The 123,232-nt window shown below is 43.7% G+C and overlaps 3 protein-coding genes across 8 annotated transcripts; all 3 read right to left on the reverse strand.

The window, feature by feature from the left end:
• Positions 1 to 4,878: 4,878 nt before the first annotated feature.
• SMAD4 (SMAD family member 4) lies at positions 4,879 to 39,652 on the reverse strand. 3 transcript variants are annotated; one of them, XM_019496065.2, is made up of 12 exons: positions 39,510 to 39,652; positions 25,584 to 25,950; positions 24,157 to 24,331; positions 23,704 to 23,733; positions 21,851 to 22,066; positions 20,121 to 20,240; positions 19,889 to 19,990; positions 12,941 to 12,991; positions 11,118 to 11,301; positions 9,932 to 10,100; positions 8,314 to 8,452; positions 4,879 to 6,749 (listed from the first exon to the last, which is right to left on the reverse strand). In XM_019496065.2, exons 2-12 carry the CDS (start codon positions 25,830 to 25,832, stop codon positions 6,538 to 6,540), a joined length of 1,647 nt encoding a protein of 548 aa, XP_019351610.1. In that variant the 5' UTR covers positions 25,833 to 25,950; positions 39,510 to 39,652; the 3' UTR covers positions 4,879 to 6,537. The 3 variants fall into 3 exon arrangements, with proteins under 3 accessions (XP_019351610.1, XP_019351608.1, XP_019351609.1); XM_019496063.2 differs by having other exon boundaries at positions 11,118 to 11,319; XM_019496064.2 differs by lacking the exon at positions 39,510 to 39,652 and adding an exon at positions 31,409 to 31,764 and having other exon boundaries at positions 11,118 to 11,319.
• Positions 39,653 to 57,879: 18,227 nt separating this feature from the next.
• ELAC1 (elaC ribonuclease Z 1) lies at positions 57,880 to 64,813 on the reverse strand. Of its 3 annotated transcripts, XM_014593960.3 has the most exons (5): positions 64,625 to 64,720; positions 62,797 to 62,957; positions 62,057 to 62,235; positions 60,262 to 60,729; positions 57,880 to 59,119 (listed from the first exon to the last, which is right to left on the reverse strand). In XM_014593960.3, the coding sequence occupies exons 3-5, from the start codon at positions 62,211 to 62,213 to the stop codon at positions 58,650 to 58,652; spliced, it is 1,095 nt and encodes a 364-aa protein (XP_014449446.1). In that variant the 5' UTR covers positions 62,214 to 62,235; positions 62,797 to 62,957; positions 64,625 to 64,720; the 3' UTR covers positions 57,880 to 58,649. The 3 variants fall into 3 exon arrangements, with proteins under 3 accessions (XP_014449446.1, XP_019351612.1, XP_014449447.1); XM_019496067.2 differs by lacking the exons at positions 62,797 to 62,957; positions 64,625 to 64,720 and adding an exon at positions 64,727 to 64,813; XM_014593961.3 differs by lacking the exon at positions 62,797 to 62,957.
• Positions 64,814 to 69,886: 5,073 nt separating this feature from the next.
• On the reverse strand, positions 69,887 to 118,015 carry ME2 (malic enzyme 2). Of its 2 annotated transcripts, none has more exons than XM_006264229.4 (16): positions 117,907 to 118,015; positions 110,373 to 110,494; positions 94,163 to 94,296; positions 92,021 to 92,170; positions 91,196 to 91,271; positions 89,920 to 90,081; positions 86,246 to 86,349; positions 85,782 to 85,891; positions 85,571 to 85,668; positions 84,948 to 85,061; positions 84,741 to 84,855; positions 82,151 to 82,293; positions 78,690 to 78,792; positions 77,998 to 78,068; positions 76,659 to 76,757; positions 69,887 to 75,379 (listed from the first exon to the last, which is right to left on the reverse strand). In XM_006264229.4, the coding sequence occupies exons 2-16, from the start codon at positions 110,478 to 110,480 to the stop codon at positions 75,215 to 75,217; spliced, it is 1,752 nt and encodes a 583-aa protein (XP_006264291.1). In that variant the 5' UTR covers positions 110,481 to 110,494; positions 117,907 to 118,015; the 3' UTR covers positions 69,887 to 75,214. The 2 variants fall into 2 exon arrangements, with proteins under 2 accessions (XP_006264291.1, XP_019351557.1); XM_019496012.2 differs by lacking the exon at positions 117,907 to 118,015 and adding an exon at positions 100,674 to 100,782 and having other exon boundaries at positions 110,373 to 110,458.
• Positions 118,016 to 123,232: the final 5,217 nt, after the last annotated feature.

Genomic DNA, 123,232 nt, shown 5'->3' on the forward strand with positions numbered 1-123,232 from the left:
TGGTCTTTTGTCCAAAATCCTATTCCATCTATTAAGCATCTACATATAAACATGCAATCCTGCTCAAATCCCTGAAAAGCCTTTCAGCACATCTACTTTTGTCCAACTTAGACTATTACCACAAAAAAAAAAAACCCCAAGGAGGAAAACCTTTTGTATTAACATTTTTTCCCCCAGGAACTGAAATGCAGTGATACAGGATTGTGTTTAGACATCCCATGGGTTGGGAGGGGAAATAGGATCTGGCTCTGTATTACTGCTTTCTATTCAAACTCCTCAATGAAGCTTTCACAGCACTCAAAAACAACATTGTGATGTCCATCCAATGCACCAGAAACATGCACAGTGAGATTACTAACAGAATATAATGGAATGTTTCAGATCAGCTTCAGAAACATCTGATAAAAAGAGCAAATACTATTGCAAATCTTACTGGGGGGAGGAGGGAGGAAACTATGAAAAGGACAAATGATTTTTTTTATCCTATCTAGGCCTTGGAGATCTCAATAACAGACTGTTTACTGAAACCACAAAGGAAGGACCATGTTCAGTAACATGCCAACTACCTGCGTCGGAAACCAACCTCGGTGCCCAACAATACTGCAGAAGAGATTGGATACATATTTCCCAGGTAGCTGTCTTGAATATGGTGACACAGTTTTGGAAAAGACATTTGTGAAAACAGACAAATCGATTACATACACTACTGAGGAAAGCAAAATAAAATATTGCTAGTACTCTAAAATGTATTTAGATTTAAAAAAAAATCTACCAGAAGGATTTTGTTCATTTGCATATATATTTTTAACTCATGATGAGAACAGAAAATTAAGAGCTTGGGGAAAAGTGGAGGCTTCTTGGCTTAAATGAAGTCTACAACCATAGAATCACAGATAAGTAGGGCTGGAGGGACCTTCAAGAGGTCATTTAGTCCCACCCGCTGGTCATGGCACAAATAGCCCTGTCTAAACCATGCCATCCAACTATTACTCTAAACTGCCACTTCAAGGAAGAACCACCTAGTTATTTCTAATTAAGCTATAACCCAGTAGTGCCCAGAGGCCCTAGTCTGGATCAAAGCCTTGCTCTGGGTAGCAAAGTAGAACAGCAAAGTAAAACAATCCATTCTAAAGCACCCACTTTATAACCTTCAAGAAGGTTTAAAAGAGTTCTTGATACCATTTAAACAGTGGCTGCTTAGCTACTGTAGACAGAGTGAAGCCAAAGTATAGCTAAGGCACGAGAGTACGTCTTGGCTGTAGGCTGGCCCACCTCCATTATAGGGCTACGTGATATTGGATGCAACATTTAGAGCTCTCTGTGCCTTACGTCTCTAGCTGAAACTAGCATTTCCCAACCCTACAGCAGTGTTCGGTAGATAAATCTACTCATTTCTAGAAGTCATAGGGAAGTAGGGCTAGACAGGACCTCTCCAGAGGTCATCTAATCCACACCCCTGCCTGAAGCAGGATCATCCCCTTCCAAACCATCCTATACAACCATAATCTAAACTCTACATAAGACTAACTGAAATCCTGACACAACATAGACTTATCTTCCAAAACTGCCCCAGGTCAAGCAGGGGAACCACAGCAGCCCATATCCTGCTCCTGTAAAAAGCTGTCAATATATACTTGAGGGTCCTGGGTAGAGGGCCATGCCCCCCCCTGCAATATAGAGGCCAAAACCCCCACAGTGCATACCAATCTGACCATGGAGTAAAATTCCTTCCTGACCCCAAACAGGCAATCAGTCTGACCCCGAGTGGAGGGGCAAGACCCTCTAGACAAGAAACAGGAACCTCCAGCTTTGCTCCTAGCAGGAAATTGGCACACCCCAGCTGAAGTCCCCAGCCTTAGCTGTAGCCAACAACCAATGCCTCTGGGGAGGCTTAAAACACCATGACACACAGCAAAAAGATAAGTGGGGGAGGGGAGAGGGTGCAAAAGCAATCAGTAAAGCCCAAAAGCATGGGAAATACCCATGGTAGAAAATGGGTACGCCTAGATCATCCCAGCCAGTGGCTGTTCTTGAACACCTCCAGTGATGGAGAGTCCACAACCTCCCTAGGTAGTCTATGCTCATAGTGAAGAAGTTTTTTTCCAGATATCCAATCTAAATTTACTTTACTGCAACTTCGAGCCATTGGTCTGCATCCTCCTCTTTGCGGCAAGAGAGAAAAGATGTTTTCTTCTTCATGACAGCCCTTCAAGTACTTGAAGACTGCTATCATGATAGGGGCCATGTATGTACCCAAGAAGGACCTCTCCATCAAAAAAATTTTTGAAACACGTCCAGAAGGAAGTCATTTGATGAAGGTCAAGCGTGGCCAAATGCATACAAAGAATTTCTCTGCTCCCTTTCTGCACTGGCCAGGAAAATGTTAAACCATTTATGGTGGATTTTAAAATCATTCCGCCAGCCCTGATAATTTCCAAAATTTCTAAGGCAATTATTTTAGTATCCCAGCCTTCACCTTGGTGATGTGGCCACAGTCACCTAAGTTTCTGGTAGGTATAACATCGGCCATTCTACTATACAGGCAACCAAAAACCAAGATCGCTAGCATCAGCGCTTTCCTAGTAAATCAGTGAGCCACAATAAGAGGCTCATCGGCAAATCTGAAATTGCTAGATCCTATAAGCAAAGCAGACACCTGTGTTGCAGCATAGGAACTGATGCAGAAGGAACCGATTACTTGGCGGTCCTTTGGATTCAGGCCTATTGAATAACATGCCTGTCAGCAACTAGAGGATCAGGAGATCCATATCATTTAGGTTTAGCATTAGTCCTTAGGTCACTGAATTTAAGGCAGCTTTGATGCAGAGGATTTCTGAATCTTGGGGGCTGTCAAATAATACTATTGCCATCTCGCTGGAATTAAAATTTACTACCTGATAGACCTCACCCCCTTTGCATGGCTCAATGAGTGGCCAGGAAGAGGTATCAGATTCAGACCACTGCCACAACACCACAGCTTCAAATGCCACAAAAACAACAAAATAATAATACAAACAGTTGGACTATTTTCTACCTAATAAAATCTTACCTGGTTACATTTTGCTCTGAGGAGAGAGAGTCTGTAGCCAGATTGAGTGGAATAGAGCCCTAGCACAGGAAATTCATTTGTTACCTCTTGCAAATAGACACACAACAGCCTCCTCAGTTCAGTCTGGCTTAAAATTAACCAGTAGCAAATGACCATCCTGCCAGTTATTTCAGGGAATGAACAGGAGCTGTGATCAAAGCCTGTCAGCAGGTTAACTCTCACCTGCCATTGGTTTGGAGAATACCATACTGTATTGTCCTGAACTTCAGCATAACTTGGTTCAACTTTACTGGCCACATCTGCATCTAGTTCCTGCGACCAGGGAAGACAGTATGAGATCCAGAAAGGGAAAGATGTCTGTTCCTATGCATCTGGAACACAGCTGGGAATCTTTGCAATAAGACATGGAAGAGATCTATCAGGTCCTGTAGCCAAGGGACAAGCATACCTGCCCCTGTGCCAGAGGTGGAACTTCTACTCTTTCAGTCTTAGAGTTTGATGTCGAGTGGTTTCCACCTGTTAAATTCCTCTCCTCTGAACATCCCTGTTCTTGCCTGAGGGCAGCATTCCAGACGCTGCTCTCGAGAGACAATGGGAGAATTCCAGCTCACGACAGCCCTACAAATACAGCCTAACCTCACAGTCACGGAGAAGCTGACTCTTCTGATCCCAACACATACAAAAATGAAGCAAATGCCTTCAACTAGGCACAGGAATTTTTTCACTGTATTATTTGGCAGAAAAATAAGGACATGCAAGGATTTCTTTGAAGTACAAGTGCACATTTTCCAAGCAATTAGACACCATGAATCTATTAAGAGCTGAGTAGGCCAATCTGACAGCTGGTTGGCCAAGAGTAGCCTATAGTTGGGCTTCACTTCACTACTTTAGCCAATAGAAGAGTACTTCCCATGGAACAGTCTGAATTTAGAGAGACTATTTTTTCCTGGTCAAGCAAGGGTCTCTGAAGTCAAGACAGAAGTATCCCCTACCTCTGAAAAGTTCCTTGAAATACTTGAAAAAAGCCACCTTTCTTCCCCTGATAAGGAAGCTGAACAAGCCAAATCATCAGAAGAGGGAGACAAAAAACTAAAGAAACAGAGCTAAACTGTGGAAGTAACAGTATTCTGTACCTTATTAGAAATGGATCATAAAACAAGACAGCACAGACTAGTCAGTAAGGAGAGTAACTGGGAAGGGATTAAAATGATATTCTCAGCTGTCACTTGGGGCAATCACTTGACCTCTCTGTGTCTGTGTTTCTTATCACCATAATGAAAATAACCATGGACCCAGACCTCTGGATGAAGAAGCACTGAGTCTTTTGCTAAGTTTCTTGCATAGGCAACTTGAATAATTTACACCTATTGCAAGACTGTTTCTTCCCTGGACATGTTCACTGCTGAAAGTGTGCTGCTTAACAGCTTCAACCCTCCCCCCCCCCCCCAAAACAAAACACATAGCAGGTAAACTGAACTGATGATGCTAAAGTGCAACGTTGAATTTGCACTCTAAGCATTTCTGACCTGTTTGACTAAACTCCAGTTTTCCAAATACATGCTGCAAAAATGAATTCTCAAAACATCACACCCCCACACTGAATAGCAAAGGAAGAACAATGCTTCTGGACACATTTGTTGAGATTTACTGAAAAACATCAGCTAGAAGAGCCCCGTGGGAAAACAGAAGGGAGTGTTTGTAAAAGACCTACTGCTATTGGCTGCTGCTGATCCTGCTGGTCTTTAAGAGAAAGTGAAAGATCACTCTAGAGGAACAGACTCAAGGTGTGAAAGAAGTCAATAAAAGCAAAACAAATACAATTTATAAACTGGGGTTTTCATGATTTTATTTATACTATTAACTATAGATAAAGCATACATATTGTGTCTGTCATACAATCAATGCATTTGCAACTTCTACTTTAAATTCTCTATACAAAGTCATTGCCAACTGATACGGTCAATGATGGCATAGGGCTTAAAGTAACCAAGAGGTATAAAAACAAGTTTGCCATCTTGCCCTGAGTGGAAATGGTGCCAAAAAAGAACAGGCTCAGTTTCAAAGGAATGAAGCTCAATTAAAGTCTCTGTATGGTATTTACCTTTCACTTTACGCCCTGAGCTACGTATTATGGCAATAAAGTTGTGAAGAAAGCTGAAATCCTATTTCTGTACATTCAGTTTCTTTCTGCTAAGAGCAAGGTGGCAAACACATTTTTAAACCCTGGCTTTAAAAGATTAAGCAGAACAAAAGTAAAATCTCTCTTCAGGTTATAAACAGTAGGGGTGCACCGATAAAGATTTTCTTGGCCGATACCGATAACCTATTATTAACCAGGCATATTGGCCAATACCGATCCGATAACCGATTTGCAGGAATGCAGCCAGGCAGTGGGGAGAGCAGCTCCCTGCAGGTAAGTCTGTGCAGGGTAAGGGGCATGGGGGAGAGAAAGGGTAGATCAAGGCCACCATGGTGAGGGAGGGAGTGGGGCAAGGGCTTGGGGTGCTGCCCAGCCAGGGCAGTGAATGGGACCCAGGGCTAGGTCAGGGAGCAGGACAGAGCCATGGGCAGCTCATCCAGGGGATCAGCATCCCAGCACTTAAAAATGGCAGCAAGCAGGGGTGTTTCAACTAAAGCTCAACAAATGAGCTTTAGTTCAAGCACTGCCACCACCATTTTTAAGTGCAAAGACGCTTTTAACCAGAGCTGAGCAAAGCAAGGGCAGATTCAGGCTGCGGCCTCAGGGCTCTCCGCCCTGCTGCCTTTGCCCCGGGGACCCCATACGGGCCACATGTCCCCTGCCCACCCAGCAACGGAAGGCACAACTCACCGCCGCCACTGCTGCCAAGTGGGCCAGGGACACGCGGCCAGCACGGGACTCCCAAGGAAAAGGCAGAGAGCCGTGAGCCCACAGCAAGCAACCTGCATCGACCCTGCACACAAATTTGGGGGGGGAAAGGAAGGAAGGGAACAACATGCCCCCCCATGCCTCCCCTGGGGAGTACAAGCAGTAGCACCCACCCCTGCACCCCTTAGATGAGCTGCCCATGGCCGTCCTGCTCCCTGCCCTGGGTCCCGCTCACTACCCCGGCTGGGCAGCGCCCCCAGCCCCAGGCCCACTCCTCCCTCCCTCCCTCCCTCACTGTAGAGGCCTCGGCCTGCCCCCACCCACCACCTCTTCCTCTCCACAGACTTACCTGCAGAGCACTGCTCTCCATGCTGCCTGGCTGCACTCCAGGCCACATGCATGCATCCAGCTGCACAAATGCACACGGCATCCTGGTGCCCCCGCCAGAAGGCATAGTATATTTATCAGTTAACATTATTGGCTACACTGGCCAAAAAAAGCCAATAATGTTAATTTTCCTTTTATTGGTGCCAATCCAATATGGCATTGATATATCGGTGCACCTCTAATAAACAGAATTGTATTTTACAATTCACCAGCCTGACAATATAATGGCCCACAGCAGTGCAGCAGCAGGATCTCAGTCTAGAGGTTGTGGGTCTGCGATAGGCATGGTATGAAGTACTTCATCTAGAAGCTGGAGCGCACGGTGTAAATGGATTTCAATCCAACAGGGTGTTTCTTTGATGCTCTGCCTTGGGTAATCAGGTCCCCAACCTTTCACAAAACTCATCCTGAGTATGCATAAACGGCGAAGGTCATCTACACCAATTCCAGCAGCAGCTGACAAACCTAGACAGGAGTTTTTCACACGTGTTTATTTGCATTTAGCTCTGTCACTCCATTTTACCATGCATTTACAGCCAATTCTACAGAAAAGACCATTTGCCCAGCTGTTTCTTCATGTACTTCTCTCTCCACAAGCCAGGCCAAACAATGGGTCTATATTTCTACTGTACTGTAAGTTACATGGGTTTTCCAGCTCTACTTTATGGCCCAAGTTGTTTATAAACTTCTAACCAGCTATTTTAAGGTGCCTAGTAGACCTCTTCTACCCTTTGCCCTGCCCCCCAACTTGGGGTGGGGAGATGATAAAAACTAGTGTCAGAAGCCCATTTTACAAAGGCAAATGTAGCAAAATATACTTATTTCTGTAATCTGGCAAGAATGCAGCATTCTTCAAGATACTACTTTCTCGTGTTCAGTGAAAAGCAACATGGATAAATATGGCAAGCGATCCTTTTTAAAAAGGAGGAATTAAGACTTGCTTTCTGCTGCAGAATTGCATATCTTGGCCATAATATTTTGCAAGTTTTACATCATAACTCAGCGGTTCCCAATCAGTGGTAAGCAGACAACCCATCAGTGGTGTGCATTAACAAATTTATTATAATTACTTTATATGACAAAAATTTGCTGGTGGTACTTAAGGTTGTATAGTTTTAAATTGGTGGTGCACAATCTGTCAGAGTTTGGGAACTGCTGTCGTAGCTTATGATATGCACTTACCAATAGCAAAAAGCTAAAGATAGGTCCACGAGGGTGTGTTACAAATTAATGGCAAGATAGCTGCCCACGCTGTATGTCTGCAACAGTGGGAAACTACACAGCAGTAGGGAACACCGATAGCAGCACTGCTGAACGCACCCCTCATTTACAACTATGTAGAGAAAATGTGATCCCCACATAGTCAACAAATGTTTCACACAATGGCTTTATTTTGAAATTGCTATTTGAGACACCCTTGTATTTAAGCGCTGAACATTTTGAAGAGCTTATTTGTCATTGAGAAAGAAACCTATGTTTCAGTATCAATTAAAAAAAAAAAGGCTCATCCAAGGTTGATTGGTTAATGAAAACCTAGGTTAGGTAAACTGTCAGTCGCAGACCTTTAACACCTTCTTTGTAGGATACATTTCTTACCAAGTTCCCCCTAAGCCTCAGTGACAGGCCCAGGTTCTGTACCGCCCCCCAACATGACCTTTTTTCAAACAATCTGGTCAGTAACTTAGTTTCTCGGTGATGGTCCCCCTAACCTGCATTTTAAGAAGTGGAAGCTGCAACTTCAGTTAGAGAAATGCTGTTACAGAAAGCATGCATCCAGCTTGGTTTGAACTGTGCATTGCTACACTGCTTACATCAAGCATAATTCAATGGCCACTCTCACATCAAGAATTCTCATCTGCCTTCACAATGAGAGCTACACGTGCACAGCACCAACAGAAATTGGTAGCTAATTAATCTGATCCTTGGAGATGGTCTGAAATGTGAAGCAAAAGACCCACCAATACTCACGAGTTACATCAAAAAGGGAAAAAAAGGAAGGAAAAAAGAAGAAAGACATCAGACTACTTACTGATAGCTGGGGCTATTCCACCCACTGATCCTGGCCCAGGGATGTTTCCTGCTACTGCAGCAGCCTGAGCAGCAGCTGCAGCTTGTGCAGTGGCAGCCTGCTGCTGCATCTGACGATGACATTGCCGCAAATCAAACACCTTAAAAAAAAGATAAGAATAATTTATATAACAAAGAAATCAACCACTGGAGGAAAGGCTTCCTAACAGCTAATACAACTTGTTATCCCAATATCCTGTAATAGGGAGCAGAAAACACTATTTCCATGGAGTTGCAAAGCTTTTGTTTCTGGAATATTGAAGGTAACAGGAAAAATTCTACTAAACCTTGTTTTTACAGGCTTGGATCTAGCCATTATCAGCTATGCAAAAAGCCAAAACCATTAAGATTGACTGCATCCAGATGGGCAACAGGAACTATCTGCAGATCCACAGATCTAATTGCTTGATCAGTCTAAGACTACTGTAAACTATGAAATCCGAGACTATGTTAATAGCTAGACCCCACAACTGCAATGAGGTCTGTAAATGAAATTTCAGAGTAACATGGCCTCCTTAAACTCTGAGAGCCCTTCTGTTTGTTGCAGCCTTCTTGAAATAAACCATTTTATTCACAAGAACTTAGGACAGCTGGTAGACATGGAATTAGAACACCTAGGTTTCAGCGCGAGGATATCCTGCATTACTCTGATCTAACAAGACTTCCGTCCTCATAGACTAGGGAATTATGACCAGAGTGAAAGAAATTAGTGTCCTGGATCTTGGCTGAGCACCCTGCCAGCAACTGAAGCTGCATTTTAACACTGAAGACCTGAGTTTAAAAAAAAAAGAGTTTACATATACTTCAGCAGGAAAATGTATAAATAAGTGATGCTTTTTAAAAAGCAGGTTAAAACTGAAGCTGGTTGATCATGGACATCCAAATAAACTTTTCGTAAAATTCTGGCTCACTAATTAAAGTAATTAAAAAAAAATACTTTGCTATGTTTTCAAGATGGTAATGTTATACCTTTATTTGCTCCCCAAAGTGAAAAAATAATAAACTTTTTGTAATGAGCAATTTAAAAACCTGCATGGCTAAGTACAGTCAAAAAGCGCGAGGATGAATCGATTCAGTTTTGCAAGTTAGCTTAAGCTACGCAGATTGAACTGATAAGCAACAGACATTCACTTTTGATTCTAGAAATGCAGCCAGATGCTCGCAGTAGCCCAGGCCAAGCGCTGGGGGCACTAGAGCACAGCTCCTTGTTCAGCAGAGAGCTTGGGCCAAGGCTAGCCTGCCAAGCTTGTGAGAGGGAGTATGCAGGGGAGGTGCAAACTGTGAGTTAACTTGAATCTGGAAGGGATCTGGGACAGAAGTTCAATAAACCGATTTAACCTAAACCAGTTTAAGTCTGGTACTATATCCATCCAGGTTTATCTTAAACAAGTTCTGGCAATTTTGAAAGCAGTTTATGTGCACTGAACTTCTGTTATGTTACAGATTTGAAATGGTTTCCGATCCTTTATAGAGGTTTGTGTGTAATTTCTGCCCCCAGCCCAAGTGTTAAAAAGGCAGAACTTCTGCTAAGGTTTCATTTGTTTCTCTAAAGCACATCATCCCCAATAAATCAAACCAACCTTTATATATGCACTGGGGTAAATCTTGTGAACAGCATCTCCTGGCGCCCGCCCAGCTTCTCTGTCCAAGTAGTAGCTCTGAACGAAGACTGCATGGTCACTGAGGCACCTAACCCACACATCACCTTCACCTTTACATTCCAGCTGCACCCCTTTACCTATGTGCAACCTTAAAGAAGGAAAAAACTGAAATGTGTATATGGTCATGTATTATGAGTTAGAACCTTACTATGTGAGCTACAAACAAATTAGTGGTCTCATTAATCCACTATAGCACAATCAATTCTAGACTAAAGATTTTCCTTAAAAGATGGATAATTCATTTTTTCCAAGAAGATTAGATTTGATGAAGCCTTGACTGATTGTACTCAGTAAGTTCTAAAAAACAGTACAAAGATATTTCACATATGCACTGTCCTGTAGATTTTTTTTAACTCTAATAGAGTAGAGGAGAGGAAAAGCAATGCTGGTCAAAAAAACACTCATAAATAACTGCACCTAAGCTCATGGAAGCATTCCAAAATTGTGTCTGAATAATTGCAATATTTGGATTTCATATTTCAGCAAAACAAGAATCCACAGCAAAAAGAGCTCTAATAAAAGCAATCCAAGTAAATAGCTGCACATTAGAGTTGAGCTTTTTGTACACATCTCCAATGCCATGCTCCCCAAAGAGCACTGTGGTCTTTCAGGGATGCCAAAATATTATTTAAGATCATTCAAACTAAGAACCTGAAGTCAGAATATAAAGACAGGAATAACATTTTTATTCTGTAGGAAGAGGATTGTAATCACAAGGACAAGACTCTAAAAGTTCCTGCAGCAAAACTTCACACGTACAAATGACAAAAATCTTACCTGCTTGGCCTCGTCTGTTCTGACCAACCAATCTACTTCTTTGGTCTCGTCTTATCCCACCCTGCCCCCTTCTCAGAATAGTTGCCTATCCTGTTTTGGGCCAACCCAACAAGTTTCTCTTAAAAGCAGCTAACATCACAAGACATGCCTGGACCACAGATGCACTTCTGCGAAGGCTGCACCCACCCAAAGCAGACATACATTATTGCAGCTTATTAAAAGAAATCCTTTTGAAATTGCAAGTGCAGCAAGATATATACCAAAAGCAACTTTTAAACAATATACGGTCTAAGAAATTACTCGAGTTTCCATAGGTTCTGTAAGATACCTTGCTCTCTCAATGGCTTCTGTTCTATGTACATTGGAAAGCTGGCCCAAGCAAAAGCGGTCTCCGCCAGAAGGGTCCACATATCCATCCACCGTAACAACTGGACAGCTTGAAGGAACTTTAAATGTCTCCCCAACCTGCACATCCATTTCAAAATAAGCAATCGAACACCAGTACTCTGGAGCTAGCGAAGATAAACAGACTGAAATAAGTCAATAAAAATCTTGCAAAACCATTAGGAGACAATGAATTAGAACTTCTGTATTGCACTTGACAGTTAAGAGTGCTGGCATAAAAGTCAGTAGAAAATTTAACTAGACACATTTGCATGCACTTTCAATTTTACATGCAGTATTTGTTAATAAAAAAAGTTAAAGCAGAAGACATGAAACTCAGCAGAAATAAGACCATGGCAATTTAAGCTTACAACTGCATACAACAATTATTCTAAATACACTTTGATGTCAAAGTATTTGCATTTAATTATCCTTATATATGTGTAGTTACGACATTCTGAGGGATCTAGGTACAATTTACGAAATCGACTCTTAACAAAATATCTGCATCTTGTCTTTATGACTGCCTTATGCTTTGTGCTCCTATGGTAAGGAGACATGCAAGTGGCACTGCTACCCATGATTAGATTGATCATTAAAGACTATCAGGCCCTGAGGAGATCTTAACTGAGAGACAAAAAGAAAGAACTGCATTCTAGCTGCAACCAATTTTCTCCTGTCTCAGCATAAGAAAGTAATGCTGGTATCTTCGCTTTATTTAACTACTCAGTGTTAACTGCACTCAGCCAGGATGTGGGAGATCCAAGTTGAATTCCCTTATTTCTAATCTTCCAGGAAAGAGTGACCAGAAAATTAGAGGCTACTCCTCGGGACAGGGCCACGTTCCACATCTTCTGTTGAAGTTATGTCACTGTCCTGTGCACATCAATTCCCTGAAGAGGGAAGCTTCTGCCAAGTATTGCTCATGCACTTTACCTGATACAGTCTTTGAATTATGCATGAACAGTCCATGGAACAGAGAGCAAGACCCAGAACTTCTTTCTGCCAGAGGTGCTACAGTCATTGTTTGCTTTGTTCTCACTTTATCCTGACTAAATACTGAAGGTATATGCAAAATGGGATGGTTTCAACAGGACAGGTGGTTTTCATGCCACAACAGTCCAAATTCTAGTAGTCAGAGAAGTTTCCTGGAAGATGTGCGTTTATGTCTTGTCGAAGTCAGGAACCAAATCCTGACCCCTCATATCCTGGTCAAATGGTATAACCCCCAAGGCATCAGATAATGGGAAGAGGGAACAGCAGCAACACTAGTGCCATCCTCTTAGTTGTATTATATAACAAAGTCACAGTTACCACACACTCATGTGTATGAACATGACCCCAGGGTGTGCAACAGGTGTTGTCAGATCTCTCCTACTGTATCAAGCCCTTCAGGCAACACAGGCAGAGGGAAGCCTAGTTCAGGGATCCCAGTGAGGCTTACACATGAGGAAGGTTTTAATACCAAAGTGGAAAGGCGTTAGGGCGCCTCCCAGATTAGGTAGCAGCTGAGTCAGCGTTACAGAATTGCAGCTTTGGATCGGTGCCTAAAATCCAGCTTAGGTCCACCTTGGGTAAAGTTGTTTTTGGATTTGGACTTTCAAATTGGGACCACAGACAGCACACGGGATAAAAATACTTCCTCAAAAGCTCCTGTAGGTTTGAAAACATGTCTGGCACGGCTTTCACAAGAGATAAGAGGACCTGAAGTACATAAAGCTAGTTTTCTAATAGGTCCAGAAAAATTCTTTAGAAGAAGGTACTTACCAGGATGATTTGATATAGGAGGCTGGAATGCAAGTTCATTATGAACTGGCCCTTTAACACACAGACAGAGAAAAACAAAACAAAACAGGCACTTTATTTTACATGGCAATGCACATTTGAACGTTATTTCTACCTGGAATAAGACTCATCTGGCAAGTAGAAAAGTTAATTTTCTCCCATTTTAAAAGACTGTATGAAAGAGCTTAGTCTGGCACAGCAGGCTAATTTAACAGTGATAAACAGCAGGTATGAGTACAAGTTGACTAGGCTCCTTCAACATGTCAGAGCAGAAATAGGCTTTCATGAGGGATTTAAGTGTGGAGGTCTTATGCAAGACAGCGTGGAAAAAGAATAGCTTCTAAAAAGGATGGCAAAAGACTAAAAAAAGTCGGTAATGGTAAATGGACAAGACTGTCCAAAGTTCACAGGCCTCTCTTTGGCCTCCCTGAAATCAGCATCCAAATTCATGCATTAATGTGTTTTTTCAAAATCACCAAACTAAGTCAATACTGAAAATATGTATAGAGTACATAGAGCATCAGCAAGAATTCTGAATTCCAGTACTGCAAATACAGGTTAAGATAGAGTAAGGACCAGGCAAAAGAAAACAGTGAAACTTGAAAACCAGATCAAAAATATATTTTTGCTGATCATGAACAAACTGCCAAAAAATTACAGAATCATAAAAAAACAGAGCAAGAAGGGACCTCAAAGTCATCTACTCAACTCCCTTGTTAAAGCAGGACCATTCCTAACTAGAGTATTCCAGCCAAGAGTATATCTAACCTGTTCTTGAAAGCTTCCAAGGATGGAGCTATCCTGTTCCAATGAACAACCACATTAAGACAGGAAGTTCCTTCTAATCTCCAACATAAATTGCTCCTGCTGAGGCCACTACTTCTACTCCTGTTCCCTATAACCACACAGAAAATCCCATCACCATTCTCCTGGAATAACCCTTCATAGTTAAAGACTGTTATTAACCCTCCCCATGCCCCTCACCATCCTCTCTTCACCAGACTAAATAGCCCTAGTTGTTTTTGCTGCTCTGCACTGCACTCAAACTATCGACATCTTGAAGCACGGGGCCCAAACTGGACATAGTATTCCACGTGAGGTCTCACCAGTACTGAACAGAGTGGAACAATCACTTCCCTTGATCTGTCACGTCTGTTAATATAACCCAGGATGCTGCTGGCTTTTTTTTTTTTTTTTTTTGCAAGAAGAGCACACAGTTGGCTCATATTCTGCTTATGATCTACTGGAGGGGTGTCAAAGACAAGGCCCACAGAGCCCCATCATCTAGCCCACAGTGCTGCCCATGGGTCTGGAGCTGACCTATAGTCCACATGCGGCACAAGCTCACCTTGGTACCTGCACTGCATGTGATGCCCAGTCCAGGACCCATGCCACATGCACAGGATGCAACATGCAGTGGACGATGCAGAGGCATTTTCATGGGCCTGATCTGGCCGGCAGAGCTAGCCCCACACCGTTCATCCAGCCCATGGATGTGCACCATTCACCCGGCCTACAGGACCAAACGAGCCTGACACCCCTCGTCTACTGGAACCCCAAGGTCCTTCTCTGGGGTACTTGAGCCTAGCCAAACACTTCCCAGTCTGTACTTGTGCATCCAGTTATTCCATCCCAGGTGCAGAACTCTGCACTTGTTCTTGGTGAATCTTATCCAACAGCTCCCCAAATATATGAAAAAAACAGATTTTCAAAAAGTATTTGCTATTGCTCTCGTGATAGTGAAGAAAATATAAAACATTCAAAACAAACAAAAAAAAACCCTCTTTTACACAAACAAACCCCTCACAAACTTGGTACTGCTCCCGGACACCTGGCACCTCGTCACTGCAACCAGTCCGTCAGTGTTTGGTTCCAAGAACTACCGTGAAAACCCAATTTCATGGTGACTTTCAACTGTTTGCCACAGTTTTGACTATGTTCATCACTGAAAAGATCTGTTTGCACACATACGTGCTCACAAGCGTAGAAAGCTTACTTGATGCTAAACTTTTTATTGCTGGATAGCTCTCTCTCAAGTATTGGTAAAGTTCATGAATCCTAACTTTGAGAACTTATTTTCAGCATGTGTTACACTGAAGATCAGCAAGTTTCATTTACAACTCCCGAGGCATCTTCCACAGAGACGGGGTGGAATGCTAAGAAGTCTGCACTGTTTCATGGCACTGGAAGTCAGAGAAACCCTGTCCTCAAATTCACAATGGACTTCAGCCATTTTAGCCACTCACCGTATTTTTCTCATATACTATGAAACCCCAAATAAGATGCACATCTTGTTGTGAGAAGGCAGAACAAAGAAAAATCCATGCCCCGCCAGTCATGGCTGAATCCCGAGCACTGCTGCTCAGGCAAAAGCTCCCGTTTTAACCATATTGTAGCCATTGCCAAATGACAGCAGCTTTTGGCTACAGCCAATTCAGGAACAGCTCTGGAAGTGGTTACAACTGTACAACTGCAAAATGCAGAACCTCAGCAGCCCTTAGAGTATTCCTATGCTTTTCTATTCTGGTGCAAAAATTAGCTGCTTTGCTTAAACACACACCACAATTTTGGAGGGCTGGGTGCATGTGTTATATATAGAAGTAAATACAGTACCCCTCTAATCCCTTTCCACTTTCAATCCTAGAGCTCTCACTTATATCATTAAACCTCACATCGTAAGTCAAAGAATAGCTTTACAACAGCTCAGTTCGCTCACTGCAGCATAATATAGCAGTCAATGATGAAGACCATCTTCCTCCAAGAGCTTTCTGGTTCAGATAAAAATTTGCCATTTTTACCACAACATTCTGGTCCATGCCCAGAGTTTTACCACACAGCTCCCTGATGCACAACACGAGTAGAAAAAAAAAAAAACAAAAAAAACACACAACACCCATGGCCTGTATTGGATACCCTGCAGTTTGCTCTTGGGTTTCACTGCAAATTCTTTTGTTTCCACCATGGAAGTCCCATAACGATGCAGCTCACTGCCCTTTTCCAGCCTACATCTAGCTTGTTGAAAGCTGTGATCATACTGTTGGGAAGGGTCCTCTCCTGCAGCCGAGTCTTTCAGCAGCACTAACTCCATGAACCCATCACATTCATAGCTTGATCAACACCCCAACACACACAGCTAGCTGGTCAACTTCATTTACAGGTCTCCTTTCATCAGTTATTAAAAACACAAATGCCTTTGCCTAGTCCAGCAGTTGACTGCAAATTATCAGATATGTTTCATAGTAGCTAGGGTCAGGAGGGACCTGAACAGATCATCTAGCCTGACCCCCTGCCACAGGCAGGAACGAATGCCAGGTTCACAAGAAACCAGACAGGTGATCGTCCAACCTCCTCTTGAATTTGCCCAAGGTAGGGGCGAGCACCACCTCCCTGGGAAGTTGGTGCCAGATTTTGGCCACCCTAACTGTAAAATATTCCCTTCTGATCTCCAACCTAAACCTATTCTCCATCAGCTATGATCATTGTTCCTCATCACCCCAGGTGGTGCTGGGGAGAAAAGAGCTCTGCTTATTTCCTGTTGATCACCCTTGATGACCTTGTAGGCAGCCACCAGGTCCCCCCTCAGCCTCTTCTTGCTGAGGCTGAACAGGTTCAGGCCCTTCAGTCTCTCCTCGTAGGGCCTGTCCTTCTGCCCTCTCACCAAGCGGGTGGCCCTCCTCTGAACCCTCTCCAGGCTAGCCACATCTCTTTTGAAGTGCAGCGCCCAGTACTGGACACAGTACTCCAACTGCGGCCTGACCAAAGTCGCATAGAGGGGGAGTAACACCTCTCTGGACCGGCTTGAGATGCACCTCTGGATGCATGACAAGGTATAGCTGGCCTTGCTGGCTGCAGTCTGGCATTGGTGGCTCATGTTCATCTTGGAGTCAATAATCACTCCGAGATCCCTTTCTGCCTCTGTGCTTTCAAGAAGGGAACTCCCAGCCTGTATGTGTGCTGTGGATGCCTTCTCCCAAGGTGCAGCACCCTGCATTTGTCTACGTTGAACCCCATCCTATTCTTGTCTGCCCACTTTTGTAGTCTGTCTAAATCTAGTTCCAGCCTCTCTCTCCCTTCAAGCGTGTCCACCTCGCCCCACATCTTAGTGTCATCAGCAAACTTAGACAGCATGCTTTCCACCCCCTCGTCCAAGTTGCTGATGAAGATGTTAAACAGTGCGGGCCCGAGGACCGAGCCCTGGGGTACCCCACTGCTCACATCTCGCCAGGTTGAGTACCACCCATCCACCACTACTCTCTGGGTGCGCCCTATCAGCCAATTTTTTACCCATCCAACTGTGCAGGCATCAATGCCACAGTCACTTAATTTATTGATGAGGATGGGGTGAGAGACAGTGTCAAAGGCCTTCTTAAAGTCTAGAAAGACTGTGTCCACAGTGACACCATCATCCAAGGATTTAGTTACTTGGTGGTAAAAGGCAATCAGGTTGGTCTGGCAGGACCTGCCTTTGGTGAAGCCATGCTGATTGCCCCTGAACATGATCTCCCCTGCAGGCCCCCCAAGATATGCTCCTTGGTGATCCTCTCCAAGAGCTTCCTGAGCACCGAGGTGAGGCTTACAGGCCTATAATTACTTGGGTCCTCCTTCCTCCCCTTCTTAAAAATAGGGACCACATTAGCCAGTTTCCAATCCCCCAGCACCTGGCCAGATGACCACAAATGCTCATACAGCCAGGCCAAAGGCTCCGCGATGACCCCTGCCAGCTCCCTCAACACCCTTGGGTTGAGGCCACCTGACCTGCAGATTTAAAAATGTCTAGCCCTTCCGGAAGATCCCTACTTATAAGATCTCCTAACACTACATTCTTTGGAAACAGCCACTGCTGGCTTACAAATCAAACCTGTGGGCTTTCCATTTGCTTCCATAAAGAAGCCTCCATTTCTCTTGGAGCATACAGCACTTGTTTTCTTTCCTCATCATAAACACAGTCTCTGATTTACAATTAGCACAAATATACAAGATGTGACAATTGCTTATTCAGGGATCCTAATTTTCTCTGTTTAAAAATCACAAATTCTGATTTTAAAGCCACCCAAATTCTCCGACTGAAACCCTACCAGTGCCTCAATCACTATAATAAAATTAATTCTAAGTACCTGTAAATTTTGGTGTTTGATTTTGAGTTTTTATAATGGAAAAATCATAGCTTCCCCTGCTCCCTTTGCTCACCAGGACAGCTGTCCTTCCCTCATTGCTTTGTGGTGCTGAGCAGCCCCAATATGCTGATGCCCTGCCCAAGCCATTGCCCCTCATTCCCCACCCACAGTCGCCTGGGCCCTGCTGGTGCCCCTCACTCCCCATGCACAGCCCCCTGCCCTCCCAGCCCTGCTGGAGAGGGGCACTAGCTGCCAGGGCTACAGGACCAGGGACCCAGGTTTGCACCCCCATGCTCCCTGCAGCAGCACCCAATCATCAGCCACTGCCTGCAGGAGGCAGCAGCTGCTGCATCAGAGCGTGACTCCCCCTACCCCAGGGGTTGCAGGGCAGAACCAGAGCCCATCAGAGGGGAGAGGGAGGGGGAAAAAGGACAGCATGAGGATGCGGTCTGCCCACTGCAGGCTCAGGGCTCCCCACCCTACTGCCCTCCCTGCAGGGCCCCCACAGCCCAATGCATGGGACCCAACAAGGCTGGGCAGAGTGGGACCAGCCGCAGAAGTTCACTGCTGCCGCTGAGAACTCTATACTGCCATGGCGAGGTACCCCCTGCCTGCCTGGCAGCAGTGAGGGGCACAACGCCATGCCGCCATCCCAGCTGCTTTGCCATGATGATGCAGGGATTGAAGCGGTGGCACCAAACTTCCCCAGTCCAATGGGTCCCACCCACAGGATTATGGAGGCCTCAGAGGGAGGACAGGGAGCCCCAAGTCTGCAACACCCAGCCTAACGCAAAAGGTCTGGGGGGCACAGGCCCCTCATGTTTCCTCCCCCACAAAGTCTGTACAGCCTCCCCACCCTGCCATTTTTCATTTCAGCTGTGTTAGCAAGGGACAGAAAATGGGACAGAAACAGGAGGACTAACACAACAACAAGTGGCTCTCATCAAGAAGATCTAATACAAAACAAAAGAAAAAGAAAGAAGCTGAGAAGAGAGAAGTATGAAGACACAGAGCAGATAGAGCAGAGGTTATATAAGAGGCCTTGGGCTAGCTCAATACTGACTGATTTACAGTACGCTGGGGCAGTGCTGAAAATCTCAAGAAGATATTTCAGAGGAAGATAGCCGGCCAGATGACCCACCTCTGCAGTCTGTATTTAGCCCACAGACCATGTTTGACAACCCTGCTCTAAAACAAATACAGAAGCAAAACTAGGATGGGACTAAGCCCCGATATTCATGCCAAATATCCTCTTGTGCTAAACGGGGAGGGGAATATTCTTCAGCTGAGAAGTTACAAAAAGTTGTTAAATCAATTAGTTGGTAAGGACAAGCTTTTCTTAATGTAATCCAAGTACCTTCAGTTAAGGAAATAAAATCTTCAGAAATATTCAGAGAAAGAAAACAAGCGGAGGTCACAAACTTGACCTTTCTGAAGTAGGGTCCAAGCAACTTCAGAACTTACCATGCATTGTTTGGCACAAAGAAAGACATTACTCAAGTTATAATGCCCTATAGAGAGGTTTAGAAGGGAAATACTGACATGTTCTTTAAGTTACTGTACAGTGCCCTATAGATATATTTAAGCTTTTAATCTGCTTTTGACTACTTTAATGCAGTAGAAGGCTCATGAAGAATTGTTCTTTAATTTTCAGAATAAGTTAAACACATGAATTGTAATATTATAAAATAATTTCAATTCTGAGAGTAAACCAAGAGACTCCACTATTATTCTAAGTTATCAACAGACAGAATAGAAATTAGACTAGAAACAGAATATAGAAAGAATACAAATTAGAAAATCCACAGATACTTACAGTAATGCATAGGTTGGTGATGCTGAAGATGTCCATTCTGATGGTGAGGTATAGTAGGTGTGTAGGCAGCTGTTCGGCTTCCAGTCCAAGTTGTAGTACTATCTAAAAGAAGAAACGACTAGTTTGCTTTAAAGGAGTTTTCCGGCCCCCCATCTCATTTCTAATTTTATGCGTCTCCTGAACCTTTGGAAACAGGTTTTCAAAAAGGAGGCACATATACGTGGAAACTCACTGTGATGGTAAGTAGCTGGCTGAGCTGCAAACCCATTCTGCTGTGCTCCTGGCTGAGGCCCTGACGCGATCTGCAGGAGTCCATCACTATGGCTACCTGTCAATATACTGGTAGGTTGACCTGGTGAAAAAAAACAAACAAAAAATAACATACTATCCATTATAAATGTTCTACTTTTCTAGCTTTAAAAAAAAACATGTTTGGGAAGGAAAATGCACTTTCACAATTATTCAAGCTATTACAGTGTAACTGCTACAAGTTTAGGATACATTATATTACAACAGAGAAACTGAGAAAGCAAATAGGTGTACTTTTATTTATAAAATTAGCTGATAGCCTAAAGCAAGATACTCTCCAATGGGGAAACAAGATCTTTGTTTACTCATCTCTTGTTTAGGATATTCCTTTACTGCATCACACCCTATACCCCCCCGCCCTCCCCCACACACACCCCTTCACCTGCTTTTACCTGCAACCACTTGCTTATTTTCAAGAAATTTTCCATGCAATTTGAATGGTAGTGAGGGTGCTGGCCTAAGAGTAGCAGAAAGTAAATGTATGTGGCTAAAGGTTAGTTTCTGCAATATACGCACCCACAGTATAAGCTTTCCCATACTGCTCTGCCAATAGCCCTTAATTCTGACCTAAAAGGGCCATCTCTAGAGATGAAAGCATTTTACCCCTTCAACACAGAACTGGAAGGAGCTTCCTGAGCTACTGCATGCAGATGCAGGGAACCAGACTCATTTATTCAAGGAATCCCAAAAAATCACCACTTCAAAACTCCCACAGAAACTAAAACTGTCAACACAAGTCAAGTTCAATGAACACTGAATTTTAGGTAATACCTGTTGGGACGAGTCTTTTCAACTCTTAACTTAAAATAGGCTACTTTATTCATCAATTATCATTTTAGTCATTGCAAAAATAGGCAAGATTTAAGGTCAGAGATGTAGCACTGACAAATTCTGACATCCCCCCATCACTCACCCAGCCCTAAACTACCCACTGCCTCATATCTTTAGCATTTTACAGAGAAAAAGTGGGAAGTTTGAGATTTATGGAAAGATATTACTGCCCTGTAAACAGAAAACCTTAAATTTTGTCTGATATTCCAGTGAACTGGGATCATGGCAAGAATCTGCTAGAGTTAAAATGTGTTTAGTCAGTAAAATGAGGCTCAGCTGGGACTTTACTATAGGAATAAAAAAACACCTTTTTATAAGAAATTCTAAAGTATGTTACAGAGTTCCAAAACAGCTGCATTAGAAAGCTGGCCGGGCACTGCTCTCCAAGCAGCTAGGCTGCATATCAGCAATCGGATCGGTATCAGCCAATAAGGCTGGTTAATAATCGACCATTAGTGCTGGCCAAAAAAAATCTTTATCGCCCTACTTAGATCTTTATCACACCCCTACTTAGAAACACCAACAAAACTGAAGAATAAGATTAGGCCAAATATAACAGAATGTCAGTATTCTTATACCTTACAAAATTCAGGTGCAGATTATGGAGTCACAGAGTATGATGGAAAAAAAACAGTCATGGACTCCAAGTTAAATCTCACGTTAATACCCATGACAGTGAGGTTACCCTGTGACTGAAACCATGTTTTACTAAAATAAGAGCAAGTTTCCAAAGCAAGGCCTACTTTAGGTAACATCAAATCATTGGACCCTTCAAATATTTAGTTTTCAATACTCCCAAAAACAGCTGTTATCTTATCTTACTTGTGGAAGCCACAGGAATGTTGGGAAAATTAGTGGTGCTCGTAGCACTAGACTCAGAAGGAGCTAACATTGCTGGGGTGCTGTACGTCTCTGTGGCTGCCCTGTTACTTGGTGGATGCTGAATGGTTTGGACTGAATGACCTTCCGCAGAAGATAATGATGGCTGCCCCTCAAAGTCATGAACATATTCGTCTTTCACCAGCATACTTGATGGAGCTGTGAAGAAATGAAGGTTTAAATCCTCGAGTATAAGTTCACTTTTGCTACCACAAGTAAAACTGAGCAGCATCACTTTCAAACAAATTACAACACTATTAAAGCTGCTTAAGCAACCAAGCATGGTCTACATGAACAGTACTGTATTTTGGGAAATGTCCTCAGATTACAAATATGCAAGTCATCCAGTATTGGATCAGTTTAAAAAAGAGGAACGGAATGACCGGCACAGAATTAGGAGCTCTCTTGCTATTCCTGAAGTACAAATTTACTCAAAAAGCTAGACCCATCCAGAAAGCATTTAGTTTTCTTTTCCAAGGAGGAGGATGGGGCAAAATGCAAACAGGCTAACTGCCAAGCACCCAAGCTTATAATAAAATTATAATCTTACCACTGCAAGTACCTAAAACAGAATATGCAAGGTGTAACTCTCTCATAATAACCTTAATCCACTACTACAGCATATTAACTATTCCTCAAGTTTCACTGAGCTACTTTTGTGCAACTCCCATCATGACCAACTGGAAACATTCACCTTTAGGTAAAAAATAGAGCCCGCTGCGTATTTAACAGTATGAACATCAATCTAGAACAGTTTTCATGTGCAATGTGGTGTGTTACTATTACTCTAAGAACTAACTCAGAAATTCCTTATTGGGCATTAAGCCATCATTAAATTGTTTTAAATTGGCTTCCTTAAGAAATTAAAAACACACACAAAGTATACTAAATTGTCTTAAGTTCTGTACTTTCATTTGTGTACTTATAGTGAAACAGCAGAACACCACCACACCTATTAGGTTCTGGACTATATAGTTCAGGCCTGGTACTGAACAGATTAACTCATTTTTCAAATGATCTCTTCTAATCCTGTTGCATGGGAACAGGACTAGAGAAGAGAGCAGGGCTGAATGGAAAGTTGGAGTTAAAGCGTGTGAAGGTTAGCAATTTGATTTCAAGTGATTCAGACCCAAAAGCTTCTAGATACTTAAGTTCTCCCTCCCCAGTGTCCAAATCTCCTACCACATTTATTTCCTTTAGGAAAAAAGAAAAAACAAAAGTCTAGTTTTGGTGCAGTGCATCTATGGGAGGGCTCTCCCTAAATCTATACAGCTGCCAAAGTGTACACAAACTATCTGGTTAATTAATTGTAAATTTTAAATGTTTTTCTCCTACAATTTACCAATTTGCTTGTATTCCACCTGGCTGCCACATACACACTGCAGAAAAACTGTCTGAATTATCTGTGCAGGTTTTTTCTTCTTTTAAGTACTGGTTTAAAACAGGAGAATATCGTTTACTCTTAGCAACAGTTAGCAACTCAACCAACTGTTTTACAAACACCAGATTTGTGGCTTACAGCTTTCCATGCTTGGTCTTAACCCAAATGAGAGAGTTTTTGAAAACTTAAAAAGCAACTGAGAGGGCAACAAAAGATAAGTTGAAACCTTTGGGTTTTTGATGCACACATCACATCTCCCATGCAGTACTTTGATAGGTTTCCCTAAACAGAGTAAACCAACAAATCTTACTTTAATCCACTGTAACATGTATGAATAGCCTGTGCTTTTTAAAGTTCAGTCCAGTTCACTTCTTACATGGAAGCCTATACCAATTATAAGCAATGAACTACTTACCAGAACTCTGCAGTGTCAGTCCTGAGAGATCTTTTAAAAAGGAAAAAAAAAAGTCTTAAAAAATGATAAATAAAAGAATCCTTAAATAGTGATAGTTTACTAAATGATAATGCAAATGCATTCATAATCATTTCTATAAACTAAAACATTGCAGGCTATAACTTCCCATACTGTGCTTCTCCACCACTCCTTGCAAGCCATACAATCACTCCTATGTCTTCTAAAAGAAACTGAATTTTTTTCCGGTATACCTTCTGTTTATTATCAGGTTAAACTTAAGTAACTATTTCCACTAGAGAAGGTACATGAAAAAGGGTAAAAAAAATTCCAAAGCACACTATATCTTCAACATTAAAAACTCATGTATTCTTTCAGACCTATATTTCCTAGAACAAAGTAAAATGTATTTTTACTTCACTTCCAGTGTTCCACTTTAATCAACAGCCTACTTACCGATGCCCGGGGACACCACACGCTCATAATGGTAAGGATTCACACAGACACTGTCACATTTTAAGTCAAAAGCATACTGACAATATTTAACATGCTTGAGTTCATTTTTGTGAAGATCAGGCCACCTCCAAAGACGAGCATAGATCACATGAGGGAACCCTTTACGACCAGCCACCTAGAAAAAGTTAAAGATACAAAACTCCACTGAGAAAGTAAAAGGAAGATTTTTCTTTTGTGAATGGGGAATAAAGTTGACCAAAACTGAGCAGATACCAGTCCCAGAAGAGACTTTCCCCTATCCTCAAAATTTAAGGGAAGAAAATTGTAGGAATACATTTCTTCTCCAAAAAAAAATAAATAAATAAATAAATAAATAAATAAATCTGCATCCAATAGAAATAAATATTCCAAAAAGAAACCCCATGGGAACTGAAATTAATGTATTTTATCCTGAGAATAATCACAACAAGCTGCAAAAGACGACACTGGAAATAAGCCGTCAACCACAACAAAAGTGGTCTGATAAAATAGAAAAATTTAGATTTCCACATGCTTGTAAATAAAAATTACGGGGAAAACAGCAGAATTCGATCCCCAGATTAAAAATTAATGGAAAACATCTTAGCAGATGTGAAAACTGTTCTTATATGCAACATGTGGCATGCAGCCAAGCCATTTACCATATGCTTGAGAAACTGAAGCCTTTGTACAAAATAAAATAGATGCTACAGGGGCAAGCCATGATCCATCCTCCCTAGCCTGAACACTGCGGGACCTGTGGCTTTGGGAAGGAGGAAGATGGCACATATAAACTCTGTGGAAATAATCTGCATCATTAGTATATGGGCTTTACCAGTAGGGAAATAAACACCAGCATGTTATACCATGCTGAGTGATGTGCTCTTAAGGTGGACTCAGCTATACTAGCAAAAATGAGCTTCACGTTGGTATAGGAAAACCAACCCCAACACTATGCTAACAACAACATGGTTTCTGCTAGCACTGCCTTATCAATGATCAAAGAGGGATTCTACCTCTTCATGACCCTGTCAAACCTAAGCAAGCAGGCCATAGTACAGATGCAGCTTAAGCCTTTCTACAAAAGTAACAAAAATACCTTATGAAGAAATATGCTAAGCCCGCTAGCCTGTGCCCCTAGTGGTATAAATTATCACACTACCACTAGATCTTCCCACTGCCCAAAACCTACCAATCCTACAAACTCCATTAGTTCCTGTAACTAAGGAACTAATGGAGCAAGCCCCAGAGCTCCAAACTGCCTGCATATGGATTTACAGGTCAAACTTATGCTAAGGAGCCACTACACCTACTCTTCAGTATACCCTAAACCCAGTTCCACTTGTTTGTACTCCCACTCTACAAGCATTAGGAGAGAAAAAACCATCAGGTTTTGCATTTGGACTAACCTGAAGCCTTCCATCCAATGTTCTCTGTATTGTAACACATTTACTAGGATGAGCTCCATTTGTAGTTATAGCTGTAATCAAAGAATCCAATTCATCTTTTTTCTCCTTTAGCTTTTTAACTAAACTTTCAATTGCTCGTTTTGCAAAAGTTTCACTCTCTCCACCTTGTCGATGGCACATCAAGCTGTGAACAATGCTCAGACAAGCATCATTACTTGTTGGTGTGTTAGTAATAGACATATTGTCCATGTGTCACAGCCTTTTCTTTCAGAACAATGTCTTGAATCTTTTTTGGAGTTACACTTTTCAGGCCAGCGAACAAAAGATGATCAAAGAAAGTGTCAGGTGTGTTGTGTCTTGGGCAAACCTAGGGGGAAAAATACACCTACTTTAGAACAGTTTAATAAGGCATGAAGAGATCATAGCTTGGAAGTGAAACTTGTTTTTAATCAAAGTACAGGGGAAAATGATCTAAAGCACATCAAAACCAATTTGAGGCCCTCATTGTCCTGGCACTTATACCTTGACATTATGTTTGATCTTTTTAGAGACACTTTTATACAAAAAGTTTTTATAATTCTCAACAGGGAAGTGTCATATATACAAAAAAGATCTGGGTAGACAAATTACCTTGCACGAACAGGTTTTGATTTGGAAAAAAAGAAAAAAAAAAGTTCAGCAACATTGATTTGTAATACCTCGTATAAAGGAGATTCAAACCAATTGCAGATTAGGAGGATTAAAACCACAACTAAAATCTATGATTTAACAACCAAATTTTATTCTTGTTCGGCATTTGTATTTTAGCTATTTTCCAAAAGACAGGTTCGTGCTTGGCTAAAATATGAGCTTCACAGTAATTCTGATATTTCTTCGCTGATAACAAGCAAGGTATGTTATAACTTTACACATCTGAGCAATTATCTTATTTAACATACACTTTTTCAAATTCTTAATTTCCACATTTTTGTTGTGTTACATAACTGATACATTTCTTGTTTATTAGATTATATTGACTTGTGTCAAGCTGCATTTGAATTGAAATTGAGATTCAATTCAATAAACTTGATTTTTTTAGTTACTAGTCAAATAGAACCAACTTGAGTACACTGAATACAATAAGAAAAAGCTATACTATATTTTGCCTTGATCATTATTTTTAATAGAGAGAATTATATGAAGTTAATGAACTAAACCAATTTTAATCACACATCCTTCAAAATTTTAGAACCAGTGGATGTCATGCTTTTGCACTTCCATTTTATCAGTTGAAAATAAAAAAACATGCTTTTCTACCTTTTAGACTCAACTGGTTTCTCAACTTTGAACAAACAAGTGACAAAACTTAGTGAACTGAATAAACTGAAGCGAAGACTTTCTGCACTTGCAAGAGAGGCTACCACTATTAAGCAGTGGTATAACATATCAAAAACACTCTGTTCTGAGATGTTTAGCCAATGATTTCCACTAATTTAGTATTCAGGTTTAAAAAAAAAAAAAAAAAAAAAAGACACACTTCGGGCATTTATACACATACCTTTGTCCCGCGACGCACTGGAGCTCTGCCGCTTCGGAGCAGACTCAATTAATCGATTCTGCTCCGCACGCGATTTGACTCGATTGATTGTTTAATCTCGTCTGCTCCGCACGCAAGTTGACATACACTTTGCTGCACCGCATGCAGTTGTAGAAGCGGAGAAATACACGTCAGCGCGCAAAAAAATGGAGGCGGTGCGCTTTTGAACTAAAGCACTGCTGAGGTGTGTTAGTTCAAAAGCACACCACCGTCATTTTCTGTGCGCTGACGCACATTTCACCACTTATACAACTGTATGCGTTGCAGCGCCGGGTGCTCTTCAAAGTGCCCAGTGCTGTGGCGTCTACACATGTAAAAAAGCCCCTTGGCACCAAGTGCTTACTGTTTGATTGCTTGTATTATATTTCAACTACTGATTTATAGTAAGTTTAGGTCTCAAAATATTTTGTTAGGTTCATATGTTTATTTTTAAAAGAAAAATTTAAACAAAAAAAAATCTGATTTCAACTGTTCGTTTGGAAAGAAGTGATTTTATGTGTATACAAATGGCATGTTCTAATTACAGCGCTGATATGCTGGAATTCGGGTTTTCATCTGTTAGCAGATGTTGGTAAATTTTCACTAGAAAAATAAATTGTCCAAAATTGAAGAAATATTTTATAAATGGGAAGTTATTTTAGAAAGTTAACTTTTTGTATACTTGTACTCTGTGGGTCAGGCCTTCTGGTCTTTTGGGAAGCACTGCACTAAGGCAGTGGTCCTGACCTTTTTAGACTCCAGGAACCCCTTGTTCAGCTCACAACAGTCATTGTTAGACTCAAGGCACACTTCCATAATTATTAGCTTTTAATTGTCACTCATTCTTTTTTTATTTTGGAAAGATAAAGTAATTTGTCTACTGCAAACAACTAAGATAACAACAGGTCAGCATATTTTTGACATCACGGATTCCTATTCGAAATCTCTAGGTTTGTCTTGTGAATTATGCTTGCACATTTAATGGTACAAATACTAAGTGACATCCTGTAGCACCTTTGAAAGGATCTCAAGGCACTCCAGACTTCCACAGCTCCCTGTTTGAGATTCACTAGTGTAAAGCCATAAAATGTTTCTGGCCTTTCTAGTTTCAAAGAAAAAAAAAATCACAATTAAAAACAAAACTAGGCTCATTAAGTATGCAAATAAATTATTTTGGCATGGAGTATTTCTACACAGCTTAGGTGATCTTACTTGTATGTCCCTTGCAACACTACTAAGGTACAATTATTGCTATTCACTTTGCCATTTAATGACAATTCTGCTACATCCAACAAGTAAACCTGCCCAACACATATGGGCACCGATCCTTTCCAAAATCCTGCAAGCAACTATTGCAAAAATGGGCATCCTAGAAACAGACAACCAAGTATCTATCATGCAACTCATGTTTGAGAAACCAAGCTTATGCCATATTCACATATTGCACACCCCTTTCCCCCAAAAACCAGCCATGAAAAAAAACCCGGGGGGTGCTTTTTAAGCAAGGAAGCTGATTTCTGCACTGGAACTGAGGAGATGCTGGAATGGCTGCATGGGGCTGTGTTCCTTAGGCTTAATGATGGAGGGTTGGAGTACGCTCAGTCCAAACTCGCTGCCAATTCAGTAGCAGAGACAGAATTAAACTGCTAGATTTGGCTGAGGAGGAAGCGGAGAGCAAGCGATGCTGTTTCATGCATCAAGAATTCAGCCACAACCCTGGATTTGGGGGTTTTTTCTTCATTCTACCTTCACAAAACAGGGTGCATGTCTTATTTGGGAGGTTGTGGTATGAAAGAAAATTTGGTACACACTCCACATTTGACAAAGCTCAATGTCAGACTTCCAGGGAACAAAAAACAAATTTGCAAATAAACATCAGTAACTCCACTGTAAATTGGTAACTCACTACTGTGTTCTAGCACCTAGAAGTCTGCATCCTAGGAAAGCCAGATTCATTCTCCACTATTGCAACTACAACTGGCAACAGAGACGACTCCGGTATTTACATCAGGGTATCAGCTATGGCAGGCTAAAATTAAATTTAAAAAAAAAAAAGATAAAAAGTATCCAATTCGAATTTATACTCTAGTTCCTTACTGCTGATATCTGACAGAAAGTTGCAAGTCCTTATTTTCCAGGAGCAGGTAAGACCCTGGAGCAAACTACATACCATCAAACACTTAGACAGCAGACCTGAATTTACGTTAACTACCATAATTACTCATATACACAAAGAAGTTCCCCCCCCCCCCCCCCAATTTGGCATGGGGAGGAGGGGAAGCCCTTTGTTTTAGAACCGCATAGAAGGAAATCTCAGTAAATCCACTATTATTAAACTGCTGCCAAAAGCAGCATGCACTCAGCAATGGAAACCAAGTATGAAGTTGATTAAATGCAGCCAATACTAAGTATCACTATGAAACACATGGCTCACACTAGGCAAACATGCTGATAGGAACCTACCCTAAGAATAGGTTAGTGCGGCCCATTAAGCACAGTCCCTCTCACTGCCAACTCTTTTTAAATCATGGTGAGCCACTACCTGCGTACATTTTTACTTCCTCTTCACTCCCACAGCTGAGTTGCAGCTTTCTTGAGGGGGTGGAAAGTTATCTATCTAAAATACTGCACAGTGCTGAGCTATGGGGTCACAATGGCTTGAAATGCTGTTCTCTGCTGGGGCCCAGCCCAATGAACTCTGTAGTAAATCACGAGTCTTTTGGCTTTGGACTAATATCATGCAGTTTGTACTACATATAAGTAGGGGCCAAAGCACTGCTCAAAAGTGTGTTTATGAAGTACCTGTGCTAAAACTCACATCAGTTTAAAAAAAGGTAACGTGCATCAATTCTGAATGAACTAAGTGCATGGGTACTATATGCAAATTACTTTAGCCACATTTCATTTCATATTTATTGTTTTCAAATTTGCTCCTCACTTCTTTGTGCTCAGGGTCTGACAGTAAGGAAAAGGGGAAGTTGGGGGGAAGCAGAGAGCAAAGGGACTACCTGCTCCCTGAGATTTATTTTCCCTACTGTAGCAGTGGGAAGGGGACAAATTCAAGGCAAATCTCCAATAATTAGATTCTATACTTGGAAAATTATAACAAATTCTAAGTTTTCCATAAGTAGAATCTAATTATTGGGAGGTTCTCTTATAATCAGGGTCGTCATCTACTCACATAAATATGGTACCATTATACATGGTACAAAGGGAAATTTAAAAATAATAGTTTTCCTTTTGATTCTAGTACAAATATGCAAGTTATATCCTTCCTAAAACTGCAAGTTTTCCTGTTCAATGTTTATTCTCTCTGCAATTCCACCTTTAATTCAATGCTATATAGCAAGCTTGATACTAACATTAGAGCATGATAAATATCTCCTCTCCTTCTCAATGGTTTACCTTTTCCAAAAATGCTCGAGCTGAAATTTCTACAAGAGAAAGAACATTTTCCAAACAAGTCTAAACAATGTTTTTCACTTTTTTGAATAAAGTATAAAAGATGTATTTTAAAATCTTGGGGCTTTTTTGCACTACAATAAATGAGGAGCAGTCATTTATAGCTAAACCTAGCATGAAAGTTATTCTTCACTGCAATTAGTTTTGGCATAAACTGACAAACTTGTTAAGTAATACAGAACAGTGACATTTGCCTTAAACAGTGTTCCAAAAACATAAAGCATATCTACCTAGAAAATAAAACATTGAAAAAAAATTAAGAGCAACTAAAGACCACATGCATGGGGTTGTGTCCTATAGCCTGCAGGGCTTCCCACAGGCCCAGAAATTTGGCAGCAGGGAAGGGGTGGCAGTATTAATTGCCATGGTTTAATCCAAAGTTGTAGCAATTACCACTATTACCACTCAGCCACCGCTAAATTTCCAGACCTGTGGAGAGCCCCACAGGCTATCCAGCCCCATGGGCTAGTGGTTGAGCACCACTAGATTAGTACCTTTTAAGATTAATACCTTTTAAAGGCACCAATGCTCATCTGGACATATCTCAAGTCCAGTTTCATATTCAGGATACATCACAAAATTGCTTTCATTTGAAAGAACAATGGAAAATTTGACATTACACACTCAGAAATTAAGAACTCCAGGACACAGTCTCCAAAGTATCCTTGAATATGTAACTACTTATACCCACCCATCCTCCCATGCAGACAATATACAGAGAAGTGGTTCTCAACTCCACTGAACTCAAGGGGCCCATCCATAAAATTGTGAATTGAGTGGCATCCAGTTTATATATTACAATGCTTACCTCCTAACACAAGGGTGGTGGGGAAACCATCCAGGCAGTGATTAGCCTGAGCCTGGCTTATTTGCTTATCACCTCACATCTCAAGGCAGCCTTCAAAAGGATCTGGCAGCACTCTGGCTAGGAATCACAGAGCTGGAGTTGAATATCTGCCCCAAGCACAAAGCTTTAAAACCATCCTACGTAACAGTCCAAGCCTTGGTATGTGGAACTGACTTTATTGCCCAAGAGCCTCCATACTTCCCTGAATAACTGAGGTTCATTGAGACTGCAGTAGAAACTGTTTATGGGCAGCCCATAAAAGAGGTAGGGACGGCCTTGCAGTGCAGCTAACACCTCCTGTTCTCTCCCCAGAAACACAACCTCAGAACCGCTGAACCTGTAACTGAAGGAAAGAGCAAAGCAGAGAGTATAAGAATAAAAATGGGGACAAAAGAAAGATTAGTGATGGAAATGTAGAAGTCGACTAAAGTGTGCAAGCCATTACAAAACCAAATTAACCATCAATATAACTTAATTTGATAGCTAAATGAAAATTCATAAACAAGCCAACCCTAAAGAAAGTGTTTAGTTCCACCCTCCAAAGATCTCTCTCCTACAGAATAATGAAGTTAGATTACTTATTCAGGTAATATGAGAAAAGAAAGGAACGTCTAAAACTATGTTAAAAGTATAAGCTAGCATAAAATTCTATGTTGCAGCCAGGTTAATGATACTCTAGGAAATTAAATATGCAAAAAGCTATACATTTCAAGCCTAACATGTTACTGATTTTGTTTAAAAAATGAAACAAGTGCTATTAACTAGCACTTTACAAAAGATATAATCAAAAAAGGAGCTAAAAATAAGATCCGATGCAGAGAAAGTTACATCTGATACAAACCAAACACAAATTAAGATGCCTAGCACTTATTTACTAGATAACCAAGTAGTTAAGCAGCTACCAAACAAAGCGCATCTCAAAGAACAATTTCTAGCCAGCTTTTCAAACCCCTTCCTTAAAGATCCCACCTGAACCAAAAACTCACGTTTTTCTCCATTCCAGACCCACAAAACAGCCTCACTAAGAGCTACACTGAATTAGTGAAGGGTGATGCATCCTTTTAACCAAGGCAATGAAATTCCAAACAGGAGGCGGCTGTTTAAAATGGACAATGAAGAAGCATGTGGCTGGCACTAGCTTTGCATTTTCATGCCTATAGATACTTCGGAAGAACAAGGTTACCTGAACAATACAGACAGAATTTGCAAGCATTTAGGTTCACCTACACTGATAAGTAATATCGTATAACTAAGATGGTAATATTGCCTCTTGAAACCAACACCGAGCAGCTACGCTAGGAATCTTATTTCATTTGCATCCTCATGTCTGCACAAGGCCTGTCTAGGAAAAGGGTGCATGCAAAATACCTCTTGGAAGTTTCTCATGGTTCCCAGAAGCTTTATGGTACATCCCCAAAAACAGCAGCTATTTCAGTCCTGCCACCCCAAAAATGACCAGGTTGAATGTAAAAAGCTCTGCTTCAGGTACCAAACACTAGTCACCAGTCAAGTGAAGAGGCCCAAGGGAATAATCCAGTCTGTGCAGGTGAAATACTGCTGGAGAGCAATGTAGGAAAATCACACTGGACACAGCACCCGAAAAAGCAAATACTGTGCTATGAGACCACAGTAGGAAAACTCAAATTCCAGCTGGTTCTTCAGTATGCATCATCTGCACTAGCAACTTACCATTACACACCTGCCTGGGTTGTGCACTTAGACTCACACAGCCAGGAGTACAGAAGTGGTATGAGGCATGTCTTCCAAATGCCACAGCAACTAGGTGCACTAGCACATGCACCCAAGAGATGCAGTCACTTAGCATGCTCAAATTCTCTAGTGTAGATAAGGCCTAGGAACTGCTGAGATGTTTCAATAAAGGATGCCCCTTGACATGTTGCCCATGGCAAAAAAGATACAGACTGGTATATTTTTGCCCCTTCGCCTTCTTTTACATTTGAAAGGGAATAAGACAGTTTTCTAACTCAAGCCTCTCTGCTTTTTATATATTAGACAAATATAGACTTAATATTTCTATGCTTTTACTGGAGGAGTCCTTAGAATAGCAGCAAACCTTTAAGGTCAAGTGTTACCTTTTTTTGGTTTTTGTTTTGTTTTGTTTTAAAAAGAGCCTCTTCTCAAGCTTTTATCAATGAACCTGAGTTGGTGTTTTAAATAAGAAGCTGAATAATCAGTGTCCAAAATAACTGAAAATCCTCCCTCTTTTAGTCTCTAGTGAGATTATAACTCCCCTCAGCCCTTGAAAAAAACAAAATGAACTTCTCATTAAAAAAATAACAAAAAACAAAACAAAAAAAACAACAACAAGCTTTTCAGGTGCTTCTGAATCGGCTTCTTTTGCAAGTCATCTTTCATGATTATTTATTTAATAAATAAATGAATAATGCATAAGTACTCGTACTACCTTGGTTTACAAACACCACACACACAACTATTAGAAATTACACTGGATAATTCAGGCATGACAAATTATTCAGGCCCGAGAGGCGGGGCTGGACAGCTCCACAATGCCAGGAATAGCACTGGCTGCCAGTGCCACCCGCAGTAGCACAATCAACTAGAGACGCACCAGTATATCAACCACATATCAGATCGGCACCGATAAAAGGAAAATTAACATAATCAGCTATTGGGTTTTTTTGCCTGAGATAGCCAATAATGTCACTGATAAATGCCACTTGCATGCACACAGCTGCCATGCACACAGCCAAGATTGCAGCCAGGCAGCTTGAAGAGCAGTGTCCTTCCGGTCAGTCTGTGGGGGGAAAGGGAGTGGGGGTTGGAGAGCAGATTGAGGCCCCCCCCCAGTGAGGGAGGGAGTGGGGCAGGGGTAGGCACTGCACAGCTGGGGCAATGAATGGGACCCCAGAGCTGGGAGCAGCACGGAGCCACAGGTGTATCCAGGGGTGCGGCAGGGTGGGGGGGCTAAGGCAGCTCCCCACTGCTGCATCCCCCCCACTGGATTTGTGTGCAGGGTGGAGGCAGCCTGCCCGCTCCAAGTTCAGGGCCAGGAATGGCCCTCTTCCCAGTGGAGGGCTGGGCCCGGAGTAGGGCGGGTTCAGCTGCATGGGGTGGGTGACAGTGGCAGCCTTGGGAAGGGGCCTAAGGGGAAGCTAAAGTGAATTTTGAGGTGGCCACAGCTCCCCAAACCTCCCCCGCAACACCACCCCTGCACAGGGCACTCCACTCTGCTACCTTTCTCTCGGGAGCCCTACACCAGCTGCACACCCCCTGCCCTCCCCACAACAGGGGGCTTCCAAGGGAAAGGCAGCAGAGTGGAGTGCCATGAACAGAGGTAGCATTAGTTGGGGTTTGGGGAGGCTATAGCCACCCCACAATTCACCTTAGCCCCCCTGTAGCCACCCCTTCGCCCCATACAGCAGGGCCCAACCCATTCCCACCCACTCTGAGTCCAGCCCCAGCCCAGCACCCCAACCAGGAAGAGACTGGCAGTATCCCTGGCCCCAAACCCACAGCAGGCAGCCCACCTCCGCCCCACGCATAAATCCAGGGGCGGGGCATATGCCCCTCTTCCCTCCCCCAGGAGTGTGAGCAGCAGCAGGGAGCCACCCACCCTACCCACCCCCCCGTGCCCTCTGGACGAACCGCCCACAGCTACATCCCACTCCCAGCCCTGGGATCCCATTCACTATCCTGGCTGGGCAGCACCTGCCTCTGCCCCACGCCCTCCCTCACCATGTGGGCCTCGATCTGTCCCCCACATGCCTTCCCTCTCCAACACCCCTTCCACCCCACAGACCTACCAGCAGGACGCTGCTCTCCAAGCTGCCGGGTTCCATTCCTGTAAAACCGTTATCGGATGGGTATCAGCCAATATGGGTGGTTAATGATAGGCTTCCAGTATCGACCAAGAATATCTTTATCAATGCACCCCTACAATCAACCACCACTGGGCTTCTTTCCTTCAGCCAGTCACTCTTGCTACCAAGGAAAAGGAAAAGAAAGCCAGAATGCTGACGGAGGAAATAGGTCCATAAGCCAATGGACACTTGTCCAGGTCATCATCAATCCAATAGATGTCTTTGAACAGGCTGACTGATCCTGGGCCAGACATGCATATGTCACCCTATTGATTTATACCAGGGTTTAAGCCAACCATGGCTGCTGATGAATCAATTCAATCAAGAAACAAGCTCAAAGCATAGATGTGACTAACTAACACTGAGTAATTGCCAGAAGGTTCCCACTTTATAACTATCTGTAGTATCCACAATACACGGGGCACTTTCCACATACAACTGTATGACACCTACCCCAAAATGTACATTCTTTATAAACAAACAATCCAGCCAGAAAAAGTCTCGACTAAGAGGGAAACAATAGAAAATAAAACAGTGAAGGTGATAATTGGTAATGTCTTAGTATGAATAATGTGTTGTTTACAATACAGATATATACTGACAGTGAAATTACCCCAAAGTTACTACAACCTTGTCACTATCAGACTACTAACTCTCTACAGTTACCAGAGCAGAAGCAAGTCTTTAGGAGATATCTGAACATAGAAAGGCAGGTGAGGTGGCCTTGCAGATTAGTTCAGGAAGGAAATTTAATGCAGGGGGTAGTGGTGAAATCCAGGGATGTTTGTCTCTTCCACAAGCATGAGAATGTCCCTGTCTGTGGATTGGGAAAATAGACATGAACAGAGTCAAATCTGGGTAGGAAGGGAGAGATGTTTTACAAAACACTTGTACAATAAGCTAACAAGAGTACAAAGTATACACTTGACTGAAAGTAGAAAGACTGCATACATTTTCAATGCTGCCTGAGGCATAGAGTTTTAACGTTTGTTTGCATCAAATTAAAGGGCCTAAATGGCAAAAAGATGAGAAGAGTTACACTTTCCCCCACCATACGCACACTGGCTCAAATAAAAGATGTCATGTTCATTTTTTTTTTTTTTTTTTTACACAATTTTTTAACATTGCAGTGAATACGTACACTATACATATCCTATATACATATTACCATGTACATATTCAACTTTTAAACGGTGACTAGAGTGTATGTGATAACTACTGAAGGTTTAACCCTGAAAACTTTACAGCTATAAAAACTGCTACAACATTACACGAGTTCAAGGAGGAATGTGAAGATGATGATTTCAGATTACCACCAGTACCTTTCAGGCAAATGCATGGTGCTTGGAGGTAGCATATTTTCTCACATACCACCCCCAAATAAGGCAAGAGGGGTTGGGAATTGGGCTCAGCCAGTAGTGCTTTACCAGTTGAGGGCCTGATCCTACTGGTGCCAAACTGCCTGGACCCTCATCAACTATGGTGGATAGCTAACAGTATCTTAAAAAAAATTAGCCGAGGGCTCGTCCAGCTTGAAAAGAAAGGCAAGGAAGCTCAGGGCTAAGCTAGCAGCACTTAAGTCAGCTGAAGTCCTGTTGAAGCCAAACTGCCTGCCTCTACTCCAGCCAGGTGGGCCCTCAGCTGACTAGCAAGTCCCACTGGCTGCCCACCTGGCTCAGAGAGGGACCAGATATTTCGGCTCCACAGAATCAGGAAGAAACACTTCAGTCACAATCTGTACAGCAGTGGGGAAGTATGTTGTGCACAACTTTGGACCTGCAGGTTTGTCTGTCTTGATCTGGCTTATTCTGTAACAGATTTCAACAAGAATCAGGTCCTCTACTTCCTGAAGTGTTTCTTATGCCTTTGGAGTAGAAGATTTCTTATTGTTGAAGCTTTACAAAAGCTATGTTTTTCTTTAAAACATGATGGGTTGGGGCTCCACCAGGCCCCTGTCAAGGGCATATGTAGTCTAAGAAAGAAAATCTAGAATGCACTAGATTTACCAAGTGACAGTAGCCACCATTCATACAGTCTGAATAATGAAAAAAAAATGGTTCATTACACAAGTTACCCTGTTACTTGACTGGGAAGGCTCAGTCAGGAATTATCCTTCCTTGAGCAGGGAGCTAGATCAGTTTACCTCCGAGCTCCCTTCCTATGGTAATGCAGAATGTGACAAACTTCTAGATACCTTTAAACAGCAAAAACAAGAGGCAGGTAAAGTGACCAACTGCATTTACAACCACACTTAAACTATTAAGCAAGTATGTGACAACATACATCAATGTTTGACAAAGTCTTTAACACCCCAGGCAGCTGACTTCAAGGGATATCTCACCACTGTCTAACTGTGCTACTACAACTTGAGTTTTCACTAGCAAACTTAAAAAAACAGGCTCACAAACATGCAACAAAACATTTCACAAATTGATGCAGGTATGAGCAATTTGTTGAGTTTTCCAGCCAAAAACTTTCTTTTTTTTAACCTGAAGAGGGAATAAGAACCACACACACAGGCACAATCAGCACTAAATAGCAAAAATGAGGAGTACTAGTGCAGGACTAGCCTGGCACGGATCTGTATGACAAGAACTAAAGGCAAACTAGCCATAACATTCTTTAAACATTAGCACTTTTCTTGAATTTGAATAGTTACATAGTCTCAGTTCTGAAACTGGGACAGAGCAGAAGTCATACTACAACACAGAAAACTAACAAGTCACACCGAAAGAATAATTTTGGCACACTAAGTTTTGGCACGCTAATACAAAATCAACCACAGCAATTTAGAAAAGCGTCACGGGCAATATCAGCTATCTCAAGCAAAAAAAAGCAGCAGCAATAATTAAGCTTATTTGAATTGAGACTAAGACTATATTTCACAAATGGCAAAGACCACTTTTTCTTGTGAAACGAAGAAATCTTAAGATTTAGCTGCCTACGGTGAAGTATTCGACTGTTTTTCCTCAGCTTCCACCTGCGCACTCCTACTATTTTCAACAGCATTTTCAAGTGCAACAGACAGGCCGTGTAAATTCAACAAAACAAATATTTCTAATTGAACACGTGCAAGGATTATGGTAGTATTTTTATTTAGAGAGAGAGATAGATATTTATATACATACACACACACACATATACATGCTTACACACGCACATACACACACCCCTCCCCCTTACTTTGTCACTGAAGTTAGCAATTACACTAACTCAGAAGATATAAAATGAAGAGAGCTGATGGGTAAGATCGCACGTTCACTTAACCATTTTTTAGCCTGCGCTGGCTCAAACAATAAGCTTTTTTTTTCTTTTACCAAATCCATTTACATCACGTTTTACTGAGACGGAGGATGACCAGCACTTAGAGGAAGGAGCTGCCCATGCTCTTGGTTCACCATTCAACTATGACTCCACGTTAAAGATCCTGATCTAAATGCTGTGGCCTTAACAGAGACCCGAAAGGTTCCCCCTCCCCCCGTGACCCACTGCAATACCCCTTCGGGACAGACACTTACACCGACAAACATCAAACGAAAGCAGCAAGACCCAAGACAGTTTCACAGAGAGCCCCTGACCCTACGGGCTTTCACTAGACTGCTTCAAAACACATGACAAGATCCAACTTTCAGGGGAAAAAACCTTCAAGTTCAGCAGAAAAAAAATCTCAGGAACAGAGGAAATAACTACAGCTAAACCAAGTCACAAAAGGAATAGTAAAAAATTTTAAAAACACAACACTGTGCCCGGCCAATACAGCCTGGATACGTCTGCGCGGGGTGCACTAGCTCACATCTGCTCCTGATTGAAATCTGCAAAGGGAGAAGTGCGCCGTGTTTGCGATTTAAGAAAAAACAAAACAAAAGAGAGAAAGAAAGAAAGAAAGAAAGAAAAGAAAGGAAGGAAGGAAGGAAAACAAAAACCTTTCCCCTCCGGGCTGAGACCAAGCATGGAAACATCCCAGCCCCGGCTCCGGGACGCGGCGGGTGGGAAAGGCCCCGCAGCGCCCGCAGGGCGTCGGACTGGGGCTCTCTGCCCAAAAACATCCTCTCCCCCCCCCCCACAAAAAAAATCCCCCCCAAATGGTCTTGTTTCCCCAGCGAGGGCCAAGAAGGGGAGAAACCCCCCCCAATAGAAATGACTCCTTCGTGACGTCACGAATCACTTCGCCGTGACGTCAGAGGGCCCGTTAGTGCGGATGTGGGGGGCAGGGGGGTTACCTGGGCCTCGGGCCCCCCGCTCCCCGCCCGCCCGCCCGGCGCCGCCTCCCCTGCGGCAGGGCCCGGCCCAGGCTCGGGGCGGGCGGGCGCGCCGGGCCGCGGGGAGGGAGGAGGTTGGATCCGCCGCCGCCGCCGGTTGTTGTTGTTACCGCCGCTGCCGCCGCCGCTCCGCCGCCGACACGTCCAGCGCCGCCGCCCCGCGCATGCGCCACATCCGGGTCCCTCGCGCGGCCGCGGCCGCCGCCGCCGCCGCCGCCGCCCCCCCATCCCTGAGGGGCGGACTGCGCCTGCGCAGGGGCGAGACGTCTCTATGGTTGCGAGGCGCTGGGGTGGTTGGTTGGTTGGGGTGTTTTTCCAGTTTGGAAGGGCGGCGTTTTATGTTTCAGGGTGCGGGGCCCTCCCTAGCGCAGTGTTCTTCTTTGCCTGCTCTGGTTAGAGGGAAGGGTAGGGAAGGGTGGGCAAGGGCAGGGAGCCCTGATGCTTTGGGGGTGCTGCGGAAAGTTTGTCCGTACGCTTGGGGGTGCTGCGGAAAGTTTGTCCGTACGCTTTGGGGATGCTGCGGAAAGTTTGTCCGTACGCTTTGGGGGTGCTGTGGAAAGTTTGTCCGTACGCTTGGGGGTGCTGCGGAAAGTTTGTCCGTACGCTTTGGGGGGTGCTGCGGAAAGTTTGTCCGTACGCTTGGGGGTGCTGCGGAAAGTTTGTCCGTACGCTTTGGGGGTGCTGCGGAAAGTTTGTCCGTACGCTTTGGGGGTGCTGCGGAAAGTTTGTCCGTACGCTTTGAGGGGTGCTGCGGAAAGTTTGTCCGTACGCTTGGGGGTGCTGTGGAAAGTTTGTCCGTACGCTTGGGGGTGCTGCGGAAAGTTTGTCTGTACGCTTTGGGGGATGCTGCGGAAAGTTTGTCCGTACGCTTTGGGGGTGCTGCGGAAAGTTTGTCACGAGGCCCACCAAGTAAAGTTGCCAACCCTCCAGGATTGCCCTGGAGTCTCCAGGAATTAGAAAGAAATCTCCAGGAGACTGCTGATAAAAGCTAGGGCATTCATTAAAACAAATATTAAATGTTGAATCTGATTTATATAGTAGTCCAGTAGGTTTTTAAAATGTAATAGTAATGTTGCATTTGCCTTCCTGATATGCAATGATGACATTAATGACTTCACAATGTGACGAAACCTCCCGGAATAGGTTCAAAGAGAGTTGGCAACCCTACCACCAAGTTTCTTATTGGCATTCCTCAGGTGGGGAGACTGCAGGAAAGGTGGCAATTGATTCCTTGGGACAAATAATAATGAAACTGGGGCAGGACGCTGCAGAAAGGGAGGACTCCTGGGTTTATTACATCCCTGGGTGAGAAGCCAAGCCTGCAGACAGGTGCACAGAGGCAGGCTGGCCTCCTGCCAGCTGGGCCGGCTGCATCCTGCAAGGTGGGCAAAAGCCAGCAGAGAGTTCCTCATGGTGCCCAGTGGCTGGGTCTCATTCCTGCTCCGCTGTGTGGCCAGGCCTCAGCAGCAAAAGTCACACCAGGCGACTCCTGGAGATTGGAAAGCCCCAGTGTCTCCTCCAGCTTTGCACCTTAGATTCATAGATTCATAGATGTTAGGGTCGGAAGGGACCTCAATAGATCATCGAGTCCGACCCCCTGCATAGGCAGGAAAGAGTGCTGGGTCTAGATGACCCCAGCTAGATGCCCATCTAACCTCCTCTTGAAGACCCCCAGGGTAGGGGAGAGCACCACCTCCCTTGGGAGCCCGTTCCAGACCTTGGCCACTCGAACTGTGAAGAAGTTCTTCCTAATGTCCAATCTAAATCTGCTCTCTTCTAGCTTGTGGCCATTATTTCTTGTAACCCCCGGGGGCTCCTTGGTGAATAAATACTCACCAATTCCCTTCTGTGCCCCCGTGATGAACTAATAGGCAGCCACAAGGTCGCCTCTCAACCTTCTCAACCTTGGTGCCCCTTCCTCTCCTCAGTGCCCCCATCCACAGCCTGACGTTGCTTTTCCCCCGGGCCCAACCAACCTCCATCAAACAAATTTTTCAGTCACGAAGAAGAGTACATCCCGAGCACAAACATCTCTAGGGAACGGTGGGAGTCAGACAAAACCCCTATCTCTGCCTTTGATGCATTGCAGCAGAGTAGCGCTATTATTCTGCATTTCCCCTCAAGCCCCATTAAGACATCTGGGGCCTTTCTGACCGGGAGACGTAGGGGCAGGTTACATGAGTAGGACCGAGTGCATGGCTTCCTGCCTGCTAGATAAACTGGAGAGACACGGGTTAGGGAAACCCCAGCATAAGTCTTGCCATATAGGACGGGAAGGGCTAGTATGCGGGAAAGGGCATCCTCTGCCAGGCCAGCTGGCGGAAGCTCGGGCTCCCAGGAACAGGTGTGTCCTTTTCCTTCCTAGCAGGCTCTAGCTGGGTTGAAGTTGGTGTGAAGAAAAGGATATGAAGAAACAGATAGCTGAGACTTCATTTTTCCACTTCAGCTATTGAGTTTACACACATGCATGCACCCTACCAGTTAGATTTCAGACAGAAATAGCAGTGGCTGCAGCAGTGGATAATAGGAACTGTCCTTGGCAATGATTTTGCTTCTTCCTCACAAATTGTTTTTCTCTAGGGCCCTGGGTGTCTACTGCCATGCTGCAGGAGACTGATGCTGCCTGGGGTTATCAGTGCATTTGTTCAGTAATCTTAGCTCAAGAGCACATCCTCTGTCCTCTCTGTGGAGCCCTGGGTTGGACCAAAGGAGTCTTCTGGCAGGGCGAACAGAGCGCTGTGTCTGCTCCACCTCTCCACACCAAGCCACACAAGGTCTTGCTTTGAACCTTGATTTTAAGATGCAAGGTGCTCAACTAACACAGTTCCTTAAAAAAAATGACCATGATGATAAGGTCCAAAATGAATTTCCTATACTGAGTATTAGTTTAATGATGCTGAAGTTCACAAAAATAGTGTTAGCCACCATTCACTGAAAAAAATCCCTCCTTTTCCATCTGGACTGTCTTAAATTAAACATTTTAAATTTCTTCTAGCAAAAAAACTCTCACTTTTAGGGTTGATTCTGAAATGTTTAAGGTTTGTCAAGATGGAGAACTTGGCCAGGATATTTCGTAAGAGCTCACTGTGTGCACTTATTACACCAGGATAAAGGGGATGGAGATGGGGGGGGAGATACAGCAAACTCATGTATTCCTCAATAGCGATTCTTGCCAACACCCCCTTTAGATAAATTATCCCACTGACCATAGTTGGACAACTTTTATATATAAGCCTTTCAAGGCTGGGTTTTAAAAGTTGTTTGTATAGATTTTTACAATATACAGTACTCATTTTAAACCATACCTCAGTCTATCTATGCATTATTCTACTTTGTCTGATTTGGGGAAAATAAATGTTGTTGACAGTTGCTTAATGCAATTAGCCTAGCCCAAAGAAAGCCCCACTGCAGTCACAATTAATTAATCAAGCTAAGCAGCTCCTAAAATTGAGGTAAAGGCATCAAACTCTTTTACCTTAGCTTTAGTATGACTCCCCAGCTAAAATACTAAATGGTGCCTTCACTGGTGTCAGTTGTTGTGGTGGGTCATCCCCTTTGTTTCCCCAGTTGTGATTCAATAAGACCATCCCTTTAGGCAGTTAAGTCCAGGCGGGGTTTTGGATTATGAATTCCCCATAAACGGTAGGGCTGTGCGAAACGGCAGCATTCTGTTCGATCAGCGCTTCAACAGAACAGTGTTTTGTTTCAACTTTTGTTTCGAGTCGAAACGGCTGTTCTGTTTCGTTCTGTCGAAACATTTTGCCGTTTCGACCCTGTTTTGATGTTTCGCCCATAGGATATAATGGGAAAAGTCAAAACAGGCTATAACTTTGTCATTTCTGGCCAGATTTGAATTAAACTTACAGGGATGGTAGCCCCTTCTGAGGCCATGATGCATGCCACGTTTCAAGGAGATAGGTACAGGGGGCTCGGAGAAACTGCACCCCCAAATCCTGAAAGTAAAACTCATGTCACGTGTATGTGTTAAGCCACAGTGGGGTCAAAACTGCAGGGATGGTAGCCCCGGCTGAGTCCACAGAGCCTGCCAGCTATCAAGGAGGTAGGTGCAGGGGTTCTGGGTTTTGGGGCCCTGCACCTCTGGCCACAGGCAGGCAAAACTCGTGCCAGGGGTGTTTATGCAGCTGTCTGTCTTGGGGCAGAGGTGGGGGGAAACTACTGCAGGCCTGGCTGCTAGGTCCTGCTGCAGCCACAAAGCCTGCCAGCTGTCAAGGAGGCTGGTGCGGGGTGGTTCTGGGGCCCTGCACCCCTAGCTGCTCACAGGCAAAACTCATGACATGGGTGCTTGTGCAACTGCTGCCTCTCATCAGGCAGGAGGACTGAAAATCCCCCATAACTTGTCACCAAGACCTGAGGGTAATAACTGACCACTGTACGAACATGAGCCAGCAATGCGATGCTGTAGCCAGCAGGGCCAACCATACACTGGCATGCATCAATTGATGCATCTCCAGCAAAACCATTGCAAAGAAGTGATTCTCTTGCTCCACTCAGCACTGGCGAGATTGCAGCTGAAGTACTGCATCCAGTTCTGGGCTCTGCACCTTAACAAGTAGGTGGGCCTAGTTGCAGGAGGTGGCCAGGCTTCCAGATGCACACCCCGATCCTCTGCATTTCCCATGCACACTCCTGCAGCGTGCTGGTTGCTGGAAATCCAGAGGAAATGTTGCATTTGTCTCCATCCAAGGTCCGAGAGGTCCAGGAAACATAACTTGATTATTTTTTCATCTACCCTGGTCACTTAAATCTAAATTTAAAGTGAGGCAATGCACAGCTTTCAGAATCTGAGCCTTACCCATTTGTAAATCTACACTGACCTACACAAGGTTGAAACCAGAGGCAGAGAAGAGTGGCCCATTGCTATGGATGGCCTCCAACACAATCATAGCTAAACTCTTCAAAAACATGAACGCATCTACGTTATTGCTATTTGACCTATAAGGAACTGGGCAAACAGCGTTTGTCATCTGCATGACATCAAGCTTAAGTTAGATCTGAAGGGTCCAGTGCTGACACCTGAACCATCAAGCCATCCTTTCCTTTCTCTCTCATTTAAGCCCAACAAAAATAAGAACGACAAGAGTTTCAGAAAAAAGGAAGAGATAAATGGTCCTAAAAGAGGAACACAAAATGTGTATTTGCACTCATGTGTCATTATACCACAAATAAAAACAGTCTGTGTTTTTTACACTTTTACAAAACTACAAGAAAAAACACATTTTAAAAGTGTACACTATTCTTTTCTACTGCAAAGCACAAGGTCTTAATCACTGAATTATGTCTAATGTGCATGTTTTTGTGAACTCTATGTGCATATTCTCATAATTATGCTAACGAGAAACAATGTACTTCGACAGACAGGATCTGCTGAAACTAACAATGAAACTTAAATTGATTTAGTGTATTGTCACCGCAACGCAGAATCCCCAATCTACATAATATAAACACTTCATAACCTTTTTCCCATCCCTAGAAAACAGATTTTACTGATGAAAACTGCCATATGAAAGCTATGTATGATGTTAACGATTATGTTTTCCTGCATAGATATAGTAAATAACTCATGATAATAAAATCACATGTTAAGGTACAACTTGAAGATCATATGGCAAATTCATGGGAAGTAAAGTCTAACTAGCTGGCTATGGCTTTCAAAACTGCAATCTTTTCTTTGAAACTAATATTTCAAAGGGATAATGAAAGTAGAGATTTATGGCATGAAATGGCTTCTTAGGAATGTGCATTACATTGATTTAAATGTAATGATCAGGCTCTATAAATTCATTCACAAATAAGTTTCAATTGGAAACATTGGACCAACTTCCATGTTACAGATTTCTAAGGAGATAAAAATACAAATATACAGACATGTTGCAAGGTTTTTCTGCATGCTAGGTGCACACCAGTGCTTTTCTCAATAATCAAGCAAGGCTTTTTGGGTAGATGTGTTATCTTTAATTAGACCAACTGAGTAGTTGGAACAAAGTTCTTTACAAGCTTTCTGGCACAAGTACCCTTCTTCAGACATAGGGAGACTATCAGGTATCAGTGCAGGTATCAAATTAAGGCGTGAATAGTAAAAGCGCATTAATGAACGTGTAGATGCATTATAGCATTTACACATTCCCAAGGCCTAAATCAATCCACATATAGTGTTAATGTGCTTTAATACCTGCACATGTAGATGCCTGCCTAAACACACTTAATTCACATTAAGCTAATGCGCATTAGATTTCTCTCTCTCTAGGTAGCATATCCAAAGGGTATGTTGGTGACCATGGTCTTCCACAGATCTCTTCTCTTTGGCATACAGAATTTCCAGTGTTAATACATTCATCTATTTAGATAGACTCTTCATATAAGTCAACCTCTTGTTCCACAACCTCTCCCTCCTTCACTATTTCCAGTTACAACCAGACTTTCAATTTCCTTTTTCCTCATAACATGTCTGAGAAACTCCAACTGTCTCTTTCTGATGTTAATCAGCAGCTTCCTTCTGCAGCCTGCTCTTAACAAAATATCTTCGTCTGAAGTGTGACTTGTCCAACATACCTTCAAGAAATGCTTGAAGAGCCACATCTCAGTTGCTTCAGTTCTCTTGTCCATACTTGGCGATATTGTCCACCATTCTGATGCATACACGAGGACTGGTATAATATAGCAATCCAAAACTCTTAACTTCATCCCCCATGGACATTTTACTATTTGTCAATATCTTTCATTTTCAGAAATGCGTCTTTTGCCATCCCTATTCTCCATTTTATTTCATGATCACATTTACCATTAAATTAAATTTAGGGGCACTTACGTGCACATGTAGACACACCCACTGTTGAGGATTCTGCTTCTTCACCACTCTATTTTCAGAGTATCCTCTATGTTCCCTTGTACATGGCCTGTTATGCTCATTTACACAGATGAACTTAATTCCTTTGATGAGCCCTGTAACGTTGCTACCTTTCATTTAATCATCACGTTTATTTCCTTGACCAGTTCCTGGGGCCTTAAACTATATATCTATTCATACTACAGGGCTTTAAGATCAGTGAAGCACTCTGGAAAGTTAGCACTAGCAACAGCCTTGTAGCCTTGACAACTGTAAGCAGTATCCCCACTTTACAGGGAGACATGTGGAGGCAGGGAGATTAAGTGATCATCCAACGCTACGTAATGAATCCATGCAAGACCCATGACTAAATATCAGGCATGTCAGACTTCTAGGGCACTGATCAAGACTCCAGAGTATCCACTGAAGACATTTTGCACTTGCTGTTGAATAGCATTTGGCAAATCTACACAAGCATTTAGGCCAAGATACAAATACTGAATCCAGAAATGGCAGGGGAAGTTGTAGATATGGTGCATGTAGTGACCCATCTGAAATTTCACTAGGAAAGACTTGTGTAAAAAGTGCTATGAGATTTTTAATGACTACACCCTATATTTCTTAACACACATCTGAAAAGATACATAGTATTTCCAATCAACAAGCTGGAGCATTGGTCCAGAAGAAGGTGCTACATGCTGAGATATCACCATATTTCCAAGCAACTAAATGTTCCAATGAACTTGCTTGCCCTGTCATCTGCTGGGAGGTCAATACAGCAGTGTGCAGGCAATCCAGGAAGTTTTTGGAGGGTGTTGGGGACAACATCCTGGTGCAAGTGCTGAAATGGACAACTAGAGGCTGTGCTCTTCTTGACTTGCTGGGAACCAGGGAAGAATTGGTGGGGAATGTAGCAGTGGATGGCAACTTGGGCAGCAGTGACCATGAGATGAGTTCAGGATGCTAAGGAAAGGAAGGATGGACAGCAGCAGAGTAAGGATCCTGGACTTCAGAAAAGCAGACTAAGACTCACTCAGGAAACTTATGGGCAGGATGCCCTGGGAAGCCAGTCTGAAGGAGAGAGGAGTCCAGGAGAGCTGGCTGTACTTTAATGAAGCCTTACTGAGAGTGCAGGAACAAACCATCCCAATGTGCAGGAAGACTAGCAAGTATGGCAGATGACCAGCTTGGCAGGGAACTCTTCAGTAAACTAAGTCTCAAAAAGGAAGCTTGTAAGAAGTGGAAACTTGGACAAACAAATAGGGAGGAGAATGAGTAGTGCTTGGATATGCAGTGATGAAATCAGAAAGGCCAAAGCGTAACTGGAGTTGCAGCTAGCAAGGGACATGTGGGGTAACAAGAAGAGTTTTTAAAAGTATGTCAGCAACAAGAAAGGAAAGTGTGGGTCCCTTACTGAATGAGGGAGGCAACTTTGTGACAGAGGATGCAGAAAAGGCTGAAATACTCAATGCCTTTTTCACCTCCATCTTCACAAGCAAGTTCAGCTCCCAGACTACTGCACTGGGGAGGAAGTGAGTATCCCTCAGTGGTGAAAGAGCAGGTTAGGGACTATTTAGAAAAGCTGGACGTGTACAAGTCTATGGGGCTGGATGGGATACACCTGAGGGTGCTGAGGGAGTTGGCTGATGTGATTGTAGAGCCTCTGGCCATCATCTTTGAAAACTCATGGTGATAAGGAGAGGTCCTGGGTGACTGGAAAAGGGCAAACATAGTGCCCATATTTAAGAAAGGGAAGAAGGAGCATCCGGGGAACTACAGACCAGTCAGCCTCACCTCAGTCCCTGGAAAATTCATGGAGCAGATCCTCACGGAATCCATTTCTAAGCACTTGGAGAAGAAGAAGGTGATTAGGAACAGTCAGCTTGGATTCGCCAGGGGCAAGTCATGCCTGAGCAACCCTATTGCCTTCTATGATGAGGTGACTGGCTCTGTGGATGTGGGGAGCCCAGTGGATGTGGTGTACCTTGATTTTAGCAAGGCTTTTGATACAGTCTCCCACAACATCCTTGCAAGCAAGCTAAGGAAGTGCAGGCTGGATGAGTGGACTGTAAGGTTGATAGAAACCTGGCCGAAGCATCAGGCTCAGAGGGTAGTAGTCAGTGGCTTACGAGGTCCCTTCCCACTCTAATGTCTAAGAAAATCTATGAAAAATCGTTCTTTGACTAGCTAAATGTTTCTGAGCTCTAATTTAGCCTTTCTGTCTATGTTTAATATGTATGCATAGATTTAAAAAAAAGCTGGATCAAAATGAAAATTAGGATCTAAGCCCACTTAGTCCAGTGGAACCCAGACAGTTTGTAGCATTAGGCTCCACAGACTTTGCAAAGATGAGGTGGAGTCGCATACAGCCACAGGGGTTAGCTGAATGAGACCATTATTGCCCTCCAGCTGGGTGGAGAAGCAGTGCCCTTTGAAATTAATGCCACAGGAAACAGCTACTACTCAGTCCATCCTTCACTTCTGCCTGCTGCAAGTTAAGCAAGTTTTGAAACACCCAGGGAGAAACGATCCAGGTTCTGTTGTAGTTATCACCTGTATTTTTAAAAAGTGTCAATGTTACAGAAGCCTTTAATTTTATTTTCTCTCACCCTTCCCACACTACTTTAGCCTGGAGTTCCTTAGGCCCCTCTGTTGCTATCCCTAGAAGAGATAGACAAGAACTTGTGCGGGCCGGGGGCGAGCCGGGCCCGTCTTTGCGCACGCGGGCTGTGGCCAGCAGCCCGGGCACGCGGGGCCGGAGAAGACCGGGGGGTGAACTAGAATTAGTCAAGGACGCGTAGTGGTTGATTCAAAGATTGTTTACTTACACCAGTGGTGGTAGTGGTGTAGGCTGGTCAGCATCCAGGCACAGCTCCGCTTAAATCCTCGTTGGAGGACTACGACAAATTCGTTCTAGCCCCGGAGTTGTGAAGCTCTGCGGGTTCGGTAATTTCTTTCCCCTGGAGTTGTTAAAGCTCCGTGGGTTCGAATATTTAGTATACAGGAAAAGGGATACGTCTAGGATTGCACTCGGCGACAGGGAGAGGCCAGAGGCTGTTTAGACCTCTGTTGCCTTCTTAAGAGATGCGTTGGGTCCGTAAGGATCTGCAGCGCTTAGAGATCTTCACACAGCATGAAGATCTTCCTCCTGGTGAGTTCTCCAATTTCTCCTTCTCTCTCCAGTTTTTCTCTCTCTCCAGCTTGGGCGGAAACCACCCAAGCTCTTTATACGGCTAGCAGGCCAATCGCCAGCCGCCACATGTGCATAATTTAGAATCGGCCAATAATGTGGCACGAATCCTCATACAAATGGCGGGAACTCCTTTGAACCGTGCATTTCTGAGATGCAAAAGAAATGCACCATGCAAAGAAAGCTACAAATTGGCGGGAAATTCTCTGTTGCACTGGGGTTCTCTTCTGCAGCAGAGAACTCCACCGTGCAAGGAAGCTGCAATTCAGAGGGAAAAATAATTTAGCGATGCCAAAGCACACACAAACAGAAAAGCACAACTTTGGGTTGTGACAGAACTCACAGTATACAGAAATCCTCATGGAAAGAAATGTGTCATTTCAAATAGAAACGATTGAGAAATCCTGGCCTGAGATCACAGACTCATAGAAGTCAGGTCGGAAGGGACCTTGTAGATCTTCAAGTCCAACCCCCTCCCTGGGCAGGAGGAAAACTGGGCTCAAATGACCCCAGCCAGGTAGGCATCGAGCCTCTTCTTAAAGACCCCCAGGGGAGGAGCCAGCACCACTGCCCTTGGAAGTTGGTTCCAGATCCTAGCCGCCCTGACTGTGAAGTAGTTCTTACGGATGTCTAATCTGAACCTACTCTCCAACAACTTGTGGCCGTTATTCCTTGTTATCCTGGGGCGCGCTAGGGGAAACAAGGTCTTCCCCAAACCCTTCTGGTCCCCACTAGTGAGTTTATAGACAGTCACAAGGTCCCCCCTCAGCCTTCTCTTGTGAAGGCTGAACAGGTTCAGGTCCTGTAACCTCTCATTGTAGGGTCTGCCCTGCTGTCCCCAGATCATGTGGGTGGCCCTCCTCTGGACCCTCCCCATGCTGTCCACATCCCTCTTGAAGTGGGGTGCCCAGAACTGGACACAGTACTCCAGCTGCAGCCTGACCAGTGTCGCGTAGAGGGGGAGGATCACCTCCTTGGCCCTACTTGAGATGCACTTGTGGATGCACGATAGGGTCCGGTTAGCCCTGCCAACCGTGACCTCGCATTGTCAGCCCATGTTCATCTTGGAGTCAATAATGATTCCAAGATCCTTTTCTGCCTCTGTGCTCTCAAGAAGGGAGTTTCCCATCTTATCAGTGTGCTGCTGGTTCCTACTACCAAAGTGCAGCAGTAACCAGCGGATAAAGGGAACAGTATCTTCAAAAAATCCTCATTAGCCCAACAGTCTCTTGATCTGCTGGGCTGAGCTACAAATCCAGTGTCATCCTCAGCGATAATAATACTCACCAGTGTCATCCTCAGCAATAATAATACTCACCAGTGTCATCCTCAATGATAATAATACTCACCACTTTCAATCCTTTAACTTAAAATTATGAAGCCTTCATTTTTGGCTTAGTCATCCAACCACTATTTTTTCATGTCATATCCAAATCTCAAAGGTTAGTTGAGCAGAGTGAAGTCAAAGCAGTAGCTTCCTCCCTATTCTTCCCTCAAATAGCTCAGCTCCTCAGGGTCTGCGTCAGGGCTCGGCAATGTTTTTGGTCAGAGTACCAAAAATACCCCAACCTTGACCCACGCTTTGACTTGACAAGGTGCCCGACCCCCACTGCTAGCGGCAGATGCACATGCACCTCTGGGCAGACAGCAGGTGAGAGGCCAGGTTTGCAGTGCTCCAGGCCCTTCCCTGCCATGCACCCTAAAAAGGCGTGCACGAAGCTGCCACCAGCCCTGGAGCTGGGCCAGGGCTCCAGACCCCAAAGCATTGGTTGCAGCCTCCTGGCTGCCAGCTGACCTGGGCTCTGCTGCGAGCAGCCCCTGCTCTGTGGCCAGTGGCAGCTGCCCAGAGCCCAGCAGATCAATGGCTCTGGTGCACGTATCTGGGGTTGCTGACCCCTGGTCTACATTGTCATGTGCTGCAACCCTAAACAACCTTTACAAATACCAGCCTACTACTATGTTGTACTAAGCACTTAACACTTCTCAGGAGTTGCTCTCAGCTCCCATTAATTTGCACTGGTTTTAAGGGCACTTAGCATCTTGCAGGATTAGTCCCATAATTGCATCTCATTTCCTGAAAGAGCAAATACACACTGAACAGCAGTAGAGCAGCAGCTGGTTAGCAAAGAAGAGTACTTATTTAAAACGATTGTTAGAGGTAATTTTACTTGGCTTGAAACTATTGAAGGAGAAGAAATGTCAACTGCTTCTGTGAGGGCTGCTTGTGACATCCGAAGGGGAATTAGTACAGCTGGACATTTTAATCCGTGCTATGCAATGTTCGCTCACATATGGGAGAAATTCAACCTTTGTACCTGCCATGCCTAGGCTTAAAATTAGACTGCTGACATTTGAGCCATATTGGTTCTCACAGCTTCTTTCAGAGGGATTTATTTTTAACTTTGGATGCACTTGGAGATAAAAATAAAAAGGGAAGTCAGGGATCTTAAGTTTCTCTACATCTTCGAAGCATTTGCAAATAAAGGAGGTTACCAAACCTCAAGTTGTAAACCTACCTACGGATTTCTATCTTACCACTTCATTTAGCAGCTCTCAATTTAAACATTTTTGGGCAGCCAAGATTGACTTATTTTTCCCTTCCCTAATTACTTTATGATTAATGGCCCCAAATCCGTTTTATCTTACTGGCACACACAAACCATTAACATCCTTCTAATCTCATTAAAGGCCAGATTTTCAAAAGAGTTCAGCACCTTTTTCCATTGAGAACAAAAGAGAAGGCCAGACAGTAGGAAGCACAGCCATATGCATTTGTAGGAAACACTTTGGCACCATAACAGTTGCTAACAGAAATTCAGCACAGAAATATACTCTGGGATTTCATGTATACCACTATATTTACATAATGCACACCTCTACTCTCCACATCTGTAAAGGAGAAATGGTTTATTAAAGAGTATTTTTTGTGAACGGCCTAAATATAATGACCTGTCAGCAAGAGAAGTAGAAAAACACTGGACAAATTATGGACAGATAGACTCAAATAATGTTTCTAGCCCTTACTAATGTATGGGTCTTGAGCCAACCCCTTAAGCTGCCAGGATCAAAACTCTTTTTGTTCTTCACTTTTACTAGCTGAAAGCTCCCAGTTTACCCTGACATGGAAGCTGATTGATACTCACATCACATGGTTTACTAAGGAGCCTGAAGGGGCGTCCCATCTGTTCTCACTGATTTGAATGAGAATTGAGAAGGCACAAGACCTTGCAGTATCAGGTCCAGCATTACTTCACTGCTTTCCAAAACTGTATTTACCCAGAGCTACAGGACAGACAAAGCAAGGCCAGAGGTAATATTCACAGTGGAGAGAGAAGGGCTACATGAATTGTTTGCAGTTTGTAACTCTTTCTCCTAAATTAGGGGGATCGCTAGGGTGCTGTGTCTGGTGAATTCTTTACACAACCTTGAAAAAGTACACCCCTTTTCCAAATTTGATGCCCTAACTCTACAGACTAAGATTTTTCTGTTAGTTCCTATGAAGAAGTACAGCAGGCTGGGAGTGGAATCCCTCAGTTGATTTTAATCTCTGTCCAGTACAACAGAAATACTAGATCAATCCCTGGTTCGGTGATAGTGTTTAAATTCAAAGATTCTGGGCTTTCTTTAAGCCTGGGGAACCTTTGCCCTCTATAAAGCACTTTCTGGCATTCAGAGTTGTGCTCCTGCTGGCTGTTGCTCTACAATAATCTCTAACTCTCTATCTTGATATGGAAAATGAATTTTAAACTGTGTTTCTTTAACCCCACTGTTATGATTATGAAGCATGTTGAAGCTCTTTCTCTAATGCTGTATTTCATGAGAGCTGCAGCAGCCCATCTGAATGCAAAACTGCCCCGTAGCACGGATCTATCTACAGAACGTCCTACTGACTCCATCCCATCGGTGACCTAGAGAATGAACCTGTAATAAATCCACCTGCATCTCCAACTGGCTCACTGCTGGTTCATCACCCACCCCTTTTTGTTTTCATTTAAAAGGACTTGTCTACAACCTAAATGTACGCATGTATAGTTTAAATGCAATATTATTTTCTTCAATAAATTAACGTTACGCTGCCTCATTGACATGCTCACTTTTGACAAGGATTGCGTTTGAAGCATTACCAGCAGTAGAGATGTACATTTTCATTTGATCTAAAAATTAACATCTCTCCTGCACCTGCCCCTCCAGGATTATTAATTTCACTAAGCATCCACACGTTGGTGACCTGATGAAAAATGTCTTGATTTCAAAAGCTTCTCTAAGGGGGAAGTTACACATTACACTTATACCATACTGAGGGCACTTAAAATTCAAGCATCTGCATGTTAGCTTATTAACTTATGCTAAGCATCCTCTGAGCATTTCAAATTATGCCACTTTAGGCAAGGGTTAACTGGGTTATGCTCACTAGCTCACATTAGGGTAACTTCAGGCTGCTCTATGGAGGTAATACAAGCAATTTGAAGTCCTTCAGTCCTCCTGGGAGAAGCTAGGAGTGGCACAGTGCCAGGATGGGGGAGGAAGGGTGGGCAGGCAGAGAGCAACCTTGTTCCAGTGCTAATTGACTCCCTGGAGCCTAGAGCTAAGCAACACCAGAACCGGGCCCCTGCTGGTGTGAATGAGCAGGAGCAAATTTGCACGAGCACTATGATGCAGTAACTACTGTAAAGTTCATCTAGTACCTGTATATACAGGTACTAGCTTACTGTACAGTAGACCTATTTACTGCGCAGTAGCTGCTGTGCAGTTACACAGTGACGCCTTACTGCACAGTAGATTAGTCTAGAATTGAAAGAGATCGGATGACGTTTCAACACATCCAATAATGAAGAACATGGCTAGTTCAAGCAAATCCAAGCCATGGGCTAGTATGTAGCTACAACAAAGGCACCTCACTTTGGTTTGTAGAACTAGATTACTGTACTGCATATCACATTCTTCACACAAAGTTTTGAACTGATTATGTTTCTTGGGTTTTGACCTGATTAAACTAATTCAGTAGCTTCTTTCATTACATTGCAAAGAGAAGTAAATGTTAAAAATAATGCTTGCTGGTATGTAATGGAAGGATTCCACAAAATTTCATGCAGTCTCAGATATAGATGCTCTGTGAAAAAAGGGGAACAATATAGATATCTATGGAAAGATAACTATCTATAGACTTCTCAGACTTTAGCAAACATCCCCTCCCCCCCCCAAAAAAAACAAACAAACAACAGCCCCACACTTCTCTTACCTAACTTAGCCAATGCCCTGTCTGTTGCTGTGACTGTTACTTTCTCTGGTGCTACAAACTTTTTAAAGACATTTTTACAACACCTTTTTCACCCTCTCTTTTACAATCATTTTGCAATGATATCATACCAACAGGTCTTCTGTTATATCTAATTCCCAAATAATTTGCTCTGACAATTTTCAATAAATTAAGGTATCATGAACATCCAGACTTTTCTCAGTTGCAATACTAAATAACCCTTCTTTTTCAATAATCTCTTCAATAATTTCTCATCTCTTCAATAACTCGATTACACTAGCTCAGATAACTTTCAATAATCTCTGAAATATCCAAAGCCCTCCTAGACTCAACAGAATCAGAAAACTGGCTTTTATTCTGCTCTTTTCCTAGTTCCTTTTCATCCTGAAACAGGGTAGAACATCATCTACTTGTGGTACGGTCCATTTTGTTGTTTTGCATGTGATTTTGTAAGATGCAAATGTAAACTGGCTTGTTATAAACTCTGCAAAACTACACACTTTTGATTCAGTCTTTGCTGTTTGAGCTTAAGTTTCAGTTCTTCAAATTCACTAGGAAGTGGGAAATCACTGCCAACTGCAGGTTGCACTGACATTAATGCTTTCCAATTGTGATTCTTTTAAATGGAGTGCAACATCACACAGTAGACATGGGGTAGGCAAAATATGGCCTGTGGGCCACATCCAGCCCACCAAGCCATTCTATATAGCCCACAGGGCCCCTAAAATATTTAGAAAATTAATTATTATCTGCGCATGGCTGTCTGTCAAAAACCACAAGGCACCAGCAGCAACAGGACCCAGGGGGAGCCAGCAGCAAGACCCAGTGCCTGAGAAGCAAGGCCCTCTGGTCCCGCCCTTAACTCCCCACCACCTCCAGCCCCAACCAGAAGCCTCTGCAGTTTCTGGCCTGGTGACCCTTTGGCTGTTCCCTGCCCTCCCTCTGTCCGAGTGGAAAGTCAGATGCGATCAGATGGAGGGAAGAGGGGAAACTGCCGGGATCACCCCATGCTGCAGGACTTGGGCTGGCGCCATGCCATGCTATGCGGTCCCAACCATGCAGCCAAGAATCACATGGTGCTGGCCAGGGCAGGCAGGAGCCATAGCAGTAGGCAGGGGAGCAGAAATCAGCGGCAGGTGTGGGGGGGGGAGGGGCAGCAGGAAGGGCCAGTGGGTGAGGGAAGTGGTGGCTGAGAAACAGTAGTAGCAGTGGTAGGCAGGCATACAGATGAGAAAGGGAAGTGTTGGTGGCAGCAGATGGAAATGTAGAACCTGTGCCAGTGCCCTGGGGTCAGTGGGGACTCAGGGTGGGGCAGCAGCAGGAGTGCAGAGCCTAGGCACGGGGTCTGCCTGGCTGCCCTGCATGAGGCTTATGCACAGTCCACAAGAGCTGCACGCGATGGAGCCAATGGCCCGGCCCCATCTCTCTCTCTCACACCACCCACCATAACCCCACACCCTCCCACATCCCCCACCCCAACCACATACCCCACAGCCATCCACACCCACCCACCATAGTAGGACTTTATTTTGAGCTATTATGCAATTGCCTCTAGCTGTACTATGCAAGCTAATATAAATCAGAACAATGATATTTTTAAATACAATTTAAGTAAGTTATAGTAGATGTATTTTTAGTATATGATTTGGGGTTTTTTTTTTCTCATTTTCAAGATAGCAGCACCCTGCCTCCCAAAAGGAGTATTTCCAGGGCAAGGGGAGGGATTTCCAGGGGCAAAAGTCAGGGGTTAGAGGTAGGACTTCTAGTCCCAAGCTGGTGACCAGGGGGCAGGGTACCTGTCAAGGGGGGCTGAGGGGTGGCAGGCAACTACCTTTGTGATCCTTGACAATTCATCAAAACTCGTTAAGTGGCCCTACAGCCAAAATAATTGCCTGCCCCTGTAGTAGACAGATATTTTTCCTTCCATCACCCCCACCCCCAAAGAAATGCTCTTGTTCCCCTTTTTTCACAGAACATCTATATTCATCTTACTTTCTTGATCCGTCTGTGGGTTTTTGCAAACTAACATTATTTGTTTACTTCGGAGCCCTGCAACAGGTACTCAGGATTCAACAAACATCTTCTGGAAGCAAGAGGCAGGATTCCTGAAATGTGAGCATTGCTATACATCCCAGCTGGTTAATCTGCAACAGCAGGGGAACTATTTACATCCCTACTAGGAAATGTAGGACATGTGCTATCTATTTCTAACAGTCATGTACATGTGTTGCATTATGCATGACTGCAAGACATGCCCAATATCTGTTATAAACAACCTCTTCCCACCACCTGCCTCCCCCACCGTCATTTGCAGTTCACTGCAGTCACTTGTAGCTCTAGAGCCAAAGGCCTGGCGTCACTGCTCTAAACCAGCGATTCTCACCCGGGGTGCTGCAAGATCCTTTCAAGGGTGCAGGCACTGTGAGCATGGTTAGGTATGCAAATATGATATACAAGATAAATCCAGAGAATTGCTCCATTATTTTTCTGTAGTCTTAAAACAAGTGAAAATTAAAAGCTAGCATTTTCTAGAGGGTGCCCCGAGTCTGAGGGGTGCCTTAAGTCTGAAAAGACTGAGAACCACTAGTCTAGATAAATCTAATTGATGACTAAGGAGTAACTATCACTACTCTACAAAAATTAATGCAGCCAAAAATATATTTGAGGGACACTTCCTGAACAGCATTCATGTGGGCACATCTACACAAGACATTTACTACACAGTTGACTAATTAACTGAGCAGTAAATGTCTTGGCACCTATGCATGCACCCTTATTAGGGCACACAACACTAATAAAATCTGCAGCAGTTTAGTACTGGTAAATACAAATACTACCCTGCTGCAGAGTTTGGGTTTTTTTGTGAACAAAAGCACATGTAGACACTGCCCAGGCTGGCTGGGGCACAAGGGTGCTTCAGTGCAGGGGCTGCACCCTCATGCCTCATCCAGCCCCTCCGCAGCACATGGAGCCCAACTGGAGCAGCCCTGGGCTGGCAGTTTTATCCGTTAGTAATGAGACTTATTTACAAAACGTTGGGTACAGTTATCAATATTTTATTTAAGTTCAGCACAATATTCCCTTTAGATAAAATAATTTAAACAAGTTTTCACAAGATTTGATACAAAAGAATCCCAACAGGCTGCCATTAAAATCTCTTCTCTTTTTTAGAAATCTTGATGTGCCTTTAAAAATCCATGAAAGATTGTAAACACAAGACAAAAAGACCCTTTAGGGTCCCCTTTAAGACTTAAGCCAAAAATATCTGAAGTTCCAAGGAAGTGTTCGGAAGGGCTCTTGCCTGTATTTATAATCTACATTTTCTAGATTGTTTCACTAAATGCCTGCCAACATACTCGTACACTTTCTTCCCAACTCTGTAAGTTTCTACATTTTTAACGGGCTATATAACTGAAGAACAGGTTTATTTTCTTTGCTTAGGCCTTGTACAAAAATGAATGCGACTGCAAAATTATTTAACTGAAGGCAGCAAGTTTGACTAGCGATCTGCCTCTTCATCAGCCTTCTAGTGAGAACTGGACTATGTAGATACTTGTCAATAGTAATACTATTCTGCAAAGGTTCATTTCCCAAACTACCATGGAAATTGATGGGAAATAAGGGCATTCACCATCTTGCAGGATTAGGCTCTAAAATAGCAGCTCTACAGCAATAATCCAGTGCTTCTCTACAGGCTGAGCAGTTCAACAGAGGAGCCCTAGGAACCAATCTGGAGACCTGATATCCTACTGTAAATTCAGTTAGTGCCACACCTGACTCACTGCTGCCTTGCTGCAGAGCTAGATTGTGCTATTTTTGTTTTTTCATTGGAATGTCTATTGTCATAAAATCCTCCGCTAAAGTTACTTCTTGGCCAGCTAGTACTGCTTCTGCTTGTCTCTTTAGTTCTGTGACATCAGTGTCTCCTTCTCCCACCAGAGCAGCCGGTTTATATCTCTGACTGAAGTGAGTCAGAACCAGATTCTTCACTTTACATAGCTTTGCAAACTCAGCTGCCATTCTTGGAGTGCTGTGACCATACTCAATGGCTTTGTCCACTTGACTGTCATCCAATGTGGCTTCATGAACCAATAGATCTGCTTCAGAGCAAAGTTTCACTGCTTCATCTCCAACAACACCTGAACAGTCACCTAAAATACATATTTTCCTTCCAGGAATAGGATCTTCCAAGACATCTGAAGGAGAAATAGTTATTCCATTTTCTAGGACGACTGTAATACCATTTTTCAGCTTCCCATATACAGGACCTGGCTGAACTCCTAGTAAGAAGAGGGAGAAGTTCATGGTTAGTTTCTGTGTTCATGTACTAAATAAACACTGGTCATCTTTCAGTACAGGAGCTGAAAAATTTTACACTGAGTCCACTAAAGCAAGGGTGGATGGCCAATTCTCATTTTGATCCATCTCTCCATTGATCCAATCTGTGGCACAGGCAGACTGGGAACGAGACAGGGCAGGGAGCAGAAAGCAGAGCAATACACCGGGCAGGGAGCAGAAAGTAGAGCAGCAGATTGGGCAGGGAGCACAGGACAGGAAGAAGAAAAATCAGCAAAGCAGAAGATCTGCTCCTTGCCCTATGCAGCATAGGGCAGGGAGCAGAAAGCAGACCAGCAAACTAAGCGGGGAGGAAGGGGATCAGAGGAGCACTCTGGGAGGATGTGGGGCTAATTTGTGGCACATCTCCAAAAAAGGGCTGGCCTCCACTGCATCAAGGCATGAATTTTTATCAGACGATAAGGAAAACAATATTTCATTTCATATTCTAAGTGGGTTTTATTTTAGCGTAGGAGGTTCTATAGAAAAGTTTTTAAGTGGTAACTTTTGATATGATATTCTCTCACAAATACAGAGTTCTCTCTTTCCACTATGGTCAATTCACACTTTCTTAAACTAAGCCCTTAATGAATGTGCTGGCACAGGAAAATGTCTTTTTCTCTTCTGATGATCAAAGCCATCCTCATTAGTATAAAAAGTTTTAGAATAAGTTTTCCATTTTCTTCTAAAGAATAAAATGGCCCATTTCAGGCTGGATTGCAGACAATTGCACGTGGCTCTAATTCAGTCATCTCCCTTGGAGCAGTTTTCAGAGGCATCTTCAGCCATTAATTAACACAGTTCTACTACAAATCCTGGAAGTATATATGTCAGGTTGAACACTGTATACTTTTGGATATCCCTCACCAGTGGATTTTCAGCATCTGAAGATGAACATTGGTGGTCTGACTATCAGAATAGGTACATTAGAAATTCTTATATAGGCATATAATAGTTAAAAATAAAATGCAATTATAATTCTTTTAGAACCAGCACACATGCATCTTCTGAGGACATTTAGGATATCTATAAAATCAGTGATATTCACAAATGACCTCTTTATGATAAAATAAACCCAGCTACTTACCAAGGTCTCTTAACTTCTGTACGTTGAGTTTACCAATTCGCTGTTTTTCCTCTACGAGAAATCCAAAGGAAGGAATGCGGTGAAATAAACGGAAGGCTTTCATAACAAACTGTTCATCATTGACCAATGTATAGGAGTTTTCTACAGGATCCAGATAAATTGTTCTCCCTTGCACTTCTTTAGAAGATCCTCCATCTCTGTTTAGCCAGGGTAATTCTTTAAACTCTTCTGGAGGGCATTGGTCTGGTGTAGGTACTAGTTCATGAACAACATATGAAAACAGGAGCTCCGAGTGGGAGAGCTCCATAGTTCTCCAAATGAAGTCTCTCAGTCCTACAGGCCCATAAATATCAACATGCTGCTTGCTTGGGCAAGAACTACTTTGGAGACTAACTGTGCACAACAAACCAGGAAGCCCAAAAAAATGGTCGCCATGAAGGTGGGTTATGAAAATCTTTGTAATTCTACCTATTAATGGAAACAAAAAGTACAGCAGCAACTGAACAGATTTTTTCCAGCTTCAGCTTCCTGCCATTGGTCTATATTATGTTCTTTACTAACACAGTAAAATCCCATTCTAATAACAGTAGAAGGATGAATAACTACATATGCAATTGAGTGCCATTGTTTCTACAAGCATTTTATAAGGAATTCTTACTGCTCTTTGATCAGGAAATCTCTTGCTATTTGTGACAGCCTGAGAAAATATCCAAATTCCCCAATAAATTAGCAAAATATTTTAAAATGCAATCTCTAGCTATGGGCAGAGCCAGCATTTATTTAAAAAATGGAGAGGGAACCACTGTTGGGGAGAGAGCATCAGCTGTTGCACTCTATTTCATCTTTCATGATCCTATAGCAATATAAATGAGCAGAATTTCTGCAGATTGAACCCCGAGTGACACAGGGTTAAACAGGGGATAGTTTTTCTACATAGCATCACTATAGGAGCAGGCAGGGGTAGCAGTTACATCCCACAGCTAACTATCACCCTCATGTTTTCATAACCATATGTGGGTAAGTGCAGTACAGTTCAGTGTTCTTTGTATATACCTATGTGTGGAGAAAATACAAAAATCACGCACAAATCCCCTCTCTCCAGCTTCTCTCCAATAAACTATGAGCTCTTTGTCTCCCTCCAAAGTATTCTCCATCCATCAATACTTACCTGCTTGCTCTCCAATTTTTCAGCATCCTGAAATGCTGATACCAGAACTAGACAAAAAAATTCTAGTCCTGATTTCACTAATGTCACACATGCAGAGGTGAAACAACTTCCCTAATTACTTTTCCCATATTTTTATCCAATGATTCTGGGATGCCTTTTTTGCTACAGCTTTGAAGTGGGAGCTTTCTTGTACATTGTGAATCACTGCTTTCCATTACGATGTGCATGTGGCAGAATTGTTAATAATGGCAAAAAGTGTTCAGTAAATATTTGGCTGAAGGCAGTTCATTCCCCATTTCCAAGTTTACCTGGTACTCCTTGCATAACTCTCCATTGCTTGTATTAAAATACACTTTGTTTGAATGGGCCAGGCTTACCGACTGCTTCATCTTGTGTGCCTTTTCCTCATTATTTACCATTACAAATATCTGTGTCACACTGATTGAATCAGCAGTGATTTAATATTTACTTTCTTGGAGAACCACTGTTCCCTTTCCTAGATACAATAATAAGCAATACTTGTGTGTGTCTACATGTCCCCAGAAAATATGAGCTTAAATACAGAAGATATTGCACTTAGATTGTGTGAAAGCCGTCTCAAAAACCATACTTGCAAATTGCCCAGACCTGCTTTTAGATGGCTTTTCATAAACTGTGTTTGAGTTCCTTCTCCGCAGTCAAAAAGCCAACATTCTCCTTCATTACGAATGACTGTAGCGGAGGCTCCTCTTGTTGGAGATGGATACGCCGAACCTGTTCCCAGAAAAGTGATATCCATGGACATTTTGCGCTTCTCAGTATATGACCTAAAAACAAACAGATTGCACAAGCTTAGTTCTGATGAGGAACAGAAACAAGCCATAATCAGATTTCCTTTAAATAAAAGGTGGCAAAATCATTTTCTTGACTAGATTATTCTTCAATATAGTCCATGGACTGGGGTATAAATTATGGACTATATTCTATCCATGATTCACAGCAGCAACTCCATCAAAGTTAAAGAATTTAGTACGGCCTTTATTTTCTAAGGGATCTTCATGTCACATTCAGTATCAACTGAAATAAATTCTCACTTTTCCAGTGACTCCTATTCCTGACTTTTGTTTCTCTTCTTTCCCCATCCTCATCTCATTTTAGCTGACCCTGTTTAGACTGATGTTCCCCCAACATCTTTCCATACAGCATGGACTTCCCTCCCCAATTCCTTCTGCTAAAACAATTAGCAATAAAAATGTATTTAACACTTTTAAGAGATCATTGGACTTCAGAGCTACCTTCGCCCCCTCCCCCCCCCCTATTAAAATGGGCAAATAATCTCATAACCCTTCCAGACTCTGAAAGATAGGCTGAGGTTGATTTACGCTTACTTTGCATTTGGAGCAATTTCTTTGCAGGGACAAAGACTAGAAATACACTTGGGTTTTAAGCAGTAGCTTTCTACAAAATCATATGAACACAGGACTGGAAGAACCTCAGATCATCATATGTAGGCCACAAACAGATCAAGCGGGTCCAGTGTTTGACACTCCTGTTTTAAGAAAGCATGCCATACAAACAGCAGGCGTAAGTTAAAGTTGGGTTTTTTTCCCTTTGTCAGAACAAAGAAGCTGAGTTATATTTCTGTATGTGATCAGCATAGCCTCTTGCATGTTCTAGTGAAAGCAGCAAGGAGACAGTTTGCTAAATATAAGTTGCATTTATACCTTCAACTGAATTACTTGCATTTTCTCAAAGCATTAAAGACTTGAGATTTTCAAATTCATTTTCAAGCACACTTCTGCAAGCGTTTAAACAATGCCCTCTATATCCTTCAGCAGTCTATTGGTAAAGCTCACACAATGAAACACATTTAATTATGACAAAAATAGGTGAGCCGTTATTTCTTGAGGGCGATAAAGATGCTCTTCAAGTTTAATACTCTATTTCTGCATTATGGCACCAGGATCCCCTGGAGGATGGTGAAAGATAGCATGCTATCAATCTGAACCATGATTACAGTTTGCCAGTCCCCCTCCTTAAAATGAAAGGACTGTGGCTCAAAAGGAATCAGAAGCAGAAGTTTTGCTTTGTTATATAATAATAGTTATTACACGTAAGAGGCAGTCAGTGGCAGTATAGTCAATCGGTAATTTTAGGTGGAAGTTCAAATAAATGTGAAACTATACATTACACTTAGATCATGTTAAAAGCACTTAAGTGTTAGTATGCAATCGTTCACGTTTTATTAACAATGGCTAGGCACCCTTTACGCATCTTTAAATTACTCTGCTTTGGGCAAGGATTATCTTTGAGCTGTGCTACCTAGCTTCACTTAAATTAACTTCTGGGAGTTCATATGAGATCAAACCACCAATTGCAGTCCCCCAGTATCCCCAGAATCACTACTCCCAAGAGGACTAGCTAGCTCTATGGGAAGGGAGGCACGGGGAAGGGACAAGGGTGGGGACAGGCCTGAGTGGGGAAAAGGAAAGGGAAAGAGAGAAAGGGAGAGTGGGTTGCCAGGCTGCTGTCCTCCCCAGGTTGCTCTCCTGCCACCCCAATTACCCCCCATTGGCCTCTGTATCACTAGGCTGATCGGGGCATCAGGGCAAGAGTGGAGGAAGTGCCCATGGAGGGTTCCCCTCCCTGCCTGCTCCTGCGGTCCCTGCAAACCCCACCACTCGCGCCCACCCGGCCCTACAACTGAAGGGCAGACGGGGCAGGCACAAGGCGGCAGTGCCAGATTTTGGCTTTAACTATAGTTTAGGGCCTTACAATATGAAGTGCCTCTAAATAAGGGGGGGGGGGGGGGGGGGGGACACACCAGACAGTTTAATTCTAATATGACAAAAATATACAACTATATGGCTGCACAGCTGTAATTCGTATTGAGTGCTTAAGTTTGTGCAGAAAGAGTCTAATAAAAGATGAATTATTGTTAACTTAAATAGCTGGAAAAAGAAGTTTCTTGGATTTAAGACAACTTGGTCAGGCCCAGGAAGCCTCTGCAGCTCTTCCCGGAGGGAAGGCATAGGGGGCCGGGCCGGGCCGGGCCGGGCCGCACCGAGGCAGGCAGCAAGGTTGCTATCCAGGAAGAGCACGCAGCAACTGCAGAGGCGTCCTCAGCCTCATGAAGGGGTTTTCAACCCAAAAGCTTGCTAACAAACCTCCCCCCCCCCCCTATAAAAGAGCTCAGCTCCACCCAAACAACCTCACCTGCCCACGTCCTTCGACCCACGCGGCTCCCCCCGTCATCAACATCTTAAATCTGCACGTTTCCGCGGCTTTATGTTTCTCTCGGCCCCCCCCCCGGCTCACCCGGCTCCGCGGGCCTTTGCAAGGGGCGGGCTGCGGGGCCGCGGCGCCGCCTCCCGCGCCCCACGTGCGGCCGGGGACAGCCCTCCCGCGGCGCCCAGGGGACGGGAGGGAGGGAGGGCTCGTGCACGGTCAGACACAGGAAGAAATGCAAAACCTACGTAGAACTCCCGCTTCCAAAACGGGACCAAGTTTTAGCAGACCGAGACACTGCAAAAAATAATAAATTAGGTTTTTCTGCACGCTTTCAGGCTCAAACAGCTACCAAATGCACCCCCGAAACAGGGAAGAGACCGAATTTTAGCCGATTCGGGGATAATAAGTTGCATTGCTGCACAACGAGAAGCATTTCTCTGCCTCCCTGCCGGGCACTGCTTGGTCCGCGCCGCCGGGCATTGGCCACGCGCAGGGTCGCAGCAGAGAAACCAGAGCGCAATTTAAGAGAAGCTGCTTTTCTCCTTCCTCGCCGGGAAGGATGTAGCTATGAGAGGAAGGCCGAGCAAAATGTAGCATAAAAACCCCCGTGACACTGATCTTTCAGGGGTCTGCCCCAAGTAACATTCAGGACCATGCATTTATACACCACTTTATACAACCAGCGGGTTTTGGAGGTCAAGGAAGACGTAAAAGAGGCCTCAAGGAGTTTGGACCAGAAGGAAATAGGCTTGGCTTATACCATCGCTCCCCGTACCCATTACCACCCAGCTCTGGGCCCATAAAAACCCTGCAAGCCCTCCTGCTCGGGGCCAAGCTCACCGCTGTATCTGGACGCAGGAAGGAATATTACCCCATGGCCAGACGGGTGCAGAAGGGGGGAGTTTCGCCTTCCGCCCTAGCAGGGCCCTGAACCGGGAATATTAACATCCTTTCGTAGCGGCAGTACACTGGCTGCGGTCGTTCCCTCGCTTAACTTGTGGCAAGTTTGGATGTTAGGTCCATGTTGTGTAGGGAGGGAGGGTAGTCATATGTAGAGTTTAGATGATGGTCGTACAAGGTGGCTTGGATAGGGATGATCCTGCCTCGGGCAGGGGGTTCGACCAGACAAACTCCAGCCGTCCCTTCCTGCCCCATCTCTCCATGACATCGAGAAGCAGGGAGCCTGGGGAAGGCGCAGTCACACCCTGCTTTTGGTCCTTTGAAAGGGTCTGGCTCTCTGACCCTTCCTCTGCCCAGCTGCGGCCGGCCAGCTGCTCCTAGGTCCTGATCGACAGCCCTGCAGCCCCAGTTTTTAACTCCCACTGAGAAGATCCATGCAAGAGGCGAGGATTTCCTTTCCGGGCCTGGTCACACAGGCACGTAGGGCAGCTCATGGAGCTCTCCGTCCCTGGACTGTCTGTCCATTAACACATGAAACTGGTTTTAAGCACTCATTTGGTGGCTCAAAATGATGCCACTACAGCCGAGGTTTCCCTCAGACCCGTGTTACCCAGCTCATCTTATGCCAACGTATAGCCACTCTAGGCTACATCATAGTGGGAACACCCCAGCCGCCACCACTCCCTTGCTGGCCCGGATTGGGCCCGCTGCCTCCCCCAGCACCCATGATGGTTAGCACCCAACACCTGGTCTCCGACTCCGCCTAGAGAAGAGCAGCAGCCTGGCGGTGGTGGCTGGGCAGACAGGTTAACCCTTCCTTCTCCCAGGACAGGCAGCCACAAGGAAGGAGCGGGGTGGCACAGGGGGAAACCCAATTGGGGTGGGGGCAATGGGAATTCTTACCTTTCAGTCCTCCAGGACCCTGAGGGCCTGAACTTATCCCAACACAACACCTGGCCCCCTCATGCCTCAAACTTTATTTGGGGTTTTAGCCTCCCCCATTTCAGCCCCTGCCTCTGGCTGTGCCCCTTCAGCCTAGGTCCACTGCCTCAGGCCTTGGCTTCTGGGCCCCCAGTCCTGGTCTCGCCCTTACTCGGGCTCCGGGCCCCTCCCTGGCCCCGTCTCAGCTCTGGTCCCCTAGAGCTGTCAACCCAGGCAAGGCTCCAAATTGGGCACTTCTCAGGAGCCCCTGTGGCCTCCACACCTCCCCCATAGTCACAACCTGGTCCCCCGTTTTAAACTTAAGCAAACAAAAATATAAGCAAACCACTTTCAACTGAAGCTTTGCCCAACTCTGGGTCATACCCCAACCCAAGCCACACACCCCACTAGCTGTCTCAGTCTAGCCCTCACAGACAGCTGGGGTGCCCACGAGCCTGTCTCCTGCAACCATCGTGCCTGGGAACTCCTCTCCCTGCAGCAGACTGCTCCTTCTGTCTCGGGCCATGGGTTTATATACCACAAACCCCACCCCTTCCTGTCATGTGGCTCTTGAGCCACACATTTCCCATTTCATCTGCTGCAGCTGCCAGACCACCAGCTTAGCTTGCTGCATCCTCTTGGAGTACCAGGAGCTTCTGGCTCCCTGCTATACCGCCCCAATGTGAATCACAGAGAAAACTGGCTAGAAAGGGCCTCCAGAGGCCATCTGGGCCAACCCCCTGGCTGAGGCAGGATCATCCCTAACCAACCCATCCCATACAAATACAAAATCTAAACTCTTCCTAAAATTGCCACCAACCCTGATGTAACACAAGACATAACACTCTAACTTGGCACAGGTAAAGCAGGGGGCCCACCACCCAGCCTCTCTGCATGGAGGTAAGCGCTGTGAAATATAAATTTGTTTTTGAAATTAGGTGCCACTCAATTCACAAAAGTTATGGAGGGGTACCATGAGTCCAAAAAGATTGAGAACCACTGAATACATTAGCTTTTTCAATCCGATGCCACTCAGTTGTGAGAAGTTATAGCAGGATGCCATGAGCCCAGTGATGGATGCCTTGAGTCCAAAAAGGTTGAGAACCGCTGGTCTCTGCTGTGCCCCACTAGGCCTTTACAAACAGCAGCAGCAGGATGCAAGAGTTTAATGTCTCCCGAATAACTCCCTCCCACACTTTCTCATAGATCTCTGACTAATCCATGCAGAACTTTAGAATGACTTGCAAACCACTAGATCATTGCAGTTCACTATATATAGTAAAACCAGGGACAGGATGAATGCTCTGCCAGTCCCATTTTGGAGACTTCTAATACATAGCTGTATCCTGAAATAAACAGATTATTGGCAAGCAGACAGGATTCATAAAAACCAGTGGTGCTCCTGATTTGACCAAGCTTGCTGCTGTTGTTTAAACCAGTCTAGTATTTGGATAGATACCTATCAGTGAAGGCATTTGAACATCCAGGCTGCCGCTTTGTGATTTCATCAGCTGATTTTAACAATCTTATATGTTTAAATAAAAACACGCACAATATTTGATGTATTGAATTGAGTGCCATGGGGTAGGGGCAAGAAGCGGAAGTTGGAGAAGGGAGGAAGAGGCCTGGAGGCCATCTGGAATAACAACGGAGGAGCAGCAGCCGCCTGCAGGTCACCAGCTAGACAGTCCTGCCTTATAACAAAAAGGTGTTGCAAGAACTCCCAGCTGTGCAGAGGACCTACAGCTGCAACCTCTGACACTCAGGATCAAAAACATACATCTAAAACTTCCCCTTAGAGTAGACTTAGCCAAAAGGCTTCTCTTTCCTTGGATGGTTCACCCACTTCTTTCACGTGTTTGTCCATGCTGTTCCTCACCCTCATTCTAGTGCATCTGACTTCCTGCTCTTCATTGTAATTTCCTGCAAAATACATTTCTATGCAGCCTTTCAATGACACCCCAAAACCATATTAATAATTTTAATTGGGTTGGGTATTTGAACAGTCAAACAAAGTTTGGTCAATTGACCAGTCAAATATCAGTCAAAAATTGTTTAAAAATTGCCAATAAGTCAAATATTTAAGACAAAACCCACAAATTTTCTATTAATAATCATATTTCTGTGAAACTGCAAAAAAAAAAAATTCACTCCCTATAAAATTGCTATAATCTTTGACCAGTCACAAATATTCAGTCAATTGACAATATCTGGCTGGTCAATTTACCACCTTGCCAGCCCCAAATTTTAACGCTATTTGACCCTCAGACTACAAGCCTTTTGTTTTGCATCTGAGTTTGCCACATATCTTAGTATAAAAAAACAGCAAACTGGGGGGAAGGGCTGTGTGAAATCTTGCTAGTAAAGCACTATAAATAACTATGCACAATAATAAAAAGGAATACACCAAAAATGCACAAACAAACCAAATCTAAACTTCTATAATATGTAACTATTGTATCAAAAGGGCTCTCTGACATCCCCAAGAAGGAAGCTGAGAACAATGACCCATTATAAAAAAATCACAAAATTCTCTTTTAATTGCTTATAAGGTTATAATCCTTCCTGCTACACCTTATGGCAGGTCCAGTGTGGTCTACTTGCAGGAGACTTTCTATGCTGCTATTTCTTTTGGGGTTGTATGAGCTGTCAAGATGACAGCCCCTTCTATGCTCAGCAAACTGAAGGGCCTGAGTCTGGTGTTAACCCTCTTATAGCCGTAGCTATTGGCTGAGCGCTGTAACTTGTCCCCAAAGCAGTAGGTGAGCTGGTGGTAGTATCTTGATTTGGAAATAGCACTTTATTCACAGGACCTTACATAAAGAGCTACTTACAGCAAAGAAGTAACAGTCTTGCTTCTGCCCTTTGCAAAGATCGAGAGCTTAACCTTGTGTGACAGAATATATCCTCCTGGAAACATTGAGTGTCCAGCAAGAGTGGCCTCCCAGGAGAGAGTTTATTGTGCCAGAAAGTTGCTGATACCACACTTCCTGGGCACTGTGTTCCCAGAAGGACTCGACACAGTCAGCCATGACTGAAAAAAATCTTTTTCTCTACATTTTGCCTTCCAAAAACAACGGGCGTGTTTTATTTTGGAGGTGTGTGGTATGCAAGAAAATATGGTACTTGTAATGCTTCCCCTCCCCTCCCCTACCATTGCCTTAAACTACTCTTATTCACTGGTCCCTTACAAGGGAATTCAGATCCATTTTATTTTAAAACTACACAACACACAGGAATAGTAGAAACATATTGCTCTTTCCTGCCCAGAGCAGGGGGTCGGACTCGATGATCTGTTCACGTCCCTTCTGACCCTAGAAATCTATGAAATGTAAGAAATTCCTTCAAGCAATTCAGTCTCCACTTTGGCAGGACTGTAAAATAAGTAGATACATTATTTTAAAAATGAGCAAAATCAAACATAACTTAGGCAAAGGAAAATGTATTTTACTAAGAAAATAGAATACCAGAACACATAGCTCAATACAGTTACAATATTATAAAGGCAGGGGGAAAAAAAAACCAAAACAGTTCACATTTCAATACAATTTCAGTTTCAGCTGACAAGCGACCCTCTCGGAATCAATCAAATCCTGGACAGAAAAAGGCATCCTGAAGACTCCCCTAGTCTAGACTTGTTCCCACCACCACTTCAACATGAAGGGATGCTTTCATTTTCGTTGCAATGTTTATAGCATTTTTAAAATAGACAAAATGGCAGAATTACTATTTCCTGACAATATCTGTCCTGAAAAGAAAAACAATACTTTTTGTGTAGTTTGCAGAGTATTTTAATTTCCATTTCACTTAGAAAGCGACTACATGAGGACAGATGTATCACAGTCAGAAGTGCTTGTTGGAGTGCTCTGTTCCCTCCAGTGCTAACATGTGGATTGGGCTTGACCTCCGCACAATATACAGATGCCTTTACATGCTAGCAAGCCAAACTTCTGACATGAATAGAGGTTTTAAAACAAATTCCAGCTGTGGTGCACTGCCCTGGAAATAATGGATTCCCTACAAACGATCTAGTACATATCCTTCAAAAGCAGGCCCTGGCAGGCTTCATCTACATCATATACTGAGCTTTAGGAGATAGTGTAACAGCATAGGGCTGAGTTGTTCTATGTTTTCCACCCCACACATTTGTGGGCACTCAAATACTATGATGACAAAAACGTTAATACCGAGACAAGTCAAAAAGGGCCATATACAGAGTTAGATGCCTCCTGAATCAGAGGCATTTTTCAGTGTTTCCCACTGAATGCTATTGCACAGGTTCCCATTAATGCCCATAGCAAACTGAAAAATCAAGAAATGGGGTGGTGCCATCTATAACTTGGCCATTTTGTTTAGAGTCACAGAGTTGTGCGACTTACCTTTTATATATACTAGCCTGTCATATTATTTTTACAAGAACTGACCCTCAGGCATGTCCCTGCATCATTAAAGTGGACAGAAGTAAAGCAGATACTAAATGGAGATAGATAAAAGATTTAAGCTGCTTGCAGACATTAAAACACAAACAAAACAGCACTCTACTTTACACTTGGTGTGCTCCTGCATCGGGTGCAGCACATGCCCAGAAGAAGCATCACATTAGTTGGACCCAGCTTGCCCAAATTTTGTAAAGATTGGGCATTTTAGTGGGGCTTTCTGATGCTTTTATCTAATAGCTGATTGTGTCAGCCTGAGATAAAGGCACCAAAGCCACACTGAACTGCCCAATTTATACAGACACTGCGGAGCTGGGTCAAAGTAATATGCTGCTTCTTCAGGTAAAGCAAGGTTTTTGTTTGACTGGTTTTTTTAACATCTGCAAGCAGCCTTGAAGACCAAGGACTACTTTCCCCTCCTACTGGAAAGACCTGCTGGAAAAAGGTAAAAAGGACAAAACTTGTTAGCTTTGAGCAGACAAGTTAAATAGTAACATATGTGTGAAATGTCACCTCACTTAAAGTATTTTCGCAAAATATCTTTTAAAATTCATAAAACAACACAGGACTCCATTGTATGTCCCATAAAACACAGGTGGCAAGTTATATTTTTTATGTATTTGATGCAGCATTTTAAACTGGCTTCTTACACACACAATTGTTGGCCAAGAGCAACATACACAGAGGAATACGTAACACTTTTGAACACCTAACCTTTTTAAGTCATGTAGTTAGGTCACGTTCCCTTAGCTCCTTTTTTGTTTAAAGTTTTTTGTGGGGTTTTTTTTAATCAACAGCTCATATAGCCTTTGTCTGTAATATCAGTGTTTCTGTATCTGGTTTTCTAATGGCCTGTTCTTGCTCCTGATAATTTTAACAGGAACAGGTCTAGGACCAATCCTGAAAGAGACTCAAACCCCACAGTTCCAGAATGTATGAATATGAAAATGTATGAATATATTTCATCCTTTTCAGCATGTTTAAAAAGGAAATGCATCAAAGTACGATTACTTGATCCATTACTGCTGTCACAAACAGAAGACAAAGAGCAGTCTGTTACAGGCACCGTTTTAGAAATGGACAATAGCCACAGTCCAAGTGAACAACAATACAAGTTAAACATTGCAAGGTACACGAGACATCCCAGTAACTCGGTGAGGACCCCTGGTCTTCTACTGTTGTAACCAAGTTACAAAGACACAATTAGAATCAAATTTTAGAAGCCAGATCAAATGTACTGTAGTTACAGACTCAAGTTATAGATGTTGTCTAGACAAGGCCTCAGACGCAGACAGAAGTACTATGCTCTTTCCTATTGCTTTCAGTTGCTTCTCATTTAAGAAGTTACAAACTCATTCACAGCCAGTAAATGCCACTATCGGTGTCTTCTGAGCATTGAGAATAGCAAGAAACCAACGCTCCGAAGTGAATGGACAATGATTTGAGAAAAGAGCAATCTTCCCCATTCTTACTGGAAGACCATGCCAGCCAAAACAGAAACAAAACTGGCAGTGTCAGCTATCACTGTTTCAGCCTTGGGCAAGATTTGTGCTGTGGCCACTCAGTGACACTCTCTGAGGGCCTTATTTTCAGAGGTTAATCAATCAATACCTACAGACTTTCAGAAGAGCCAAACAGGCACAATTTGAACCTAGGCTTTGAATGGATCTATGCATGTTTCTGTTGAATAACAGAAGCAGAACCTTTCATGCTGACTGCTGCCACCGCTGGCACATGGCAGTAGGGACTTGTCTTCAAGACACAGCAGCAGGGCAACACATGGAGTGCTAAAAGTTTACATTTTCACTGCAAGGGAGTGAGTGAATGGCTGTTGCCCATGTACTTAAATGCAGAGCCCTGCTTATACACAACAAAATCCTCAGGCCAAGTTTTGGTGAGGTTTGAGTTTTCAGAAGGTCTAGTTTGTACTAAATAAATAAATAGATTCTGAATAAGATCATACATTTAAATACACTAAAAACCAAGCATAGCAAAAATAGATGAAAAAACATTTTTTTGTAAAAACACTGTACGGGTGTGTTGGTCTTTTTATATGTATATATATATAAATCAGACACTCCATGATCCATACAATGAGACACGGAATTTAGAGCCGCCACCACACAGTATTTTGCCTCAAATAGTCGTTTTTTCCTCTGTGCATATAATCACCTTGCTTCTTTCACCTACCTAAAGCCACTATTTTTCCTCCTCTCTTAGAAAGATTAAAAAAATCAGAATGAACAATAAAAAGGACAGGGTATGCCCCTGTATCTGCAAGAAGGTATGACAGAAATCCCTACTATGCCTGAAGAAACACTGGCCTTGCTTCACAGAAACCCATAAGTGTATGGTAAGAAACACATATTTGTCCTGGGAATAATCTGAGCACGTTTACTGATGACCTTAGCCCTTGATTCTAGGTGATCAGTTCAATCAGAAGTTCTTGCCACCGCTATTTATTTCTGTCGTTCTTTCTTGATTCAGCAAACTCCAGTAAATCACATCATCCTTTGAGTATTCCCAAAGCAAACCCTTCACTAATGGGATGAATTTAACAAAGTCCACACACACCAGCAATAACTACAGCTTGTGTCCACTAATGAAGGGAGATGGATTTTGTGAAGAAAGCAGATGTGAAGAAAATGAGAACAAAACCAACTGTAATACTGTCATCAAATTCACAGTGGCATCAATGCAATGGAAGCTAAGCTTGAATAAACTTGAGAAATGGAAGACCTAAACTAGCAGTGATTTGGCCGCAATCTTTGCTTACTTATAAAGCCGTATGATAGAAATGAAGTCCCCATTCTATGGACTGAACTGACAAATTAAAAAAAGAAAAGAAAAACAAATCAACCCTTTCAAGTCTATCCACTGAGAACAGCTGGAAATCTACTGAGCAAGAAGCTGCAGGAAACATGCAGTCAAGTGGTTGCAAACAGGCGTTCTAGTTACCGCTCTAGTTTTATTGTCTAGAGCAGGGCTGTCCAACTGGCAGCCTGCAGGCTGCATCTGGCCCTGAGAGGTTAACCTACAGACTCTGGGAACCTTGCCCGGGAGCCACCCCCCAACACCGTTCCAGGTGCTGCTGCCTCCAGACTCAGTCTGTCTGTTCCTCCTCTGCTTCTGCTTTTCTGCCCCCACCTTGGGAGTGGGGTAGGGCTGAGGAACCCCCCAGCTGGTCAGCTCAGGTAGACCTAGTGACTCCACATGGCACAAGGGCACCAGCACGTTAGAGCAGGGTCACACCCACTGTGCAATGTGGCAGTGGAAGCCACAGCATCCAGGGTACTGGCATGGTACAGCGGGAGGGGAGGGGGTCATCCACTGCATGGTGTGTGAAGGGGAGAGTGCAACCCATGCAGCATGTGGCTGTGGGCGTTGCAGCCACTGGTCACACAGAAACTGGACACCCTGATCTAGAAAAAACAAAAGAGGGGAAAAAGAGAAAAAGCAGCCTTCATTCAAAGCACTGCGGATGTCTGCTTTGGAGCCTCTCCCAGTCAACATGATCACAAACACTTCACACAAAGACGTGTCAGGCCCCCCAACAAACTCCTCATTTGACATACGCACGTGCAAGGAGGACAAGTTTGCAACTGGTTCAATTTCAGTATAAGAGCCAAACGAAAAAGAACACCCCCCCCCAAATACTTTCAGACATAACTTGTGAATTCTGCTACCCTGGAAGTCTGTGCCACTGTAGCTTTTTATGAAGGGTTTCTGTAGACTGCTTCAGATTCAGTTTTTCCAAGAAAATCCAAAGCAGGTTCAAAGAACAGCGGCTGAATGAAGGGAGCGAACCTGGACTACGATGCTGTGTCCTCTAGACAAAACAAAAAAACCTGCTACTTGAATTAGCCTGGCCTTTTTGGTTGACTGATTCTTTCTGTGATGTCGATCTTTGTGGTTGGTGACAGCACGGAAAGAACAAGAAACACAAAAATATCTTGGCAATCAGCAATGATGAGACAAATAACTCAGTGCTGTATCTTTTGGACAAAACTAAAGCGTCATTTGTATAATATTCTAGTGTGGTGAGGGCTCCAAACAAGAAATGCAGCATTATGGTCAGAGTTTCAATTTGTTTTGGACAGCTATGCCATTCATGTGATGAGAACCATCACCCACAGATTTGATCAGATGTGTATAGGGAAATCTATGTCACGGTAAAACTGGGAGGGAGGAAGGGAAAAACAACAACAAAATGGAGGAAAATAGGTTACAAATCTCAGAGTCATGATCTTAAATTGGTCAGAAAGGGGTTCCCTGCAGAGGAGAGGACACCACTTGAGCAGTGTCACCTTTTGGTATATCAGTGCATTTTCGGAGGCTGATCTGGTGACTCAGGCCAGTCATACACATCTGGTATGAAAGAGTCATATTCGTAGCTCCATATCTTGGATTGGATATACTGGTTCTTGTCCGCTGGCTCCGGGTAGTGGAAGGCCATGTTGTTCGCATACAAAAATTCCATAACCTGAAAAATTAAATTATTATACAGTTTGTGCTTGAATCTCTTTTAGGACAATAAAAAGACATACAAGAAGTTGAGAAAGCTAATGAAATCTATTAATTAAAATGGTATGGTTGAGGATAATAGATAATATTATCTTGTGCGTGCACACACGCCACTTCTCATTTTTTAAACTTCTCTCACAAGTATCCCTTCGATTACTATTAGAATCAGAGATTAGAGGGGAAAAATCATTCTGTTCAAATTTTTCTCAGTGCATTTGCATCACACTTCTGGCAGCACTTTGCCCATAGACAATTTTATTATTTGTCCTGAAGACATGTCTAGAGGCCGAAGTCTGAACTAGGACATGTTGTGCAAAGTGTTGCACAAATGCACCAATAAATGTTCCTACCTCAAAGAGCTCATTTAAATACACACACAGAAAACCACAGGCAAGATTACAACAGGTTTTTAATCCTTAAAAAAATCAGCTTCACTTAACATAAGTCTTCTTGTATGGAGAAAACACTGTTATTTATACATGCATTTTTTAAAATTACTAGATTTCCCTCTGAGAAGGTCTGTTTTAAGTTTATGCTTTGTACAACCCCAGTGAAGCAACACAGCCAGGTACCTGGATTCACAGCTGTTTTTCACTTCTGGAATGGCATAAAGCAGAAGTTTGCTTCTTGCAGATTTCAAGCCCTTAGCTGCTCATATGGCCAACTGAAAAGACTGCTATACATAACAACTACAACCAAACTCCAAGCCTGAGTCTGGAAGAGACAGGATTTTAGCAGTGTTTTCCATCCATTTGGGGTTATGATATGAAAAGAATCTGAAAAGTTGGTACAATTTGTAAGCAGGTCTAAGCACTGCCCTTTTAATTTTGAAGTTTAGGAGTAAATCCTGTGCTTTGTTGTGCCAGCATGATCAAGGCAAAGAGAGAAATGGAGACAAGGACCCTTTCCCTTTGTAACCAACAGGGACCTGATATATGCATCTGCTGGTACAGTACTGCAATTAATTTCATTGCTAGTGGCTCCCTCTTGAGGGTACTAAATTCCCACGAGTTCAAACATGGTTCCCTGAGCTTTATGGATAGAGCTACAACGGGTGGTTGCAGAGAGAGAAAAATTCCAGTCCATTCAAACCTGTATGGAGAAAGGCCACGGCCTTCCAAGGGACCTGGGAACTGAACAAAGTCAACAAGAAAGGAGCCAAGTTTGAAGAAGTAACCTATAACCAGGTTGAAGGATAAAAAATCCTTTTATTGACACTTTCTTTTCTGCCCACTTACTTTAACAGCAATGCAAATGGAAACTTCTTTGATGTTGGAAAGTGGGGGGTAAAGTCTCCCTTGGGCAAGTTCTTCACCTGTTAATTGCTCAGTCAATGCCTGCATTAAAAAGAAACATTATATATTTACTGACCTCACTCAGGTCAACAAAATGCTAAAATGAAGAATAAAATGAAAAAGTCTGAGCCTTCCCAACAGTACCATCTACTAAAAATACCTGGGGTACGTCAAGCACAGTCTCAAAAACTAGCAGAGAGATGAACTCCACAGCCTGTGTCCGATAGGACAGATTATGTCTTTTAGCATTTAAGCACAGGTCAGATATTTCTTTCTTGAAGTGCCAGTAAATATATATGGTACAATGGAGGCACGCTACTGCACGGCTGGCCCAAGTGTTTGGCTGTGACAAAGGCACACAGAATATGGTCTCTATCTGCTCACTCACCTCCAAAATGCATAATTTTTTGCAACATGAAAAAACAACAGGAACCACCATATTTCATGGCCTGTGGGGGGGTGTTTGAGGCATTCTTTCCTTTTTCCCTTTATTCTGCCTCACAGGTGTTCTCCCTAGAAAGCCCCAACTACAACTTTTGATAATGTCAAGCTCCCACCTAATGGATGACTTTTCCCGTGAAGTGGAGCAGAGAGGCTTCTACAGCCATGGGACGGCTGATGAAAAACACGGTAGGGTCAAGAGAGATGAGAACGTTGTGCTGGAGCAGGTTGAAAAAAATGCATTCTCTCATTTCCTCTTCCCTCATCAAAAATCAATTTTGGGTGGAAATTTGAGTAAATAATTTTAGCCTAAAAAGAAAATATTCCTGCTTGAAAAATCACTACCGTGCTGCAGGGCAGCTGTACTTTGGGCATCTCATCTTCCCACTTTTTTCTGTGCACCAGACTCTGGATGAACTGAATCTCCCATGATGCAGTCTAGATGACCCCTCTGGAGAGGAAAGGCAATGTATCATGGCAGTCCCTGGACAAGCTGCATCACAGAAGAGATGATCCAGTTGGTGAGCTTAGTTCACAGAGGAGGAATGAGGATATAGAGCTATCAAGCTACATCTCCCAACCCAAGACAATGCAGCAGCTTTTGCAAATGGAAGTGTTTCAGGTTTGGGGCATTTGGATTTTGGATGGAAAACAGATTCGCTACAGCAGCAGCAGACACTTTTTGCACAGAAAAAAACTGTTTCATCAAAGCCCAACTTTACATTATAAAACTGTTCTGGAAGAAAATCTTTCTACCATTCCTGCACTATTGAGGATAGAGACATGCCATCATTTGACCTCACCTTCTAAAAGCCATTATCTGCTACATATAAACACTTACTTTTGCAGCCTCCAGGAAGACCTTATCACTAATATGCCGAACACCACTGAGGACTACTGCCAGGGCCACCCCTACAATAACAAATAACAAAAGTTACTTCTCTTGACACTACTGATACTATGACAACATTTTTAACATGCAGTCTTATCTTGCTATTAGCTGTTGCACTTTCTTTCCTGAAGTGCCACTCTTCACACATTCTCTTAAAATATTCAGACACAAGACACATCACTGCTGTCCCAGGATTATAGTGGAACATGCAACTTCTGGGGGAGTACTGCTTGTTTTAAAAATTACCAGCTGATTCCTCTTTTGCACAAAACAAAGTGGAGGAATAAATATAACCTTTTTTTCCCCCAAAGCAAAAATGTACATAGGTCACTTGCTGTTAGGAAGCCATGGCTTCAGTAACATGTTTTGAGAGGTTACATTTCTTAAAAGAATTCAACTGAAATATTCTCATTGTGTGACTAACTGGACCACGTAACCATGTCCTCCTATCATGCCACATATCCCTAACACTTTCTATTTGTTTCTTCTCACTTTCTATAACCTTGTCAGAACTGGGAATGTCTCTTACTTTAGTATACACAGCCCTGACCACTGTGAAACCACACACCCAATAGAGAGCACTGAAAAAGAAATGCTGAAAGAGCAATCATTAGGCAGACGTAGAGAATTCTAGAGACTACCTGGAAAAATATAGGCATTGTTTCCCTGGCCTGGTTTGAAGATCCTCCCATCCTTCAGAGTCACGCATTCAAATGGGCTGCCGCTGGCAAACAAACAGCGTCCCTGTTAAACAAGAGGGAATGATCACAGCTGTGCAACCAACTTGGACGAAACCTGCTTTCCAGGCTATAAAATCATTACCAATTAGAGCAGCTCTGAGCTCCACAGATCACAGTCCATGATTCAGGCAGCAAAGGTGCTCAAGCTCATGCCTGCTTTAAGGAGCTAATAGACCTGTTGAAAGGAATGGGAATGTGCACATGTGTAAGTGCTTGACTGAGCCAAAGCCCTAGACTTCCACAGCCCCCCAAACCAGAGGCCTCCCTCAATCACTGGGGTAACCAGCAGCATGCAAGTATTAGCATAAAAGCCTTTCGACTCATAAATATCATGAAGTAAGTAGACAAGTCAAATTATGACAGTTTCTATTGAATGGGAAATTTCTATTTGCTTTCAAGATGTTATTTTCTCTTTTGATAAAATGTGCATCTTTAGGAAAGCAAAGCCTTCAGTGCAGTTAACCACACGCTTATGCTTAAAGATGTTATTATTTAATGTCTTATATTGTAGTAGTGTCCAGGAGTTAGCCCTAGATCGGGGTGCAATTGTGTTAGGTGCTGCACAAACACAGAACTCAGTGACAGCCACTTCCACTATTGGCTTGGGATTTCCATGGCAGCTTGATGGATGTGGAGAAGGAATATAATTAGCTGATGAAATAATACTGGTTGGCATGATTGGTAGCCGTCTCAGTCAGTGCATAAATATTTTGGTGAACTGAGACCCCTAAAAAGAACTTATCCTCTCTTGTTATTAAACTGTTTTTAATTACCATGAACTATTAAAAAGTAACCAAGCATTCTGAGTGCAAATCAATTCCTCCTCCAGTTTAAACCTCAAAATTGTCCCACAGTAAATCATGAAAATAAATTAAAAATTCAACATTTAAGGTTCCAACTCGGTTTCACTTTTAAAATATATTACCATGCATGCTAAACGATCTGGCACAGACATATCCATGGTAAAGGATTTTTGAGGGGCATTTATGTGTTTGAGGCCAGCATCAAAAGAGGCTGTAGTTTAAAAACAAAAAAAATACACTTGCAGAGCACTAGAGGACATCAAAGTATAGCCATGTTCTTTCAAGGGCTATCCAGTGGGGAAAAAAAGATTAAGCAGTAAGAGTTCATTGGTGGTTTCCTCATACCCTCTAACATGCAGGCGCTCTCATTAGGTTTACTGGAAAGTTCAGGATTATGTCATTTTTCAAGTCATGAGACCGATGGTAATGGAAGCACAGAACTGCTAATTACAGGTCAAAGACTTTTATTTACAATTCCCCTTGTCATCTGACTTACTTGGGGTTTTGAAGCATTTTACTAACAGAGGAAAAGTCCTTTGTAATTCTTAGAAGCTGGAAGGCAGGACTCTGTTTAAAAGTGATGATGATCTTCAGGGGTGGACCCAATGGTCTTACGAGGTCCCTTCCAGTCCTAATGTCTATGACATCTATGAAATCTTGGGTAACCCAGTTGTATTAACTAGGCTTTAAAGAAATAATGGGCACAGTAGAAACAGGCAGGAATATTAGAAAAATATAATTTGAAGGAGTACAGTCGCAGTTACAGCTACTCATTTCCTTCAGATATTTCACAAGCTGCATTGCACATGCATGGGAATGCTTGATTATGGGAAAACTTGAATATAAGTCAGAATCACAGCTTTCAGTGGGCAGGGAGGAAATTAAAAACTGCCTAGACCTTTCCTTGTGAAGAGAGTCTTAACATGTAAAGTAGCACTCATTGGAAATGATCACTAATACTGCAACAAACATGTTTCTGCAGCAGGAAGCACCCACAGTTCCCTACCAACACACTTCTACAGACATGAGTCATTCAATTCTTTGAAATACTCCACCTTTCCAAACTCCTCAGGCTGGCCCTGGGGACAGCAGCACGTGCATGGTGTATTGCAACTAGTGTGCCGTGAAACGAAAGAATCAATCGCTTCGAAGGTCAGTTTGCAAATGATATGACTAGTTCTTCCTCTGTCTTATGCTTCCCTGCTCAACCTCTGTGTTCATATCCTTTTTGCCCTTCTTCAGCTCCTTGAACTTTGGGGTAAAGCGTCCACAATCGCGGACAGGATGGTAATCCAAGCCCACCTTGACAGACTTGGAAAATGGGCAGATGAAAACCTGATGGCCTTCAACGCTGAAAAATGCAAGGTACTCCACCTTGGGAAGAAAAATCCGCAGCATGCTTATAGGCTTGGCGGTGCTACACTTGCTAGCACCATGGCCAAAAGGGATTTGGGGGTCATGATTGATACAAGATGAATACGAGCCACCAAAGTGATACTGCATCCAGCAAAGTGAGCAAAACTCTGGGATCCTGTGACCCAGCTGACTTCCTGCCCCTGGGGCGGGGGGCTGGACTTGATGATCTTCCGAGGTCCCTTCCAGCCCTAATGTCTATGAATCTATTATAGCCATATAGACACTATTTAAAAATTGCGTGGAATGTACTTAAGGATGTACTTTAATAAAAGCCACTACTGGACCTCCACTCAGACTTGCTGGAATAAATCAACAGTAACATCACTGAAATCAACAGAAATGCTCTGGTGCTTAAATCCTGAGCAGAGATAAAAAATTAGGCCTTCTCATATTTAGCTATATGTACCATGCCCAATATCAAGTGCCAAGTATGAGCCTTGGGCTGTAAGCAACTCAAATACGATCACATTCCCTGCTCAGATGACTTAATTTAATGTTAGGTAAATAAGTGCCAGGTTTAATTAGCTATTTCTAGGTCGTAACTGTTTTTTGTTATGACCCTAATATAAAAAAATGTTTCTTTAAAAACAAAACATAAGAAGTGTCAGAAAAAGAAGTCATTTGAGGTTGACATGCACATTGCCCTCAGTACCCAATGACTACTCTTTTCAATACTGTTGCCAAACAGAAACAAGATTTAGACCTCATTATGAAGTAATCAGCTGCCAAAAGTAATCATTTGAAATCAAAGTTGCTTCTCAAATAATGTAAAAAACCAAAATGCATCAGAAACTAAAGACAATGGGTGCATCCACACAAGACTAATTGCACAGAAGCCTAATAACACTGCGTGGTAGCGTGCTGATAAAAAATTGTGCTAAAAGCCTACCGTGCAGTGTTATGAGGCTACTGCACAGTAAGCGTCAAAAAAAAAATGTGCACTGGCACTACTGCACAGTAACTGTAGTTACTAAGCATTTAGTTAGTACTTCATTAAGCAACTACTGCGCATTAATGAACGTGTAGATGCACCCAATGAGAAGGAACTTCATTCTTTATCTGAAGACATATCAGCTTAAAGTATATGTGTTTTAGCACCCAGTGAACAATGTTTGTGCACTGACATTTTTAATCCTTATGTACCTCTGTTAATGTATAGGCATCTTCAGCAGTGCATTCAGCTTTCACCGTAGGGTTACTCAGTGCAAATATTATAGGTCTTTCATTGATGGAACCCATTGCTTTGATCACGTCAGGAGAGAAAAGCCGACCTGCACCTGCAACACCTGGAAAAAAAATAGAAAGGTACGATTAAATAATCATGTATATAAACACAAAGAAGAGTTGCAAGAACTTCCCATTTTCTACGTTTATTTGTGATCTACTTTAAGATGGTCAGTCACACGCAGGGAAACAGAACAGTTTGAACAAATATACATTGCTCGTTAAAATAACAGTTTCTAGAAAATACACTGTAGGACACAATCTTTGACCCTGAGAGTCTTTTCCATTTCTCATTTGAATCATTTTCTAAAACTTTAAGATTGGATTATTCAAACCTAGGAAAGACACTACAGAAGAGGAAAACTACTTCTATGCCATGACTGCATTTTCAGAGCTAAGACTTTTTTGTTTATATGGGAAAAGGTGGCCCTAACAAGGGACTTCACTGCTCTCATCATTTTCTCTCTCTAAAACAGCTAACTAACCTTTTCCATGTAATGAGACAGGCACAGTTCCATAAAACTGAGTGCATACTTCCCAACTCAGAGACTTCATCCTAAAACTTTCCCCCACCCACAAAAAGTTATGTGCAAGGGAAAACATGGATTTATAATAGAAATATTTGGTAGCCGTAACTGTAGCGGTAACTACTAAGGATAATAATTAACACATACATACAGACCCATTTGTGCTCACAGGATATAATGAGCCTGCTAATGGTGCTGCCTCTAAAGTCAATGTATCCAACCACTGAAAAAATATCACTCCAATGCAGGGGGAACATACTGTAACCGTAGCATCATCTCTCACTGTTGCTAGCGTAGATGTGACTGGGAAAAGCTGTATGGCTAGGCCTTGCCTATTCCTCACTGATCCTCAGTGCAATATCAGGTACTTGGGGCTCTTGGCCATCAGTGCAACTCAGAGAAGTCTAAAGTTAGGCCTGTCAACCAGAAAGCTCAAGACCAGGGGAAACCAGCACGGGTTTGTTGCGGGCAGATCATGCCTGACCAATCTAGTCTCTTTCTATGACCAGGTTACGAAACGCCTGGACACAGGAGGAGGGGTGGATGTCATATACTTAGACTTCAGGAAGGCCTTCGATACGGTATCCCACCCCATACTGGTGAACAAGCTAAGAGGCTGTGATGTGGATGACTGCACAGTCCGGTGGGTGGCGAATTGGCTAGAGGGTCGCACCCAAAGAGTCGTGGTGGATGGGTCGGTCTCGACCTGGAAAGGTGTGGGCAGTGGGGTCCCGCAGGGCTCGGTCCTTGGACCAATACTCTTTAATGTCTTCATCAGCGACTTGGACGAGGGAGTGAAATGTACTCTGTCCAAGTTTGCAGATGACACAAAGCTATGGGGAGAAGTGGACACGCCGGAGGGCAGGGAACAGCTGCAGGCAGACCTGGATAGGTTGGACAAGTGGGCAGAAAACAACAGGATGCAGTTCAACAAGGAGAAATGCAAAGTGCTGCACCTAGGGAGGAAAAATGTCCAGCACACCTACAGCCTAGGAATGACCTGCTGGGTGGCACAGAGGTGGAAAGGAATCTTGGAGTCCTAGCGGACTCCAAGATGAACATGAGCTGGCAGTGTGACGAAGCCATCAGAAAAGCCAATGGCACTTTATTGTGCATCAGCAGATGCATGATGAATAGGTCCAAGGAGGTGATACTTCCCCTCTATAGGGCGCTGGTCAGACCGCAGTTGGAGTACTGCGTGCAATTCTGGGCGCCGCACTTCAAGAAGGATGCGGATAACCTGGAGAGGGTCCAGAGAAGGGCAACTCGTATGGCCAAGGGCCTGCAGACCAAGCCCTACGAGGAGAGACTAGAGAAACTGGACCTTTTCAGCCTCCGCAAGAGAAGGTTGAGAGGCGACCTTGTGGCTGCCTTTAAGTTCATCACGGGGACACAGAAGGGAATTGGTGAGTATTTATTCACCAAGGCGCCCCCGGGGGTTACAAGAAACAATGGCCACAAGCTAGCAGAAAGCAGATTTAGATTGGACATTAGGAAGAACTTCTTCACAGTTCGAGTGGCCAAGGTCTGGAACGGGCTCCCAAGGGAGGTGGTGCTCTCCCCTACCCTGGGGGTCTTCAAGAGGAGGTTAGATGAGTATCTAGCTGGGGTCATCTAGACCCAGCACTCTTTCCTGCTTATGCAGGGGGTCGGACTCGATGATCTATTGAGGTCCCTTCCGACCCTAACATCTATGAATCTATAAGAGTGAGCAGTCCGTGGGTTGCAAAATGAAACTCTCAGACATCACTAAGGATCTGGGCCTGTGTGTATTACCCATGATATGCATTGTCCCAAATTTCCATGCATTTTTAAACAGCCTGGACCAAATTCTGTTGTCACTTATATCATCACAATCGCAAGATAACACCAGTGACTTCTGTGGGATAAAGCTCCATATTTACACTGTGGCCAAAGTAAAAGCAGCACTTGGCAAACTGGCCGCAACATCAGATTAACAGGGTACTATACAATTCACTCACCGATAATAGCTGAAGGCTGAAGTATATTCACTGCATCCTCAAATGTCTTTGGCACCCGATTGGGTGCTCGGTGTGTAAACGATTCTTGATTGGAATCTACCTTTTGTTCTCGGCCCTAAAGATTGAAATCAATTCGGACTGTGAGAAGGAAATGGGAAAGAATGGTAATGTGCTTTGTGTTTTTCCAAAGGCCAGGCAGACCCTTACCTGAACTAATAAGCCAAATTTATCAAACATCCATATTTTCTCATGCGCTTCCTCTGCAGAAAGGCCATTTTCCATCATAGCCATAACAATGAGGTTTGCAATTCCCAGGGCAGCCTGATAGATAAAGGACCAAATAACTGAAAATAAAACTCTGGATTTTTTAATACGATGTTAACAAAAAATCTTTTAGATTTAGACTGTTAACAAAAAACAGACCCACAGTGGTTCTCTCTTCTTTTTCCTACCAACATCATTTCAGTCTCATCCTTGGCTGCCAGCTGATCACTGCTTCATCTTAATGTACATGATACATTTCCTCCTGAATCCAGTAAAAATGGATATTTCTTTTTTTCTGTCTCTCTTCTTTACAAAAAAAATTTTTGGGACTAAAACCAACCCTTCATCTTGCTTTATGGGGTCAACATACTTGGCTCTTGAAAATTAGCAACTTATGCACTTGAAGCCCAGAGTTTAAACTAAATACGTTTTTTGTAAGCAAGTATTTTCTTTAAGTTGGTATTAATCAGTAGGCCTCACACATGCCAGCTTCAGAGAAGGGAGGCAGTATTCATGCGAGTTGTGTTCTGCAGTTCCACAAACTTTTAGCTTATTGAAGAACTCACCTCTCCTGCTCCAAGAAACAAAACTTTGTGCTCTGTGATTGCTTTACCAGTAACCTTCTGTGCAGCCAGCAGCCCTGCTAAAGCCACTGAGGCTGTCCCTACAAAAAAGAAATAACTATTTCAGTGAAACTGAAAAAATTTAAATAACTGAACATATTTTGCAGAATGTTTTTATAAACATATTAAAGGGGTCAAAAATTGAAAAATTTACCCTGAATATCGTCATTGAAGGTACAATATTTCTCTCTATATTTTCTCAAAAACCGGAAAGCATTATGGTTCCCAAAGTCTTCAAACTGAATAAGCGTGTTCTGGCCATATCTGAAGAGCACAGCAAAATATTTTATCAACTTGCAAAACCACAAATGCTTTAAAAAACAAAAACACAACATCCCATATTTACACAAATCTGCTTAGAGGCAAAAGCAGTCCTGTGCTGTTCATTCTGGAAATAGTTTAATGCCATCTCTGTCCTCTGCATGTCCACACAGGGGACAACTGACATTGCTCCAAATCACAAAGAAAAATCAGTGTTGGAGTCAGGAATAGGGCTCATATTTCCTGAGTTACAGGCTAAAACTCCCTCCCTAAATTACTTTAAAATGGAAGTAATTTGATGGTATCTATTACCCACTATATGAGATGAGCTTTTGCACAGTTAATTAAACAACGTACCTGTCTACAATGGCTTCCATAAATTCATCAATCAGATCATCATAAAATTGTGAGCGGTCTCTTTTTTGATACAGGCCCATATAAAATGGATCTTTTAATAATACCTATAAAAAAAAAAGACAGCAGCACAATGAAACCATTGACTCTATATGCACTTCTCCAAAGTTCCAAGCAACCTAAAGCTAACATTGTTTGCAATGAATTTTAGCTACGCTCCCTTCTTTGAATAATTTCATTGTTTAATTTCTGTTGACAAAAACACATTCAGACATTTGTGCGGACTGAAGCTGCCTTCTGGGAGTGTGTTCTGCATCTACAGGAGTTTGCAATGGCCACAGACAGGAGTTGCTCCGCAGACAGATTCGGATGCTGAGTACCTGCTAGAAACAGCTCCTCCCAGAACAGCCTCAGTGAAGCAGAAACATTTTTTCCCTTGCCAAAAAAATAAAGTGAAGTTAAACTAATGAGCTGCTGTCCATAGCCACCTAAAAGAAAGGGGTCTCTCCTCCCTTTGTCTGCTGTGTAGATGGAAATTACTGACCTGGTCAATGAAGCTTATTGTGAGAAAAAATAGTATTAACAGAGTCTCTGGAATATCTTCTATACTGTGCAAAGGACAAAGACAGGCAAGAAGAGACTGTGTGTACAAAACAAATACATGAATTACATTTCAGGAATATTTTCCACAGCTGATTGTGGATACAGTGGCAGGTTACTCAATATTTGGCAGGTTAGGAAGATTAAAGAAGAAAGCAACCATGGCCCACCTATAATTAGAAGGCAATAACCAACAGAGGGCAAATTTAGCACGACTGCTATCTGGATTTGATCTGTCGGCTAGAGAAGTGGCAGACTCGCAAGGAGATGTTTATGACGACTGAACATGAAAAGCAGTCGTGCTCAAGTCTACTGGGAGCATTTATGAGAAAAGTCTCATGGAGGAGTGAAGACTATTGAGACACTGGCTAAGGTGAAACACAGAGAAAGATGGGATAAATCCTCTTCTCTTCTAAAAAGTGAATCTGGAATTGAAGTATTCTGGAAAGTCGCCCCAGCCTTCAAAAGCACAAGCACCTTGTAGCCCCTACCTGTGCCTTTGAAAATCTCCTTCCAAACGATTAGGAGAGATTTTTCAGCAGCCTTAAATTCTCCTCCTTTGGAGTCATTAGCAGTTAAATACAACTTGTATCAACATTTAATTATAAATTAAGGCATAGGTGCATTATATGCCATTTCCTATAAAGAAACCACCTTCTTCAAAATCTAGCAGTATGAAACTAGAAAGTTTGCAGAACCTTTAGGACAAGAAAAGAGACTACTGGTAAGTTTATGTAGTGGGTAGCACAAGGAGACCCTGACCCTGTTGGGTCACATCTCCAGGGCAAGGCTCCTGGAAGACAACATATTTGTCACGTGTTAGAGGAAAGTACCGTGCCACAAACTGTACCATGCCAGCTGGCCACACATCGAAAATTATTAAGTCACTGTTCAGTGCTGTTCCCTATGGCTGAACCAAGGATAATCTGGTTTAACACCTGGCATATTATGATTTGATACATAATACTCTCATATAATGCGCAATAAATATAATGACTACCAGAGGCCTAGTATCACACACAAAAAGTGTTAACCTATGTTAAAGGCACATTATCACAGCTGCAAAGTCAAGCACTCAAAAATTCAAAAGTGCAATATTCCCAGTTGCCTATACAATCTTAATAAAGCCCCCTTCTCCATCTGTATTGCAATTTAGCTTTTAATTACACTGCCCTGGACTATTTTAACCGCAGACACAGTGCACAGGAGGGATGGGGCTTGCTGAAGGAGCAGCTCTTCAATATTCTGTTCTCTCCTTGTCCAGTGCGCAGTTCCACACCTCATTTATTGCAGCTATTCAAATCCTGCTCTGAAGAGAGAAGCTTTCATTTCCTCAGTGGGTTTTCTATTATTCTCATAACCACAGTACATGAGTCCCACACAAACGCTAATGACTTTTTTCACAATAGACCAGTAAGCTATGTGAGCATTATCTCCATGTTACAGCTGACAACCTAAGGTGCAGAGAGATTTAGGTCAAAAGAAACCAGTAATCTGGGCATCCAATTTGGGATGGCTAGAACCTGACAGCTCCCATGGACTTCAGTTGCAGGTCCATGTTCTGAGAACATCTGTAAATCAAATCAAAGGGCCTTAAATCAGGCATAAAATAAGGACACAATCTATGAAATTAGGCTTAAGTGACTTGCCTACAGCACGCAGGCAATCTATGGCAGAGGCATAGGTAAAATCCAGTTGTCTAGGGCAGTGCATAACCGCCTGAGCCAAGAGACTTGGTTTTGGTGGCAGGGGTTTTCATCTTGCAGTTCTCTGCCTCATTCAATCCAAACCTACCAACTCCTGCAAAGGGGGCCAGGCTTTCAAGCACTACACAAGCCTGATTCATCCTGAGAGCTTCTCTGATCTGTGCAATGAGTGGCATCATATGGAAAAAAATTGCATGGCATCATGCAATCAAGACCATTCTCTAATGCGTCCACACAAGCGAGCCGAATTAAGACTGCACAGAACACTCATATTGTTCCTTAGTTTGGGAACCTGACTTTGCAACCTCTATATTGTTCTTTTAAGGGAAAAGCTTTACTTTTGGTTTCTTAGACTTTAAAAATGAACTAAGGGAAAAAATGCCCATCCTGAGCCATCAATTTGTCATCCACATGGATCAACAGAGCTGGAACGTTTTGACCCTCCATACAGACCCTCTCCATTCAGCTAATGGAAAAATGGCTGGGGTGGAGCTAATTAGCCTCCATGAGGACAAATGTAAGAAGGAGATGAGACACTTTTCCAATAGGTTTCACACAATTATCTGCTAACACAGGAGGAACATTGAGAGGCAAGTACCTTGGGGTTCAGTCCAGCCTATGGAGAGGAATCTGCCCCCCTGGGGAGAATGCAGACCTTTTCCCCATTTCCTTTTGGTTTGACTCCCGTCTGCTCCACCTCCTCAACTGGCTTCCTGTCCCAAACCCATTCCCCTCACCTACCCAATCCTATCCCCTCAAGCTTAGGGGCAGACACCCAGCACAGAAATTTTCAGCCTAAATATTAATGTCTGGCAAAGTTATAACACTGGGTCTTATGAACAGGAAAAACTGAGCTTTCTTAGTGACAGGTGTTGCAAACATCCCCGTCTCTCGTATATAACCATGTGCCACTAGGAAAACTACGGTACGCACCTAAAGATACAGACAGGAGACCATTATGAAGTTTAGCTGATAGCAACTGGCAATAAAAAATGGAAGAAGAGAAGTCTTTGAAAGCTCCCTTACAGAAGCACAAATCAACATTCAAGGTAACAAAGCCAGTTCTGCTCATCCAGCATCTTAAAAACAAACAAAAAAACCCCCACAAGCCTTCTTTTTCCATTGTTTTGCAGTTGACCAGCGTGCAGACAGCAGCCCACATGTGCCATTTTACTTTGGACAGGGAGCTGGGGTTCTCCGATGTTACTTCTCTGCTTCCAGTGTTGTCAGTACCGTTTAACATTTCACAAAGTAATTCAGTTTCATTTTAAAACAGAGCGAGTACTCATTCAAACCAGCAACATCTTATCGTACTTGATAACACAACAAACAACTGAAGGCATTACTTTATGGCAAGAGTATCTTACTTACTGGATTATCAGTTCCAACGTCAATACACACAGGAAGGCATTTATCTGGCCGTATCCCAGCGCATGCGGTATATAAACACAGCTTTCCTACAGGAATCCCCATTCCATATACACCCAGATCTCCAAGGCCCAATATCCTCTCTCCATCGGTTACTACAACAGCCTTAAACCATAAAAAGGATGAAGTTACTTCTTGGTAATCCCCATACACACAACTCTTAAAGCAACATTACACAAGTATTTCCCAGCAAAGTGCAGATTGTTTGAATAAGGACAAATCAAGAATAGCTTGCAAAGAATTTATTATGCGAATTGATAACACTTAAACCCTCATTGATTTTACCTAAGGAGAAATACACAAGATTACTTTGACATCCAGTCTTCTCTTGCCCTTGACCTGGACTGAGTAAAAGAATCACTCTGAATACTGAAAATACTGTAGTTACATAGACGAAAACTAAAAAGAAAAAAAGAATTCAGGCTTTGCCCATATGGGGAACCAACTGCAAAATTAACTATTTTATTACAGATAGGACCTTTTTGCTGTATAGATGAACTAACTTCCAAAATGGCCCAAATTCAGTGTGGAATAAGTATCCACAGAGGGAGCCACCACAAAATAGCTAATCTGAGTTATCAGCCTATGTACGCAAGCCCCAACACAGCCAGCAAGCCTTTCAGTACCACCATTTCAAATACACTCTGGCCTTTCATTGGACAAATCTCATACTACTTCAAAGTAACTTTAACGAATGCAGCCTTGCAGCACTCCTGCAGATTTGTCATCCTCATCTCTATCGCATAGATAGGAAAGCAGCCACGGAGGCCACCTGTTGTACTCAATCATTCAGGAAGTTTGCAACTTAGGGATGAAGAGCCCAGTATGCCAACCCCCAGTTCTATGCCCTATTCCTAAAACTATGGCAACTGCTGGCCACTTACAGCAACAAGGGCATGTGAAAAGACAAGTCCCAATCCCTCCCCAGACAAAAGACAAAAATCTTCATCAAAGACAGGCCAGGACAAAAGTAATCATCATGACTGGCAGAGGAATATTGCAGATGTCTAAATAGAAACTTGGCTTTAGACAAATATCACTGCACATCCAGATGCATAGCACTGCATTTCATAAGCTGCATTTCCCTGTCATGGCCAAGCAACTGCCAGGGATGCATTTGTTCGCACTTGCAGTTCTCTCAGTCAAACCATCTGTTTCGAAAGAAGCTGAGATGAAATGAAAAGGGAACAGAAAATAAAGATTGTTGCGGGCTTAGTACCTTGACATCATTTTCTGGCCAGTTGTCCACAATTGACCTAATATGACCTCTGTCTGAGATAGAAATAAATAATCCCCTGAAATAGAAGAATGGAAATGCTTTTTACGCTTGTTAGTACTTCCCCTTTGCAAAACTGGATTTTGAACACTACATTATTACTGCTAATAATTTATGTTCATAGCAGGAGTTTACCACAAAAGCATATTAAAAGATACACCGTATTATAGATACAATCAAGTCTATGTGACCCAGAGACCACTTTAGACCGAAAATATAAATGGAGCCTCACACTGCAATACGGCTTGGATTCTGGTACAGCCATGCAGTCAGTACTCATCTCATCACAACTGCAAAAAAGCCCTAAGGCCAGTCTCAGTAGCTATGATAGACCCCCCATTCCCTGAAGGGGAGGGTATAAAAATCAATGCAAACTGGATGTATCACCTCCTGTGCCTCCTCCTTCCCTACTATCTGTGTAGGGGCATAACTAAAAGAACAGGGGTGTCATTAGTGCTCCCTGGTTTCTGCTGCCACATCAACCTCCCATAGACAGTATGTCAGTTTTTAAGCTGCTCCATGTTGCACTGAGGGATTGGCCCCACCTAGCACAGATCAGAGGAGTGGAAAGGCCTGCTTTCTGCTGGTTTTGCAGCACTACTGCTGAGTTGCTCTCTGTAGTCCTCAGCTACAGCCACAGATCTAGCCCTTCATCCACAATAGGTCAAAGTTTGCACGCAACAGTGTTGTGTCAAAACATTCTGAAATACAATTATCATACAAATAAAAATATCCCCAACTAATTAAAAATAAATATATTATCCTTACTTTGGTCTCCTAAAGATATGTCCATATTGAGAGCAGGCTAGACCTACAGTGGGTGTGTATACTATTGGCATTAATCTCTCAATATCATCTTGTAACACCCTATAGAACAGCTTCTCATTTCTCTCCTGGATTCCCATTATGTAGATGTACCTGAAGTCAAGCAGGAAAAAAAAATTAGATTAATTTTATCACTATTAATATATATTTAAAAACAAGAAATACAAAGGCAAAACCAGTCTGATGGTGTACCAGTCTAGAGTTTACTTTTTCTTTGTAGTTCAGGCATTACCTTCCTCATTCATACCTGGCCTCAAACAAATGAGGTAGGCTGGAGAATACAGAATAAAAACTATTACAAAGCCCAGATAAAAATACTGGCTTCGTTTGCATACACTGTCAATGTAAGTTAACAAATTAATGATACCCACACTATGCTAGGACATAGCCCTGAGATTTCTCTATCATTGGTTACAGCTGGCTACTACAGTATAACCTCATGAATCCTGCATGCTCGGGACCGAGCACCTGCTGGAAATGTGAAAATTCTGGATTTCTGAAACTGGAACAGCGGCTGATCCCAGAGTCGCAGGGCAGGGTAGCAGCGGCCGGTCCCGAAGCAGTGGCCGCATGTGGAGCAATGACATGGGGTAGTGGACAGCGGCAGCAGTTGCCACATGCAAGCTTCCCCCTCCGTCGCTCTGGGACTGGCCACTGCTACTCCCTGATGGAGTGTAGTTTTAAAAAGTGCTGAATTTTCGATAATTCCGGATTTTTGATATCCAGATTTATGAGGTTATACTGTATTCAAAATTTCTCAATGTAAGGCCTTATTAAAAAAGCCTAAAAATCAAGGAATCCCAAGATTACTACTCACAAGAAAGATAATCACCTTTAACAGCACATCAGCTTTGGGAAATCATTTAATTAAGCACCAGTTACATTCGGTTCTTGCTATTTAAAGTGATTGAAAATAAGCTTAGGATTTATGATGAAAATTGTTATGTTCACAGTTAAGAACAGAAAAGTAGTAATATGCTCCAGGTATCTTGTAGCCTTCTGATGTCAAATGGCAGCCACAACTGTTTGTATTTTATATCCTTGCAGGTGTCTAATACTGAAAGCATCACAATTTTTTTTAAATATAATAAAAATCAACTCTGGAATCTTTGGCTAATCCGTTAGAAGCCCAAGTTGTCATTAGGGATTTATTCTGAATTACTGGTTTGCATTACAGTGGTCTGGGATGAGTCTCTAATGGCAACTATTCCATTGTTTCATCCCATCAGGCTATGCAATGCTGGTACAAATCCCCACTTCTGTTATATTTCAACTGCAACAGGAACCTTGATTTGGTCCTTAACGTAAATGAACGGCAACGCCCAAATCACTCAGATTTTTCACTAGTTCCTAGGGCACTGTATCCTAATAAAAGCCAATACCAATATGAGGTAGTACCTGGTAACCCACCAAAGGCACAATGTTCATAATCTCCCAAGACCAATGGCTGCCAGTGATGACCAATATGATAAAAATAACATGCTATTCTAAACAAGAGAAACATCCCTTAAAAAATTAAAATCTCTTAACATTTTCTAGGTGAACAGGTTCAAAATAAGAGAGATCAAAGAATTAATCAACTGCCTCTGGAGTATTAAAACAACTCTTACTTCCCTCTACATATAAGCCAACATCTCTGATGCAATTAAAACACTTTATCTTTCCTTTCTGATTTAAATGTTCTAATTTTTTTTCTTCCTCAGATTTTTCAAGGAATTTCTTCAAACTCCAAAAATGTATGTACTAGAGTCTAAGAACCGGTCACATTATAGACTTCAAATATATGTAAAAAATGCCACTAAAAACGCAACAGCTATCTCCCTCAAGACACGGACCATGAACAGGAGTAAGTCAGATTTTGATCTGCATGTATTACTTTCCATATTGCCTCATAATCATGGCGCACAACAAACACTGTTCTTTAAAAAAAACACAAAACCTATTTAGCACCACAACTCCTCAATGTAAAATGGGAAATAATTAGAAAGCTCTCTGGATTTAAACAATCCATTTTAATGAAATGTTTTCTCCAAGTGCTTTAAATTTAGACTACAAAAAGGTAAGAAAATTCTGTTTAATTCTTACTTTTCCAAGGGGTCACTCATTTTTGCCAAATTCTTATGGAAGCGTAAGGCTTGAATGTCTTGTGTCTCTATTTTAGGAGGTAAAAGTCCTTGGAGCCCAAGCATTTGTCGTTCCTTTAGTGTAAATGCCATACCCTGCAAGTGAGAGAAAGAAAAAACGTTATTTTATTTTTTGGTAATACAGTGTAGAGATTCTGTTTAAAATTGAATGCATCTATAACATAATTTCTGACTATCCAGTTCTATAATGCCCATCTCTACAGTTTGGAGAAGGTCAAACACTGATGGTTTATGCCTTAGAATCATAGAAAATTAGGGTTAGAAGGGACCTCAGGAGGTCACATCTAGTCCAACCCACTGTTCAAAGCAGGACCATCCCCACCCAGGTCATCCTAAACTTCTCTTGCTGCAACTTGAGCCCATTGCTCCTTCTTCTGTCTTCTGCCACCACTGAGATCAGTCTAGCTCCATCCTCTTTGGAAACCCCCTTCAGGTAGCTGAAGGCTGCTATTAAATCCCCTGTCAGTCTTGTCTTCTCTAGACTAAATAAGCCGTTCCCTCAGCCACTCCTCAAAAGTCATGTGCCCCAGCCCCCAAACCATTTGGGTTGCCCTCTGCTGGGCTCTCTCCAATTTGTCCACATCCTTTCTGTAGTGGGGGCCCCAAAACTGAACACAGTACTCTGGATGTGGCCTCACCAGTGCTGAATAGAGGGGAATCATCATTTCCCTTGATTTGCTGGCAACATGCCTACTAATGCAGCCCAGGATGCTGTTAGCCTTCTTGGCAACAAGGCCACACCACTGGCTCATGTTCAGCTTATTGTCCACTGTACCCTCAGGTCCTTTTCTGTAGAGCTGCTGCCCAGCCAGTCATGTCCTGGTGCATGGGATTCTTCCGTCCTCAGTGCAGGACTTTGCATTTGTCCTTGTTGAACCTCATGAGATTTCTTTTGGCCCAATCCTTTGTCTAAGTCACTCTGAATCCTAGCCCTTCCCTCCAGTATAGCTACTACTCCCCGCAGCTTGGTGTCATCTGCCACCTTGCTGAGGGTGCACTCTGTGCCATCTTCCAGGGCAGTGATGAAGACATTGAATCAAACCAGCCCCAGGACCAACCCCTGGGGTATTCCACTGGATACCAGCTGCCAACTAGACATCAGGCCATTGATTACTACTCTCTAAGCCCGATGATTCAGCCACCTCACAGTCCATTCATCCAGCCCACAGTTCCTTAGCTTTCCTGCGAGAATGTTGTTGGAGACCAGATCAAAAGCCTTGCTAAAATCAACGTACACCACATCCACTGGGCTCCCTGAATCCAGTCATCTCATCATAGAAGGCAATCAGGTAGGTCAGGCCTGACTTGCCCCTGGTGAATCTATGCCGACTGTTCCTAATCAGCTTCTTCTCCTGCAAATGCTTAGAAATGGATTCCTTGAGGATCTGCTCCATGATTTTTTCTAGAAACTGAGGTGAGGCTAACTGGTCTGTAGTTCCTTAGATCCTCCATTTTCCCTTTCTTAAATATGGGCACCTTTTTCCAAACATCCAGGACCTCTCCTGATCACCATGAGTTTTCAAAGACGATGGCCAATGGCTCTGCAATCTCATCAGCCAACCCCCTCAGCACCCTCGGGTGCATCCCATCTGGCCCTGTGGACTTCTATATGTTCAGCTTCTCTAAATAGTCTCTAACTTGTTCTTTTGCCACTGTTGGCTGCTCCTCTCCTCCCCAAACTATGCTGCCTGGTGCAGTAGTCTGGGAGCTGACCTTGCCTGTGAAGACTGAGAAGGCGGCATTGAGCACTTCAGCCTTTTCTGCATCCTCTGTCACAAGGTTGCCTCCCCCGTTCAATAAGGGATCCACACTTTCCCTGATCCTTGTCTTGTTACCAACATACTTGTAAAAACCCTTCTTGTTACCCTTCACATCCCTTGCTATCTGCAACTCCAGTTGCACTTTGGTCTTCCTGACTTCATCCCTGCATGCTCGAGCAATGCTTTTCTACTCCTCCCTATTTATTTGTCCAAGTTTCCACTTCTTATAAGCTTCCTTTTTGAGACTTAGTTTACTGAAGAGTTCCCTGCTAGTCTTCCTGCACATTGGGATGGTTTGTTCCTACATTAAAGTACAACCAGCTCTCCTGGACTCCTCTCCCCTTCAGACTGGCTTCCCAGGGGATCCTGCCCATGAGTTTCCTGAGTGAGTTGAAGTCTGCTTTTCTGAAGTCCAGGGTCCTTACTTTGCTTCTCTCCATCCTACCTTTCCTCAGCATCCTGAACTAAATCATCTCACGGTCACTGCTGCTCAAGTTGCCATCCACTACTACATTCCCCATCAACTATTCCTGGTTGTGAGCATCAGGTCAAGGACAGCAAGGCCTCTAGCTTTACAACTTCCCTATGAAAAAATAAATATTTTTTTTGCTTTACAATTAAGGAAACCAAATCAAGGAAAAGAAGCTGTGCTCTTGGGCCAGCCAGTGGCAGAGACGGACACAAAACCCAGTTCTCTTGACTCCCAGTCATATTTAACCAACCTACATATCTTCCTCCAGACCTAGTTTCCTTCTATGAAGCTGGATAACAAGTGGGTGGTGATTCCATTGAGATATGCTGTTTCTAAGAGTTAGGACATTACCTTCTTCTTGAAAGGTTTCTTTGAATGCCCCTGTTTGGAACATTTCCTGCATATTTTCATTAATCTACCCAGGCAAAAAAGAGTTACTGCAATGCTCTCAGGCCTCTACTGAGATACCAACTCAATCAGAAACTTTCTTTTTTAGCTGAGGATACATCTGATCTCCTGATTTTGTAATCTCCTAAACTATAATCATTGTCTTTAAAATAAAAAGACAAACTTTTAGACTTCTGTAACAAAAAAAAAATAAAAAATCAAGAGCTAAACACCTCCACATTCTATCAACAAACACTGGTTACTGGCCTCTTAGTTAAGCTCAAGAACTGAATAAGTACCCTGTTTTTTAATGTTTCTTTCACTCTTCAGTCCCACTGCCTATTTTGCAATCTAAATTGCTCCACTTAAGTGCATAACTGATTAAACTGACTGAAAGCCTCAATTTCAAGGCTTTTATAAGCACCCTGAACCAATGAGGCCCTGTCAACTTCAAGACTGCTATGAGAGGTAAAACATGCTCTTGAGAAACAAGGTAATGAACCTAAATGAAAGGCAAAAGTTTAGCAAGAAAGGTGCATGTAGTTCATGAGCACTGATCATCATGTTCAGATAACTGTCTACTCCAGGTTAGTGTATAACCCAAGGCTAATTCCATGGCCAAGGCCATGCACTTAAATGGAGAAGCCTCAGCATGTGTAGGTATAGCATATCCTTCTAGTTAGCAAAAATGAAGTCCAAATTTGTGTAGAGCCCGCATTTGGTTGCAAATCCATGTTTTAATGCTTAGTAAGACTTTTCTAAGGCAAAAAAAAATGCAAAACAAGACCAAAATACATTATTTAAATCCAGATTTCCTGTTTGGTGATTTAAATCACTTTGCTTTGTTCTATCAATCTCAAATTTTATTTCTTTAAACAAGCTGATCTTCCTGATACTTTTGGGGTAAAAATGCATTACTAAGTTTCAAGTACTTAACCAGGAGTGAAACCAGGAGCCTTTTTGTAAAAAGCAGCCTTCAGGCTGGTAGGTTTGACAGTAAAATTATCTAATGAATTTCACCTCTTTTCCAGTTTGAAATTCGTTTTCAAACTACTTCTGATTTCTACAAATGTACCAGGGTACAGACAAATGTACCTTGTAACCACATTAAAGGTAGAGAAAGAGTTGCTGCTCAGAAGTAGACATTAGCTATCATGGTCCAAGTTTGTTATCCTGCAGTGATACTTAAATCAGCCCAACTTCGATCCTGAGGGAAGCAGGATTAAAGTTGTAAGGCTTTTGTTCCACTTGCACGGTTACAAAATCATGCAGACATAAATCAGATCATAACAGCTTGTATCAATACTTTGGTATCGGTACAATTGTTATGGCTGTCTATACCTCCTACTATTCTAAAGTATTCTAGGAAAACACATTTTAGCTCACAGGTTATCTGTGAACTGCTTACTTTTAAACCAGTATAGCTTGCGACTGAATCACATTCTTGTTTATACGAGAGGCAGCAACCATGGATGTCACCAGCCTGTACACTAACATCCCATGCCATGAAGACACAGCTGCCTGCTTTAAATACTTTCAAGAACATGGACTACATTCAGACTTGCAACAACACGCTGCACAAATCATCCACTTCATCCTCACCCACAGCAACTTCACTTTCTACAAGCGGCACTTCCTCCAAACTATTGGCATAACTATGGGTGCAAAGATGGCCCCTGCATATACCAACCTCTTCACAAGCCACTTGGAGGAGGACTTTTTAGAAGACTACACCACCAAACCTGTACTCTACCTGTGATACACATGACATTTTCATCATCTAGACTGAATACCTGGACTCATTTATTAACTTCCAGTGCAGATTTAACAACTATTGCCCCCCAATCAAACTGTCTCCTACACTAACTTTCTAGATACCACAATCTACAACTGAAATAACACCCAACAAACCACTATATAAAAAACCCACCAACTACCGTATTTATGTCCACAAGACCAGCAGTTGGCACATACAAAACTATAATCTACAGTCAGGCCCTCAGATGCCGCCACACCTGTTCTGAGAAAAATACTTGCAACCCCCACGTTGCCAATCTGAAATCTGCCTTTATACAACGAGGGCACTCCAGCAGAAGAACAGACTGTATTGCTGAAAGATCCACTTGAATACCCAAAAGTAACCTACCACAATACCAAAAAATCCCCAAACCCTGGGACCACACACCCCTGGTGGTCACATACAACCCCACAACTGAACTGCTAAGAAGAATAATCTAATAATTACAGCCTACACACTAATAAAGATCAGACAGTGAGAGAATTATTCCTACCCCTTCTCCCATGGCTTTCAAACAACGCCCTAACCTTGCCTAACTCGTCATCAAAAGCAAACTGCTTGCCATTCAACAGACATTAAAAGGGACACGGCCTTGTCTTAACAACAGATGCAAAACCTGTCAGCATATCTCCACTGATATAACATCAGCATCCCCTGCAATGAACCCATCAGAATCCATGGATCCTACACGGGCCTAAAGCCTCTCATCCAGTGCACCCAATGCCCACATGAAAACTATGCAAGTGAAACTAGACTAAAACTACAAAACAAAATGAATGATCATTGGACAAAGATTAAAGACAGAGACACATGAATACATGTAGGAGAACACTTTTTGCACAGAGCAACCACTCACTTTCTGACCTCACTATGCACCTGCTCGACGGAGTTGTCGAAGCTCCGTGGGCCGTCCGGTTCCCAGGCCCCGGAGTTGTTTAAGCTCCGTGGGTTCGAAAATTGGGTTCGGTTCCCTGGTCCCCCAGAGTTGTTAAGACTCCACGGGTTCGAAAATTGGGTTTACAGGAAAGGGATACGTCTAGGATTGCGCTCGGCGACGGGGAGAGGCTAGAGGCGGTTCGTTCTTTTGTCCCCCCCTCCGGAGTTGTTAAAGCTCCGTGGGTTCGGTTATTAAGCCTCTATTGCCTGCTTAAGAGAGGCGCGTTGGGTCCGCAAGGGTCCACATCGCTTAGAGATCTTCACACAGCGCGAAGTCTCCTCCTCCTGGCGAGTTCTGTATCTCTCTAGTTTTCCTCTCTCTCCGACTTGGGCGGAAACTACCCAAGCCTTTTGTACGGTTAGCAAGCCAATAGCTAGCCGCCACGTGTGCCTACATTTAGAACCGGCCAATGTGGCACGAATCTAAATACAAATGGCGGGAACTCCTTTGCAACGTGCATCACTAGTATGCAGCAAAGAAATGCACCCTGCAAAGAAGCTACAAAACAGCGGGAAAGCCTTTTGCACCCAGGGTTCTCCTCCACAGCAGAGAACTCCACCATGCAAAGAAACTGTAATTTAGGTGGGAACATAATTTAGCATTGCCGAAGCATACACAAACAACAAATCACAACTTTGGGTTGTGACAAATTGGTTTCTAAAAGCCTGTTTGTGACAAATTTTCCTTCTAGGTCCACTGAAGCCAGAAGATACACAGGCTGGGAAACTGAAGACATGTACCACACTGTTCCACAACATGAGATAAGGCACTCTGTCATGTTGGCCAGTACCCAACCGCAAGGCCCTTGGGATTTCCGGCTTTGGTAAACAGACCAAATTAGGAGGCCCAGTAAATAACCAAATTAACCATGCACATGTGTGCATGTGATGGGTTAGTGAAACAAAGGAATATGTTGACAGGACAGAACATGGACAGTATGATGACCACAGGGAAACTAATCAACAATGCCCAGAGATGAAGAGTCATCAGAGGAAGAAAAGGATACAAAAGGAGGGATTTCAGAATAACAATGTGTCCCCAAAGGAGAAACCTGAGGCCACCATGGCCAGAGGCACATGACCAGCCTGTCTTACTCACCCCACTGGCGGGAGTGGGATGGGCCTCGGCCTTCGACCTCTTGGCTGCTGACACCTGACATTCAAGAAAGGCCACAGAATCAGGCCTTCCCTCTGTGACAGCTCTAGGACTGGTAGATATAGAATAGTTTTCATTATTCTTATCTGCTATCACAGTCTACCAATAAAATGTGCCTATTATTGAATGAAAAGGTCACAATCTATCTGAGGGTTTGGGTCTGCTCGGAACAAGGCATCTGGGTCATAAATCCAGTGCCAACACCAATTTGGCACTACACATGGCTGGCTGTATCCTGACCAGTGCTGCTCAGTCAAAAGCTAAATTGTTAACCCTCTCATTGCCACTGGCAAATTGGCAGCAGCTGATGGCTGGTCGGTCAAAAACTACTGACAAGTCCACAGCAGCTGTGAAAGAGTTATCACTATAGCTCTGACTCTAAAGGGTGAACTCTGCCCCTTCCCTCCCTGAAGCTGGCGGGGGGACAAGCCCAGTAGATACCTTCCTCAATTTCAGCTTAGAAAATCAGCTTCCTGGCTTCAGACACACATTTGGAGGGCTCACTTTTGAGGGGGAAAAGATGTATGGTATGAGAGTAAATATAGCAATAAAAAGGTCTAAATATGGTAGAAACAGACCTTCAGAATTCAAAGGATTCTTCAACCAGTTTTTTTTACCTTTACTCTCTGGGAGTAAAAATATATGCAATATGATCCTAACTGTGCAGTTAGTACTGTTTAAAAAAATCAGCCTCTCTTAAAGCCTAAGTATAGTGCATCATTGGTATGTCATCTTAAGGCCTAATCCTTCAAAACCTTGCTGACACAGGAAGTCTCAATTATTCCAAAGAGCTCACTTACGTGGGTAAGAGATCAGAGGGTTTAAAAAATAAATAAATAAATAAATAAAATAAAATTCAGCTTAATTACTTTTAGTCCCCCCCCCCCCCCCCCCCCCCCGAGTAACAGCTTTAAACCCACTCCAGACATCCATGTATCTTACAAGTAAAGTAAAAGTGAACCATGGTGGAATATGTAACAGCTCTCTCCTACTTCTTTCAACTGTTCCATAAATTCATTACTGTTTAGCAGTTCAAGTCCTATTAAGAGGGCATTCCTCAAACTCTAAATTTATCAGCAATGAAACAGGTGCAGAATCTGAAATTAAATACAGTCCATGAACAACAACATTTTCACTATATATTAGGCACTACAAAAGTAAACAGCAACATGAAAAGATTCATGATGTTAAGATGCAAAAAGTACAGTCTCTGCCCCGCCAGAAGTTATATTAAACATGGATCAATAGAACCATTTATGTCTATCCAATCTTCAAAGAATTACCTTCAGTAGAGCCTTTTTTTTTGTCCAGGCAACCATTTTATCCATAGCTGAACAGAAAATAATCCACTAGTGAAACCTGTATTATCTCTGTCAAAAATTTTGATAAACGTTCTTTAAAGCCATCTACTTCATTTCCACTAAACCATAAATACAGGGGCATGACAGCCTCTTAAGTTCCCCCTGCAATAAAATCAGTGATCATAAGCCTTCTGAGTCTTCAATAAAACCCTCAGGGCTTGTTTGACAAATTTCATTAAGTAGGAATAGCTATTCATTTTTGTTTATGGTGGCTTATCCACATTTTTTCACCCTCAAATGTCAATGTTTCTTGAGTCATTGTAATATTCACACACTGTTTTGGGGTTGTTTTTTTAAATGGTAATAACATTACCTGCATGATATATTTGGACATTTCAACTCAATCCTATTCAGAGACACATTTCCCGCCCCCAGGGAACCAAACACTATAAACTATTTCTCCCATTGCACTGATGCCCCTTCTATTCACTCCCACTTTACACCCTTCCTGCTCTCCAAAAATGCGGATGTGATAAAATTCCATCCAGAGCAGTATTAATGAAGAGCTCCCAGAGACCTGGCTTCATTCATTACCCGGTCTGCATCTACCCATCATTTTGTTCCAGATTTGAACAAGCTATTATGGGGCAGGGACAGCCTTTTTCGTGCTTTATGTATGGCCTAGAATGGTGGGTTCTTGCTCCAGAACTAAGGTTCTTTAGCACTATGGTTACATTTTATTATTAGCATTTTATTATTAGCTGCTTCCCTTCATTTCTTAATGTCCCTCTGTCCTTGCTCTGACATCCAGCTCCACAGAGGGGATGCACACCCTTGCTTCCTCAGGACTTCAGGAGGAGCTGAGCCCCCCCAAGCATACTCAGCATGTCACAGCTCTAGGTCTCAGGGCATCACTGTTTTTACTTGACCTCATCTCTTCTGTTGCACCCTTTGCTCTCTGCCCTGACTTTCACTTAGTTTTGAGTGTCCTTAATCCTCTTTACAACCCAGAGATAACAGAAGATCAGAGTCCTTTCTAGAGAACATTGTCAGGGCGGGGGTTGTGGTAATGCCCGTCTCTCCTGCTCTACTCCCGTCACGCATTGTAGGAGACGTGCACGTAGTAAGGATGCTAAGCTTGCTACGGGGTGCTTTGTGGCTATGCTGATGCTGAGCAGGAGGGCCAGAACGGACAGACGTCGACGCTTTTGGACAAACGCTCATCTACAATCAAGGGACTGGACTCAATGATCCAGACGGTTCCTTCCAGTTCTGTGCACTGAGGAACACACAGAGCATTACAGAGTTTGCCACAAACTAAATAATAAGCCAGAGCACATAAACATTAACGTCATATCCGCCTGCTACTGCACCAAAGAGCAACCTAATCCCACAGAAGGGATGATAAGACCCACGCTGTCCATTTGCTGACCCTCTTCTGGTGAGGTCATATGGTCGCCTGTTCACTGTCCCTGCTCCATCAGCCCAGGAACTCTTCGGTGGACAACCTTACATATGACTGACAATTACATGCACCTAGCATGTCAGCCTTATAAACTCAGCTCACCACTCCTTGTGAAGGTGAACAGAAGGGGGCAGATCCAGCAGGGTCACACCACCGGCTCTGCATGGAAACTCTTGGCATGGGGTCTGGCCAGAGCCCCTGCTTTCACGTAGCTCCAAAGTCCAGAGGGTCAGTGCAGCTGCTGCCACCACTCATCCCTCCCTTTTCCTGCTGCTGAATTCAGTGAGGAAAGAGCAGGCAAAGAGTTTACTTGCTGTGCTCCAGAACTGGGCGAAAGCAGTGGCTCGGCTAGATCAGCTGGCGAGCTCAGTGCTCACATGGAGCTGTGGCAGGAGCCCGCGCTGACCCGGCAGTGTGCTCAGAGCTTTGTGTGTGTACACAGCACAGCCACATTGCATGTGTGCGGGGGGACGGGGGTTGCACCCCTGCTGCCCTGCTCCTGGATCTGCTGCTGTGAACACATGGGTAGAATTCTGCCCAGCTGGGTTTGCACAGCCCGGGGAGGCAAGTGTTGTTGGGGTTTGTTTGCTTTTGTTCAGGGACGAAGGAATGGAGAGAAGCGGGGGGAAAAAATGGAAGAAGCCAACGGGTGAAAAACAGCAGCAGCTACTGAAATTAATGCCATAAGTAATGAGTGGATACGTGTATTTTGTACCAAAGCATGTAAATGTTCCTGACTATTTTGTAAAGTTGATATAAATTCTTATAATTCGTGAGCCACTCAGAGCTCCTGAAAACCTGTCATTGCAGGATGCACCTCAGCCTCCTTAATTCTCATTTTACAAATTCTGTATTTGTGGGGAAAAAACATGAAAGCCAGGTTAATCTTCTGTGCAGCAATTATTTAACAGACTACCATAACTCTCGTTTTAATACTTCAGCACTTCCGTAAAATAGTTATTGTCTATGGTATGCTATGAAATGGTCTCATTAAAAATTTAAACAAAATACCCTGCTCAGAATAAAGTGCACTGTGTAATGGATTTGGAAGGTTTGTTCTTTTTAATCATGCTTGTCTGCAAAAATCACAAAGTTCATTATTCCACACTGTGTTTTTGGCCACTGATGCAAATCAACAAGATTCTTCCACCAAGTGGAATATACATTTTAGGTCTTTTTTTTATATTCAACATACAAACCGTGCAATATAGGTTTCTCCTGCAATACCCTTTCTTTCCTCAGATTTGTAAATTTAATTCAGTGCTTGGGGAAAATGCTGGATTAATGCCGCTGTAGGGAGCCATGTGATGATCAACAGCAACAGAACAAGCTTTTCAGAACCTCTTATCAACGTGCCTCAAACAATGACCTCGAGTGTCAGGTAATTAGGTCCCTATTCCCCTTCTGAGCTTAACCTTTCTAGTGAAGCTTGCAGCATAGATGTGAAGTGTCCTTGTAGCTAGGTGTTCACTAGGAGCATTGTAGAAAGCACAAAGGCCACTTGGCAGCCAAGAACTATCCAGCTGCAGCTCATATTAATAAAGAATCTAGGGTGAATCTGAACTAGTCAGCTCTAAGTTAAGTCTCTGGCATCAAGTTTGCTGGCTTGCTTGAAACTTATTTCCAAACACAGATTCATCTGGCAAAACTGTACTTTGCAACTCATGAGCACAAACGATTATAATCCATCATCTGCCGTTTCATCTGCAGCATGCACTGTCACAAACCGACTCAAATGGAGGTATTTTGTTAAATGACTGCTCTTCTAATGGAACAAACTTGATTGATTTTATTCTCCCTGAAGTGCTCAAAGGCATTCAGTCTACAAAAAATTTCAGTAACTTGCAGCTTGGATAATTGAACTAAGTTAAATGAAGTGTAAACCTGAAGAATCCCTACTTCTTCTTGGCTGGCAATTCTAACACTGTTTCAAAGAGACAGAGAGAGCGTGTTACAGATTAAACAGTTCTAACTTCTCACACTGAGATCCCTTCTTCAACAGATAAACCTTCAACTCATTTCAGGCAATCTTTAAAAGTCACGTACCTGCAGCGTGCTTTTCATTTTGTGAATAATCTAACCACCTGCTAAACTATCTGAGCAGAAGAGAGCTGTGTCAAGTACTTGTCTATAAGCACAGCCTATAGCCAATGCCAGGGGGCACCAAGATCCAGCCCACACTCTGGATCTGGCCCACAGAGCTTCCCATAAATCCAGAAATTTGGCAGCAAGACAAGTGGCAGCCATGTTAATTGCTGCAGCTTCTGGAGCTTTGGTAATTAATGCTGCCACTACTCCCCCACGGCCAGATTTCTAGGCCCCCATGAGCCAAATGACATGGCCCCGTACTCGAGACCTAGCCCACGGACCATGATCTGTATTAGTTGGACACTGTTAGCCTAAAGCCAGTTGTTTCCTGCGTTCTCTGACATTCGTGTGTGCCAGGCCAAAATTCCTGCAGAAGATATCCCAAGGCTAAGGTCTGGAGTGCATTTCACATCAGTATGACAATCACTGCAGTACACCATGTGTTCTTCTCTGCTGTTAAATTCACCTTTTATTATGCTGCCTCTAAATATTTAATCACCTTGCATAATTGTTGATTAACAATGGAAACGTGCACTGTGGAGGTTTTCTCCGAGAAAGCCAGAAAACTTAGCATCTTAATAAGCTCAGCAATGGCCCCTTGCAAAAGCGATTTCAGGATATGCTTTTTTGCTGACTCTTGATGTTAAAGCCATGGCATCGTGCTGACACTGCAGTCGTGAGCAAGAAGCTTCAGCATTAAGAATCTACTGAGATGATGGGGGACAGCTCTCCTAGGCAGGGTCCAGTGGGGCCCTGGAGCAGTCTGCTACCAGTAGGAAGGACAAGTGACCTAACTCCCTTTGACATGGAGCTCAATACATTTATGAAGAAGGGAACATGCATCGTTGTCTGTGATATCAGGGACTGGGCTTAGGGACCCAGAAGCTCCCTTCCAGTTAAAAGTGACTAACAGCCCTGAATTTTCCAGCAAGGTTCCTAGTTTCAGGGCTGTCTCCCAGAGGATCCCCTGAACTAGGACTTTCATTCTGAATGGGAAAAAATGGCCCTGAACTGGTGTGAGGGAGAATCCTCCTGCATCTGATGAGGCATCTCAGTGCTGTCTGGTTCTGTAGATAGCTGCTATTCTGCTTTGGGGTTGGGAGGTAGCTACAAGATGCCTCCGGACCCAGAAACAGCACTGCTTCACTCAGGAGGCTGCGCAGAGGCTAGCTCAGCAGCCCTGTCTCTCTGAACCTACCTGCCCTGGTAGTTCTCTCTGAACCCAAACCCAGCTACCCTGATGTGGTCCACTGAGAAGCAGAGGCAAGCACCTCACTATGGTGTCTACAATACCTGGAACGGGAAGTGATGGGAACAACTTCCAGCTCCAGAAGTTTGTGGAACATCTGGGACCAGGCCCTCATTTTACTCCTGAATTTAGCTGCTTTACTCCCAGTTCTAGGTGTCCACACGAACAATCAATGTCCTTGTTAGAACCGTTTCCTTGTGCTCCCCCATATCTGTCTACCTCCGGACACATTTCTGGAAATGGTAAGCAATATGAGACATTAGCACAAGGGCTTCTGGTCCTCCCTCCCCCACCACGGCTGAGGCTCCTAGCCACTTCCACAGTATAAATGATAAATATTTCTCACTGCCAACAGTAAACAAATCCAATCGGTGTAACTATATTCAAAGCCACGAACGAGCTTACAGAGTAGGTTCAGTACAGCCATTATCCCTGACATAATGAAGCCAATTAACTGCAATTCCAGTCCTTGTCACAGAGCAGTTCTGTGGAAGTCAGACATCATGGAAGAATGTAAAGGTGCATCGTTGCCAGCTCTGCACTTACAGCATGCTCTGCATTGTTTGGCTGCAATGGCAAGGACATTACTGATATAACGCTTGACCTTTCCTGAGAGGCTGCACAATAGCACAGGGGTTGAACCGTACACAAAGTCGGTTAATTTATGCATGCTGCACCTGCAGGAGCCAGGCTCGTGGAGGGAAAGGTATGGTGAAATGTTTTTGCAAAGCAGTGAAGTGGGAAGTTTAATGCTCACAGAAGTTGGTGGCCTGGGGACATGGTCTGCAAATGTCATTGTGACCTTGTCACCTTACCCTTAACGAGGCACATGAAACCTGCTATTATGGCCTCTCATCCCCAATCCCAGGCATGTTAATGAAGATAACCATTTAGTAGCAAAGTAAGACTGTAATGAGGCTATATCTACCTGCTAAACAAATCATACGATCTCAGCAGTTTGACAGCAATGCGAGCCAAACTCCCACTTTTATCCAGCTACCAGGTACAACTGCATCAGTGCAATTTTTTTTCCTGGTTACCTCAGCTAGTGCTCTCATCTCCAATCTAGCAGGAGTCTAGAGCTGAAAGGGTGTATCTGCTTCCAAGCTCAGCCAGTCATTTCTCTGCTGAGACTCTAACCCAGGGACTCCATTTTGGGATGTGCATCCTTGTTCTCTAACAACCACATAATATCACGCTCATTTAAAATACATACCGAACAGGTGTACAGAGTTGCCAACTCTGAATCTATTCAGGGAGGTTTCGAGAACACCAACGTACCCATGACACACAACAAAAACGTGCCTGCATGCTTGTGTATATCACCTACGGATTACAATGCTTAGACTTTACATCATGAAGGCAAATTCACGTTACTATTACATTTAAAAAACCCACGGAACTACTGCATAAATTGGATTCAACATTCAACAGTTATTTTAATGAATGCCCTATCACAGGGGTTGTCAACCGGGGGTACATGTACCCCTGGGGGTACTTGGGAAGGCCCTAGGGGGTATACAGCAGTGGCATGGAAAAGTGGGGTACTTGGGACGCACTTCCCAAGCACTCCTGCTTCTCCTGCTGCCACCGTGCACAGCCACCTGCCGCCACCCAAGTACCACCCCGCCCCGACTTGTCAACTGGCCGCTGGGGGACCCCCTTCCCCCCACTCATCCAAGGGGTACAATCCAGGAGGGGTACCCACCAGAAGGAGTACACTCCTTAAAAAAGATTGAAAACCCCTGCCCTATCATTTATCTCCCAGGTGACTCTCAGCAGTCTCCTGGAGATTTATATCTACTTCTTGGAGACTCCAAGGCAATCCTGGAGTGTTGGGTTGGCAACCCTGGTATCAGAGGGCTACAACTGGTGAGGGCCAGGATTAAATATACAAAAGGCTCTTCCCCTTCCCAATCCTCCCAGTATCAATTGCCTAAGCCACTAAAAAGTCTGCTGCTACTAACGAAAGCGTGCCAGAAAATTAATGCATTGTGTGCTCCTGTGCCAAAAAGCAGCAGGCCTCAGAAAAACATTAGAAGCTACAAACAAAATGAGTGAGGGAAGCAAACAGGGAGCTATTGTTTTTCTTTCTGACCACTGCTGCATAACCAGCACTTGGAAAAAAAGCTTGTAAGTCTTGGAATCATTTCCACTGCTCTCCTAAAAGTGTTTATAGTTCTAAGAAGGCTTGAAATACCAGAGCTTGATAAATCATGTAAATTCAGGAACTCCATGTTTCTTTGCTCCTTACTCCCACCCAGCTCCACTCCCACTTCAATGCTTAGCGGATTTTGGCACTCACTAACTCACCAAGCACTAGCGTTATCTCTACGGGATTTAAATAGAATCCACCTCTGTATTATCTGAGCCCCTTATCCAATTACCAGGAAGTGGTCTGAATACAGACATAAGTTTTATCCCTCCCTCTCTGGGTAGTTTGCAATCATTCTTTTTATTCTTCCATTCTTATTCTTCCCTCTAGTTCTCAGAAAGGGCAGAGAAGCAGTTTCTATCCTCTTCAGCACTGTCTTGCGCTACACAAACTCACAATACATCACAATGGCAAGGTTTGGTCTCTGTTGGGAGGCCACTGACAGCTTTGAAGATCAAGACCAAGACTTAGAGTATGGACAAAAGCATTTTTTAGACATATTGGTGGCGTGTACACATTCATTAAATGCATTTTTGCTACTTTGCATTAAATTTAGTAGTTCCAATGTGAGGTACTAACTAAATGCGCATTAAACTGCCCTAAATGAGCATAGTGAAAGTGCATGCTTTTTTAGTGATGCATTAGGTGCAGCAGCCTAATTTTCCTGTGCATTAACACATTAGCACAGTTTTTGCTATTCTGTTCTAATGCACAGTAAAATGGTGTACTGCACGTTAAAGTGCATGTGTTGACACACCCACTGAAAAGGGAGGGGAGATAGTGTTCAGGACCATCAGCTGCTACAATCTGTTATAGCTGCATGATCCCATAGTGACCCAACTAAGCTAAATCACTCAAACTGTGGCCCTGAATGGAGCAGGGTTAAAGTCAGAGTGGTTTCACTATACTAGGATCACTACAAAATCATACTCTGATAGCATTAGTGGTCACACCCTTAGAATTAGAGGTGAACACTTTTCACCACTCCACAGTGGATTCAAAACTGCTCCTATTGTATAAAAATACTGATCCCAAAATAATAGCTGCTAACTGCAGTTTAAGCCAACAAAGCCAGATGGTAACCAAAAAGATGTCATTTTTAATGAACTTGTATTAAACTTTACTTAAGTAATGTTTCATGTCCCTGGAAATCAGGGACTTGCAGACTGACAACAGCAGAAAGCAGTTGTTGCCAGCCCTAATAATTTTGTTCCCAAGACATCACACTTTAAAATCCCTACTGAATCCTCAGTCACCCATATCTTTCTTTTGACACTGAACATAACTCCCAAGCTCAGATCAGTATGATTTTCAACCCCAGATCAAAGTCCACAGAACCGTTACTAGCTGGAGATAAGATGTTTCATAAATGCAAACTACTAACCTTGTTCGTTCTCGGGTTTAACATGAGTGGCTTGCCTTTTTCCTTTGTGTGCACCCTGCGGCAGGCCAGCACACAGGGAGTGGCCACTGTTCTTAATCGGGACAGCATTTCTAATATTTCACCTGCAAAGGGGAAAAGAAAAAAAAAAATCCAAAGTAAAAAACACTCCAAAGACATTTCTGGGCTTTCCATCAGAGAATGAACACATTGATCAGTGCTTGGCTGAGAAGGCCTACACCTGTAACCCACAGTGCCTTGGGGCAGCCAAGAAGATAAAAGGAGAAGAGGAGCGTGAACAAAACATGCAAGGAAACTGGTACACACAGGAGCTTGAATTCACTCGGTATTTTCCATGAATTATCTCATAATCACGCTGTATGCTTAGAACAGAAAACAACAGTTGGCAAAGCACTGACTTTAATGGTGACCAGCATGCCAGGCACCAGCACAAACAGCAGGGAGAAGGAAATGATGTGGGGATAGAGCAGGAAAAGAAAATTTGGGCTAAATTTCAGAGAAATTTCCTGCATATTAAATCTATCCGCCCTTATCAGTAGGCACGTTCAAAGCTAAGCCCTGTCCTAAGGAGGTATCATTTACTATGTTTGTATATCACCTGCCACAACGAGGCACCAACCTAGTTGGTTACTGCTGTTCTCGTGGTGATGGTTAATGATAATAGCAGCAGCCAGAGACTCCAAACAGGCTCCTGGCCGGAGGAACTTAGAGCAAAGAAAGACAAGATGAAGAGTGCAGTCGATTATCATCCCAATCGTGCAGCACTGGGCTCGCAAATAGCCAGCAGAAATCTGTTATACATTTATACTTCGAGTCTCCACTGCATCAGACAGACCTTCCCAGTCAAACAGAGCAAGGTTAGAGTTAACATGAACCATCAGCCTGAAGACACATGTCTAGGAACAGGATTTAAGCTAGGAACAGGATACCCACAAGCCCAAAACTGAATAACAGGTTGTAAAAGAGGCCTTTAGCTGGCAATTACCAGTGCTCCATAATTTTCAGACCTACCTATACATTTCAATCCTAAACAATTTCAGTGCAAGCCCCTTTTGAATACTGAAATGCTAGGTTACAGAATTGGGACTTCTTAAAATTACTTACAAATGGACCTCCAAAATGACATTAGGGAGCACACTACATTATTTAATGTTTGCAGCAGCAATTATAATGTCTTTTAACTTACTTAAAAAGCTATTAAAATACAACATAATGAAAGGGTAGTATCAAAAATTACAGTTAAGGGTCAACAATTTTTCTTTAAAAACTTTCAAAAGTGCCCAACAAAATGCTGGAATTTATTATTCTATTGACAGCTGAACATCCATTCTACCTAGATGTTGTCAATGCGTGAAACCGAAAATGACCTGACATTGCAATGGACTGCCCATTGGTAGACTCTGAGGATGGCTTCAAACCTATCATTAATTAAGTTCTTAAACAATTACCTAAAATTAGACCAAATGCTGTATCTCTAACTGAATTTAAAATAACCTCCATGCAATTCATGAGCATCTGTGAACCAAAAAAACTTCCTTCCTGCTCAAATCCCTCCTTTGGTGTAAGAGATATGATTCTAGGTAATGAGCATACTACATAAAATCAGAAGATCCTTCTTTTTTTGGTCCTGAACTCTCCTTCTCCCAGATCTACTACTAGTTCATTTCTGCTTCATCTTTTCTCTCTGCCTTCACCTCAATTACACACATTCACACCAGTTCATTTCCTCCTGATAAGCCCACCTTGAACTGAAATGTAGATCCAAAGTCTAAATGTTGCCCTTGGATAAGTGCATAGAAAGCTCTCACTGGGTTCATCTACACATGCGCTTTACTGTGGAGTTAATTAATTAGCTCCGCAGTAAAGCATCACAGTCTACACATGCACCAGTATTAGGGTGTAGTAAATTGATTAACTCTGCCATAGGATAGTACTATCAGGAACAGTATTATCCTATGGCAGAGTAATTTAGTACACAGAAAAACGCATGTAAACAGTGACGGGCTGGCTGGAGCACCAGGGTGCTAAAGTGCAAGGGTTGCCTGCCACCTAGCCCCGCACTTTAGCACACTTATACCCCAGCCAGCCCCTCCACTGCCCAATGCCACCACCCAGAGCCCAGAGCTGACCCCCTGGGTCCCCTGCCAGCCCCGGGCTGCTCTGCCCCAGCTCCAAGTGCTGCTGTCCTGGGCGCACATGTAGATGCTATACTTAGGAGCAGTTGACTCCGGCCTGAACTACACAGGAGTTTACTTCTCTGCCTTTAACTGCACGTGTAAATGCACCCAGTGAGAATGACATACACACCCAGGGGTGCAATTTAACCTTAACTTTTAAGAACCTAAACGAAGGCTGCAACTATTTATTTGGTGCCATCTGCACACTTGATGCCACATAGAAGACATTTGTTCTTCACAAAAGAACTGCCTAAGGCCTGATTCTGAACCCTCTATGGTTGTGTTTCCCAAACTTGTTCTCCACATGACCCATTTATGGCCCCATTTCCTCAGCATGGCCCCTCACTCCCAACCCACAGCTCTCCACCAAAGTTGAAACCCCATTTGGAGTTGCAACCTACCATTTGGGAACTGCTGCTCTAAGGGCAGACCTCCGATTTGAATCAACTACAGAATCAAGGCCTCTATAAAATATGCATGCTCAGCTGAAGGACAATCATAAGTGGTCCAAAGTATCGCAAAAGCATTTGCAGGTGGGTGCTGGGAAGTTTTGTAGCAGTAAAATGTGTTTTTTAAGAAACAGGTTCTGGCTTGAGAGGGTAATGATTGGGTATGCAGGGCAAGCGGCACCAATGTAGAAAAGAGCTAGATGGAAATCAGGCCTGCTATGTAACAACTGGAGTTGTGCAATGTCTTAACAGAACGAAAGAGAGAACAGAAAGGAAGTAAAAGAGAAATGAGAAACAGCCCGTCTAGAACGTGTCAGCAGCAACAGAGTGACACTTCTACTTCCAATAACTTGATGATCATAAGCAAGAGCCCCAAACAAGACTCCAGTATGCAGTCAAGCATAGTACTTTTTAACCTATTATTGCTCTCATTGTGTATCACTAACAGAGGCTGAATTCCTACGCGTACTGCATGCCTGGTTTCTGCAGCGGAGAAGCTTATCAGGAACTGGCCAGTTCAAATTAATTACTAGCACTGAACAAGTGCACTTATCTAGAAGCAAATGTTTCCATTACTGCAATTCTGAATTTGTTAAGTTTCAAAGGCTACTTTTAGGAGGAAAGACTCATTTTACTTTTTACAGTCCCAAGGGAATCATGTAGCTCACAAAGTCAATTAAAGCAAGGTCTATTTGCAGCTGTCCAGGTCATGGATTATGACTTTAATACTTAGGAATATTTCTCAGTGGGACTGCAATTCATGTTTTGCAGGCGTTCCTGGGTTTAAATGACAACTGAGCCTGACAGCTGAGCCTAACAATAGTAATGCAAGTATTTTGTTCTATGCAAGTGATACTTTATACTCAAACAATATTGTCAAATATATCGCTAGAAGATGTGAATCTGTACAATCCTGAACATGGCACAGATGCAAGAGTTCTCTCTTTCTCTCCCTTTTAAAATTAAATCAGGATGCTTGGAAAATTAAGACACAAAGTAGACATGGACTTAGTAGCTGATTTCTTCATTTTTGTGCAGACAAAGCAGGTGAAACTTATGGCAGAGGGTAGGGTCCAGGTATGAATGCATTTCCCATCAGCGTTCTACTTAAAAAAATAAAATAAAAGCTTCTATTAACCTACTTCCTTCCATCATTATCTCACTTGGAGAAAAGTGCTTTTGTCAAGTGCGTGGCATTAGGTATTTTCCATTTGATTTATGGGTAGCCTTAAAGTATGTGTAAGTATGTGTACAAAGAGAAGGAGCCCAGAGTTAAATTATGGAAGTTGTATTCTGGATCACAGTCCACAGGGCACCACTGAGTCATGGGCTGTGAGTTATACATTTCAATTTGTGCACCTCAGTTTTCTTGTTTTCAGTATGGGCATAACAACATTTTGGTATTTCTCAGAGGTGTCATGAGGCTCAACATTGATGTTTGTAAAGTGCACTGAGATTTCCAGATTAAAAAGGCACTGCAGAATTGAAAGGTATGTCAAGCTGTGACTCAGAAGCTTAAACCAAAGTGGTAATTAAGGCATTTGAAAGAAAGATGTTTTTAGACATCTCTTTTCTTTACCACAGCACGGTGCAATCAGAGCAATGCTGAGCTTCAAATAAAGAAGAAAACTTAAACCTAAATGTACTTAGAAGGAGACTGTCCCTCTGACCTCTGAGGCATGGTTATTTAAAAAAGAATTACAGGCCAGCATTAAATAAAATTTCACACCTTTCTTCACTTAATTTGCTTTAACACATAAAATAAAGTTCTCACAATCCAACAAGAAAGTTGTGCTAGATCATTAAGCCTGATGATACCATGCAAGGCTTGCCAAATCTCTTATCTCACCGTGCAATGTGAAAAAGTTCTCTGACCTGACTCTGTCCTTAACGTGCTGCTCTTGTCAGGTGCTGTCTTTATTGATAACTGTATACTACGGAAGGTGCCGTACTATTTTGAACCCCAAGCCTATATATAAGGTTACGTCTGTGAATGAGTCTTTATCACCATGGGTAATTCCATTGACTTGAACGGGAAGGCTCAAGATAGGCAAGTTAAGAGCGTACACGTATGCAAGGTCAGAGCCCTCGCCTGCAGGATCCTGATAAAGGCCGTCGATGTTACGCTGCGAGAGAGGCTCCGTTTAAATATGCAGAGAGCCGTAACCCACAGGAACCAGCATAGCTATACTTCAGAGTGACAGAAAGATGGACAGATAGAGACTACATGTGCACATGTTCCAAAACCAAGCATAGTCTTCTGCTTTGTCATGAGAGCCCCCTGCACTCCAGCAGCAGGGCTTTTTTGGAAACACCTGACCAGAGCAGTGGAAGAACAAGGGCAGTGGATCGATGGGCCTTCCCCTACCTATTGCAGTCGCAGCTCTCAAGAACGCAGAACAGCACCTGGGTACTTGGGCTACAGCCTACATCAAGAGGTAGCTTAAGTGGAAGTATCACAGGGACAATACAAAGCATAAGCGTGGCTGTCACTCGAGTCCAGTTCCTAGCATACTAGGCAGGGCAGTCATACTGGTGGTCCAGGGGTCACATGCAGCTCACAAAGAGTTGATGTGCAGCCCCCATCTCCCTGGTTGTTGCAGCTGGGTTCTCTACCCCACTATCCATCGGCTCCTGCCCCACAGAGTGGGGTGGCGCAGCCCACAGCACCGGGGGAGCCCGCAGCATGGTGCAGCAGTGTTGGGGGATGGATGCCCACATGTGTGGTACAGGGTGAGGTGCAGCATGGGAGCCCATGGCTGTCGTTCGTGTGGCCCCTGCTGGTGCAGCCTCCACGCCATGTGGCCCCCAGCCACTTAGCAGCTGGACCGCCCTGTACTACACAGCCAAAAAGAGGCTCCTTCCCAAACCAGCACATCCTGGAAACCACAAACACACAGAAGCAGATATGGTATCCAGGTTGTAGCCATATTGGTCTAGAGGCAAAAAGGAATCAGGACTCGTGGTAGAGGTGATATCTTTTATTAGACCAACTAGATTTTTGGAAACAAAAATTCTTTAATTGCAAGCTTTCAGGCACAAACACCCTTCTTCAGGCATAGGAGGAAAAGATTGTAAAATTTCTACCCAGGAAAAAAACCTAGTTGGTCTAATAAAAGTATCACCTCTACCATGAGTCCCGATTCCAGAAGTAGATAAGCAACGGTTGCGAAGAGTTTCTTGCACCATTACTGCTGAAACAGCAACTGTTATTAGTTGTAATCAGAACAACCAACAAGCTTTCACAAAACCATAACGTCCTATTACATGCACTGACACTTTTTTTTCTTCCTTCTGGTGTCTCATCATATTCTCAATTTATACGTGAAAAGCTCGTTCTGTCTGGTCCCACCCAGATAACACAGGTAAACGTATGATATTACTAATGGGTGTTACTGCCAGAGCGTGATGAGTTTATCAGGCCTGGGTCCTTTTCTTAACATACACATGAAGTTCAACGTACGTCTGTACTACAATTTAAAAAAAAAAGACTGCAGTAAGGTAGTGAATGTCTCATTACCAGTTTCAGACTCGGTTCGACTTTTATGCTTATTGCATATGCAATAAATCCCAGCTCTTCACTGTGTGTATTGAAGACCTGGGCCTCACAAACGCATGACAGCTCTTTGGCAATACGCACATGGCACATAAGATCAAACGGTCAGTAATTCCAGGGCAAGCATATTCTGCAGCAGAATTTTTTTATCATGGCTTCATCCATACATTTTACATTGCCAGGTTCTCTTGAGAAGGGTTAATGCTATTATTCAACTGCATCGGTTTTATTCAAAGAAAAGCACAACCGTTTGATGTACGAGCTTTTAATTGTACTGTATAACGAGACAAAGATGAAATCAGGTAAGAACAGAACAGCATCATTTCAAACGCTAACTACTGGTATTTCTTTTCCCAGGTGAAACCATGGAGAAGGGAAGCTCACGCTACACATGACAAGCCGAACGCGTCTCACTCATGCGCCGTGTCAACACCGCCACCGATTTTGAACTTGTGCTTTCACAACTTTACGGCTCTGCCATAAAAGTTGGCGCTACCGATTCAAAGTTGCTACAACCGTCGGGGCTTGAGAAGACGCATAAGTAGCCAACTCCCGAATTTTACCAGCCTGAGGTCTTTCCCCCCTGCCTAAGTTTATTTTTATCGGTGACGTTTTGCAAATGCTTATTCTGTAATTGGTGTTATTTGTTTCGGGGATGGGGGGGAGCAGAACAATGAACTCATACTCAACCCACGATACTAGGAAAATAATATGTAATGTATCTCGTTTCCTTTTTTTTTTTAAAAAGACTTAACTTAGGGACTCTCCATGGTCCCTACCTGTCTGAACAGCGCGCTCGGCATCACCGGGCAGCGACAGGTGCGGCAGAGCGCAGGCAGCTCCCGTTACCCAGGCTCCCGGTTGCATTTTGCGCGGCAGCGTTTGTGCAGGAAGGGGAAAGAACGAAACCCCACGAGCAGCGCGACCGGGGAGGGGAACCACTGCGGTGCCATGTCACACGAGAGGCACTTGGGTCCGCGGAGGCGTTTTGTGCGGCGGGGGAGACGGTCACGCCTGGGCGGGGAGGGTTTGCAGCAGCTGGAGACAAAGGCCCTGGAGGGTGCATCGCCCACCCGGGCGCGCCAGGCCTGCAGGGCAGCAGGGTGGGAGGGGGCAATGCTGCCCAGTGTCTGAGGATGGAGCGAGCAGGGGAAGGGGGTCGTTCAAGCTGGGTGGAGGCTACCAGCAGCTCAAGCTGGCAGGTGAATCCTCCCCTGGGCAGGGAATCGCACCGCACCGCCCAGCACGCCCGGCTGCAGAGGAGGAAACGAGCAAGGCAACAAAGGAGGAAGCCCCCGCAGGGCCTCGGCAGGCAGGCAGGGGGGGCCGCTCACCTTCACACAGCGCAGCAACAGCCTGGGACCTGCCCTCTGCTCCGCCGCACACCCGGCCCGTCCCGTCCCGCGCCCGGCCCCGAGTGCGCCCCGCCGGCTCTGACCTGGCAGGGACCCCGGGGGGCGGGACGCTGCTGCTGATTGACAACGCCGCTCTGCCACTGGGAGGAGGCGGGCTGCCGCCCTCGGCCAATGGCTGCTTTCCTTCCTCAAGAGTCGGCAAGGCAGCTAGGAGCCGCGTGTCAGGATGTTAATGAAGTGGGAGAGGGAGCCAATCGGCGTGCGAGGAGGAGGGAAGGGGCGGGGAAGGGGGCGGAGCTCTGCTCTTGGGCCTTGGAGACCAGCGTGGGGGAGGGGAGAGTGGGTCCTGGGGCTTGGGGGGAGGGCAGAGGTCAGGGTTTGCGGGGGGCACAGGGGAGAGGTCAGGGGGCAGGAGGGAGAGATGGGGGTGTAGGGGGGGGATCTTGTGCAGGCGGGGGGGGGGGGGCTCAGCCATCAGGACAGGGTGCCATGTGTGCTCAAAGAAGAATAAATACATTTAAGGCCCGACCCAGGCGCTGTCACTGGCGGCAGCAGCGAAATCTGTTCCCTCGCATGTGGCAGAGATGCGGCACCAGATGCAAAAGCCAGAAACGCGGCTCTGCTCCTGTCAGAAAAGTGCTGGGCAGAAAAGCCGTTGGGAGAAGGGGTTGTGTTGCACCGACGACGTTGAGCCGTCCGGCAGGAAAGCCAAGCGTCGTCCAGTCAGACTCCTAGACAGATGGGGCTGGAATGGCCCCCCGGAGGCCGCCTCGGCCAGCCCCCTGCCCGTTGCAGCAGCATCCCTATCCAAGCCGTCCCCTGCAAATCTAGCATCTGAACTCTTCCTAAAAGTACCGTCAACCCCAATGCAACGCAGGACATAACACACTAACCTGGCCCAGGTAAAGCGGGGGGATCGCAGCACCAATGCCCTGCTTCTCTAAAAGGTCATTAATACAGGCTCAAGCGGTCCCAGGCAAGAGGGCCATACCCCACCGCTACAGGGGAAAGGAGAAACCCCGACAGGACCACTCTGACCATGGGGTAATCTCCTTCCTCACCCCAAGCGCGGTGATCGGTCTGACCCTGAGCAGAGGAGCGAGACCCTCGAGCCAGGAGCCTCCAGGTTTAAGTCCCAGCAGGGGCATTGGCACACCGCAGTCAGTTATGTAATTGTTGGGGGAGGACAGATATGTGAAAAGTTGATTTAGGTTTTGCGACTTTTATAATAATAATAATAAAAAACTCAGTGGCAAAATAGGCTTTAAGAAGTTAAATGAGAGGCTGACAAAGCCAGCCAAGGAGCAGTGATGAGTGCTTTGTCTGCTGGCCCATCCTCAGTCACACAACAACGCCTCTGAGCAACTCCTGGGTGACACTATCCCCTTAGGGATACCTGCTCCCATGGGCCCTGTTCCCAGCCCCTAGCATTGAGGGCAGGCAGTGGCCTGGGTGGGGCACATTGTGCCGCCTGGGGCCCCTAGGACGTGATACAGAGCCCCCTGCTCAAATCGGGCCTAGAGCCAGCCCAGGTCCTAAGCTGGGGGACCATGAGTGGGGTGGGAATGCAGGGATGGCAAGTGCCTCGCAAGGCACCCTTGATTGCCACCACAAGGGCTTACCCAGTCCAGTTGCATTTGCTGCCTGAGTCCAACCAAGTCTTGAATCCCTGACTTCATTGGCCAAACTCCCCAGTTCCTCTGCTGCCCCTTTGCTCTCACCTGCACTTGCTTCAATCAAGAGTAAATCAGATGTGGGGAATGGAGTGACAAGAGGATAACACTGCTCTCAAGGGAGCTTAGTGTGTGTGTGTGTGTCTGACTTTGGTTTCTACGCTGTGTCCTTCACCCTGGTCTCTCTTCCTATTCTGCCCACTCTAGGCTAGTGGCAAGTGAGCCAGCCCAGACCTCCGGCAGTGTGGGCATGCAAAACCTGCTGGAGGAGGTGGACAACAGACTGACAGACCATCTCTACCTGGGGAAGAAGTGCTGGGAATGGAGGGGAAGGCAGAGCAGACAGGGCTCATAGCCCATACTGAGCAGCCAAAAGGAGTTGATGCTTGTGATCTGGATGGCATAGGCCCCTTCTTGCTCCAGAGAAGGCAGGGAACAGGGAGTGAGGAGGTCTTGGGCACTCCTGCCATGTCAGATCTGGGCACCTGCTATTGTCTCTATTTTACCATGGGGCAGGAGAAAATGGGGCCGCTTGGAGATCCTGGACCGATCCCTGGTACTGATTCAGAGCCCAGAGCCAGCCCATCTCTGGGGTCCACAGTAGCACGCTTTGGCCTTGCACCACGTAAAGCAGGAATAACCCCTTAAGGGTCACAGGGCTGATTTCCTCCCTCTCTGTGTCAGTCAACAGTGGCCCCCTTGACCCTCTGTCACCACAGGGATGGACATGAAGACCTTTAGGGGCCAGCCAATTCAGGCCTGAAGGGCAATGTCCCTCAGGCTTGGCCCTGCATAGGAGAAAGGCAGCTCCTCCAAGAGGCTGTTCCCTGGCTCTGGGTATGTCAGGGCAGCTTGGAGGCTGGGGTGTGCTGAGGGCAATCTGGACGGAGGATGGGGCAGGAGGGATCTTGCCCTGAAGAAGGAGGTTCAGTCTTCAGGGTGTCCCACTCTCCAGAACTGCAGTCCTGAGCCTTTTGCCTCCCAGTCTAATCTCAGACTCACTGGAGCCACAGAAGAGAGAAACCACCAGAAAAGCAAGCTGCCAAAACTGCATCATACAGGGTGGAGGTTGTAGGACAAGGTGTTGCAGCACCCTGCCTAACCTACTTCCCATAGGAAGGCTGGAGCCACAGGTGTGACAGCCCAAGGACCAGCTGTAGTTGCACAAGGTGTTAAGGCATCTCCCCTATTAACCCTTGTCCTAACAAACCATGCTGCGCAAATGGGACTGAGCACTAAGGGAGACCTAGTGGCTGGCTACAAGCTCATCGGATCAACAGCAAATAGGCAGAGCCCTTTTCTCCCCAGCACCACCTGGGGTGACAAGGAACAATGGTCATAAGCTGATGGAGAATAGGTTTAGGTTGGAGATCAGAAGGCAATATTTTACAGTTAGGGTGGCCAAAATCTGGAACCAACTTCCCAGGGAAGTGGTCCTCGCCCCTACCTTGGGCAAATTCAAGAGGAGGTTGGATGATCACCTGTCTGGGGTCTTGTGAACCCAGCATTCATTCCTGCCTGTGGTAGGGGGTCAGGCTAGATGATCCCTCCTGACCCTAGCTACTATGAAACTATGAAACTATGACTGGGAGGACTCTGAGCAGGGCAGGGCAGCAGGATGGACTGTGATGGGCAGAGGGATGTCCCTTTCCCCTGGGTCCTGCCACAGGGCTCTCTCAGCCTGATGGAGCTCCAGGATGGGAAGGGGTCCCCCAAATTCATCATCACTGACCTCGAAGTATCAGGGGAGGGGGTGTAGAGGAGGATGCAGAACCTCTCCATCACAAAGAGCCTGAGGACATGTACATACTCACCCAGTTGCTGATCTCAGTCAGTGGAGTTACGCTGAATTTCACTGCAATACAATGGAGAGCAGAATCCGGCTCATACTTTCTCTCTGCATTGGAAGGTTTCTTTCTGGACTCAGGAATCTTAGACTCCTGCCTGATGGACCAACTTCAGACATTAGAAGTGACCTACCCCACGAGCTTGTGGGTTAGGGCACTCTACTTGAAAGGTGAATCACTTCAGGCTGAAGAGGACTCAGACTTCCTATGTGAGTGTTCAAACCACCAGGCTACCATATAAAAGGTGAGCACTGCCACATCACCTGCTCTTTTAGCTCCATTTGAAGTGAATGAGCTGTGCTCCAGTCTTTCAAAGAGCACTTGCCTTTTCTGGTATTCCCGGGTCTGGTCCCAGACAGATGGAGCCTGTCTACCTGAGCCCATTGGTGCCTAAGCTTTGGAGAGGAGTGGGATTTCAGACATATCCCTGTGCTTAGCTTTCCAGATTGACTTGTACTGCATGGCATCCTGCTCAGCCTGTGAGGTCTGAGGCTTGCATTTCTGAGATGCCTAGTTCTCTTCATGCAAGGTATAAAGAGTCATGGCACCTACCTCTAGGCTTCAGATTCCACTCCAGGACCTCAAAGTAAGGGATTATGCCACCTCAGTTGGTGGCACCTTAGTCCTTCCTTAGATTTGGCCCAACATTTTTAGCTCTTGGTAATAATTATCTCTCTTCATCCTTTACTCTCCCTTCGTAGTCAAGTGTATTGAAGTTTCATCTATTCAAGTGCAACTGCATGTATAAAGGTGACCCGAAACACCTTTTTCATTTATAATAAGGAACTGCAGCAGAAATAACATGATAAAAATGGTAAAAACCTTTTCATTAGATGCCTAATTTTTACCTCTCTCCTCTAGCTCTGTTTGGACAACATTGGCGATTTTTTTAACTCTCCTTTCTCCAAGAACTCCACAGCTGCTCCAGATAGCACATGAAAAATGTTAAGTAAAATAAATAAGTGAATATTTTGTTTTTGTGAGAGCTTGCTAACTTCTTCGTGTATTATCCTATCTCAGGATCTACTTGGTTTACAGACTTAACTGAGCCTAGTGGGTTTTTTGTTTGCTTTTTTCCTCCCTTCCTGGTATTTCCAGCAGGAAAATACATTTGAGCGTTTTGGGGAAGTTTGGATGGTTACTACCAGAATTATTCCTTCTACCTGCACTGCTGTAAAAAAAAAAAAAATCAAAACCCAGCCAGCACACCGCCATTACCACACCTAAATTCCATGTAAGCTTTCCAAACAGGAATTAGGGAGAACCTGCATAGTGTACAGACCTTGTACCAGCCCTGGCTACAGGGCTGACTCATTTACAATCAGTACTTTTACAACTTTAACATACAATTAAGATGGTTCTTGTCATACTGCTGCCTAGGAGGTGACTTCATAAATTCATAGATTGTAAGGCCACAAGTGACCATGGCCACAAGGGACCTTGGAAGATCATTGGGTCCAGGCCCCTGCACCAGGCAGGAAAGGTAACAGGGGGTGAAGTGACCCCAGTAAGGTGATCGTCCAGTCTCCTCTTGAAGATTTCCAGGGTAGTGATCGCACCACCTACGGAGGGAGCTTATTCCACAATCTGGACACCCTGACTATGAAGAGGTTTTTCCTAATGTTGAGCCTGAATTGATCTTCCAGGAGTTCGTGGCCATTACTCCTGGCTTTCCCCTCGGGTTCCCTGGTGAACAGTTGCTCACCAAGCCCTTGATGTACTCCCCTAGTGTAGCAATGAGCTGCTACCAGGTCCTCTCGCAGCCTTCTCTTCCTCAGGCTGAAG

The sequence above is a fragment of the Alligator mississippiensis genome, chromosome 3, assembly GCF_030867095.1.
Source record: "Alligator mississippiensis isolate rAllMis1 chromosome 3, rAllMis1, whole genome shotgun sequence".
Taxonomy (NCBI): Eukaryota; Metazoa; Chordata; order Crocodylia; family Alligatoridae; genus Alligator; species Alligator mississippiensis.

Bases quoted from the DNA above. Each gene is read 5' to 3' on its own strand.
- ME2 (XM_006264229.4), bottom strand. From the start codon at position 110,480: ATGCTGTCCCGATTAAGAACAGTGGCCACTCCCTGTGTGCTGGCCTGC. The intron at 90,082-91,195 runs GTACTAAGCCCG...TTATGGTTTAAG, and splicing joins GGCCAGAAAATGATGTCAAG to GCTGTTGTAGTAACCGATGG. The intron at 76,758-77,997 runs GTAAGTGTTTAT...TTTTTAATGCAG, and splicing joins TCTTCCTGGAGGCTGCAAAA to GCATTGACTGAGCAATTAAC.
- ELAC1 (XM_019496067.2), bottom strand. From the start codon at position 62,213: ATGTCCATGGATATCACTTTTCTGGGAACAGGTTCGGCGTATCCATCT. The intron at 60,730-62,056 runs GTCTGGGCAATT...TTCCATTAATAG, and splicing joins GAAAAGCCATCTAAAAGCAG to GTAGAATTACAAAGATTTTC. The intron at 59,120-60,261 runs GTAAGTAGCTGG...TCTTCTTACTAG, and splicing joins ACAGAAGTTAAGAGACCTTG to GAGTTCAGCCAGGTCCTGTA.
- SMAD4 (XM_019496063.2), bottom strand. From the start codon at position 25,832: ATGGACAATATGTCTATTACTAACACACCAACAAGTAATGATGCTTGT. The intron at 12,992-19,888 runs GTAAGTATCTGT...TGTGTGTTAAAG, and splicing joins TCACCAACCTATGCATTACT to GGCCAGTTCATAATGAACTT. The intron at 6,750-8,313 runs GTAAGTAGTCTG...ACTCCTGTCTAG, and splicing joins TGGAATAGCCCCAGCTATCA to GTTTGTCAGCTGCTGCTGGA.